The following is a 134,658-nucleotide window of genomic DNA, read 5'->3' as shown; positions in this document are numbered from 1 at the left end:
TCCACAGCAGATAGCAAAGGCCCTGTGGGTTCTAGAACCATTCTCCTCCTGGACTCCTTCATGCAAACTTTCCAAGTATGGACCTGACTGGGCGTGGCCAAAACCAAGCCAGTCCAGCCTGCCACCACACTGAGTATTTATCAAACGTGTAGGTGGTAGGATGGGCTTCCATCCCAGGTCTGCGTGTTCATGGGAACCGGGGAGAAACTTCTGGTTGACAGCCCACTTACTAACAAGATCCTGTTTTTATTCTGGGAAACGGTGTACAGCTAAGAGACCATATACCCCAGCCTCCCTTGCAGCTAGGGAGGAATCAAGAAAATGTAAAGCAACAAGGTTTGGAGGAAAGACAAAGCAGACAAACAGCCCTTCCTCTAGTTTCCTGCCTGGACTACAGATGTGATGGCTGGAGCTCCAGCAGTCATCTTGGATCTTGAGGTGACCTTGAGAATGGAAACTCTGTGCAAGAGGGTGGTGGAGAAGAAAGAGAAAAGGAGTCTGAGTCACTGATGGCACTTTGGAGCCCAGGACTATTGCTTGGGTTTTGTTTACATGGGACAGAAATAAATTTTTATCTTGTGTTCAATGACTATTATTTCAGTCCTTGGTTACCTAACAGCTTAAAGCGATTCCTAACAGATACAGGAACAACTCTTAATCTTAAATACCATGGGCACGAGTGGCTTAGGTTTTTGCCACATAGTCAAGATATGGATTACAAATAAAAGAGCTTTTGGTGAATATCTCGGTCTTTAAAAACAACACTGTGCATCCTGCGGGATTTTTTTAATTTTTATTTTTTAGCATTTTGACCCTTAGAAGTCAAATGAGCACCACAAAGCCTGGGGAGGTACAAGTGGGGGTGGGGATGAGGGGTGTCCGAGGCAGAGGGTCTTGGTCCCCTTGTCCCTCTGTGATGATGATTCGTCTCCACGCCCCTGAGACCCAAGTTTGCCAGACAGAGTGCCTTTACAAACAAAAATATATTCCCCCAAGAGCCAGTTAGTAAGGCTTTTTTTTTTCCTTTCTCAAAACAGCTCCCAGAATCAAGCTTGATGCACTGGGCCTGGAGAGGCCGTGCTTCTGGAGGCCCAGCTGTGGTTAATTGTCCCCAGATAAGCCGTCCGCCTCTTGAGGAGCCGCAGGAGCTGGAAGTGGCGGCTTCTGTTTTGCTAGAGCTGTACGTTGAACAGTAAATTCTACCCAAGCCGAGGCAGTTGTGTTTCCACTCCTACCCGGTGCTTCCTCTTAAAGTACTTAGAGCCAAGGGGACAGACGTGACCAGAAGAGGAACCCGGAATAAAAGGTCTGCTGATTTATTTCTATTTATTTATTTAACTTCAGATGCTCAGGCCTGTGCAGAGTAACCAAACTCGTGGCTTGCATGTAATTTGGGAGGAGGGAGGAGACAACGAGGGGTCAAGAGACGACACACTTGGGGAAAGATGCCTGGAAAAAATTGGTGGTGGGTTCTTCCTCCTCTCTCCTGCACCCCTGAGCCATTTTCATCAGGTTCCAGAAGGCAGGCCTGTGTGTGGGCTAATAAGATGGGGCAGGAGGAGAGAAGGTCAGGAATGAGTTGCTGTGCTCTGGGTCAGTCCCCGATGGACCGGGGAAGTCAGCAGGAGGCTGGGGGTTTGGCACCCCGGGGGGTTTCAAAGATGACCTCTGACACCATCTGCTCTAGCCCCAGGCTGCCTGGGAAGGAAAGTGGGGCATGCGTGGGGCTGGGCGATGGGGAGACGCCGCTCAAATTACTGCACCAGAGTCTGCAAGCCGTGTTTTCCCCTGGGAGCCAGCCCGGGGCTCAGGGAAGCGCCCAAGATGCACAGTAGAGCTTGCTGCCTGCATAGAGAAACCCGGGCCCCAGGCTCGAGAAGGAAGCCTGTGCCAAGGGGGTAACACCAGGGATAGATGCGTGGCCTTCCTCCAAGGACACCAACCACACAGCTTGGAGTCCCAGAAATGGTGTCACATTTGTAGATCTACACTTTCCCCGGGGGGAGAAACGGCAGGCTTTCTCAGATTCCTGGGGTCCCTGCATCCCCAGATTAATGACCTGTGCTCTCGGGTTGGGAAAACATTAGCAGCTATTTTTTGAGCTCCTACTCTGTGCCAAGCACTTTGTAAGTGTTCTTTGACTTACTGACCCCACAACTCTCCTCCATGTTACACGGGAGAAGAAAAGCCCAGAGAGACCAAGTAGTTAGACGAAGGTCACACAGCTGGAAAGCTGGAACTCCAGCCAGTCCCAGCTGACTTGCCAACTGCAGGCTCTGCTGGATCTTCCAGTTCAGAGATCAGGGCCCTGGCGGCAACTGCTGGGCCTCTCTGCTCTCACAGTGACTGGGGACAGGCTCCGGGGTCCCAGGCAGTGGCTGGCTTGGGGCCAAGTCTCAGGATCAGATGGGAGCGGGTGTGGGTTTCCTCTCTTTCCCCGAGGCAGCCTGCTTGGGTTTCTACCTAACCAGGCCACACTTTGGGGGTGGGGAGGGGAGTGGGGGATGGGCTTATCTCTGAGCCCTGGCGTCATGCCATCACAAAGGCCTCAAAACCCACGGCATCCAGGGTCACGTTCCCTGCGAGTGCATCTATCTAGGTTGGCATCTCCCTCCAGCCCTGCTTTGCTCCCTGTCCTGGATTTGTCTTTGGCAGTCCTGCCAAGGTCAACCAGGATGTTCTCGCTGCTTGATGGGGAGAAGCACCTCCTAGCACCTGCTCCAGCCCCTGTGTTATCCAGAATGTTCTGCAGGGGTTCCAGCAACTTCCAGGAAGCCTCAGCCTGTGCTCTGATGACCTGGGGCCAAAGAAATCTCCAGGGGCAGGAGTCCGGGGCAGGGGGAGAGTTCCAACTGAGGCTGAACCTTGGTTTTTTTGTTTCCATTTCAAACCCCAGGAACCCAAACTAAAAACAACAGGAAGTGTCCTACCCCACTGTCCTGGCTCCCTCCCCACCCAGACTGTGGGGCTTGGGGGGGAAAAAAAAAGACCCTGAGAACAATTCAGACCATCACCCTTGAGGCCAGCAGAAAGGACTCAGGAACCTCAGTGGGGGCAGAGGCTCCTTTAAAGATTTTATTTGTTTATTTGACAGACAGACATCACAAGTAGACAGAGAGGCAGGCAGAGAGAGAGAGGGAAGCAGGCTCCCTGCTGAGCAGAAAGCCTGATGCGGGACTCGATCCCAGAACCCTGAGATCATGACCTGAGCCAAAGGCAGCGGCTTAACCCCCTGAGCCACCCAGGCGCCCGTCTCCTTGGTTTTTAATCTGGAATTCTGTACCCATTTCTAACAGATAAAACATCACAGGCTTCAGAAGCATGTGTTAGAAGACGCCATCCACGTAGATCCCGTCCCCTGCCCTGTCCCCATCCCCATTCCCATCCCCCAGAGCCGCCTGCACCCGTTCAGGCTCTTCCTGCACAGACAAGCTATGGTGTGCCCACTGCTCACTTTGGTGCATGACAGAGGACACTACTCACGCTGTCCCACACTTTATACCTAGGGGCTCTCTCCCGATCCGTTCCCACAGCTGTCCAGTGTCCGCGGCGGGCCACCCCATCATTACCTCATCAGATACGTAGGTCATTGGCAGGGACTAGCTGTGGCCCTGCATCTCTGAGAGGGGCTCTGCCTGGGTCACCCCACTGCACAGCCCCCGGTGCCCTCCATCACAGTGGTACCCACTGACAGCCCGGCTTCTGTGGGTGAGGACCAGAACAGGCCTGGCACTCTGGTCTGGGGCTTTCTCTGTGCGCCTGTCGCTCGAGACCCGCAGGGGGTGTTGGCGTGTGGCCAGCCAATCCTCTCTGGCCTTGGGGAAACTTGGAAGTTCTAAGACCCCCGCCCCTGGGGCTGCTCTCTGCTGCAAAGTGGTAAGCAGGGTTTGGTGGGGGGAGCTTTGTACAGGACCCCACAGCACCTCCTGTCCTCCACTAAGGAATACCAGTCCACACAGGCCTAAAGCCAAATTCACACTCTCAGACCCCAAACCTGCCTCTCCCCACCCATCCCTGCTCGATCCTGGAGCCAAAAACGCTAGGTGACACCCACTTTCTCTCACTGTGTCTCTGTCTCTCTTATACTCTCACTCATCCTGGAACTCTTAACTCCTTCCTGAAGCCATTCACCTCTCCCCATCCCACCACTGCCACACTGGCCCAGGCCTCGGGGCTGGGCCTCCTTTTGCCTCTCGCTGTCAGCTAGGACACCCCCAAACCACACATAGCACCCCCCAACCACATCAGCCCTCTTGGTTTTTCTCTGGCTTCTAGGGCTCCGCACAGGCTGTTCCTCTTCTGATATGCTGTTCCCTTCACTCTGCCTCCCTCCTACTCATGCATCAGGTGTCCTCTGGGGGAGGACGGCCTGACCTGATCTGACCTGAGGGGCACACCCACCACAATTCTTGTCAGACCGTGTTGGGGTGACTGTCTTCACTGTGAGCTTCACAAGGGTGGAGAGCAAGTCTGTCTGATTTACCCCTCACACCCAGTAGCTGGGCACAGGCAGCTGCTGGGTTGGACATATAATTAAGTGCAAGTCATTGCATCGTCATCAGAGCTGCCCAGAGTCCAGCAAGGATGTAAGTGAGTGAAGTGGGCCATGGTAAGTCCATAGGGATAGGTGGGGACTGTGACAAATTGGCCAGCATGTAGTTCATCTAAAGGAGGTAGTTGGAACTCAGCCCCAATCACTTAATGTCATGTAGGAAGGAAACCCTATCTTACCAGACCTTCTCATTGTTCTAGAGAACAGTTGGCTTTCCTCTTCAGGCCAATTACCTCATTGTTACAAGATGACTGCCACAGCTCCAGACATCACATCCTCACTTCTGGTGCCCAAAACAAGAAGGGAAGATCTCTCCTTTATTGTGGAGGAATATGTTTCCCAGAAACCCCCAGTAGGCCTTCTCTGATGTTGCATTTGGCGAGTATTGAATCCTATACCCACTCTGGTGCTATGCACATTGTCACTCAAACATAGGAAACAGGACTAGTTCTTATGGGAAGAAACAACAACATTTGCCACAGGAGAGCTTATTTAGATGGTGGGTCTCTTTGAGGAGGTGACCTTTTGAGCAAGGGCTCAAAGGGAATGGCAACAAGCCATGGAAAAACAATGTGGAGCAAGAGTGTTCAAGCAGTGAGCACAGCAGGTGCAAAAGTCCTGGGGCAGACACAGAAGCCTGCCCCAGCTAGCTCAAGTGGAAAAGAAGGACAGGTTGTTGTGTGATGGGATACACTGTTCCCCTAGGGAGGGCTCTACCACTCCTACCCTTTGACCTTTTATGTCAGGAGGAGGCCAAGAATGAGAATAGGGGCCTGGGGGAAATCCTCCGAGTGGAGGAAGGAGCCGCAGTGAGAGAAGTCGGTGGGAGAAAGAGAGAGCATGTTTTCCAGGGCTATAGTGCACACAATGTGTTTGCTTCGTGACATTTAAGGAACTCAAGTCTTGGGATGCCTTTTATGGTTGCCGGACTGTGTTTCTTGGCTTCGGCCACTTTCGAGAGGCCACTCTCAGGTCACATCACCAGAGGAGCTGAGAATATTTGCAGCCAGAAAGTTCCAGAGCAGTCAGGCCCCATGGGGGTGGGAAGGGGCCAGCAAACAAGGCAGCCCTGGGGGTGGCTGAGCCAGATGGTACCAGGGAGAGCCTCGGCGTGGGGACAGTGTGGATACCATGGGATCAGTGAAAACTCCAGGTCAGGACTCACTCTCCCCTGACAGCAGGCAGGGGGCTCCCCTGGCGTGCCCAGCTGAGAGCACAGGCAGGTCAGGGTTAGGGGACCAGCCATTGGCAGAGAAATGGGTACAGGGGAGGCAGTCCGGGTACCTGCGCTCCCACAAGCCTGGCTGTCCCCAGGCCCTCACCTTCAAAGAAGAGAAACCTAAGAGGGACACTAGAGGGACACTGCATGTTGGCGGCTGGAGGTGTCGCTCTTAGCAGAAAGGGCAGCTCATGGTCACTCCTTTCCCCGTGACCTTTACCCGGTTCGCACCTAATTTCTCCCAATCCGATTCTATTGTTTCGCTGAATTTCTATTCGTTAGAGAAACAGTCACAAACCAAAGGTGGCTGTCACTTTTGCTTGCAGGGTTCATGGGGTCCCCGGGGTCTGGGCCAGCCAGGCTCCTCCTGCAGGGTCCAAGCACCCCCTCCACATAGACCTGGGTCAGGGACGCAGTGGCCCATCCGGGCAGCGGGCCCTCACCGGGCGGCTTCCCTTCCCGCCTCTTGCCCTGCCCTCTTGTCATCCAACCTCTGTGGATGAATCGAGCTCCCTCCATGGGGCTGGGGGGTCGCCGGGCACTGCCAGCCTGTCCTCACCCACATTGATTTTCCCCCTCCTTCTCTTGGTCATCTGCTCACCTGGGGCTCTGACCACCACCTCAGGCGAGCTGGCCAGGATTGCCTTCTCCCTTGGCTTTGAGGCTCCTGGACTTGGCCTTGAACAAGACCCTCAAACCAGTCCTGGCACCAACAAGTCCCAGTGGCGAACATCACCCCCATTTAACAGATGGGGGAACTGAGTTACAGTTGCTGGGAAGGGACAGAGCTGAGATTTGAAGGGGGGGGCCTCGGGGTACCCCTCACAGCCAGCTGGGGCATCCCTGGGGTAGGCTTCACTGTCGGGGCAGGGGTCAGGGTCACGCTGGAGCACCCAGGTCTTTGGGAGGGAGAGGGAGGGGCCCCCTGCAGGGGCAGCAGGAAGCGTGGGGCTCACAAGAAGGGGGGTGGGAGAGGAGGGGCGTGGACCAGAAGAGGAGACGCTTGGCTTGCTGGTTTGTTTGGGTGCTAAAATTAGCAGCTTGTGAGTGAGGGGGCCACGGGCTCACGCTCTGCTCTCAGCACTGGCTGAGTCGAAACCCCAGGTGCTCGTCTAAAAATTGTCTCGAAAGTTTCCGAGCCGGTATGGCTGACTGGAAATGAATGTCTATTAACTGGAATTTCCTCCTTTTCTATCACATGTCGTGTTCGGCTCTGACCTTGTTTTGACCGAGGCGGCAAGGCTCCTCAGCTGGGCTGACTGGGCACAAATGTGGCTACAAGGCTGTGGGGTATGTGTGTGCGTGCGCACGTACGCATGTGTGTGTGCGAGACGGAGACGCAGACCAAGGCTCAGAGACCTTTAGTTTTTCCAGAAAAGACTGGTCCTTACCCTTCATGTCCCCAATCCAAAACCCAGCACGGGGTGGACACGAGACTCCTTGGGGACAGCGTACCTGCACGGGGAGGGGGTCCCCAGGCATCTGTGGGCTGGCAGATGCAGGAACCCAGGGATGGAAGGAGGAACATCTGAGTTCTAAGGGAACTTTCTGTAATTCCCCGAAGGTCATCTTTCTGTAGAGTGAGGCCATAAACCCCCCCCCCCCGATGTGCCCAGCGGGGGGTGGCTGTGAGGGCCAAGTGACCTCACACAAGGGAGCCCCCAAACGTGACAGTCTGGCGAGGCCAGGGCCCCTAGGCTTCTCAGGTTGGGTTTGCCCCAAGTGTTCAAAACCAAACAGGGGTGGCCTGAAAACCTCGTACCCCACCAGCCACCAAGACTCAGCCTTAGTGCCCAGGACGAGATTCCTTGTCCCCCACCAGCCTCCAACACTCAGCCTTAGTGCCCAGGCTAACCCTCTGTGCCCTTCATATCCTCTCCCCTACTCCCAGCGCCCCCAACCACCGCCCAGGGAGCGGGCTGGCCAGACCTCGCCCCAACCGGCCCCCAGACCACCGGTGTGTCTCTGGCCAGGAGTGGTTTTCACCAGGGTGTGCCCCATGATCCCTCCAGCATCTGAAACCCCTCAGAGACCCCCCCCTCCTCTCAAAGCAGCGTTTGCCCATGCATCAGATAAGGCTCACAGGATTGTAAGGGAAACTGTCTTTGTTGAAATACGGTTCTCAAAGTATTTAAGAGCAAATCTGTAATCTGGTCACCCATGTGCCTTCTTGCAAATGCTTCAAGTAACAAGATTCACCGGCAAGACCTAGGGCGGGGACGTTGGGACAGGTGTGATGGTGTCTCCAGTCAGCAGTGGAGCTGCCGCGAGGTGCCCACGTGTCTGTCGGCGAGCCAGCCCCGGGGACGCGTGCATTCCTCAGGGGGCTCGCTCCTTGCCCCCGCGGGTAACGGAAGGAAACCCCAACCTTGATTCAGAGTTAGAGAAAGTGAGGTGGTCATTCTGTCCAGTCGAAGCACACAGATGCCCCTGGATTCTGTTCACGGGCCCAAGGGAAGGAGCCCGTCTAGAACACAAATTGGGTCTAGTTCATTCTTCTGTTTCCAAACTTAGCAAAGCCTGGAGCGGTCAGCAGGTGTCCCCGACACAGGGCAAGGGAGCCCAGCCCCACCTCCACGGTACAGTATGGGCAGACCAGGAGGTCTGATGTCCCGAGTACTGAGAGCGGAACCAGGCACCACCCCCCACCAACTGCCTGGCGAGGGCTAAGGGTGGGTCTGACCTTGATCATGGCTGGGGGTGCGCTGTCAGGGACACCCTAAGCAGGAAGGAATGCAGACCTTCAACTAAAGCTTGAGCTGGGGAGGCCTGGCCGGGAACTCACCTAGAGAGGAACGCCAGACACTCTCAGCTACCGTCCCCATGCAGCAGACGAGAGGGAGGAAGGCTGTGTTGCCTCAAGGGAGAGCCGCTGGGTTCATCCTGGCTCTCTGCACCCAAGGACAAGGGGCCTGGGAGGGACGCCCTGTGCTACACACCCCTGCAGGGGCTGGGTAGGAAGCCCAGGCGGCCAAGGGCTGCCATCCAGGAGGGCTCCAGGCCCGGCAGGAAGGGTGGTGGCCGGGCGCTCAGCAACATTTGCAACGCCCAGTTCCTGCTGCATTCCAGGTCATGGCTAGGGAGCAGGGTGGCCAGCCCAGCCCGGGAAATGTGATTTCTTACCCCTGCACCCCCATTCAGCTCTTAGGGGCGGGGCGGAGAGGAGTTAGATGGGAGCACCGGGAAGGAGGCCCGCCGGATGCCCGACACCCTGAGCCCGGGGCTGGCGCAGCAGTGTCTGTACAGCCCCTCGATCTGGGAGGGAAGGCAAGAAACACGGGTTCATCTGGCCCCATTCCTTTCATACTTGATTACTTAGAGCCTCCTCTGGGATCTGTGGCCCTCGTCCACTCGAATTACCATCAGCTGCTGGTTTTTCTGGGGATTTTCTTCACTCTTGCTTTTCCTTTTCTTTTTGACACAGGCTGTGTGTGTGTGTGTGTGTGTGTGTGTGTGTCCATGCACACCAGCTTCAGCCAGTGGATGTAGAGGCTGGGAAGACTTCTAGCACCCTCTAGTGGTGGGAAAGGCTTCACCGTTTCCGTGCCCGTCTGTGTATTGGGGTGTGTGCACACATGTGTGTGTGTTTTGGGTGGGTGTGCACGTGTGTGGAGGGGGTCAGGCCCATGATAGGGCACGCAGGAGTCCGGGGCCCTCAGCCACATGCATATTCATGGGGCAACCCCCCCCCCCGCCTCGCTGCCCCAATTTCCCCCACCACCCCCAGCCCCACTGCTGGCCTTGTTCCCTGCAGGCTGACTGCCATCTGCCCTCAATGCACCCTCCCTCTTCAAATCTCCCCAGGCAGGCTGCGGCCAGCTTGTCACACCCCGACCCCTGCAGATCCTCACCCTCATGCCCACTGACCCACTTTCTGGTCAGAGACGGGGGTGGGGGACCAGGACCCTGTTCCCCCAGCCCAGAGTTCTGCAATGCTTGCTGACATTAGTCTCCCAGGATTACGCCTACCCTGGTTCTGCAGAGACTCGGCCTCTCCTGTCCCCTCCAGAGCCACAGACTTTCCCCACACCAGCTGCGGGAGCAAGGAGCTATTGATTTCCCTCTGTAAAATAACACGGGGCCAAAAGGGCCGGTTCCTCTTGGCTCCTGCCATCCCCCCAAGTCACCCGGGGCCCTCCGAGGCCCGGCACTTCCTTGGAGGTCCCAGACCCTAAAAGTCACATCGATAAATCCAGCATCCTCCCACAGGCCCCGGGTGGCCCGTTCAGGGGAGAAACTTCTCTCTGTGGTTTTACCGGAGCCCCCACCAGCAGGGTGTGAGTCTGGCTGTACTGTTGACAACCATGGGATCTGCATGGGTGTTTCCAGCTGTAAAATGGGTGTGGGTCTGTATAAAATCAGAAGAGGGTCACGCAGACTGTTTACGCTGACCTATGTGCCCGATCACACCACAAATTCGTGTGATGAGATGACGAATAGTCATTGCAAACGTGGCTCTTTCCCAGGTAGGAGAGAGAAGGGAAAAGGCCTGGGGTAGGGTACACCTGTCATGGTCTCTTTCTTCCATCAGATCCGAAAAAACACCTGCGGGACAAGTCGTAGAGTTCAGGGGAGCTGGAAGACAGGCATGGGACAGGTCTATTCTACTCTCTGGTTTTCTCTGTGTTTGAATTATTTCATGAAAAGATAGTAAAATGAAGCAAGAATGTTAACACCCCTCAGAGGACTGCTGGGGGGTGTGTCGAAAGCACCCAGTCCCAGCACCAGGGACACCCCTGTCCATCCCACCGCACCCACCACCTGCTGCCCACCCCCACCAGTCCTGACCCGGGGCCCCACAGTCCCCCCTCTGCTGTCCTCTGTCCCTCCCCAGCCCTGGAACCGCCAGCCGATCAGTTCCTCCTTGGGCCTGAATTTGCTTTTGCTTGCAGGGTGCACAGATTAGCAACAGACCTCAACCCAAGAGAACGAAGTCACAGGCTCAGAGTGAGGAAGCGTTTCCCGGTATGCGACACGCAAGTGACGTTGGGAACTCCGCAGACTTTTGAAAAATAATATCATGTATAATGATATGTATGTGATATACACAAATAATACATATGTAATATATTAAAATACATACACATGCATATACAGATAATATACACTATAGTATGAGGAGGAGACAGGAGACAATGGAGATATTTATTTTTGAGCTGTCTGGTTTTGGTGAGCAACGCTGGCTTCCCCTAGACTTTTCTTCTGTAATCAGTGTGTTTACATTGAAGAACAGGGTGGGCACATCGGTGCCGATCAGGACCCTCTGGGCTGGCCATGGGTCCGGCCTCTGCCTGGAGGATGTCCATCAGGGATGGACAGCTATGTTTATACACGAAGGGATAGTACCACACGAGGCCTCCTTTCTATCTGAGGACCCAGGAACGACCCATGTCTCTGCATCCCTCATTCCAGGCGGCCCGTGGGCCTCATCACAGCTTGCCTGAGCCCAAAGACCCTACAGATGCCACGGTGGGATATGGACAGAGCCTGACATGGAGAGGGATCCAGACCCTCAGGAGCTGGGCCATTCCCCCTACCTCACTCATGGGGGGACTGCACCTGAAGCCACCTGCCGGGCGACACACAGGAAGCCGCTGGCAGGGCCCAGATGATGGAGGCCACCAAGTAGGAAAAGGCAAAGAAAAATTCTGGTGTTTCTCTCAGCCTCCTGGGCAGGTCAGGTCAGGCTCAGCCCCTCCTGCCCCCTCAGCCTGTCCTTGCTTCCCATCCAGGCAGGACCCCAGCTCCTGGGAACCCCGCACCTCCCCACCTGGAGCCTCTGTGAAGCCCCCTCCTCACTGGGCCCGAAGGAGAACCTCATTCTCCTTTGGCCACGGGGGTGGGTCCCACGCTGCCCATGAGATCTGGGCCACGCCTGGGGAGGCTCCACTGGGGACTGTGGTTCCTGCAAGTCTCGCCTCCACCGTGGGCCGGACACAGAAACACCACCTCCTGAAACCTCGAAACACCCTAAAAGATAGGTGCTCCCACCATCTCCAGCTTTGGAGGAGGAAACTGGCCCGGAGGAGAGCAAGTGGCTTTCCAAGGCCAGGAGACATGGGAATGAGGGCCAGGTCAGTGTCACCCCGAAATGTTGACTCTGTGATGTGCCCTCCCCACCCCACCCCCCAGAGCACGTGGTGACCGGTGCACGCTGGCGGGAAGGGAAAAGCCAAACATGCCCATGGGGATAACATCCTTGAAACTTTGGGGAGCACCTGCCACCCTGGCCAGCCCATGCGTCCCTCCTGCAGGATTTGTCTTTGGCACCACGAGACCCCCAGCCCTGCCGGAGAAGCCCCCATCCTGGGGCCGAGCCCACCTCTGCCCAGGCACGCCCCTGGCCCCCACCCCCCCGTCGTGGGCTGAGATATAAATTAAAATTCAATTTCATTAAGCCAGTGAGCAATCAATCCCAGGCTCTGGCTAACAATGCCGGGCAGGGGGCCTCGGCTTCCTCCGTGGCTGTAATTCACCCGACCTCCCCCGCTCTTGTTCGCAAACTGCTAGAGCAGCACTTCCCGCCCAAATTTATGGCGCTGGCAGCGTCTGGGGCCTGAGTTACAGCTGCAGGTTTGATCGGGGACTGCATTATTCTGCATGTAATCCTCATGCCTTGACAGGCGGGGAAGGGCCTGTTGTTCTCCCAGAGCTGGGCATTGTTCCCCTGCTGGCCGGGCCCCACTTGGAGCCTGGGATCCTGGGTCCTGGGCCCCAAACCACCCAACCCGAGGTGGAGACCCGTCGTCAGAGAGCTCGACCCACAGTGGCATCGATGCCCCACTGAACACAGACCCATGCTGTTCTGTAAAAGGGGAGAGGGTTGCTGGAATCCCATTTCACAGATAGGCAAACTGAGGTACAGAGTTCTGTGACCCACCCGCTGGGGGAGAGCCAAGCCTCACCCCCAGGCCAGCTAACAGCAGAGCCCACCGCTGAGCCTCTGTACCAGTGAAATTCACCTCCAAGGGTGCACCGGCTGTATTCATGCATGCCTGCTGCTTGTCATAGCCCCAAATCAGAGCAAAAGAACGTATTCAGCAGTCCACAGAGCACGGCCATCACGGACCCATGGGATTCTGGGCTCGTGAAAAAGAGGGAGGTTGCTTCGTGTGTCCTGACATCCAAAGGTGTCCCAGCCCGTGGAAGGAGAAAAGGAGAAAATTACCGTTCTGTGTAATACACGTATGATGCATGAAGCACATACTAAATATGTGAGCATATGCACACGTACCAATGTGTGTACGCAGGTATGCAGGCTTGTGCATGCACAGAAAATGTGCCTATAGATACCACTGTCAGCAAGGCTCACCTCTGGGCTGCAGAACTGGAGGGAGGAGGGGGGTTGGCTTCCCACCTTGCAAAGATCTGAACGTTGCAGCCAGCCCATAATACTTCTGTAATGATAAAAACCATAAAGCTTTTTTCAAGACCCATATGCTCCCCTGCAGAGCATCTGACTGCTTCTAGAAGTTTCCATTACCCCGTCTGGGTGTCAGATGTTCACACCGGTGCATAGGAGGAGAGTTCAGCCCTCTGTGCCCTCCCCCAACCCCACCCTGCCCTGTGCACACCTTGCTGGAACCCTGGGCTCCTCCTACAAGGATTGAGGCACCTCTGACCTTTAGGGGTGGCCCTGGGGAAGGAATGATGATGGCTCAGGGCTGCAGAGCTGCAGGACATGGGGACTGGCCTGAGCTGGAAGCAGAAGGCAGGGAGGAAAGAGGGTGAGGCCCAGAAAAGCATGGGGATCATTCCTACCATATTAGGAAGCTCCCAGCTCATGGAGCAGTGCTTGCCTCATTATAGGGGGCCAGAAACGGTGGTCCCCTCCCCATTTTGTATTGTTCTTTTTTGAGAACCAATAGTTGTTAAAGCTTCTTTCACATCCCAAGGCTACAACTTCCAGATCTGTGGCCCCCATGGACTCACAGGCTTAGAAGCCAAGCAGAACAACGTGTCCAAAGTGTCAGCCTGTGCGATGGTCCTGCACGAGAGCCCGCAAGACAGACACACTCAGAACGGGGTCTCTCTCTCCATCATCAGCCCCACCCCAAGGGCAAGCCCCTCTCCCCTCCAGTGGACAGAGAAAGTGTCTCCCCCAATTCTGCTCAGGCTTCCTGTGCCTGTTCGCCTCTCTGCAGCCAAAGGAATCTTCCTAGATGCAAATATGGTCTGGTCCCGCCACAGTTCAGAGCCCTCCAGGGACCCCCCCACCCCCACCCCCTGGCAACCAACTGCTCTCAGGACAGCATCTGCTCTGCTGTTTGGTTTCCAAAGCCCTACCCTGTCTGGTCTCTGCACCCTGTGCTGACTCTATCATCTTACCCTACACACACACGTGCACACACACGTACACACATGTGCACACACATGCACGTACACACACTCCAGCTGTGCTCTGCCCCTTCCCTCCCCTTGCTGGCCCTCCCCTGTCTGGCTAGTTTCTACTCTTGGGACTCAGCTCAGGGTGCAGGTTCCCAGACATCTACACTGTCACTGGGTTCCCTCTCCTTCTGGATCTAGTTTCCGCTTCCTGCCCCCTCGGGTCAGGCTGCACCACATAACCAGTCGTGGCCAGTGGGCTGTGCTGTTTCCTAGATGAAGCATTGAATTAACCAAGGGAGAGACTCTCGTGATCCTTTCCCTTCACGGACCAGCACATGTTGGGAATGTGGAGAATGGGGATGCCAAAGATCAAAGTCATCTGGTGACTACCCAAAGGACAACTACCTGAGAGACGCAGGGACTCACAGCCAGGTGTGTTACCAACACACAAATCCTTGTCATTCTAAGTGATGACGTTTGGGCTATAACCATAACCCCAATAGACTGTCACATACATCAAGCCAAGCTTCCCTCTAGAATTTCCTGATCACCAATCCCTCTGTTCCCACCACAGAGGGAGGCCAGCTGCCCTGACTCTGGTGCCCACAGCCCCTGAGTGCCCCCAGTACACCTCCATCCGCTGGGTTAGCCCTGCCTGCTCAGGGCTCTGCGCCTGGCGGCTACATGGCTGAAAGGACTCTAGATCCCAACGCAGGAGCCCAGCACAAAGGAGGGGCTCAGTACATGATTAACGAGCTGATGACCAATTGGAAATGAGCTGGGCTCTCAACGGTGCGCGTCCCAGGTAGAGGGTACTGCACAACCGTGGTGCAGAAGCCGAAACAGCCCAGCGAACGGGCCTCCGAAAGACAGTGGGCCGGTTGGGGAGCTGACCTCAGCTTGGAAGTTCCAGACCCCACGAATCCCACAGGCAGGGCACCGGCCAAGCCCCATTGATGCAAGTGGGCTCAGCTCCGAGGACCACCAGCAGTCTCATCCTCTCCCACCCGGGTGCCGACTCTCCCCAGGGGACACTCCCAGAGCCCCTCCGTGCATCCTTTGGTGGGAGGGTGGACCGCGGCTTCTCCCCAAGAGAAACATCCCCGGGTGGGGCCACGCTGGGCATCGCTGCTCCCTCGGCTTCCTTGTGAGTTGAAATGTATTTTTTCCCCCGTTCCTAATTAACTCCCTGCCACCCTGCTTGCAGTAAAGCCTGATTTATCTCTGCCTCTCTGCATGCAGGGGACGGGCTATTTAATCTCTGCCGCGTGGACTCGGGCACACCGTCTCAATGAAATGTACATCCCTCATCCTGTTAGGAGCCTGCCAGCTCTCCTCCATCTCCCCGCTGTCCACGAGCCCGGCCGTCCCGGACCACTGCTGCTGTAAATCTTGGTCTCTCCTCTATAATAACACCCTCTGCCCTTTGGCCTCCCCTGTCAGCACGGCTTGGACTCTGCCAAGAGACAGTCAGTGGCTCAGTCCCATTGGCAAACCCAGCAAGCCGGAAGCTGGACCCCGGTATTCCCCAGCCCAGCCCCCTGTGGCCGGTGCTCTCCGCGCTCTGCCAAAGCCCAGAGGTCACCCTTGGGCAGTTCCCACATGTGCCTCTCTGGGGGATGCCCGGTCAGGGGAGCTTGCTCTGCCCACTGCAGGGCAGACTGGGGTGCCAGGAGTTAGCGCGCCGAGAGCCATCCCCATCCGTGGAGGGGCAGGAGCGGTATGGAGAGCTGGTAACTAGAAGGGAAAGCAAGCCCCGATGGGTTTTGTTCACTGGATCTGTGGTGTCAGTACTCCTCCATGGCCCATGTCAAGCCAGCCAGGTGCTGCTGCTGTCGCAGCTGCTAAATGCAAAGTTCAGGCAAGATGGGGATCCTGGGTCTTCTGCACTGGTCTGAGCCCGCTCCACTCACCCTGGAGGGGAGGGGCTGGTTTCAACCCCAGCTGCTTACCCTCAGGGGGCAGTTCCTAGGCAAGTCCCACACAAGCTCAAGCAGGAAGGAGGGGACACCGAAGCAAGGTGCCCAAGGGTGAGTGGGCACCGCCCCCACCGCCGCCGGCTGGAGAGGAGGGGGACAGAGGCACCCACTCTCTCAGCAGAGCAAGGAATGTGGCCAGAACTGTGGGCAACTTTGGAGGCTGCCTGTTTGGCTGCTTCAGAAACCATATTCAGAGCAGGTGGGTCTTGGCCAAAGCCATACTGTGGCTCCCAAAACTGTCCCCAGCATTGCACAGACACCCTTCACTGCCTGCAAATGGATGGATTTCTTTTCCAGAAGAATGAGTCTATGAATTCTATTTCATGCTAACCACCCAGGCATTTTCCCACAAAGCACAAGGTGGGTCTTGGTGCATTTTTTACTGATGGTGTCAAGGTAGGTTCTTCGGACACTAAAGGGCGGGTGTGCTGTCTGGCCCCACACGGTCTCCATGCAGGACCCAGAGCAAACCTGGGGGCAGGAGTCCACACACCTGTGTAATGCAGAGCTGGCCCTAGACTGTGGCGTTCCCAAACCAGAATGGGTACAAGATCATCAGCCAAGCTCGGGAAAGGTCGATCCCTCGACACCACCCCCAGGACTCCAGTCCTGTTGCTCTGGGCGGGGCCCGAGACTCAGCATTTCTCATGAGCTCCTGGGCGTGAGCTCCCTGTGCCCAAGAGAGAGTTCTCAGAACTTGCCAGAAGACATCAGGACATATATCAGCAGAGGAGCCCAGAATGCCAGCACGAGCTTGGCAGCAGCCTGACGCTGGTTGGAGGACCCCTGCCAGGCCAGTGGGGAGGTTTGGTCTGAGCTGCATTGGCCATTAGACTCAAAGGGAGTCGGTAGTCAGGATCAAAATCCTAAATGTGGCCCTTAGGCCCTGCAAGACCGGCCCTTGCCACCTTCCCAGCCTCGCCTCAAATATGATTCCTGCCACCCACCCCCCACCGTGGGCTCCCACAAAGCTGTCCTTGGTGCAGTCCCTCCGTGATGTTCTGATCCCCTGCTCTCTGATACCCCTTTCTGCTGGCTAACATCTCAGCTGTGGGATCCCCCCTGGAGAAGCCTCCTTGACCTCAGGACGGTGCTGCATCGCCTGTCCGTCTGCTAGCACAGGGACGGCCCTCACTCTCTCTTCAGGAGGCAACTGCCAAGGGAGTGCCCTGAGCTGCCGGGCTCAGCTGGAGGCAGCCCTGGGCGTGGAGGGGCTGCCATTTCTGCCCTTCCCACGACTCCTTGTGACACCCCTCCACCCCCTGGCTGGCCTGGCCGAGATTATCAGGAGCTGCGCTGCCAGCCAAGGCTCTCTCTACCCACCCTCCTTCTTTCCAGGCACCACATCATGCTCTCAAGCGGAGTGTCTCCTCATGTGCTGATCTGCTACCCAAACACTATTTTTGGCGAAGTGTCTGTTCAAATCGTTTGTGCATTTTTTATTAGGTTGTTTGTTTCTTTGCCCTTGAGTTTGGAGAGTTCTTAATATACATGTCTGGATACATGTCTTTGTCAGATGCAGGTTTTACGGCAGCCTCATTTTAACACTGAGGCCCGGCCTCAAGAGTAGGTCTCTGTGCTCCTCAAAGTCAGCCATTAATTTGGAAAACAAACCTGCAGCGGTGCCCACCCAGCGGCGAGGGGCCAGAGCATCCTGGGAAGCTGGGGGGAGCAAGCGCTCACCAGTGGGGAGGGGTTAGCCAGGTAAAGGAAGAAGAGAAGGTTTGTTGAGAGGAAGAGGAGAGAACAGTCTAGACCTCTCTGTCCAACAGGGTAGCCCCTGGCCACACGTGGCTATTGAGCATTGGACACGTGGGGTGTGAGACTGAGCAACCAAGTTTTTAAATTTTCTTTTAATTTGGAAACTGACACTGTTCAGTTATTGGGAAAGTTTTAAGTACGTTCGATTCACCTGGGGTATGCGAATCTCTCTTCCAGCTGTAGGTTTTGTGACATCTAAAGGCAGGTCAACTCTTTCTCATTAAAATGTAGCACCAGAGCTGAGATGCCTTACACGCGGAAAATACACACCAGACTTTGGAGACTTAAACCTGCATCATCAATAACTCGTGTATTGATTACATGTTGCTACTGCTCACACATTAAGTAAAATATGTTCTTAACATTTATTCTCACGGTTCCTTCCTCCTTTTTTAATGAGGCTACCAGAAAATTTCAGGATACCTCCGCGGCTTGTGTGCGGCGTGCATGCTGTTTGCAAGGTGAGCGGCTCTGCTCTAACCGCGGGAGCAGAAGCCTAGGACGCCATTAGCGCCCGCGTACTGCCTGGTACACACCTGCCCCAGCACACGCGGGCAGCCACGGCAGGGCTAAGCGATCTCACGTCCAGATCCCAGGAACGAGGCCACGCCCCTGCCACGTGGAACAGGTGTGTTTGTTTCACCAAGACCACGTGGTCCTGGGAGCCTCGTCCCACCGGAAACACGCAGGGCACGCGCATGCGCACACCCCCTTTCGACCCCACGCCCCTCCCTGGCAGGGCAGGCAGCCATCCCCTCGGGGGAGAGAGCTTAAAAAGCCAAATCTTAACCATTGTGGCAGAACAAAACATGTGGCTCCAAAATCCCTGGAAAGAAACTAAGATCCAGAGAACGCCTTCTCCGTGCTCCTAAACTAGCCGGAGCCCCTTCCAGCTGGGGAAGGAAAGTGAAGAGACAGAGAGGAAAGCACGGGGTTTGGATGTCACTGGGGGGTCGGACAAGGGGTCCTGCAGCCTGCCCCCTCCGGTGGGAGAGGAATGAGAAGTCCCCAGGACTTGTACAGCTGGGGACAGACGGAACCCAGGGAAATCTGGTAAGCTGGGGGTGCCAATACGGGAGAAGCTGGTGGGGATGGGGAGGGCAGAGGGGACAAAGGGCATGGAAGTAAGGGACAGCGAACAGGCTACCGAAGAGGAAACTCTCTGAGGCCAGGACACCTCGGGACAAGTAGAGCAGGGGGATGAGACACGCCCCTGTCCTTTTAGGGGACACTGGCATCAGGAACAACCAATGACCAGGCACCTGCTCAGCGCCATAAGTCTGTATGACCCCCTAGAACATAACTGCCACGCCAGGGCCAAAAGAAGGGCAAAGGGACCCTCTAAACTCTTGAGTTTAAATGATCCAGTTTACCCAGAACTGGCCAAGATGGCGTTTTCTCCCATGGGTTCGAATACGGGCTCGGGTGCCTGGGTGGCTCAGTGGGTTAAGCCGCTGCCTTCGGCTCAGGTCATGATCTCAGGGTCCTGGGATCGAGTCCCGCATAGGGCTCTTTGCTCAGCAGGGAGCCTGCTTCCTCCTCTCTCTCTCTGCCTGCCTCTCTGCCTACTTGTGATCTCTCTCTGTCAAATAAATAAATAAAATCTTTAAATTAAAAAAAAAAAAAAAAAAAGAATACGGGCTCAAAGTAGCCATCAGGCTGACTTACTGAGAAACACCTGAGTCCCTGATGGAAGAAATGCATCCCCACCACCCAGGTCATGAGACAGTTTCCTTCCCAGGGTGGCCTCAGAAGCTTCCAGAACTCAGATGTGTGGGAGAAGGCAGGTGTGGCCAGACCCCTGGGGCTGGAAGCACCCACCTCAAGCTACAAGCAGGGAGAATTCCCTTGGAGCTGTGTCAGGAGTCTGACCTTGCAGCCCTGGGCTTGCTGAGCCTCTAGGCTGGGGCGGTTTGGTGGGTGGGGGGTGGCGGCATGCAGTGGGCAGATGAATGGCCTTGCTCTCCCAAGCGGCCAAGACCAAGCCTGGTGAACAGGCCTAGTGGCCAGCAGTAGAGCTGCTGGCTGGATGGGAGTGACAGACACAGGCACCCCTGGTCCCGACCCCAGCAACCCCCTCCTCGTGCCATCGTCCTTTCTCACCTACAGCTGCCCCTGGCCGGGGAGGAGGACAAGGCCCGAGGTCCCAAGACACTGGTCACCCCGTCTGGTTCTGGAGAAGGGAATCCAGGCACTAATGAGAACAAATGGCAGCCTGGAGAACTCATTTGTGGCTCCCAGATGAGATTTTCACCCCCACCTACCCCTCCTAACCCGCAGTTCAACAAAACCCCGCTCTGGGTTTCTTTGTGTGGCATGAGCGCCACCTGGTGGGTATCAGTGGGGATTTCGAGCCATGTTCTCTAGGAGGCCAGACCAGATCAGGGCCAAGGTGAGACCACCCACTGAGCCAGCAGCCGCTCAGCGGGAGCCTGAGGACTTGGACACAGTGGCAGCAAGGTCTAGCTACAGGGGCCACACCTCCCAGTCAGGAGGACTTCATGCATTCTTTCCCCCAAGCATGCATTGAGTGCCCACTGCCTGCCAGCTCTCGGGGATCTAGAGATGAACGAAACGGTCACATGCCTGGCTTCACAGAGTGTCCACCTTAATGGGGGAGGCAGAGAATGAGCGTGTAAATAATGAGATAATTTCATAATGTGTTCGGTGCTGTGAGAATTCTCGAGCTCAGGAACAGAGTCCAAAATGCTTCTCAGGGTCTTCAGTGGGCCTGGCTTTAGCCTCACCCTCCAGCACTCACCTTGACACAGACCCTGGGCCCCATCCTCCCAGAGCTCCCCACAGCTGGACAGCTGCTGTGCTGTCCAGGCCGCAGAGCCACATCTGTGCAGGCCATTCCCTCCAGCTGCTTGCCCTTTACAACAAAACTCAAAGATCACCTCTTCCATGAAGCCTTCCCTGATACTCCACAGGCAGAATCAGCCCCTACCACCATTGTCGTAGTACTCGTGCACCTTGTATGGACGCTTCCACAAGGTCAGAGAGTGGAGTACGAGCGTGGGGTATGGAGCTGGGAGGATCTTGTGTCATGCCTTGACTTGGCCACTGCAGGGGTTTGTGGCCGTGGGCGTGGTTCCTAACCGTTCTTAGCCCCAATTTTCTCACCAGTGAAAAACGGGACTTAAAATAGCACGTACCTCCTGGATGAGAAAACGTAAGGCTTTAAAATATGTTATTTATTTATTTATTTGAGAGATAGACAGTGAGAGAGAGCATGAGCAAGGAGAAGGTCAGAGAGTGAAGCAGACTCCCCATGGAGCTGGGAGCCTGATGTGGGACTCGATCCCGGGACTCCGGGATCATGACCTGAGCCGAAGGCAGTCGTCCAACCAACTGAGCCACCCAGGCGTCCCAGAAAACGTAAGGCTTTAAGGTCAGTGAAGAGCTCCGCGCATCTCGGGGCACATAGAAGACGTGTTAGGTAAAAACAAGCTGCAATCATTCAATATTATTATTGTGTCAAAGCCAGACGAACAGCTGTTTGCTTTCTGGCTTTCCCTGCAGAGCTCTGAATGTCTCTGGGTCTTGTCTTAGGAGGAGGGCCATTTCCCACCGTCCCAGAACTGTGATCCAGGACCCCAAGCTAGAGGTAGAGGAGTATCAGTTCCCCCCACCTGGCAGTGAAAGGGGTAAGGTGTCTTCTCGGGGCTGAAGAAGTGACCAAAATGTCAGCCCATCGTCTCCATCGTCTCCCCATCCCTCCACTGCCAGCCATACAAGCGGGAGACAGCGAGGAGACAGCGAGGAGGCAGAAGCGAAAATCAGGAGTCCTGAGGCAGGGGGTGTGTCACAGTCAAGTTAAGAAAGAGACACTGCCCCTTTCGCCCCTCCACCTCCTCTCCCTCCTCCACCACTCAGGCTAAGCAGAGAGGGAGGAAGAGGAGGGAAGGGCAGCTGGTTCCTCCTTGCCTGCCTCCCTCCCGGGGCCCTCAGGGCAAGGCCTGGCTGTTCTGCAGAAAGGGACAAGATGACCGTGAAATTGGATTTGAGATGGAAGTTTTAGATTCAACCAAACAGGCCTTTTTATTGCCCCCAAAGTGCCCGGGAAATGACAGAATCTGTCCGAGCTCTAGCGAAGGGACAGGAAGCAGAGAGTGGAAAGAGCAAGGCTGAGGGGAGTGAATCACTAGCGGGGAAAACCAAACCATTTCCTGTGCATTCCCGAGGTAGGCCAGAGCGACCATAAACAGCTACGCATGTCCCCAGTGCCTGATGCGAGCGGGTGTCCAAACCCAACTTTGCAGGAGGATGGGATAATCTCTCCACCCAGGAATTCCGTGCCCCAGACATGCTCCCTGTGAGAGTCTTGGCCCTGGCTGCCCCCACACACTCCTACACCCCTGTCGCCCTTCCCCCCACCCTTGTGCCCATGCTCTCAGCACACGCAGAGCCCCACACCTACTCTGTTGTTCTTCTGCCTTGAAATTCCTAACACCTTTTGAACCAGGACCCCATATTTTCATTTTGTACCGGGGCCTGCAAATTTCGTAGCCAGTCCTAGGACACCTCCTTGCTCCCGGTCCCAGAGGACATAGAAACCCACAATAAGGTAGACAGCATTTCTAGACAGGTGCCATGGGATGAGAGGGCCAAGGGCAAGGAGGGAGCCAGGCTGTAACAGGAATAAGGTAACCGCCTACATGCCAGACTGAATGCCTCCCGGCTATTAATCCATTTCATCTTTACAACCTGTTCAGGCTTGCTTAGTTCATCTCCGTTCTACAGAAGCAGAAACTGAGGCACAAAAAGATAAGTAACTGGTCCAGGAGTCGGCACAGCCAGCAAGCGGCAGGCAGAGCCTAGGGTACCCAGGATATATTCTGCACCCTGAGTATTTTCCGTGGATTATCTCTAACCTTTACAGGAACGCCACAGTAGTTATTACTAGTAACCAAAGATTTGGGGTGTCTTTATGATATGTGGTTAAGACAGTACTTCCTGGTCCCTTTGTTGAAACAGACACAAGCAACTGTGGACCAGTGTGGGGCTTCCCCAGAGGACTGGAACCAACAGGCCATCATATACACATGATACTATACATATAGTACGTATATATAATAATTGTGTATATAATGTGGTATATATATATATATATATATATATATATATTTATATATATATCAAGAGGCTTATATTTATATACCACAAGAGAATTATTTTTTAAAACTGGCTCACAGGATTGTAAGGCTAACAGCTGTGAACCCTGTAGGACAGGTCGGCAGGCCAGAGACCCACGCAGGATTCTTCTGCTCAGGGAAACCTCAGTTTTTATTCTTTGTGCCTTTCATCTGATTGGATGAGGTGCGCCTGCATTCACGGGGTAATCTCCTTTACTTCGAGCCCCGTGTCCACCACATCTACAGAGTGCTGTCCCAGCAACGCCCAGGTTAGTGTTTGATTAAATACTGAGTACGATGGCCTCCCCCAAACAGATGCCCATGACCTTTTTTACTTGATACCTTTTTTACTTGATACTCCAACAAACAAGTTTAACAAGCTGGGCTATTTGCTTAGAAAGTCTATTTCTAACTTATAAAACTTTGCAGCTTTCAGAAGAACTACTAACATTAATGACATCAAATTTAACTTGACACCTTTTTTTAGGTAGTAATATCAAATTTAACTGCAACATGGTCAGAGAATGAGGTCTGGATGACACCAGTCCCTGAAAATGTGTTGAAACTTGCCTTCTGACCCCCTTGGTGGTCAATTTTGAAAATGTTCCTTCCATTTGGACAGAATACGTATTCTGTAATTGTTGGGATCGCGATTCAACCTGTCTGTAGTAGGTCAGACTTGTTCATTGTCGCTTAACTTATTTATTGGTGCATAACAAGTTGGTCCAAATCTTAGTGACTTAGCATTTCATGTGGTCATAACTCTGCAACCTGGACTCAAGCCAGACAGCTGTGCTGGTCCTTCCCTCAGTGTGGTGCGGCTGAGCCTGAGGGCACAGCTCAGCTGGGACACGGGGGTGGCTGGAGCGGTCTTCCTTTGCAGGTAGTCCTGGGTCTTCACCTTTTCCCAGTGTCTCCAGCTCAGCACCTGGACTTGTCAAGGCAGCACAGAGCTCTGAGTGCACAAAAACAGAAGCTAGCAGGCTTCCTTAAGAAAGCCACACTCTAGGGGCACCTGGGTGGCTCAATGCATTAAGCCTCTGCCTTCGGCTTGGGTCGTGATCTCAGGGTCCTGGGATCGAGCCCCACGTTGGAATCTCTGCTCGGCAGGGAGCCTGCTTCTCCCTCTCTCTCTGCCTGCCTCTCTGCCTACATGTAATATCTGTCAAATGAATAAATAAAATCTTTAAAAAAGAAAAAAGAAAGAAAACCACACTCCACACTCTATTTGTCAGTGCATGCTCCACATCTAATCCAGATTCATACTGGAAGTGATTCTTCTGGGGGCTACAGTAACAGACTCCCACAACAGCACATTTTGATTTCTTCAACTATTAATTACTGGCAGAGGTGTGTTTAACCCACACCCTCACCCCAGTGGTGATGGTGGATTCCTCTGTGAGGCTGTGTCCATTCTTTCCTTTCAGTGTTTGAGGATGTTATTAGGTGCATACAAGTTTAGAATTGTTCTGTCTTACCAGTACCATAAAACTTTTATCATATAAAATGACTCTTCGTCTCCAGCCGTGCTTCCAGACTTAAAATCTACTTGGTCTTCTATTACTATAGATAGGCCAGACTTCTTTTGTTGGGTATTTGCCTGGCAAATCTTCCTTTAATCTTTTACTTTGATCTTTTCTGGGTCATCAGTTATGTTCTTTAGGAGCAAGCAGCTGGACCTTGTTTTTATTTCATTCAGTCTGACAGATTTTGTCTTTGAAATATTTTAGTCTGCTCACACTTATTTTGATGAACCATATATTTGGATGTATTTACACCTCATTCTGCCCCATTTGTCCTGCCTTTATTCCTGTGTTTCTCTCTCCTTCGTTCCTCACATTCTTTTGTCTTGGTTGATTTCTGCTTCCTCATTCCATTTTTCCCCTCTGCCTGTGTGGAATTTATGCACTCTATTTCTCTTCTTTTTGTGCTTACCCTCAAATTTTCAGTATGAATATTTAACTTGACAGTTTAACATTAATCAAAATGTTTATTCTCCTCTCAAACAATTAAAAGGTCTTAGGACACTTTATTTTTATCCTCTCCATATATATATGCTTTTGGTGTCCAGTGTTTTAGGGCTATATTCTCCTTAATTCCACAAATTAAAATTATTATTGTTATTTAATATTGTCACTGATAAGAATTACCTATGTGTTCACAAACTGTCCCTCTTTCTCTTTGTATGGTGGACCTTCCTTCTGAGACGATTTTTCCTTTTTCTTAAAGCAAACTATAGTAGATTGCCATAGCAAAAACACTGCAGACTCGATGTCTTCACAATAGAAATTAAACTCCTCACATATGTGGAAGATAGAAGTCAAAAATCAAGGTGTTGGCAGGTTTGGTTTCTTCTGTGGCTTGTCTCCTTGACTTATAAGCGGCTGTCTTCTTCCTGTATCTTCACATGGTCTTCCCTCTGTATGCATCTGTGTCCAGATTTCCTTTTCTTATGAGACACTGGTCATGGGTCACAACCCCCATCTAATGACCTTGTAAGTTAATTACCTTTTTAAAGATCCTATGCCCCAACAGAGTCACATTCTGAGGCCCAGGGGATTAGGAGTGCAACATATGAATTTTGGGATGAAGGCACAGTTATGTACCCATAACACATGTTATTAGGATAAAGTAATTGTCTGTTTTTGTTTGAAATGCCCTCATGTACTCACATTTTTCTTGAAATATATTTTTACTGGGTTTACCATTCTAAGCTAATGGTTATGTCCCTTCAATGCTTTTTTTTTTTTTTTAAAGATTTATTTATTTATTTATTTGACAGAGAGAGATTACAAGCAGGCAGAGAGGCAGACAGAGAGAGAGAGGAGGAAGCAGGCTCCCTGCTGAGCAGAGAGCCCGATGTGGGACTCGATCCCAGGACCCTGAGATCATGACCTGAGCCGAAGGCAGCGGCTTAACCCACTGAGCCACCCAGGCGCCCCCCTTCAATGCTTTTAAGATATTAATTCTAGGGGCACCTGGGAGGCTCAGTGGGTTAAGCCTCTGCCTTTGGCTCAAGTCATGATCCCAGGGTCCTGGGATCAAACCCCATGTTGGGCTCTCTGCTCAGCGGGGAGCCTGCTTTCCCCTCTCTGTCTCTGCCTGCCTCTCTGCCTACTTGTGATCTCTCTCTCTGTCAAATAAATGAATAAAATAATTTAAAAAAAGATATTAATTCCAATCTGGCTTCTACTTTGGCCATTGAGAGATCAGCTGTCCGTCAACCGCTGTGGTTGCTTCCTGGGTTTCCTGAGATGGCACATGCAAAATGCTTAGAATAGTGCCTGGCCCCTAGTAACTCTCCTATAAATAGTAGCCATGACTGCTTTCTCTCTGGCTACTTTCAAGGTCATGATGGTGTATCTTCACCCAGATTTCATTTATTAAGCTGAGCAGTTTGTGTTGTGTGCCGACTTAAAATTCTAAGCTGTAATTTCTTCAGATACTGCCTCTTCTTCTCTCTAGTCCCTCCGGAACTCTGATTAGATAGATGTTCAGTAGGTCTTTCCTGTCCCTTATTCTCCATATTTTCATGTTGGATTCAAGGTGATGTTTTCAGATCTGTGTTCCAGCTTCCTCCATTCATCTGTGTCTTAATCTGCAACTTAACATACCCATTACATTTCTATTTCAATCGTAGTTTCCATTTTTAGATGTATTATTTGGCTCTTGTTCACATTCTCCCAAACGTTTTTTATAGTCTCTTATTCCTTATTCGTACTTTCAACATCCTCTCTTATTTCTTTTTTGATTGATTGATTGATTTTAGAGAGAGAGAACATACCCATGCAACGGGAGCAGGGGAAGGGGCTGGAAGAGAGGAGAAAGAAAGAGAGAATCCCAAGCAGACTCCCCGTTAAGCACGGCACCCAACATAGGGCTTGATCCAAAGACCCTGAGATCACTACTTGAGTCAGACGTTCAGCTGACTGAGCCATCCAGGCTCTTCTATTTCTCTTGTGATATTAAGCGTCTTCATTCTATCATTTGTATTTGACAAGTTCAATATCCCACACTTTTTTGTGTGATTCTGTTGTCTGTATCTTGGGCTGTCTTGCACTCATGATGCTTTATTTTCTTCGGTGTTCACTGGTTGTTAAAAAAAAATGTACACTGCTTCCTTTGGAACTTAATCTGTTGATAAATGATTGACATCCATACTGTTGATTTTACCAGCTCTATCACTGAATATGTAGTCCTTTCTGGTCCTAGGTTTACGTAGGTCTCTCCTATCAGACTCCCTACCTTCAATGATCTTTAGGTTTTTATCTCCTGCAGCCAGGAAAATAGAAACCTAATCTTCAAGGGTTCAACAGATGTTGTCAAGAAAGCTGGTGGCTTCAGCACTAATCTGCTTAACTCTGAATTTTTTGTTTCCACTTTGATTTTGGCCCCTGAGGCTTCCTTAATCAGCTCAGTGACTCTTTAAAAAAAGTTTTAAATAGTTTATAAGGCATTTTTAATTTTTATTGCAGAAGGTTTGGTCTGAGTATTTGGTCTACAACACTGTCAGAAAAGGAAGTCTCTTTACTACTTCTTTCTTCCATCCCTCTCCCTCGTCCTTCTAGAACTCTTAGCATTTCCATATAACTCTCCCTTCCTTCCTCTCATGATTCCCATCTCTTTATACTTGTCCTCTGGGTTTCGAGATATTTCTTTCACTTTATCTTCCAGTTCTCTCATCTTGTTTTTTAGTATTTCTCAATGGTTACCACTATCATTTGTTGTTGTACAATGCCTCGTTATCATTTTTATTTTTTAAAAAAGATTTATTTATTTGAGAGCTAGAGTGTATGAGCAGAGGGGAGGCAGAAAGGCAGAGGGAGATAGAGTTTCAAACAGATTCTGCATTGAACACAGAACCTGATGCAGGGCTTGATCTCATGACCCTGAGATCACAACCTGAGCTAAAACCAAAAGTCAGATGCTCAACCAACTGCACCACCCAGTTGCCCCTACAATGCTATTTTATTTTTTTTTAAAGATTTTATTTATTTATTTGACAGACAGAGATCACAAGTAGGCAGAGAGGCAGGCAGACAGGAGAGAGGAGGAAGCAGGCTCCCCGCTGAGCAGAAAGTCCAATGCGGGGCTCGATCCCAGGACCCTGAGATGATGACCTGAGCCGAAGGCAGAGACGTTAACCCACTGAGCCACCCAGGCACCCCTACAATGCCATTTTATACCATGAACAACTCTCCTGAGGGGGGATGATGATGGTGGTGATGGTGGTGATGGTGATGGTGGTGATGGTGATGATGATGGTGGTGATGGTGGTGACAATCATGGTAGTGGTGGTGGTGATGGGGGTGACGTCAAGCTTTCATCCATTTATCATTATTTGAGACGCTCCGTTTCTTCTCTCTGGCCCCTCAGTCCCCGTAAGCCTATTCAGACTTTCTCTTTTCTACTCACAGCTCTTTGGCTTCCAGGGAAAGCTCTTAGGGTCCCTTTGTAGTGAGGAAATATGAGGTAACAGGCTAGATGTTGCTCCCCTGAGCCCAGAGAGGAAGCTCCTGTGTTTCAGCAGTTGTGCCTGCTGGCGAGCTCCCATCCTCAGAGACAGGAAAGCTTTCAGCCCATTTGCCCATGCAGCTCTCCCACATTCTCTCCAGGCCAAAGAAGACATCACACAGGACTACATTCATAGGATCCAAGGGGAGATTATTCCTTTTGGGAACCCCAGAGTCTTGGGCCTTATCCCTGACCTTGGAGCTCATGATGAGTGAGAGAGTTGGAGACTGGGAGTCCTGTGGCTGTTCTCTTTTCCAGAGATCCCAGGGAAGCTCGCTCTTCCACATGCGTATTCCAGGCCCTGCCATTGATTGGACCCTCCCTCGAGGCTGCCCCTTAGCTCAGGAGGTGGAATTGAACACGAGGTGGGAGGAGCATTCAGGCCACGCCTCCCACCCCTCGACCAATCTTTAAACACATGGTGGCCATCTGTTTACCAATTTCGGTCTTGCTTATTTTTAGGAACTGTATGTTATTTCATCTATACAGCTGTACCTGAATTTATTTAACCTGACCTTTCCCCAGGTTTTAGATTTTAATATCATACAGTGTCTGGTCCTTCTGGATTCTTCCTCATCATGCCTGTATCATTGTTCTAAATTTCTAGCACTGGATCCCCACAGCTCCAAGAGGATAATAACAATGTTAGAAATTACTGAACATCCATTATGTGTTAGGGCCTTCGTTCTATGTTCTATGCGTGAGAGGTTAAGTGAGTTGTTCAAGATCACATAGCTAGTAGGTGGTAGAACCAAGCTTCCAAGTTCTCATGCTTTGATCCATTTCATGCTGCAGGTGGGGAAGACACTGGGTCAGGTCTCCAATCAAGCTTCCACAACTTACTAACTATACTTCCCGTGACATGTGATGTGAACTTCCTGGGACCCAGATTATCCTGTTACAATAATCTCTGCCTTGCCTCCCTCCCAGCAGAGGACAAATGAGATGGTGTATGTGGAAGCACTTAAAAAACTACAACTCATCACACGAATGTAAGGGATCATTAAGAGATCACTATTAAGTACACAGATAAGCTTGTTTACTTCAAGCACCTGAGCCCTTTGACAAATGTAAGGGCTATGCCCAGAGACCTTATCAACTCCCCAGACTGGATACTACATAATAACTGCATAAACACAGACACAAAGTTATTTATAAAGATGTAAAGTTATTTGTAACTTGCTCAACAGTGTTTTGTGCCTTACCTTTTCATGATTTCTTTTAATTGAATGAAGAGCTAACTCTGGTCCACCATTGAAGTCTACATTTCCCTCTTTATTTGCTCAAAACTCCTGTTTTCTCTTTAAGAAACACTGCTTTCTGAGGCTTCTGCAAGTCCTTTCCATTTCTGTCATAACACTGGTGTTGTGTCTTTCTGCAGAAGGCCATTTTAACAGAGAAACAAGACTTTCTTTTTCATCATGTTCGAAAGATGACAGAGTACTAGATCGTATGTTGACTCATAAGTGATACAAATTCATGCCCCTGTAAATTACATGCCACCCATCATTGGGACTTAGGCTCCTTGGGGAGTTGAGATCCTGGAATATCCTGGATCTGAGGCGGAGACTAGGGACTCCTGTAGTCTCCAGTGTGCTCAGTGACTTGAGCATCCTGGTTCCTTAACGTGGAAGTTTCTTGACACGAAGAATGCATCTTTTCCACCTTCAGCTTCCTCTCCTAAAGTCTCCAGTGCCTGGTGTTTTCATGAGTATGTAAAGGTTATTTGTAGAATGGGATGACATAACATTCAAAATCACTTTTTCTAACACTCACTCCTCTCTACACAGAGACAATGATACAGTGAAATTGAGAGCAGGGCTCCAGTCCATCCTGTGGGGAACCTGGGTAATTGGGTCAGTCGTTTGCAAGCTGGTTTTTATTTTATCCACCTGGTGAGAAGGGTTTGGGGACAGGATCATCTTTAAGACTTGCTAAAACAATTCAACAAGGAGGCCATTAAAGTGGCTTTAATGCAGTAATGGCTTAGGAAAGCAAGCCAAAATCCAAGCCTGTAAATGCTTCACAGTTACAAAATCGAAACGCTGAAGACAACCAATCACAAACAGCCAACTAACCTTTAAGCTATAGAGAATCAATTTCCTTTCTCTGCTCCTGGCACTTTCTCTATAGAATTCTTTTCCCTGGCCCATTCCGAGGAGTATTCTTAACCATTTCTGGGTTGACTGAATTTTTGCTCCAATACTTCAAACTCTTAAACATTTTAATACGCTTCAGTTTGGCTTTTAACCGACCACGGTTCCCAAATCTGGCCAGTCACCTGGAGGTTAAGAGATACCTGAGCTACTACCAAGAGGTTGTGACTCGCTTCACCTGGGACAGGTTCCAAATCTGTAATAAGGTTCGCAAACTCCTAGCAAGATCTTATTTGGGTCTCAGCAGCCTGCGAAGTGTTTTACAAATTCACGTTCCCAGTCTGTGTCTTCATAACCGTAGGAGGTGGTTGCTCTAGTCGCCCCCATTTTGCAGAGAAGATTGACGCTAAATATGGGGTTGGGGGTTGGGGGGGGAGCTGCCTGTAGGCTTCCGCAACCAGTAAGGAATTGAGGGGAGATTCCAACTCAGACCCAGCAACTGCAGACTCCAATCACTGTGCTACCTAAGACTTTTTCGAGGTTGGAGGGGGTCCTTCTGGTGATTTTATTGGTTAGCCAGCTTTCAGAGAAGACAGATGCCCAGAGGCCATGCCACTCTCAAAGGGTGCATTTGTTTGAAAATGTGTGTCCCCTTCCCCCGTGTTTCTCGAAGGAAATGGTTTAGGAACAGTTGTCTCTGTGAGCCTAAAAAGAGCAGCTGCACCTCCTATTGGCATTTTCTGGCAACGCATAGTCCACTCAGCGAACTTTCTGGTCTCACAGGTTGACCCAATCTGGGAACCCAGGGAGAACGTTTCTGTACACCTGGCACTTCTGGTCCCGCCCGGTTTCGCCAGTTTCCCAATCCCAAGCCCGTTCGCCGTGATGGACGTGACGCCAGAGCAATTATAATTGGTCATGGCGGACGGCCGCTCCGCCTCCCCGGCCACCCCGCCTCCCTTTCATTCTGAAAGAAAGAACCTCATCCCGGGCGCCCAATGAGAAACGCCCCCACCCCGAAGATCCCGCCTCTTTCGGCGCCGGCCCCGCCCCGAGGGTGGAGGGACGCCCGCCTCCCGGCGCGGTACGGTCCAATCGGAGGGCGCGTTCGCCCGGATGGATGACAGCCGGCCCAATCGCCGGGCTCTAGAGGCGCGCGCGCCGCCCCTCCGCCGGGGCCGAGCGGCGGGCGAGAGCGGGCCTCGGGGCGGCGGCGGCGGCGGCGGCGGTCCGACGCGGCCTGAGGGAGCGGCCGGCTGCCGCGCGGGGCTCGCCTCGCCCGCGGCGGGGTCCATGGCCTGAGCGGCCATGTCCGGCGTGGTGCGGACCCTCAGCCGCTGCCTGCTGCCGGCCGAGGCCGGCGGGGCCCGCGAGCGCAGGGCAGGCGGCGGCGGCGGGGCCCGCGACGCGGAGCGCGAGGCGCGGCGGCGCAGCCGGGACATCGACGCGGGGCTGGCCCGCGAGCGGCGCGCCGTGCGGCGCCTCGTCAAGATCCTGCTGCTGGGCGCGGGCGAGAGCGGCAAGTCCACCTTCCTCAAGCAGATGCGCATCATCCACGGCCGCGAGTTCGACCAGAAGGCGCTGCTCGAGTTCCGCGACACCATCTTCGACAACATCCTCAAGGTGCGCGCGCCTCCGCGTCCCCGCCCGCGCACCTGCGCCCAGGTGCGCCCAGGTGCGCGCAGGTGCGGCTGCAGCTCCCGACTGCCCGGGCTGGGGAGCGGGAGTGCGGGGTGACGCGGGAGGGCGCTGGCCGGGGAGGGGTGCCTCCGCCTCTCCCTTCTCGGGGGCTGCCGGCTTCGGGGGGTTGGGAGGGCCCGGTCTTGGACGCCGGGTCCGGGACGCGCCCTTGCGGGATGGCTTCTGGGCGCTTCCCACAGCCAGCCTCCGGGCGTCAGGGAGCCCTCTTTCTCCTGCCCTCCCAGTAAGTGCGGACGAGCCGCGTAGACCGGAGGGGGAACCGGCCGCAAGGCCCTCGGTGGAATTGCTTCCTAGGAAAATTTCAGACCTACCCACAGTCCGCAGAATAGAAGGAGCCGTCCGCACCCACGCCCCCTCCCCCACTTCGGCCCTGATCTCCTCCTTACAGCTGGGTTTGCCCAGACCCCTGCCCTGTGGCTCGCGGCGGATCCCAGACACCGTAATACGCCTTTAGAAACTCTCGTAGCCTCTGTCGCCGGAAGATAAGACCTCGTTTTAAAAACAGCCCTGGTACCCTTATCCGACCTAAGAGTTCTTAACTCCTTACTTAATATTCTCAGATACCCAGCCCGTGTTCACATTTCCTCCGCGGCCTGTAATTGTTTTGTTTGTCTGCATCAGGATACATAGTCCTTCCTTGCTTTGCAACTTTCAGAGTATCTCTTAAGTGGTGTGTAATCTTCTGGCTCTCCTATTCCTTGCCCCTCCTCTTCTTCTTGGCAGTGTTTTGGGGGGAAACCTGTAGAGCTGGCAAAGTCTGGGTTCTAGTCTCTCTCTACTGTGAGTCTGTGCCAGAGGGCCCCAAAGAAAGGAAATCTGGATAAAATTGACCATGAGCGGCAGGAAGCAGATTCCCTCCTGCACCTATGATCATTGCAGAGTTTTTGTTTTGTTTTAAAGTTTTTAGTTTTCCCTACTCCTTTCCTTGCCCTCTCACATACTCTTTCCTGGGCCCATTGTGGGGAAAGCAAATTACAGGTATGTCTCAAAGCAGAGGTAGAGGAGAGTTTGTCATACCAGACAGCTGTCTGGAGACTAGATTTTATGGTGCCCCAAGGGACTTTAAATTTAGCAGAGGGCTGTGGAAACCTATCTGGTACATTTCTTTCACTTCACCCATGAGAAAACTCTCCAGGTCTTGGGGGAAAGTGGCTCCTCATGGGGACCTGAATGATGGAACCCTGGGTCTGGCCTCCCAGGCCTTCCTCCTTCCAGGCTTGGGTACTGGTATTCCCACTCTCTGTATTTGTTATTAAAATAATTTATTTTAGTAGAAATAGCTCTTTTAGAATCTTGCTGGGGAATGAAAGAAAGGGAATAATTTGAATGATAAAACACTCCTTTCCTTTTCACCTCTTTCAAAAGCCTCTCTGTGAGTCAGCTCCGGCCAGTACTTCATCAACTTTAAGGCTAGGAGCCCAGTGTGATTCAAGGGGATCCACTGTGTGCTTAAAATTCCCCTCATCTTCTGGGGTAAAGTGCATGTCATTGTCTTTCTCTACCATAGAGCCAGATTGTATTTTTGCTGCTTTTCTGAACCTCCAAAGCAAGCAGGTATAAAAGTATAAGGATTTAGCTGACACCCTCTCACTTTCTTTTAACGCCAGAGGTGGAGAAAATGTTTAGAAACATAGAATCTTAAATCTAAGTCATCGTGTTTAAGTACGTTTTAGAAAACCCCGTCTTAACTTTCACATTAACTTTTACTGACTTCCTAGTCAACTGAAATAAGATGTGTTAACCAATATCCTATTTTTCTTCCCAACTTTTTACTAACTGTAGTTCCATTTTAAACTCACTTTATCTGTTGTGACTATTCAGTAACTAGTTAGAAATTTATCTTCCGATTTTTAAAACCAAAAATTCTTCCCCTCGCCACACCAATTTTAGGCGATCAGTTTGGGAAGAGACCTTTTAAATTAATAGCTTTGTCATGCCTTTAGCAGTGGACATATGATTGATACTATTTAAAATAATGTTTGGGTCTACATAGAGATGGGGTGTTAGCAAGCTGTTTTCGAAGTACTCACTATGTGCCGTGCACGTTACCCTGTCCTTCACAAATGACATTTGCCACTTTTTACCATTTTTCAGTTGGTAGCCAATGAGAAAATTGAGAGTAGAGAGTTTAAAATCTGCTCAAGGTCAGCCTTCCAGTAACACGTGGCAGAGTTGGTGACCAGACCTAGTACTTTTTTTTTTAACTTTAATTTTAGGATAATTATGGAGTCCCATCCAGGTGTAGGAGAGCCCGTGTATTCTTTACCCACTTACCTTCCATGGTAATAGCTTGTAGAGCTGTGATACAGTATCACAACCAAGATATTGACAAGGGAACATCATCAAGATACAGAACATTTCCATCACCATTAAGGATCCCTTATGTTGCCTTTCATAGCCCCTCCTTTCCGCCCTTCCCTGACCCTGGCAGTAACTAATCAGTTCTCCAATTCTAAAACTTTAATTCATTCCAGATTATTACATAAATGAAGCCATGCAGAACATGACCTCTTTTATCATTCTGCACAGTTCCCTGGAGAATCGCCCAAGTAGTTGTGGGTATCGAAAATCAATAGTTTCGTCTTCTGTTTGCTGAGTGGTATCCGTGGTACAGATTTAGCACAGCACGCCATGTAACCATTCAGGGCCTCTGGGTTGTTCCAGTTTTCTGACTATTATGAATAAATCTATGAACATTCATGTGCATGTATTTGCACATATGCACATCTTCACGCATGTGGAATTAAGTGCCCAGGAGTACAGTCGCTAAGTTGAATGGCAGTTGCGTGGTTAATGTTACAGCTGCTTTTAGAGTGCCTGGATCGTCCTGCATCCCCACCAGCCACGTGTGAGGGACACTTTCCCCGAATCCTTGCCAGCATTGGAGAGCCCTTTTTTATTTCAGCCATTCTGATAGGCGTGTAAGAGCTAGATTTCGTTTCCCTAACGTGATGTAGAACATCTTTTCATGTGTTTATTTACCATCCGTAGACCCTCTTTGGTGCAGTGTCTCTTCATGTTTTTTACCTGTTTTCTAGTTAGGTTGCTTGTTTTTTGTTGTTTGTTGTTTATTGTGCTTTATTGTTGTTAAATGTTTTGAGAGGTGTTTTTATGCATCCTAGATACCAATCATTTGTCACATATTATGTTATGCAGATATTTTCTCCCAGTCTGTAGCTTTCCCTTTCACAGAACAAAACTTTGTTTGATGAAGCCAGTTTATCCAGTTTTTCCCCTTTATAGGTAATGCTTTTGGTATCAAAGCTAGGAACTCTTTGCCTTTTTTTTCCCTAGAAGTTTGGTAGTTTTACATTTTACGTTTAAGTCCTTGATCCATTTTGAGTAATTATCCCATGAAAATGTATGAGGTTTAGGGTGGAAGTTTAGGGGTTTTGGGGGGGTTTGTTTTGTTTTGTTTTGCCTGGAATGCTCAGTTTTTCCAGTACCACATGTTGGAAAAACTGTGCTTCTCCCATTGAATTGCTTTGCTCCTTTGTCAGAAATCAGTTGGCATATTTGTATGGACCTGTTTCTGGGTTCTCCATCCTGTCCCACTGATTTGTATATCTCTCCTGCCATTATCACATTCTGTTGATTACTACAGCTATACAGTAGGCCCTAATATCAGATAGAGTGCTTTCTCCCACTTCATTTTCCATTTTCAGTATTGGCTTAGCTATTCTAGGACCTCTGCCTTTCCATTGGTATCTTAGAATAAGCTTGTCTCTGTCTATTAGAAAAAAGAAAATCTTGCTGGGATTTTGATAGCAATTGCATTAAACCTATAGATCATTTTATGGAGAATTAACATCTGTATATAGCAAGTCTTCCAATCCATGAATATGGTATGTCTTTATTTCCATCTTCTTTGATTTCTTTATCAGCATTTTGCATTTCTCAGCAGACAGATCTGGTTTATGTTTTGAGTTTAAACTAAGTATCTTCTTTTCCTTAGAGCAATTCTAAATGATACTGTGTGTTCTTTTTTTTCTTCTTCTTCAGTTTCCATATATTCCTTGTTCATACACAGCAATAGAATTGGTATTTCCGTCTTGATTTTATGTCCTGTACCTTGCCAAATACACTTAATGGTTCTTAGGGCTTTCTTACAGATTCCTTGGGATTTTGTACACATCATTGTTCCTTGTAGATAGGGAGTTTTATTTCTTTTAAAGCATGCTCTTTATTTCTTTTTCTTGCCTTACTGCAGTGGCTAGAACTTCCGATATTATGTTGAATGAGAATGGTGAGAGGCATATCTTCTCTTTCCTTCCTGGTGTCAGTGATTTGTATCTTTTATATTTGTCCGTCTCTTTAGAGGTTTATCGCTTTTATTTTTTTCCCCCATTAAGAACCAGCTTTTTAGGGGCACCTGGGTGGCTCAGTGGGTTAAAGCCTCTGCTTTTGGCTCAGGTCATGATCCCAGGGTCCTGGGACTGAGCCCTACATTGGGCTCCCCCCACCCCACCTGCCTCTCTGTCTACTTGTGAGCTCTCTCTGTCAAATAAATAAATAAAATCTTAAAAAAAAAAAAAAAAGAACCAGCTTTTTATTTCGTTATCCTTATGGCTTTCTTCTTTTCAATATCATGTATTTCAGTTCTTATTTCCTTTTTCCTTTGGGTTTATTTTGCTCTTTTTTCTCTAGTTTCTTGAGGTAGAGATTTGGATTATTTATTTGAGACCTTTCCTCTTTTCTAATGTAAACATTTTAAGTGCTATAAATTTCCCACAGGGCACTGTTTTAGCTGTGTCCACATATTTTGTTATGTTTTATTTTAACTTTTATTCAGTGTCATGTGTGTTTTTATTTCTCTTCAGCTATTTTCTTTGTCCCATGTATTATTTAGAAGTGTGTTGAGGTTTCCAAGAATTTAGAGATATTCCTGTTATCTTTCTGTTATTGATTTCTATGACTTTATTAAGGTCAGGGAACATATTTTATATTATTTCAATTCTTTTAAATACTGAAGGTTTGGGGGCGCCTCGGTAGCTCAGTGAATTAAAGCCTCTGCCTTCGGCTCAGGTTATGATCCCAGGGTCCTGGGATCAAGCCCCACATTGGGCTCTGTGCTCAGCAGAGAGCCCCCCCCCCCAACCTGCTTGCCTCTCTGCCTACTTGTAATCTGTAATCTGTCAAATAAACAAATAAAATCTTAAAATAAATAAATAAATACTTAAAGTTTGTTTTATGGCCCAGAATATGGTCAATCTTGGTATATATTCTTTGGGCCTTTGTTGGTGAATATTCATGGACACTTGCATAAAACGTGTATCTGCTGTTTGGTAGAGTTTTCTACACAGGTCAGGTACTGTTGTTGATGGTGGTGCTCTGTATTCTCACAGATTTTCTGTTTAGTATTTCTGCCAGTTGCTGAAAGTGAAGTGTGGCAGTCCCCCAACTATAATTGTGGATTTGTCGATTTCTCCTGTCACTTTTTGCTTCATACATTTTGAGACTCTGTTGTGTGGTGTATAAACATTTAGGATTATTATGACTTCCTGGTGGATTGATCCTTTTGTCATTATGTAATGTCCTTCTTTGTCTTCAGTTATTTCCTTTGCTCTGAAGTCTGTTTTATCAGATATTTTAATATAGCCACTTTTTTTTTTTAAATGAATGTTTTCATGTTGTGTATTTTCCCATCCCTTAAACCTACCCACATTGTTACTTTGAAGCAAATTTTTTGTGAACAACATATGGTTACACCATATTTTTTTTTTCTGGCCATTTTTATTAATGTGCGTATTTAGGTCATTTACATTTAAGGTAAGGTAATTAATATGTTAGGGCATAAGCCTCCCATTTTGTTGTTTTTCTGGTTTTTTTGTTTTACTTTCCTGTGGGCTATTTAAACACGTTTTAGGATTCCATCTTGATCAATTGGTGATTGCTTTTTGAGTGTATTGATTAAAGCTTTGTTTACTTTTCTTGGTTCCTCTAGGTTTATAATATACACACATAGCTTATCCCAGTGCACTGGCATCAGTGTTTTACAGCTGTGAGTGAAGTGTGGGAACTTTATTTCCGTTCAGATCCCTTTACCCTCCCCATATCTTAAATATGCATTTTTTTTTTAAGATTTTATTTATTTATTTGACAGAGATCACAAGTAAGCAGAGAGGCAGAAAGGGGGAGGGGGAGAAACAGGCTCTCCGCTGAGCAGAGAGCCCCATGCGGGGCTTGATCCCAGACCCTGAGATCACGACCTGAGCGGAAGGCAGAGACCTTAACCCACTGAGCCACCCAGGCACCCCTTAAATATACATGTTTTAAGTATTTATTGTTATATCCTGAGTCCCACATCAGATGGTTTTATGTCAGTCATCAAACAGGATTTAAGAAACTTGGGAGAAGTAGGATGGTTTTGTTATATTTACCCCTATTTTTGCCTGCTCTGATGATCTTTTCTTCCTGAGGTTACCTTTTCCTTTCTCCAAATATTCCTTAGGAGAACTTCCTTTAGCCATTCTTAAGGGTGGCCTTGCTTACAACAAACTCCGCTTCCCTACATCCAAGAAGGTCTTTGTATCCCCTTCATCAGTGAGATCTCTTTGCCAGTTACAGAATTCACAGCTGACGCATTCTTTTAGTACTTGAAAAATGTGCCTTCTTGCCTCCTTGGTTTCAGATGAGAAATCCATTGTTATTTGATTTGCTAATTCTCTGTAAGTAAATGTGTCCTATCTCTCTGGTTGCTTTGAAGATTGCTCATTTGTCCTTTAGTTCCCAGAGTTTAACTCTGATTTGTCTGGACATAGGTTTCTTTCAGTTTATTATGCTTAGGGTGTGCTCAGCTTCTCGAATCTGTACAGATGTGTCTTTTGCCAAGCTTGGGAAGTTTCCCGCCATTATTTCTTCAAACACTTTCTCGGCCACACTTTTTGTCCCCTCCCTCTGAGACTTGGTGGTAGGAGGGTCAGTGGCTCTTATTCCTGACCTTTAGTTCCCTGAGCCTCTGTTGCCTTGTTGAGTGGGATGTGACATCAGCTCACCCTGGCCTGGCTGATCCCGGGGAGTACTGGGGGCAGCACGGTGGCACCATGCCCAGCCTCCCACCTCCTTTTCCTGCCCTCTGGGACTGGGTCAGGATGGAGGCTTGTCTCCCCACTGAGGCCACCTGGGTAGGGGAACTGGGGCACCTTCTGCATTTCCTGGCAGGGGCTAGGAGAGGAGATCCTTGTTTGGCCCTGCCAACATTACCCAGGCCACTTGGAAGATGCTTCCTGGTTCTGTGGGGCAGGAAGGGGAAATGGGAGATCAGCTTCCCTTTCAATCCTGCTGAAACCTCAGTGGGTGATATGTTGTAGTTTTTCTGTTGGCATTTGGCTAGAATAGGATAGGTGTTGCCAGAAAGAGTTTTCTGTTGTAAGACCACCCTTTCCCCAGTCCTTCTGCTAGGAGGGACAAGCTTTTCTCGGAGCTCTTTTCCATCCGCACCTTTTGGCTTTCCAGCTTGGAGGCTGTGCAGCGTGTGTCTGGGACAGGCAATAAGGACCTGGGGACTCCCCGCCACGTGGTTCCTCAGATCCTGAAGTCACAGGCAGCCTGCCTTCCTGTCTCCACCGTCTTTCCTATTCTTGCTTGTTGTGGTCTGTCCAGAGCATCTTTAGTGGTAAGGGAGAGGACTCAGGAGGAATGGGGCTACTCCCATCTTGGCAGAACCTGAAGTTTCCATCATCCTGGTCTTTTGATGACTAGTCCAGGACTCCTCCTTCAGGATCACAGTTGGGCCTGAATTTGAAACTATCATTTCTTTAACTTCATCCCTTCACACTACCCTCTGCAGGGATGATTTGAATCTATTCGTTGCTTTGACCTCCTGTCATTATTCCCAGTAGGACTTCTTATTCATTCTTTTCATTTTTATAATCTCAAAGATGCTAGTCTCTCTCTGGGCTGTTCCTAAAGCTTGTGTATGTGGTATTTTGGAACTTGTGTGGTAATAAATTAGCCTCTGGTGACGGCAGGTGCCACTGTCTACCCTCCAGGCACTCTGACTAGCTGGGGAGACGGTTATATTCTTTAATATAAAATCTGAATGGGTGTCATGTTAGGTGCCATTGTAAAAGGAGGCAGGTGGCTCGGTGAGAACAGGGAAGATTAATTCTGGCTGAGCTACCAGGAAATGCCCATGTAGGAAGTGTGATTTGAGCCGGCCTCTGAAGGCTCCATGGAGTTTTAGCAGGTCAGGGGGGGGCACACACATGAAACCATCTCAGTGCCACGCATTTCTGCCAGTTAGGACAAAGAATTCTGATAGTATGGAGTATTAAGGAGCATAGGAGCTAGACAGAACTGTCTAGTGCAGAGGACTGGTCATAATGCAGTGGCTGGCTAGAGACCTTGGTCAGGATGCCCCTTATCTGAAAGCTGTGGACCTTCTCCCTATAAAGTTCGTACACATGCACGTAGTTTAAAGGAGTCCCTCGCCATCCTAAGCCTCAAAGTGGGCCTACTTGTGCTCTGTGGGTTGCAGGTTAAGAAATTTAGTGGTAGAATATCTAAGATTATGTTAAATTCCTGTAAATTAACATCTTTTTTTAGGATTGTTCTGTGTCATTACTTTTTGCAAAGGCGAATGGGACCTTGAAGAAGCCTCCGCTCTGTTCTGTATTTTTAAGCACTTTGAAGCTCCTGGCCGGCCGAGTCTTTGTTTCTTGGGTTCAGCATCCCTTTGTGCTTGAAGCCACAGCGGGCTTGCGTGAGAACAGACGTGGCAGTGCAACTTCCAGGGTCTGGGAGAACAGTGGGGGTTATACTGCCTTGTTGGCTAATTGCATTTAAGTAAGCAAACTTACTCTTACATGTGGACACACGTGGTTGGTCCTTTGGTAATGCCGAGAAACAAAAATCTCTCTTTCCAGGGGTTCATAAAATCCAGAGGTCCCTCCGGCCCTTGTTGGGGATTCGTGGCACATGGATGGTTGGTCTTCCCCTCCAGCTTTCAGGCTGACATGTTGGTTGTTTAACTGAACCGACTTTAGGGGAGCAGTTTTGACCCTCGGTCATCGGTCATGTGAGACTTGAAATATAGCTGTGCTTGATGTTAGATGGCCTTGTGTGGCTAGCTCATGATTATTTTCTGTTATTATGAAGTTGAGAGTGAGGACAGGATCCTGTTAATTGTGAATGACGGGTTCATACTTCAGGCTTATCTAGAGATGTAATTACAGGGCAATCTTCAAACCGAGGAAGCCAATGTGTGCCCCGCCTGCCGGGCGTGGCCAGGAGGGCAGACCCTCCCTTCAGGACTCGAGGCTTTGTTTCCGGTGCTAACTCTTGCAGTCTGTATTTCAGCAAAAGCAGTGGTCCTCCTCGCCTCTTCTGCCCAGTGGGGTGGGCAGAGCAGCTGCTTAATTCCTCCCGAAGGCCTTTCAAGTGGGCAGAACACAAGTAATGGTTGCTGACCACAGGGTTAGCTTTTTGGAGTGATTCTTTGGTACGTGAAGATGTGTGGCCATTGGGGTGCCCGTTCAGGTGGGCCTGGGCACACTAGGGTGTGGAAAGGAGAACCCAGGTCGCGTTCCACAGTGTGTCGGGAAGCCGCTATTTCTGCGTTGGTTCAGCGGGCTGGGTCCATTGGGAACTCATGCTCCTGAAGTGTTGCGTCCGTAGGACAGAAGAGGATCAGTTGCTAACTCTCTGGAGTATTTGCGGGTGGATAGAAAGGACCTGGAGAGCCGCCATGCACTTGTCAGGGATGCCAAGAAAATGTTCCTACCCCTGCTATCTTCAGCAGAGCCTGAGTAGACAGCGCCTCTCTCTGAACTTGGGCATCTGATTTACTGTCTAGCCTAAAACCATGGCCCCTGCTTTGCCAAACGGCTCTGTGACCTCAACACTCAGCAGTGAAGACTGATCTTAATGAGCACTGACTGGTGCTGGCCAGTGAACCCAGGCCTTAGGGAGTCAGCTCCTGAAACTGAGTAGAGCAGAAACGAAGCCACCAGAACAGTGATTCAGAATCCGTGTCCTGTGCCGTGTTAATATTGTCATTGCCTTGGTGGAAGGTTCTGGTGATTGTGTGTGGTGTGGGTTCCATCCGGTCTGGGGCAGGGAGGTTCCCTGCTGTACCCAGGGAAGGCCAGGATAGAGGTCAGGGGCACAGCAAGACCCACTCCTGACATTCAGAGCCAGGCGCCTTGCTGTGCTGTGTGCCCAGGGGTGAGTCCTTTTGCACCACGTACCTGCCTGGTACTTGTGTGGGGACAGGAAACATAGGAGAGGGGACATCACTGGGTAAGTCACTGGGAGGGTGGGAGCCCGAGCCAGCTAAAGGAGGCCATCATCATCCCCTGTAGGGTGTGTGTTGAGATTCCTTTGGACCCGTGTCTTTGACTAATCAGTGACCGGACTGCAGAGAAACCTGTAACAGGGGAGCTCGGTGCGGGGCGCTGGGCCAGGGGTGCGGGCTTCACAGCCGCCAACCAAGCCCCGTATGAAGCCCAGTGCCGGCCTTTATGGGATAAGACAGTGCTCATCTCTGTGGGCAAGTTACATAGCGCTCCCGGCAAAACACCTGCCATTTGCCGAGGGAGGAGGGGGAGTGATTATTTAAACTCTCACCTTTCTGCTGGTTTCTGTTACAGGTGAAAGGGAGTAGCTAGCTGCTTTAGAAGTTTGTTCCTGGAATTTTATTTTATTTTGAAGATTTTTTTTTTTATTTGAGAGTGAGGGAGAGAGAGGGAGTGCATGCATGAAGAGGGGCAGAGGAAGACGGAGAAGCAGGCTCCCTGCTCAGAGGACCCTGGGATCATGACCCAAGCTGAAGGCAGACACTTCACTGGCTGAGCCGCCCAGGCACCTCTGGTTTTGGAATTTTTCTAGCACGGGGTGTTTGATCTGTGTTTTCCATCGATTACCAGTTCTGTTTCTGCAGTTAGCGCAGATGGGATGACCCCCAACTATATATTTGCGGCCACTTACATGTTTTCTCCAGGAAATGAAGCTCCATAACTCTTGTTCTAGGTTGGGGAAGGGAAGGGCCTTCACTCAGAACTCAGAGGACTTGATTAGAGACCTGTAGGCTGAAACATGCGAGTGTGGACCATGTGGAGGAGGAGACCTCCCCGAGAGGCTTGGGGCTGAGAGCTGGAAGCCTGGCGCACTGCTCCGTAGCAATACGCAGCCGGACGAGGATAAAGGAGTGCGGCCGAGCGTTAAGCAGACACGCCAGCGCTGCCGGAGCGCCCTCCTTCCAGCAGATGTCTCATCACAGCAATCCTCCTGGACGCCGGTAGAGAGAGAGAGAGAGAGGTCCCAGAACCCAAGAGGACTGGCTCTTGGAGGACCCTGCTACTCCTCAGTAACCCTGTGAAGTCAGGGTGGGGGTTTTACCCTGACTGAGGCGGGGCTTAGGTCCAGGATGCTCTTGCCTGCCCTCCCAAGCCCTCTGTGCTGACTGGAGGAGGAGGGAGCCCCAGACCAGTGAGTTTGGAGAAGGAGGGACGTGCCAGTCTCTGGCCCTCGAGGCTCCCTCCTTCAGAACCAGCCCGTTCACAGGGAGCTAGCTTTCCTGTTTTGGGGCCTTCGCCATCGGGCGCCCCTCCCCCGTCCCATGTCTGCCTGGCTGTGATGGGGATGCTGACTGCTCACCGGGCAGTGGAAGCCTGGGGCTTGACAGTACCTCAGAGTCCCCGAGCTTCTGCCGCCCCCATAGTGTCCCTCACGGGGGCACTTCACCCTCCCTCCCTTCAGCAGCTCTTAGGCCAGGAGCTCCCCCAGGCCACTTCTATCCCCGGACACGCTTCTTGATGCCGCGTTGTTACAGGTGGCCCTCAGACACCTGGCCCCACCAGACACAGTGTTCTGGGGAACAGCACAAGCTACAGACCCTCCTGCGTGATCGCTTTCGACTTCTCTGATTTACTCAAGGGATTCCCTTCCTATTGCAGAAGTAACTAAGAACAAAACTGGGTTTTCCTGCCCACCCCATGGGTAGAGCTGCTGTTAGCCCCGTGCTGTGCCCTCGGAATCCGTGTCCTTTGGGGGATTCTGTGACTGGAGGCGGAAGCATGTGAGTCCCGAAGGCAGGAAGGCAGCGGCTCTGCGGTGAGCTGGAAGGGAAGCCGGCAGGCAGAGGGACTGAGGGGCAGGCCCCCAGGTGCACTGAAGCGGTAAGGCAGGGAAGCAGCTGGTGGTTAGGGAACCGATGCGGGGCACACGGTGGAAGAGAGAACCAGCTCGGATCTGGCTGGGCCGCCTTGGCCAAGGTCATGCCCCTGGCAGTGGGCCATGAGGGCAGAGTTGTGAGCAGGGGATTGCCGTGATTCCCTGTTGGGTGACCTGTCTGGGGCAGGCTGTGAGGATGGAGCCGGTTCACGGGACCTTCTCCTGTCACCTGGTGGGATGCATATATATGTTTACAGATGGGTGTGCGTCTGTTTAAAAATAATCTTACATGTGAATATGAAAAAATTCACCAGAAGGGAAAGATGCCTTATTACATATGTAGGTTGAAGTGTCTGAAATTCTGATTTTTGAGACTCTTGACCTATAAAAACAGCAGTTTCATATGGTCCAATCAAAAACAATGCCAAGGGCAGGAACATGATTCTCAGGCCAGGTAGTTCACCTCTTGGCCTCAGCCCCAACCCCCAGCAGTGGTGTTGAGGGAGGATGGTGGGTCAGTGCAACCCCGAACATCTCACTGATCCCCTCTAGTTTGGAGAGAAGCAGAGCATTGGTCTGGAATGGAGCCCTGGGAAACATTAGGGAAAGCACTGAGAAGCAGAGGGACCTTGGCAGAGGCAGAATGTGTCCTGAGCCAAAGCTCATGAGACAGGAAGTGAACTTGAAATACAGGACATTTCGTAGGATTTCAAGAGAAAGCTCCCTGTGCCCCAGACAGGGTTCCAGCTTCCCTCCCCTCCCTTCCCACAGACACAGATGGAAAGCAGCATCCATCTGTCACACTCAGCTCTGGTCTGGGAAGTCAGACGAGGTAGAAATGCTATCTGGGAAGCTGCCCCAGAGTCCTTGTGTGAAGAACAGGTTGGTGGAGAGACTCGGCCTGGCCACGGAGAGTTCTGTACCCAAAGGAGGTCGGAGTGGCAGGCAGAAGGCAGGTGAAGACCCAAGTCTGGAAAGGAAGGTGTGCTGTGAAAGCATTTATTTTGGGGTCTGATAAACAGTAACATGAGGAAGAAGGGACAAGTGCAGGGCCAGCGAGACACTGAAAAGTTACACAGGCCATTAGGGGTCTCCTAGATAAGCAGACACAGGAAGGGCCCGCATGGAAACCGCGTCAGGACACGGGGGCAGGTCCAGTCCCGCCATCACTGATGTCCCCCCGTTGGGGAAGGGACCTTGGAGTGCCAGCCGGAGTGCTGCTGGCTTCTGCAGGGAGACACGCACCTGAACCCCATGTCCAAGTAAGCCTTGCTCTTCTCATCCCTGTGCCCACGGAGGCGGACAAGGGTGCACCGTTATCTCGGTGTCCCAACTGTGAACTGTTCCGGCAAGGCCTGCAAGTGCGCTCTGGGCGTCAACCCATCTGTGTCCCGCTAGGAGCCCTTCAGACTCCACAGCAGAGAACGAGCTGTTCAGCTGTAGGCCTGTGCACTAAACAAGGATCCGTCTGAGCAGAGGGGAACTTCCTGCCCTGGGCACCTGCTACGCTGTGGTCCTTGAGAGCAGGAATAGCTGCACTGGTTCTGCTTCTGTGGTGTTTAACCTAGTGTGCACAGGTGACAGGAACGGGAGGACTCAGGGGAGGCACCTACAAAGCTGGCTAACAGCCTGGCCTTTCTCCCGCCTGCCTCCTTGGCGCCATATAACAGCACTGACTCCTTCTGCATGTGTGTAGCCTTATGGTTTTTAGACCTCCTTTCCCGTGGGTGCCTCCTTAACTGTGGCAGCTTCCTAATCGCAGGCGAAGGGCAGGGTCGGGGCCACGCTTCAGGTGAGAACACCAGTGGCTGGCCGTTTGTACCACACGACTTTGCCGAATGGGAGTTGGGGAGAGAGGACTGTGTTGAGTTTGGCTCTGCTTTTTAAAAAAATGGGCGTGTTGCTTAAGCAGTGATACCCTTAGCAGCAGTAGTGTATGGTTTCGCTGTGCTATGACAGTAGTGATAGGTTTGGAAACCGCAGTGTGACAGCTGTCACCACGGAGTCTCACGTGGGATTGCTGCGCAGAACTCAGACACACGCCCTCTGCAGCAGTTCATGGGCTGTGATCTGTTATACAAGTAGGTGTGACCGTACCAGGAGAAAATACCAGAAGAGTAGCAAAATGCCACCTGTTTATTTCTGTGAGGCAATTATGAATCCATTTTTTTAAAATGTGTTTTCTACAGTAAACATTAGAGTGGCTTGTCATAGTAATTTTATAGTATGCGTCCCTAGGAATCTATCCTATGTGATTAATGTAATTGATATGTAATGTATGATAAACACAGTTTATATTAAAAAAAATCCAGTAGTGATGACTTAAAGTCCTTTCCCCCATGTCAGCTCTCTACAGCTACAGGGACGTTTTCATTTTTAATTGTAGGTGTTTTAACTTAATTTGTAGTTTGAATCTTCCTTTAGAATTTTTGTAATCTTGAATATTTTCAGAATGTGTAAATATTTACCAAGGAGACCGCAGCATCTTTAGCATTTCTTTTCAACATTTTTTTTTAATTGGAAACTTGTCTTGTTTCTGAATGCTCAGAAGCTTCAAGAAAAGAGCCACAACATTGCCTGGGCTCTCTTTCCTGTATCTTGTACAAGTAAAACTCTCTGACAACATGAATGCCTTTTTCTAGTCTTCCCTTAACTTTTAAAATCAATAACGTTTTTAAAAATAAAGTATTGGGTATAAATCTTAAATGTAAGTATTTTTGAAGTAGAGTAAAAGATAAGTCTTGAGCCTTCTCCACTGTTTTTATAAGTAATTGGTGATACCATGAATAGTTATTTTCTTTTGTACTGTTTTTATAGTTAATTACTCAGGTAATTGTTTCCTTGATGATTTTTTCCCCAAGTAGTTTTGACATTGATCCTGTCATCTAAACTGTTCTATGTAAACAATGTGATCCAAGAGGAGACCTTTGAGTACTCAGTAGATGGAATCACAGATAAGTCACGGTATTGTCTGGAGGAAAGGTTCTTCCCTGCACAGAAACATTGTTATTTCAGACTGGAACAAGTCAAGGATGCCAGGTGCTAATCTAATTCAGTGACGTTGTGGAGTTTCTAGTCGATTAAATAAAAGAAAAAAAGAAATTACGCATATCTACTAGAAAGGAAGGGACAAAATTAGCTTTGTAAGTGGTAAATATCACCCAGAATCTTGTTGGAATTAAACACAGTTCCAAAAGTGACTAGATACAAATTGTTGGTGTCTGAACGTGTGTGCCCATGTACTTTCCTATAATAGAAAGATATCCTGGGGAAGGGAGGGAAAAGTAAAATAAGAGAGGAGAGACAAACCATATGAGACTCAACTATAGGAAACAAACTGAGGATTGCTGGAGGGGACGGTGGGTGGGGGTGCGGTAACTGAGTGACGGACATTAAGGAGGGCTTGTGATGTAATGAGTGAGCTCTGGGTGTTATATAAAATACCAGTAATACATTATATGTTAATTAATTTAATTTAAATAAAAATTTTTAAATATGTATCCTATTCATAACAGCAACCTAGGATAAAATACTAGGAATAAACAAGAAAGTAAAACCTCTATGATGAAAGCCATGAAAGTGTGCTGAAGAACATAAAGACTGGGAAAAATTTTTTGTGAGTAGGAATTCTTGATATTGTACTAATGCCAGATTATGAATTGAACACAATGCCAGTCAAATCCCAATTTATTTTTCTTAGATCTTGACAGAATGATTCTAAGATTTGCCTAATGAATAAATTCTGGGGAAAAATGCTTTGTGTTTAAGCAGTTACCACGAGAAGCTGCTGTGATTAAAGCAGGGTCGTACTGCCCAGGAGTAGGATTGGTGAGGTAGAGAGACTCAAATCCCAGAACAACCCACCTGTACCTGGGCCTTTAGAATATCATGAAGGGAGGCTTTCAGAACAGTGGGGAGCAAGGGATGGTTGAAGGAATGGTGCTGTGGAAATGGCTAATCATGGAGGAAAACAAGAAAGTTCAATCCCTGTCTAATACTCGAATTCTGTATAATTAAGGGCAAAAACATTAAAATAAAAAAACTATAATAAAATGTAGATGGGTACTTCTGTGATGTCAGGCTAAGGAAGGCCTTATGACACCAAAGACAGGATAAAAGGGATGGGGTATGGATCTCTTTGACTCTGTAAAAATTTCTTAAATTCTGCTTGGCAGGAAGGAGCATGAAATTGAACAAACCGGGAAGTAGTATTCATGGGATATGATAAAAACGGATGTCCTTGGTCCTCTGATATTCTACATCTACTGGTAATTTCCAACTTCACACATTTGGCCCTGATTTCTGGACCCCTTCACACCACTGCCTCGACGTCTCCACCTGGGTGTGCGATGGGCATCTCAAATGTGACTTGTTTGAGTCCGGATCCATCATTCCACTGTCCTCTGCTCGGTCCTGCAGTCGCTCCCTGGGTGGCCTCTGTTGGGAGTCTGTCTGCTGGCTCTGCCCTCCGTTTGGGTGCTTTACATCAGGACAGCAGTGTTTAACATTTCAGTTGGTCATCGAAAACTTAACTGGCAAAGTGCTTTGACACAATCTTTTTATTTCTTTCTCTGCTTTTTCCATGATTGAGGTCAGAATCACATATCATAAAATATGAACAGTTCATATAAAGTTCATATATAAAAGTGAACAGTTCAGTGGCATTTAGTACATTCACGGTGTTGTACAGCAATCCTCTCTGTCTGCTTCCAGGGTATTATCACCACCCCCAAGAGAAACGTGGACTGAGTAAGCTGTTGCCCACTGTTACCCCCTCCCAGAACCCACTAATCTGTGCTCTCTCCCTCTTCTCATTTACCTGTTCTGAGTATTTCATATAAATGTGTAGCCTTTTATGTCTAGTGTTTTTCACTTAACACTTTTTTTTTTAATTAATAAGCCTTGTTCTTGTTTTTGTTTTGTTTTAAAATACTTTATTAGAGAGATCACAAGGGTGGGGAGGGGAGGGAAGGGGGTACAGGGAGCTCCCCTGATGCAGGGCTCAATCCCAGGACCCTGAGATCATGATCTGAGCCAAAGGCAGACGCTTAACCTACTGAGCCACCCATGCTCCCCATGTGACCTCTGATCTTTCACCATAGTTTTGCCCTTTCCAGAACATCGTATAGTATGCAGGCTTTTCAGGTTGGCTTCTACCATTTAGCAATATGCATTTAATGTTCCTCTGTGTCTTGTCTTGGCTTGATCACTCCTTTCTTTTTAAAAAGTGCTGAATAATATTCCACTGTCTGGGTGGACCACGGTTTGTTTATCCATTTACCTGTTGAAGGATCTCTTAGCTGCTTCAGAGTTTTGACAATTACAAAGAAAGGGTTTATGCTATAAACACTCACTTCTGGGCAGGTTTTGATGTAAATAAAATTTTTCAATTCATTTGCGTAAGTACCAAGGAATGTGATTGCTGGTCAGAGTTCAGTTTTGTGCGTGAGAAAGCGAGAGAGGGAATTTTAAGAGTTCTTGGTCGTTTTAAATACGACCAAGAGATGGTTTTCTGAGATGGTTTTCTCCCAGCCTGTGACTCGTCTGCTCATTCCCTTCACCTGCTGTTGGAGGGCCCATCCATGCCCCAGCACACGCGGGCACTGCCTGGCTTCTTAGGGCCGGATCGCGTTCCGCTGTGCGAGGAGAGCGAATTCTGCTCCTCCAGCCCTCAGCGCCTGGACATGGGGGTCACTCCCACTTTGGGCTCCTCTGCCTAATGCTGCTGCGGACATTCGCGTGTGGGCGTGTGTTTTGCGTGAACAAGTTTTCTCTCAGGTATGTACCTGGGAGTGAGATCGCCAGAGCACAGACGATCAGCACTTGGCGGGACCTTGTCCGCACCGTGGTACGTTCCCTCGGTTCCCTCCAGCAGCGCAGGGGTGCTCCTGCTTCTCCTCCCCGCCGGCACGTGCTCGTCTGCCATGCGGATGGCCGCACTCGAGATTTTGACTTGCATTTTTCCATGGCATCCGGAGCTTTTCACGGGCTTGTTGGTGTTGCTTTCAGGACTCTTCGTTTTAACTTCTTCACTTCCATTTCCTACTTAAATCTATGTGAGGAGTCACTGTATTTTTATAATCGTGTGTGTGTGTGTGTGTGTGTGTGTGTGTGTGAGAAAGCTACTGTTTTCACCATTCTGATGCCAAGAATTGGAAATAGGAAGAGATATTAAAGAGGCTTTTAACTATTTTAAAGAGAATGCTGAGAAGCTAAAATTGGGGCAAAAATGCTTCCAAGGCGTGTTCTTTGGCACTGTCGCCATTGCTGTGTGCTTACATTTCCCCAGCAGCCGTTCTGCTGGTTTGTCAGCGTGCGCCTTCTCAGACGATTTTCAGAAGGCTGTGTTTCTGCTTCAAAAATTAGAGTGTCCTTGATCTTCGTTGAGACCCAACAACTTCTAAGTCAGAGCTGACCACAGTCACTCTCTGTTGGCACGGATGTGCTCCCTGCCCTTGCTAGGACGGCTCCCTGCCTTCCAGTTCCTTATTTTTTACCTGACACTTTCCTCACTGCTTGGCTTCTCTCTATTTCGCTATAAAAGGAGGACACACCGATTCTGGGAAAAGCGAAAAGCTTCTGTGAGCGTTCACATCTGGCAGCTTCTCTGGGCCCCTCCACCCTTTCGGCTCAGCTCTCTGCCCCGCAGGGCTGACCTGCACAGGTCTGGTGCTCTCTGGCTTCTGCTTGGCCAACAGCCATCCTCCCACAGCCTTAGGCTTGTATTTCAAGTTCACGTAGACCACCTGGGGGTGCATAGAATCTCGTGCCAAGATTCCGGTCTGTAGTGGTCTGGCCACAGATGAAGGGTGGAGAGGGAAGAGCATGAGATCAGGGCATTTGCTCCCCCCGCCGCCATGTTTTCCCAGTGCCCCTCACCCCTTTGTAATTGATCCCTAGTCTGAGTGTGCTGCTGCTCACAGGGGTGCGTGTACCACCCGGGGCCAGGGCGTCACTCTGCGTGACCTGAGACAGGAGCCTCCCTCAGGGTCGCACTCCGGGCACCTGCTTGCCTCCCCTGGTCTGGGCCCTTCTGTGTGCGTGCAACTTCCCACAGTCTTGTGAAGATGCAGTGTCCTGTTCGGTAGGCCTGGGAGAGAGAGGGCCTGCGGAACGGCATTTCCAGTAAGATCTCAGGTGGGGTCCAGGCTGCTGCTGGTCCTCACCACACTTTGAATGCTGAGGGTCCATGCCGCAGTGGTGTTTGATAACGCTGACCCCCGAACACCTGACTGCCAGCAGTGGGAGGTACTTGGTTCCATGATAGCGCGCACTGGGTTCCACACACCCAGAGAGAAGTCCTTTCACTCATTTATTGGACGTCCCTATGTGTTACGTACTTAGGATGCATCAGTGGAAAGGAAATCCCTTTCCTCTAGAGCTTGTACTCTAGTGTGGGAAATAGACGGCCAACACAATCAACCTTAACTTCTCCGGAACATTAGAAGGTGGAGGTGCTGTGGGAAAAGGAAGAAGAGCGGAGGGAGGAGGAGGGGCGTGGAGGAGAGAGTGGCCTGGAGAGAGCCTGCTGTCCGAGGGGACTCTTGAGCAGTGCGGGGAGGCCAGGAGCTAGCGGGAGGACATGGAGACAGTGCTTCCCACAGAGAAAATGCAAAGAAGCTGGAGCCTGGAAACTGGGTGGCAGCTTGGAACCAGTTGAACCCCCAACTCTGCCCCAGAAAGGGGAAGGGCCTGAGAAGGGGTGCAGATCCTTGCAGGTCCTTGGAGGGACTCTGGCTTTATGTCTGAGGGACACGGGCTCCATGTGACAGATTTCCCCAGAGGAGTGACCCGATCGATTGGAGTTGGACGTTCAAAGGTTAGTGCTTACTGTCACTTGGGAGGGGGTGGCCGGGGTGTGAGGGGTAGAGATGGTGAGAAATGACCAGGTTCTGGGCATGTTTCAAAGGTGCTGATAGTGAAAATCATGTGTTTGAGGCATGGAAACATGCTTGTGATGTTTAACTGAAAAAGGAGTGAGCTCTTCTTCAGGGTCCAAAGTTTGAGTGAAATGAATTAGTGAATACATACATACACACGGGTATGCTGGGGGGTTCATGATTATAGTCACCAAAACGTGATATGTACGGATCTCTCACTAAAGGGGATTTGTTCTAGGGGTGGCTGGGGGGGCTCGGTCGGTTAAGCCTCCCTTCGACTCAGGTCATGATCCCAGGGTCCTGGGATCGAGCCCCGCATCGGGCTTTCTACTCAGCGGGGAGTCTGCTTCCCCCTTCTCTCTGCCTGCCCCTCTGCCTCCTTGTGATCTCTCTCTGTCAAATAATCTTTAAAAAAAGGGGAGGGGGATTTATTCTTATTTCTGCTTACTTGGTAAACACATGCGTTACTTTCATCAAAAACAAAGACTCTGAACAACTTTTTCTGTGCAGTTTCACTTTACTCCGTCACAGCCGCTCATCGGCAGTGCACTTTACAGATGTTAACCTGTATTTCATACTTTATTGTGTCTGCAACGTGCTTTTTAAATGTTTTTATCTTTTTCGTTGATTTTGTGTGTCTGTCCCATTAGAATTCAAGACCCTTTGAGGTCCAGGATGTCCTTTTGATTTTCCACTCCGCCTTGGACAGATTGTTCTAAGTGCTTATTGGATGAACTCTTCCAGCTCCTTTGAGGAAGGACTGGGCCCCTTCCAAATGGTTTTCTTTTTCTAAATCTGCGGAGGTTCGTTATCCGTGTGATTGAAAGACCGAGAATGTCTCATTCTTCCCGGCGCTCAGCTCCTCACATGCTCCGTTCCCGTCACCTTCCCGGGATGACCTTCCCGGGTGCTCCTCCTGTCCCACTGGAAAGTTCTCAGCTCGCAGAAATTGTAGACCGGGGACCCAGTTTGCCCTTCCTGCTATCAATACTTCAGTTAGATCTGTAGCCCGTTCTATAAATAGTCTTGTCCCTGCAGTCGCAGAAAAACAGGCCCTCGGGTCTAGAGGTGGGCGGGGTGTGGGTGCGAGGAGGAGGACCCAGCCGGGCTGGGCGCTGGCTCTGGGCTGTTCGGACCAGCACAGGCGGAAGAGCCCTTCCAGCAAAGCCTGCCACAGAGGCCTCGGACCAGACTTTTTATCATTACACGTAACATAGGAAGAGTCACTAAGAATTAAAATTACTTGTTTCAAGGCATGGTGGTGGTGGTTGGTGGCTGTAGTGTTTCTGAAAGGCTTATTGTAGCTAATCTCTTAAACCATATTGAATTCTGGTAAGCATGAGGTCAGGGAACGGGTATGAGGAATTCTGATGATAAATCCAGTGCTTTTCGGGCAGGGGGATAGAGGGCTGAGGATGTTAATTTTGTCCAGCTCCTCTGCAAGTCACTGTCTTTATCTTTAGTGGGACTTGAGAAAGGGCCTCCCTCAAGGTAGGTCTTGGGCTTGGGAGGTAAGAGTGTGCAGATCTAAGATCCCGTTAGGCTGAATTACCATTCCTGGTTATCAGACACCTGCAGATGCTGGTTCAGACAAGAGGATGGTCTTTGAGTTCGGAGACGTGGGGGGGGGGCAGGACAAAAACCCTGCGAAGTGGAACATCTCAAAGGAAAAGGGGTGTCCAGCAGCAGCTTCATAATTTGCAATTATAGCTGAAAAGTTATAAAACCAGAACATAGGAAAGCCAAAGAGGTAACATTCTAACATTTTTAAAGCTAGATTTATTAAGAAATTGTCACATCATTCTGAATCTTTTCAGTCTGTGTGCCTTTATTACATTTTTACCTGGTTCTAGTTGGTGTGTCCTGGAATGCCAGTCCCGGGGGGATGTGCAGGGTCCTGACCTCCTGTGCCTCGTATCCCAGAGGCCCGGCATGGTGTGGGCATATGGGAGTCATTCATATATTTGTTGGACATACAAGTAAGTGCTTTTAGAGGAAAGAAGTCAGAAAGAAACTCGAAAATCCGATTTTAATTTGGATGATCTCATAAAATATTTTTCGTGTTTTAATAACATGAAGGTCAGGACTGTCGTGTATTTCCTGGCCATTAGCCCTGTGCTAGTAGGAAAGGAAAGGAAGAAGAATCGCCTGCCTGGTCTTGTGTAGAGCTCTCTTGCTAAGGTGGAGTGGAAGTGGAACAGAGGGCGGGGAGGATAGGACGCCTGCAGGAGCCACCATTACCCCGCTCCCCCACTCCCGCAGTGTTGAGGGCAAGTTGCTTTGCCTTGGGCCACCCGCTGAGTTAGCGGGGAGCTGCAGCCTTGTTTCCTTATATACAGCCCTACATTCGGATTGGGAGGTGTGTGAGTAGCTGATAAAGGGGGTTCTGTCTTCATTATTCCATGTAACTGAAAACACGTGGTTTTAATTCCTCTCTGTGGTCAGTTGGGGGCCGACATCCATGTTCTCACAGTTGTGTTTACGACCTACTGAAAAGAATGCTAGTGGATTAGTTCATCCATGAGAGCTTTCTGCGGGGGGGGGGGGGCGGGAGGGGGGGTCACCTTTGGGCACCTGAGCATGGGAAGTAGCAAGTTTCCCACTGTTGAAAGAAGGGGTCTCCAGAAATAAAGCCCAAGTGATCCTAACGCTTTTCTTTCTCAGCCTGTCTCAGTGGGATGTCAGTAATCTTAGAATCTTCATAAAAAATTTTAAGCCTATGTACAATAAGCAGAACATTAATCAGAAAATCATTGGTTCATATCTTTCACTTAAATCACATTTTGTAGAACGTGCAGGAGTCCCGTGGAGTTTTGTCTGTGTTCATTAGACTGTGGCTGCAGTTGCATCTTTTTTAAGGTATAAGGTCAAAGCCACAGTGGTCAGTTAACCGGGCGAGCGTAACTGATTTGTGGGAGCAGGTCTGGACGTCACACAGCTGGCAAAGACTCCCAGAGGAAGCCAGCCCTGCTGATAGCTGCGGGCAGAGTGCTGCGGACAGGGGGAACAGTGACTGCCAAAGCCCAGAGGCTGGGGTGTGCCCTGGCATTGGAGCAGGCAAGGTCAGTGTGGGTGGAGTATAGTCGGCAAGGGCAGGGATGGGGAAGATCATACACAGTCTTGAAGGCCACACTAAGGATTTCACGCTTAAATCCAAGTTTGATGGGGAGCTCTTGGAAAGTTTTCAGTAGAGAACCAAAATGCTCTGACTTGTGTGTGTTAAGGGATTGCTCTGGGTACCGAGTGGGGAAATGGGTCTATGGGCTAGAGGATGGGGGGAGATCTCTTGGAGGACCTCAGGAGTCCCTGCATATTAATGCTGATAGTTCAGTCAGGTTGGGAGCAGGGGACGTGGGCTTTTCATCATCTTGCTAGCCTCAGTCTTCCCATCTGTGAAATGGTAAGAACTATAGCTGTCTTCTGGTTGCTCTAAGAATCAAGTGAGTTAATGCCTGTCACACTGGTCCCTGGACATAGTTAGGGTTCAGTGAACACTGGCTTCATTCTTAGCATTATTACTCCCGGCTGCTACCTTTCTCCCCAGAGCAGCCCCGAGCATGAATTTGATTGTATTCAAGTCTGTGTTTTGATACTTTTAGTACCTGTGTATGTATCAGTAATCAATATTTATTTCATGTGTTTGTAAGAGTTTATATAAGGGGCACCTGAGTGGCTCACTTGATTAAGCGATTCTTGATTTTGGCTCAGGTCACCGTCTCAGGGTCATGGGATTGAGCCCCACACTGGGCTCCACGCTCATCTCCAAGTCTGCTTGGGATTCTCTCCCTCTGCCCCTACCCCCCAGTGTACATGTGCATGTGTATGCGCACACACGTGTGTGAGCATTCTAAAATAAATAGTGAAGAATTTATATAAACGGCCTTTTGAGTATATTTTTTTAGAAATGGGTTTGTTCAGCAGTATGTTTGCATCCCGTCCATGTTGGTACCTACAGATCTAGTCTGTTCCTTGAACCATCACGCTAATTACGTGATTTGTAATCTCTTCCTATTAACGCAGAGCAGCGTGGCTTCCCGGTTTCCCTGTGACGAGCAGAGCCATCGTATGTGTCCTCATCCATGTCTGTGGAAACTGTGGCCACAGTTTCTCCAGAGCATTGCTTAGACGTGGACTTGCCGGGTCAAGTCTGTGCATCCGCAGCTTTGCGGAGTGTTGTCAAATACCGCTCCTTGTAGAAAGCCTTAGCAAAGCTATTAAATGAACTGGGAAACTATTCCTTATTTCAGCTAAGTGAAAAATTCCCTGTGTATGTGTTTGAGTGGACAAAGTATTGGGACTTGTCAAGTACATGAGCTAGAGGAGCCATAGGAAATTCACCCAGATTCGTTCTAAGTGCGAGTGGTAAGACACATCGACACGGAGATGGCAGTCATGAAGGAAGAAGTTCATACTGACTGATCTTCAGCACAGGGGCACGGCCCACCAGTCTGGGCCCCCGGGAAGCACCAGGGTCCGTCAGGATACAGAGGGAGAAGGAAAAGCATGGCCTGGAGCCTTGGTGGTACTTTTGTGGGAAAGAGTGAGCAGAGCAGGGTGAGCAGCTGATGGGGAGAGAGTTGACAGGGATGGTCCCTGCTTGTCCAGTACCCAGCCCGGTGTGGTTGGAACAGGGGGATCCTGCCTCTTGGACTCCGCATTGGCTGGTTTGTCTATGAGAGGGAGTTAGCTAGCCTTGGGGAAGGCTGTCCCTCCAGGATTGCAAGCCCCACAGATGTCTGGGCATCATTGTATTCAAGTCTGATGGGGAGCTCCTGGAATACAGAAAATACAGAATACAGAAAATAGAGAACACAATTAACACAAGAAGAAACAACTGAAAGATAGCTGTGACCTAGACTAGGAATGCCCAGAAACGTGAAATCGCTCTTTTTTTCTCCTCCTACAAGCCTATTTGCCCTCCTAGTTCAGGTCCACAGTGATCACAGTGGTAGGAGGTCCTTCTGGAAGGGCCCAGCTCAGGCTCCACCCCTAGAGACTCCCGATTCTGTGGGTCTGGGGTTCAGCCTGGGCATCAGGATGTTTAAAATTCCCTACGTGACTCTCGCAGCAGCCAAGGCTGAGAAGTAGTGGTCTGCAGAGAGGGGACCCTGAAAACTCATTCACGGGGTTTTGTAACATCAGATACACTCGCCTTGCAGGGAAGAAGCAGAAGTCACAGGAGTCGACAGATGTTCTCTGTGAAGACAGTATTTTAGGCTTTGCAGGCCGGGAGTCCATATCAAATCTATTCTGTAGATTATCCATGTAATAAGAAAGAAAATTAATTTCAATGAATTTTTTGCTGATAAAATCCAAAGTGTAACAGTGAGAATTGTTCTGTAGTTTTATGTGATACAGGTGGACTCTCAAGAACATGATTCTCTGTGGGGGGTGGGGGTGGATAACATTGCTTTTAATTGGGGTTCAAAGTTAGTGTTCCTACCATTGAATCAAATGCAGATATTCATGTCAAAGAATCATGCTTAGCTCACAGGCCAAAGTCAGAAGACAGGATGGATTTGGCCCGCAAGCCTCCCATCTGCAGACCTGCCCCACCCCAGGCGAGCCAGCTGAGAGTGTGGAGTTCTGAACTGGGACCAGGAGTGCCTGCCGCTCCTTGTTTCTGCTCGCAGGTGGGACAGCGTTCCCTCTGCTCTGAGCCTGGGTTGGCCCAGGGAAGAACATTCTGTATATTTTTGGTATCGCGAGAGTGCCATGTAGACCCATTTATGGTGCCTCGAGGTTTGTGTTTTCCCCCGAGGTTCAGATGACTGCATGCTGCTTGCCGAGGGTCAGCTCTCGAGATCAGGGAGCCTCTGGTGCCGCAGAATAAAGATGGTGCTAGAACTTTCACTTTGCCCGCAAGTACAAGAAGCCCATTCCCTAAAGTGTCCACTCTGCCCTGAACCACCACTGTGTGATGAGGGCACGTACAAGTAGAACCCTCTGTTCTCTTGTCTTCTTGACGGATGGTGGAAAAATCTGGAAGCACCTCTGTGCGTGCGGGTAAACTGATAACCCAAAGAGCCCCGCTCCCGAGTGGGCTATTTCTGAATCCACTCTGGCACATTTTTAAGATTGTTTGGTGAAATGACACTAACATTACATTTCTCCTAGTCCTAAGTTATGGTTTGTAATATCTTCAAACCATAGTCCAGGAAAACTGCCAACACCCTGCACCTCGGCGGCCTGTGGAGTCCTGCACCCACCAGGCTCGACTGCGTTCTCCCACCCCCTCTTCACCCCCTCCCCGCTGCCCAGGCTCCAGCCCCTCCAGTGTTTGGTTTCAGTGTTTAGAAACTGCTAAGCTCAGGGCCTTGCTTCCCTTCTGCTAGGAAAGCCCAGCCTGCCACTTACCACGTGGCTGGCTCCTTCCTGCCCTCCAGGTTAGCTGGTCACCCCACTGGCCTTCCCCGACAGCCCTCCTGACAGTGACCTTCTTCCCCATTCTCCTTGCAGACCCGTTAGTGCCTGGAAAGCACTCGTCCCCTCCCAAGGCTGGGCTGTGGTGGTTGCTTCTATCTCTCTTACCTGGTGATTCGTCTCTCCCCTTGCCCTTCTTGTGAGCTACAGAGGGCAGCGGCCTGTCTTGTCTCTGCCGTAACTTGGGTACCGCCACGGTGCTGGCACCTGGTGGCTTTGACAATGACCTGAACTTGACTGAAGGGGCTCCCCGCCACAGGAGAGAAATGTATTCCTCGTCGCCGCCTGTGGTATAGCATCCCTACAGTGTGTTTGGCATAGAAATAAAATGGCACATGTGTCCCAGGCGCTGTGCGGAGAACACGGGGCCTGGTAGGTGCCGCGGTGAGGGAAAGGTGAGCCGAGGGCTGTGTGGAAGAGGGGAAGGTGGGGGGTGGGGGCACAAGGCTCAGAAAGGTGCTTAGGAGTTGTGGGATAGCACAGGGAACCCCTCTTCCTGTCAAACATAGGCTGGTAACCTTTTACGGGTGGAAAGCGGATATTTATAAGGAATTCCTGTCTGGAGGGTGATTTGTGGCTGCACCTTTTAGAGGTCCTTCTTTGAAATTCTGTGAAATTCTGTGCCATGAGAAAGCGGGAAAAGGAAGTAAGGAGTTTTGTGGTGGGAGTTGTGGTTTTCAGTAGGACAGTTGGCTGAGGCCTCACTGAGAAGGTAGCTCTGGAATAAAGACTTGATGTTTGGGGAAGACCTCCCTGGAAAGTGTTGGATTTGCCCCAGACTCGACTTGTGAATCAGCGTTGAGAGGGTCTTTTCTTCTGGTGTCTTTTGTTGTCCTCAGTTGAGGTTATGGGGTTTGTGGGGACAGAAGTTGACTTGCATGCAGCAGGACAGAGGACAGAAACTGGACGTCTGCCGCTGGGCTGAGCACACACACGCTGAGTGCCACCACGGCTGCCACCATGGCCCGGGCTGCCACCGCCTCTGTGCGCCCAGCCAGAGCCGGCTGGAGCCAGGCACCGCTTCCGGAATGGCTCCCGGCTGGTCCACGAGTCTTTGCAGACGGGCGGACCCAGCTGTGGCCTCAAATCCCAGTCTTGTGACTAATCCCAGTGCCTCCTGATTTTCCAGTGCTGCTCTTAAACCTCACACCGGTCAGTTGCCTGCGTTTTCATCTTGTTTTTCCCTCCCGCACTGCTTGGCCCCTCCTTTCGGGCCTGGCCACTTTTTCCCATCTCAGTGCTCTCCCTGAATGACTGTCATTTCGTCCCCAGCGTCTTCCTCTGGAGGCGCCGCAGGTACAGCCCATGAGCTGGGCTTTACTTGCAGGGATAGCAAGTGTCCTTGGTGTGTGTAGCCCCTGTAACATGGGGCACCCAGTGGGTACTCTGCGTCCTCTGCCCCAGGGAGGGGGGCCAAGGCAGCAGGATGGGGGAGGGGGCTACCTAAGAAATTGGTGCTGTGAGCGTATGTTCTCATCTGCTTGTTAAATAATTGAAACCGCCAAAAACATCATCCTGCTGAAAAAGAGTGTTCGTTTCATCAAAGCTGATGCATATTTACAATCTCGAGGCTGTAACCTCTTCTTATTGGACATGAAGTAATTACGTTTTAAAAAAGTCACTCACTTCTTCTGACTTTGTGTATGTGCCATTGACCCTTGAATGTCACAGGTTTAGACTACAATGGGTCCACTTATACATGGTTTTGTGGGTTTTCTTTTTAAGAAATACAACACTGTGTGTGCATTTTTCCTTCTTGATGATTTTCTTAAATCTTGATGATTTTCTCGACAGCTCACTGTGCTGTAAGCATACAGTGTAGAATACATAGAACGTGCAGAATGTGTTAACTGAGTATTTGTGTTCTCCCTCAGGCGTCCGGTCAAAAAGCAATAGTCAAGTTTCGGGAGAGTCACAGTTACGCATGGATTTTCAACGCTGTAGGGGGATGGGGACGGGGTCAGCACCCCTAACCTGCACTTTGTGTACAAGTCAGGTGTGTTTATCCTCAGATCCATCTACCGGTGCTGGGTAACTGTGACTGTTTACCAGCTTTATCCCTAGTGAAAGGTGCGGGTTTTGCGGTGTGTTCCCTGTCTTTTTCTGTGCTCCCCGCCCCGCATGTTATCTAGATGGCCTTGGAAGTTCACTGTGAATGTTTGTGTGTTCACCTGGCTTTGGCAGTGCAGTCAGGGAAGTCTGGTGTGTCTGAATGGTTTTAGGAAATCGCAGGGGTCTAAAGACGGTGTTGGTGTCTTAGCAGCTTGAAAAGAAAAAGAAAGCAAGCTAAGGAAAACACTGCCTCAATGATTTATCATAATTTTGAGGAAAAGCAGATGTGTGTCTTTAAGGAGATATTTCTACTTACTTGAAAACTAAAAATAGTTTGTTTTTTTTTTTTCATGGAATTAGTAACACAAGGATTAACTTAGTCTGCAGGTTTCTGGTGAAGAACAGTCTGGAACACTGGTTGTATTTAGCACTTGAAAACCTCTTGGACTATCTCTCCCATAGTTGTAGTGTGACATTACTAAGGAAACTTTCTGGGAGGTTCCTTCCAACCTCTAAATAACTAATGCTTTCTATGCTAAATGTCAGGTTTCTTTTGGTTTTATATGGAAGCAATATGTGACTTTTTACCTGGTTCTTTATGGAGGGTGCTTTTTTTTTGTTTTTTTTTTTTTTAAGATTTATTTATTAGAGAGAGAGAGACTGAGGGTGAACAGGGAGGAGGGAGCAGAGAGGGAGGGGAAGCAGACCTGCCTCTGAGTGCAGAACCGGACACTGGGCGGCGGCTCAATCCCAGGGCCATAAGATCTAACCAGAGCCGAAACCAGGAGTCAGACACTTAACCAACTGAGCGTCCCAGGTGCCCTCTGGATGGCGCTTGCTATGGCCTGTGGGGCTGTGTTTAAATGGTCAGCAGAACCCGTTTGGGGGGAGCGAGCCCCTCTTCCCATGTGTACTGCGGGAGCACTTGGCTGAGTGCCTGGAACTACCAGCACTACCCCAGTGCTGGCCCAGGAGAGCCTCCCTTAGGTCCGCCCAGTGGAGGGGGTCGAGTGTTGCTCAGGGGGGCTCAGGGTTCAGTTTACAGCCCTTCTTTAGAGCTCTCCAGCCTGTGAGTACGGGTAGTGGTCTTGCAGGTACACTGGTTTCACTCTGTTTCTCTGAGTTCCTTGAGTAAAAAGCAGCCAAGTGTATTCTCTGACTCCCCTTAAACGTGTTCTTACTTTCATACGTAAGATGATCCCAGGGCAGGTGTGGATACACTGGGGTTCTGGTAGCTCTGGTTGCTCTTAGTCTTCCACACCTGCTGGCCTGACACCTACAACGTTGCCTCCAGGCTCGGTCGCAGTGCTGCGGGGCTGGTGTTAGGGAGACCCAGGTCGGAAGCTGCAGCGTTGAGTACCAGCTGGGACCTCCTTTCTGGGGCTGACATCAACGCCCGGCCTGGGGACCTCAGGCTGGGGCTTCTGCCAGCTCTGTGCTCCCAGCCACATCCTCAGCTCCTTTTGCTGTTAGAAGAGGAAGTCTCCTCACTTGACTGTGCGAATGTCCTCATTGCTTCTGGTCCTGTGCGTACTGTCTGAAAGGGCCGAGCTGCGGGCCTCAGTATCCCCTGTTGAAGGGCATCTTCCCTGGACCGTCCTTCCCTGTTTGTTCTTATCATCTTTCCAGGGACAGCCAGGCTGGTCTGCTGGTCAGGAGTGGGTCTAACACCGGAAGAATGCTTCAAGTGCAAATGATTTTAGATCATTATTTGTATCTTACTAATCATAGAAGCATTTGTATATTTTGGAAAGAAGCAATACACAGATGTGGGGCATTTCTTTGATTTAAACCTTCATACTGAAGTTTAATTTACTTGCTACAGTAAATTAAGCTGTCTCTTTCGTTGAACTTCTCCTGTAAACTGGCTTTTTATCTTGGATGTATAGAAAGATTGTTTTTAAAGGAATTTCCAGACCCATTATACAACTAAATTACTCTCAGGTAATACATGAGCCAGTGCTGAGTTATTAATCTCAGTAATGACTCCTCGTTTAAGGAGGTAAGGTTTCCAGTGAGAAGTAACGTGAAAGGACTGGGGACATTTGGTGTGCGCTATTTGATCAGTTTGGGCACAAGACTGTCTAGTTGTTAGTATGCACATACTTTCTCATGTATTCCTCCCTGCACCCTCAGAGGTAAACAGAAGGGTAATCTTTGTTTAGCAGATGAGGAACCTGAAATTCCGGCATTTGTCCTCCCAACCAGTAGACTGCCTACTGCCTACTGTGTGCCAGGCCCCGGGAATGGGAATATGGGAGTGAACAGAACAGACCAAGGATCCCACCCTCGAAGGCATTCCAGTTCCCTGGGAGGAGAAAGCTAATACACAAGATGAATGAGTGGATCATAGGATCCATTAGTCAGCTAGTGGTCAGTGCTAAAGAGATATAAAGTGGGGAAGAGACAGGAGAGGTAGGCTTGGGGTGGCAGAAGGTCGCAGTCATAGGCAAGATGGCCAATGGAAGGCCTTGCTAAGAGGCTGATCTTTGAATAAAGAATCAAAGGAGCGGAGGGAGTGTATTATGTAGGGCAATCAAGGGTATGTGGGGCCAAAGGGTTTTAAGCATTGGGAACGGAAGGTGTAAAGGCCCTGAGGCAGAAGCAGGAAAGCCATGTGATTGTAATGGAGCCAAAGGGAGAGATGAGGAGAAAGTAAAGTCTGAGAAATAACAGGGTCTGGTCATGTGGGACCTTCTGGGCCTTTCTAAGGACCTGGTCAGAGAAACAACAGGGTCAGGCCATGTGGGACCCTCTGGGCCTTTTAAAGGACCTGGACTCTAACTCTGATGAGACGGGGATTCCTGTAGCATTTGAGCGAAGAGAGCCATGAACTGACTTATTTTGAAGATAGACTGGAGAGGATGCCTGCAGATGTGACCTGCAGAGTGCCCCGAGGGAACTTCCCTGTGGGCGGAAGGGTCACTGAAAGCGTGCAGGGCCAGATGTGCCGCGGGGCCTTGCTGGTCTGTGTGCGTTGCTGGACACCACTGCACGTTAGCTCTGCATTGGTATCTGAACAAGGAGGTGGTGGAGTGTGAGTCAGTAGGAAACACACGCACGGAGCCACGAAATACGTAGTGGAAATCCTGGCGGCCCCACAGGCAGGGCCTCCATGTAGAAGCTGGAGCACGGGGATGCAGGAAAAGGCGCGACTAATAACAGGGCTCCTAGGTGCTTTGACCTTGTTTAACCATAGTTCCTCCTCCGTGGGGCCAGGAAGCCAGGTTTGTGATGTTCCAGCAGCTCCTGATGGCGCCAGCAGCTGCCTCCCCTGTTGCCCCCCTGCCCAGGTGTGCGCACACCGGAGACTTGACCCAGAAGGTCTCAGCAGCTGGGCGGAGTCTGCCGCATGCTGCTCTCAGATGTATGACACGTCCACATGCAATTTTGTGCTGCTTGTGTTCTGCGGTGGTAATTTTATCTTCTTTTCCCCTTTCTAGTTAGTCTAGTTAGTCTTGTAGCCAGCCTCAGACTTCCCGTCGGGTGTCTTCGGAGAGGGGGATGGGAATGGTCCGCAGGCTGGTGTGCTGTCCAGGCGATCTTTCTGCCTCTTGCCCTTTATCTTAGTGTCTCACCGTTTCCAGCGGTCTCTGTACAGATAAGACTGGGTGTTAGCCCTCCCATCAGATTCACAGCTCTCCTGACGAGCAAGCTTCTAATCTCAGGCTACAGGCTAAAAGGTTTTACCTCTTTTCTCTGCCTTCATCCAAGATGCTTTACTGGAAGTACTGGCTGATCCTCATTCTCTGATTGTAAGCAGACACTTTAGAAATTCAAGCATTTTTATTAATGGTTACTTCATGACTTTGATCGCTTTTTAAATAACTCACTTTTACTCATCATTTGATGTATTTGGCTTATTATTCATGTTTTATTACTAATAGAACTTAGAGGAGAAATGCTTCTATAAAAGCTTGTTTGAAGTATAGAAGCCAAATGCCTATTAATTTACTATTTTTTCCACACTTTGGGTTGTCAGTATATATGTGTGTGTGTGTTGTGACACACACATACACACTAAATTTGCTTCATTTTTTTTCTTTTTCATTTTTTTTAAAGAATTATTTATTTTAGAGAGAGAGCTTGAGTTGGTGGAGGGGCAGAGGGAGAGAGAGAATCTCAAGCAGACTGCGCGCTCAGCACACAGCCCGACATGTGGCTTGGATCTGACGACCCTGAGATCACGACCTGCGCTAAAATCAAGAGCCAGATGCCCAACCGACCAAGCCCCTCAGGCATCCCATAAATTGGTTTCATCTTCGGTTGGTAGTATTTGGAATTTTCCTTGGAGCTATGGGTTGAGGATGTGACTGGTTAAATATTATTATAGAGCAATTTTAGCAAAGCCAGACAGACCAATTAAAAAAATCAGTTTCAGGAAAATGAAATTTACCAGCTATAAATATGTGTACATTGGTATAGCCTTTCTGGAGAGCAATTTAGTAATACTTATCAGGAGCCTCAAAAATGTATGCATACTTTTGACCCAGCAATTTCATCACGCGACTTTGAGTAATCTGTCACAGGACAGGAGTCTGATACGTGCAGATGTCCCCATCCATCTGCGGAGCTCCCGGCCTTGTTGTTCATACTTTCCATGCTTTGGAAACAACTCAGAGGTTCAGCAACAGAGGATCCGCCTAATTATAGCCTTTCCCATAGGTGGGATTACTACACAGCATTTACAGATCCTGAGGTTTTGAAATAGTTAATGACCTGGGAAATGTTTATGATATACTGCTAGAAATGTTTTTGAAGACTTAGAAGATGTTTATACATACATACAGAAAGACAGTTCTGTGAAGAGCAAGACCGATAACATTCTGCGTTAACAACAGTCATTTCTAAATAGTAATATTCTTGAGGACTTAATTTCCTCTTAATGTATTTCTGTATTTCCTCTGTTCTCTGTGCTCAAAATATTTTTGTAATCGGAAAGAAACAAATTCCGTCTGAAGAAATGTTCACGTGAGTGATTCAGTCCAACAGAAATGTAATGTGAGCCACAAATTTACTTGAAATTAGCCATGCTAAGAAAGGCAAAGCAAAGAAAATTAATATATTATGATAACCCGAAATATCAAAACATTATAATTTCAACATGTGATCATTATTAAAAACTAAAAGATATTTGTGTTTATCATATCAACACATATCATGTGTTATCGTAAGTCTTTGAGAGGCAGTATGTGTGGATAACACTTCTCCACTCAGACTGGCTACTCTTCCACCGCTCAGTCGTCATGGACAGTTAAGGACCTCTGTGTTGGACAGAGCAGCCGTCAAATGCTCCAATTTTGTGCTCCCAGGTCATTTATGTGAGTGAAAGGATCTTACTGTTCAGAGATTAAAGTATGATCTGAACTCACTAAATTTTCTCTAACTTAGCCCGGTGTAGGATATCCCATTACTAGATTCTAGATTTTCATTACTCTTTGTTTGTTTATTTGTTTGTTTTAAATCTTATAGAGAATACCAGAAATGTCAGGTCCTCAGAGGTCAACTCAGATCTGGTTGTAGTCTTGGGCCTGATGTCAGCTATGCGAAAGACAGGAAGCAGACAGCTTCTGCCTCCTGCCTTTGTGCCTTCACTTCCCTGATAAACCCATGGAGGAATAGACTATAGGTAAGAAACACCACCTGTAGAACCCCAGAATCACATTTAACTGGCTGTGTGACTGAGCTTCAGTGTTTCACATCTGTAAAATGGGCACACTCCTGCTCACCTTGCAGTGTTACAGATGAGCTCATGGACGTTAAGCACTTGACACAGTATTGTTCACATGGCAAGTACTTTGGTATGAGCGATGTTACTGTAGCGTCCCTGACCCAGCCTCTGGCTTGCTGAGAGAGCATAACTTTTGTGCATGTCTGCATCTGCTCATTGGACGCCCTGATCAGAATTTAAAGGATTTGTGGAAAGATAGCATTTTCGTGACCTCCATGCTGTTGTTTCCCACCATGTGCCGAGGCCCCGAGCTTGATCAGGCTGGACGCAGCGGCTGTTATTCCGGGACTGGCTTGTGATGTGTGTGTCACACCCCCGACCTCTGGACAAGTGGAGAGGCAGTCTTTCTGCAGCCCCTGTTCACTGCTTGTCCTGACCAGAATCTGCAGGGTAGAAAATATCATGAGATGTGTGCCCGGACTTCTCCTTGCTGTCCAAGATGACCCTGACAGATGGGCCAAGGTCGTGTTTCCTCAAATGCAATCTAGTGGCCCGATTTTCTCACACTCCCTCCCTTAACCTCTTTCCACACTGTTATCTGTTCTTCCCCAAACCCAGCTCCTTACTGTTTGGAGTTCTGAGCCTCAGCTCAGTTCCGTTAGCTTTGAAGTGGTAGAGGCACATGAGAGGGCCCACCCTAGAGCAGAGACCATGCAAGTTTGGCCCCATGGCTCTCTGAGCACAGTGCACAGCAGAAAATACATCTTACCCAGCATGGGTGCATGTGCAGGTGCCTGGACATATACAGACACGTCCATCTGTGTATATACCTCTCCCTGTGTATGCAAGTCTTTCCTTAAAACAATTTGTTTTTTTGTTTTTGTTTTTGTTTTTTTTTTAAGATTTATTTATTTGAGAGAGAGGCAGTGAGAGAGAGCACGAGAGGGGAGAAGGTCAGAGAGAGAAGCAGACTCCCCACGGAGCTGGGAGCCCGATGCGGGACTCGATCCCGGGACTCCAGGATCATGACCCGTGCTGAAGGCAGTTACTTAACTGAGCCACATAGGTGCCCCTAAAACAATTTGTTTTAAGTAGGCTCCACACCCAGCATGGAGCCCCCCTCGAGGCCTGAACTCACAGCCATGAGATCAATCAACTGAGCCCCCCCCAGGCACCCTAACACAGAATTTCTGTGAAACTCTTGCTGCTACTATTATTTGGATATTTACTGGAATGTTCTCTTCCATTTTTTAAAATGCTCACTGTGTTATTTCACTGTGTGGATCCTGACTTGAATTTTGAGAAAACACTGAATTAGCACACTGAGCTGTGTTCCCTGTGTGTAGTGTTTATAGGCTCTACCCACCCCCCCATTGGAGGGATATTTTGTATTTATTTGTTCTCAGATGTCTTTATTATTTACTTCGACAAGAAGGCTTCATTCCCTCTCGCGCCAGGGCTTGTCTTTACAACACTTAGGGGCTGTTTAGTCCAAGCTGATTCCCGGGTTCTGAGCCTACCACTTGAAAGAGAAGAGGAAAGGTTGCTCCCTGCGAGGCTGCAGGAGGCGACTTCAGAAGCCTGCAGCCTGCGGGCTCTCAAGTTCTGACATTCAGCATGGGTTTTCACATTCCATTTGAGGAGATCTGAGGAATTCTGAACTGATGTTGAATTCCTTGTTTGCTTATTTATTTTTTAGCTTTTAGGAGCGCCAGCCTTTCCTGGGTACCCGGAAAAAGCTCGTGATTGACAGTTTGCTTCTCCCCTACGCTTCCTAAATCCAGAGTTTTTCTTACAGTTCCCTTTCCTTAACGTGTTGCCTTGGATTTCCTGCTGTCCCGTTAAATTTAATTTGTCTTAAACTTACCCAGATTTCCCCCATCCCGAGCCAAACCGTTGTCTGGATTCAGCTCAGGAGAGCTGGCTGGTGGTCTAGTTGTACATTCTCTCCGCTTGCCCCACTCTCCACTCTGGCTGTTCATTCTGGTCTTCCTTCCTTCCTTCCTTCCTTCCTTCCTTCCTTCCTTTGTCATTCTCGTTCATTCTCTGCGGGGGGGGGGCTTCTGAGTGCCCCCCCCATACCTGCACTGGCTCCGTCCCACCACTGAGTCAGCAGGCAGCTGCTCCTTCCAGACCCGATGTCCCCCGCCCAGTCCACCCCCCCCCCACCCCACAGCTCTCTGCTCCTCTCCCCTGAGGGGCTTAGTGCCCGGCCACCTCCTCCTGCCTCTGAATATGGCCTCTGCACACGGTGCTTTGCACTGCTTCTTGCCCCCCCCCCCCCGCGTTTACCACCTTTGTGGTCCCACCTCCTTCCCTGGCACTTGTCTTTGTCTGAGGGACATCTCAGTGTAAAACTCCTGAGGTGGCTTTCCCGGAGCAGCGACAGGTGAGGACCAGCCTGTTCTGTTATTGGGTTTGTTCCCAGCAGCTCCTTGGGGAGGCATGGTGGGGGAGGGGACTGGTCCAGGCGGCCACAGTCCCTGTCCTGACAGTAGTGGCACTCTGCGGACCTGGCTGTCCGCTTGCCGCTTCCCCTTCTCACTTGTTCTCTGACCTCTCAATTAGAAGCTCTCCTCCGCTTCAGTTTCAGAGAGAAACTAAGAGGAGCCATCTGCCTTTGCTTGCTGGACTCATTAACTTAAAGAAATGTATCCTGTTTACATTTCTGGCAGCATTTCTTTTATTTGGATGGCGGCCAAAGGCAAACAACTTGGCCCTCGTGGGCTTAAAAAAAATAATGTAAGAAAAAGAGCTTTCCAAGTAGATACGCTGTTATCTGATTGGGGAACATTCTAAACCTTAACATGTCCTTAATGTCACTGTTTCATTCTGTAGAAAAAGCTAATTTGATCTAGCATTTTCGATCTATCTCAGCTTTAGTATTTACTGTGGGAAGATTTTAGTAAGGAATGACTGAAAAGATTTGGTTTGATTAGGGGCTAAACAAACAACATTTATTTTGAAATGAGATAACAGGATTTGCAAGTTTTGGTCTCCATCCAGTAAAACTGAAAAGCCCCCAAATCTACAAGCAGACAGGGAACCTATTCTTTGACTAGAAGTTGAAATTGCTGGATTTATAAGTTGTCTTAAAAATGTGCTCTTTGAACAGTCTAAAGTGTTACATAGTATCAAGATGAAGTCACCAAACTGCTAAAGCCTTTAACTGTTCATATTTGTGTAACTGAATAAGGCAGATAGTTCTCAAAAAATTAATACTTCCGTAACATTGTTACTGAAAGAAGAGCTCTCCTTAAAGCCATTATTAAGACAAGCAAATTGTCTTCTGCCTTCATTTTTTTCCCTTTTCTTCGGAGTGTATACAGATTTTCAGGATCTTCTAGACTCTGTGTTTCAGGAAATAGGTCTTTCATTACAAAAGAATGAGGCGAAGTGTTTTATATTTGTCGTATGCCTGCTGTATAGCAGTATCTTTCTTTTAAGACATCAGCAGCTCTATAATGATGGTGAACCCGGGTAGCTATCAGTTCTGCCGAAGTATAGTAAATAGAGCATTTCCAACGATTTTATGCTCTCTAAAAAGCAAGAAAAAGACTCCAATTTTAGGCAGATGTCCCAAAGTAGAAACCTCTCTTTATCTTGATTTTGGATGTTCAGAACAAAGTTGGCAGAGAGAATTTTTTTACTAGGATAAATTTAAAAGGGCAAGAGGGACCTCTTCTTTTTCTTGATGCTTTTTTTCCCCTTCAAATGAAGAAACTAAAATATAGAAAACAGTCCATAGTTAACTGGTATAATCCAAAGTTCATCAGTTTTGTCAATCTCCCTGGATTTTTAAAAAGAGAAATAAGGAGCCTTTTCTTCATGTTTGGGAGCAGTTAATTTGGACCAGTTCCAAGCTTGCCTGGGTGGCAGTGTGTGCAGTGGGAACACAGGCTGCTTTTGGATAGACCAGGGTTTTCTAAGCCAAACCTGTATTCACCCCAATAATTAGGGAAGGCCTGCTCTGTGCAGTGTTGAAAACAGGCCTGGAAATGATCACTCAGTCTTCTAACTCCGTTTTGATTCCCTGCCTTCAGCTCTGACATATAAAAACGAAACTCCCTAGGGAGCAGAGGTTCAATTTCCCTTGTGAGCTCCTTGTGAGGCTCAATTTTTTTTCATGTGTGAAAAGAGCATTGAAGAGAGACCTGGTGTGTCAGACTGAATTTGCTGGCTGTGACTTGTGCAGGCTGGGCGATCAGGAATGGTAGGTGGGCTGGTTACCTGACTGGGGGCTGGGGCCGGGGGTGGGGGGTGTCGAGATTCTGACCCAGCTCCTTCGCTGAACAAGGTGCCTCATGTGCCAGGGCAGTGGGGAGCTTTGTCTGATTTGCACAAAGCTGCAGTGACCCTGGATGTAACCCTGTGCTAGACCCTGTACTAGAAATCTCACTGGAGAGATCTCAACTACCTTCTCTGTACACAGATACCTTTTTGTCGTGCAGCACATGGAGAATATGAAACGCCTTTGTTTTTTTAGGTTCCCAAAGCTTTCCGATATTGTCCTTTTGGGCAGATGGGAGTTTGGTGTGAAGTTGTCAGAGGAAGTGGGGAGATGGGAAGAACCAAGAGGCAGGAGAGCTGAGGATTTAGTCAAGTCCTGTTCCCCACACTGGGTGGGTTCTAATCCACTCTTGCCACTTGCTGACACTAACCTGCACTTTGAAAACTCCCTTCGAGACCCATCCGTCTCCCTTTTCCTGCTGGCCCCTAGTAAACCTTCCCTTTCCGCAGCATGAAATTAGAGCATTTATTGTCATGGCTGCTGGTTAACTTCTTAAAAAGCTTTTATTTTGAAATAATTAGAAATTCTCAGGAACTCACAAAGATAACAGGGAGAGGTATCACACAGTTTCCCCCAGTGGTTACATTTTCTAGAACGGCAGTGCAAACTCACCACCAGGAAATGGACGGTGGTGCTGTGTGTGTGTGTGTGTGTGTGTGTAAGATTCTGTGACGTGCTCTCCCACGTGAGGGTCTGTGTAGCCAACACAGCTCAGCTCCATCACCTCCAAGATCCTCCAGCTACCCAGTCACCTGCCCTCCTGCTTCCCTGGTCGTCCCCAGTCCCTGGCAGCTGCTAATTTGTGTCCTCTCTTTATAACTTTGTCACTTCGAGAATGTTATAGAAACAGCGACACAGTGCATGACCTCTCGGGACTGCCTTTTTCTACTCTGCATCATGTTGAGATCTACCTGGGTTGTCGCATGATGCGAGTGTTTGTTCCCTTCTACTGCCGAGTCCTGTTCCGTAGCGTGGAGGCCCCCACAGTGTGCAACCGTTTCTCTGTTAAGGGACTTCGGGGTGTTACAAATAAAGCTGCTCTGGACATTCTTGCACATGTTTTTGTGAGGACCTAAATTCCCGCTTCTCTGGGTTCAATGCCCAAGAGTGAGATTGCTGGATTGTATGAGAGGTATGTGTTTAATTGTTGAAGAAACTGGAAAACTGGCTTCCAGAGTGGTTGTGCCATCTTGGGCGCCCCCCCTCCCGCAACCAGCACATGAGACAGCAAGTACCTCTGTGTCCTCACCCCCATTTGCTGTCCTTGCTGGGTTTAGCGGTTTTAATGGTGGATGGCAGTACCTTGCTGAGGTCCCACCTGCTTCGCCTTCACCTGCTTTATTGCTGTGTATGTGTGTGCTCTCTGGTGAAACATCTCTTCGTACCTTCTGCCCATTTTCAAACTGGATTATTTTTCTAGCTGTTGAGTTTTTGGTTTTGTTTTTGTTTTTTTTTTAGCTATTGAGCTTTTTTTTTTTTTAAAGATTTTATTTATTTATTTGACAGAGAGAGATTACAAGTAGGCAGAGAGGCAGGTAGAGAGAGAGAGGAGGAAGCAGGCTCCCTGCTGAGCAGAGAGCCCGATGCGGGACTCGATCCCAGGACCCTGAGATCATGACCTGAGCCGAAGGCAGCGGCTTTAACCCACTGAGCCACCCAGGCGCCCCTAGCTATTGAGTTTTGAGTGCTCTTTATATATTCTAGATAGGAGTCCTTTGTTAGAGAAGTGGTGGGTAAATATCACCTCCCAGCCCAGAGAGCCTCTGTTCAGCCTCTTTTTTCTTATTGTTGTTGTTGTTGTTGTTCAGCCTCTTACAAGAGTCTTTTGCAGAACAGAGTTTTGATTTTGATGAGATCCAATTTATGAGTATCTTTCTTTTATGAATCATGCATTTAGGACAATGCTGTAGATACTGAACATTTTCTCCTCCACTCTAGTTTTATGTTTTAATTCTATATAAGATCTAACTTTTGGGGTAAGGCTCCTTTTTCCGTTGCCTGTGGTTGTCCAGTGGCTACAGCATCATTTGTTGAAATGATTGTTCTTCCTCAGTGTAATTGCTTTTGGATTCTTATAAAAATCAGCAGGCCATACTTGTGTGGGAGCATCTTTGGGTTCTCGCCGGTGTTCCATTGACCTGTGTCACTGAATCCACACAGTGTTGATTATTGTAGATGTATAGGAAGTGTTGAGTGATTCCTTTCACTTAGTTTTTCTATTTTTTTTTTAAAGATTTTATTTATTTATTTGTCAGAGAGAGAGGGAGAGGGAGCGAGCACAGGCAGACAGAGTGGCAGGCAGAGGCAGAGGGAGAAGCAGGCTCCCTGCTGAGCAAGGAGCCCGATGTGGGACTCGATCCCAGGACGTTGGGATCATGACCTGAGCCGAAGGCAGCTGCTTAACCAACTGAGCCACATTGTTTTGGCTAATCTAGCACCTTTCCATAAATTTCAGAACTAAAATACACACACACACACAATACACACCATATCCAAATCCGTACCTCTAAAGGTTTTGCTGTGATTTTATAGACCTCATGTTAGACTTGTGTACCAGTTTAGAGAGCATTGATGTCATTACTATTTTAAAGCTTCCAATCCATGAACATGGTATGTTCCTCCATTTAGTAGGTTTAGTTGGATTTCTTTCATCAACATTTTGTTTTCAGCATACAAGTCCTATACATGTTTTATAAGATTTGTATTTTTCTGGTAATTGCTAATAATACTGCCTTTTAGATTTCCGTTTCCACGTGTTCACTTCTAGTAAACAGTTGACTTCTGGGGATTGATTTTTACATCCAGGGACCTTGCTGAATGAGTTCACTTGAATTCTAGGCGGCTTTTTTGGTAGGTTCCTTGGAATTTTCTACGAAGACTACCATTTCATTTCATCTGAAAGGAGGCTTGGTTTTATTTTCTCTCTCTCTCTCTCTCTCAGGTCTTTACACCTTATATTTCTTGTCTTTATCTTGCCGTACTGACAAGAACTACCATTACCATGTCAATTGGTGCTGCTTAGAGTGGCCAGCCTTGTCTTGCTCCCAGTTTCGGAGGAAAGGATTCAGATGTAGGTTTTTGTCAGTGTTCATGAAGTTTTAGGAAGTTCTCCTCTATTTCTAGTTTTCTGGGCATTTTTATCATGAATGGGTGTTAATATTGTTTAATTCCTAGGTCTTTCTGTCTAGCTAGATTCTGAGTTTCTGGAGATCAGACTCTGCTTCGTAAGCATTTTGCTTGCCCGCAGTGCTAGCTTGTGCTTTTCCCAGAGTAAGTGTTGAATGCATGTTTGTGGATCAGTACAGATGGACCTGGTTACCAGCGGCAGATGCGTGTGGGCCCTAAGGAAGAAACTCACAGGAACGCCTCTCACCAGCAGTCCGGATCTGCCAGGCCTGGAGGAGAGACCCTACCTACTCTTTCTGGTCCCCGTTACATTCAGCGTGGTGGTTCCAGGCAGAAACAGAGGTCTTAGGCACCAAACAGAGGCAGCAGGAGAGATAGTAAGAAGGCAGAACTGGGGAGTCCGCTCTGACCCAAGTGTTGGAAGTGAACCTTTTTAGTGCAGTTGCCAACTAAAAACCACTGAGTTGTACACTTTAAATGGGGTAATTGTATGTTGTATGACTTATATCCAATAAAGCTGTTTTTTGTTTTTTAAAGCAAGTGCCAAGTGGGCAGTGAGCATCCTGGGGTTCTCTGTGCCAGGGGGTGAGTTACTGTTCCCAGTTGTTCAGGGTCCCTCCAGACCACTCTGAGCATGTGAAGGCTTTTCCAGACACGCTCCCTGCTGCTCTTGGCCCAACACAGTATCCACTGGGTCCCCTCGAACTCAGAAGCTGGCTTACTACAGTACTGCTCATTCAGAAGCCCTAGCCTAAGAATGATGAACTGGACCTGATTACTGGGGGGGCCTGTCTCCTGCAGCCTGGACGCCTCTGCTCCTGTACTTAAGGCAGTTCTCCATCCCCTCGGCCCCGACTGCGAGGTCAGAAAGGGGCTGGAAATACTTATCTTTTAACAGTGAGGAACTAAGGAAATATGAAAACAATGGGCGCCTGGGTGGCTCAGTTGGTGGAGCATCTGCCTTCTGCTTGGGTCATGATCCCAAGGTCCTGGGGTTGCGTCTGCTCAGCAGGGAGTCGTCGTCTCTCTCTTGCTCTGTAGCTCCCCTCAACTCCTGCTCTCTCATGTTCTCTCTCAAAACAAATAAAAGTCTTAATAAGGAAAACAGTTTCTCCTCATCCCTAGCAGTGGTGGCATTAAATCAAGGATCTGCCCCCCCCCCCCCCGGCTCCTATATTAGCGCCGGGGCAGGCCGCTCGGCTCGTGGTCCATTTCGGTTTTGTCCGGTCTCCTGACTGCTGGCCACTCTTGAAGCTGAAAGAGGCACTGTGTCCCCCTGGTATTGAGGAGCGAACCAAGGGACAGGTCCTGGTGGGGGCCTGGGAGTTTCCTACTCGAGGACAGTTGATGCCCGGGAGGAGGCTCTCTGTGGTGCTCTCGTCACAATTAAACCCTTTCTGTGTCTTTCCTCTCGCAGGGCTCACGGGTTCTTGTCGATGCACGAGACAAGCTTGGCATTCCATGGCAGTATTCGGAGAATGAGAAGCACGGCATGTTCCTCCTGGCCTTCGAGAACAAGGCGGGGCTGCCCGTGGAGCCTGCCACCTTCCAGCTGTACGTCCCGGCGCTCAGCGCTCTCTGGAGGGACTCCGGCATCAGGGAGGCTTTCAGCCGGAGGAGCGAGTTCCAGCTGGTGAGTGCGCAGGCCTCCGGGCGGCATGGTCGCATGGTCGCGTTGTACACGGCTGCTTAGACCTTTAGCAGACGTTCCTTGAAGACCACCGAGGTCCCAGCATACATTTTCCCGGCCTTAGTCACCACACTCGTAGTCTACAGCCCATGACCATCCTCCATCTTTTCTTGGTTTCTGTGCCCTCGACACCTAGAGAGCACTGGTCACTTACTTTGTGGAGTGTCCCTGTTTGGGTTTGTCTGGTATTTCCTCATCATTAGGATGAGATGATGCATTTTTGGGCAGAAAAACCGCAGAAGGGATGATGTGTGCCCTCAGAGTGTCCTTTCAGGGGTTCAGCTCCCAGTGACATGAGCCTGCAGCGCTCAGGGAAGGCCATGCTTGCCAGGGTGTCTGATGGAAGGCTCCTGGCGCTCTCATTACCATTAAATATTGGGAGACAATGCAGATACCCGGTTTCTCTCAAGCTTACGCCCACTCATTTTACTCTGCACTGGCGGATCTTACAGGTGATATTCTTAGAACCCTTTCTCCTCTTCGCAGTCTTTTTCAAGTTTACTTTAAAAATTAAGGTGGAAGAGTCAAAAGAACAAGAGGGTGGTTGTCATGGGAAGGAAACCTTAATCTTCTAAAGGGCAGGAATATCAAAAACAACCAGGGAATACGATATCTCGGTGTGAACTTGGGGTCGAAGTCTTTCTCCCTGTAAACTGTTATGTTCTGGGAGAGAAGGCGGAAATCGCTACCACCAATCGAGAATTTACCAAAGAAGCAAGTGAAACATCCAGAGCCAATTATTTACAATTCGTGTTGAAGAAGCGTTCAGTCTGGGAGGGTGGTATGCTGGGGCAGTTTTGCCAGACTTCTGTCTGCTTGTTCCATTGCAGTGTCCTCGAGCTGGAAGGGACCTCCGGGCTGAGTAGGTCAATGTTTCGTGTGGGTACAGACAGGGAAATAAGCCAGAGAGGCTATGGTTTGCTGCAGGCCGTGTCTTCTTAGTTATCACCATAAGGAACTCGGGCCTCAGAAGCCAGTCTGCTTGTTCCTCTGTTCATTCATTCATCCAACATTTATGGAGCACCTTTTGTGTGCTGGGCACTGCAGTGTGCTGGGGTACAGCAGTGATAAGACCAACCATGAGCCTGTCCCCGAGATCTTTTAATCTAGACTTAACCTTGGCCTGGGGTTCAAGTAAAGCTGCCGGAAGGTGGGTATCTGTCTTTCTGTTTCCATCTTGTGGGCACCCCCCACCAGCCGGGCTTTCAGAAGACTCGGTACCTGGGAAGCGCATGGCTCCAGGGAGCTGTGTGTCCTTCAAGACTGTCCTAAACCAGGGGCCACAGTGACCGTGGGTTTGGTTCATTGGGTAGTAGGTACATGTGTGTTTGTTATTCTCGTACTTTGTGCTTTTCTGTATGCTTTATTTTAAAAAATTAGAGCCTTTTCTTAAAATAGGTGGACAGTAGGCCTTCCTAGTCGTCACAGCTGAGGCGTGGGGTTACAGCCAGCCGTGAGGGGTGTGAGCGTTGTCATACATCACGATCAGCCCTCCCTCCCCCGTCTGCAGTGCACCCCTCACCTCTCCTCTCTGTGGATCTTCCACTTTGTGTCAGAACCTTTCTAGTGTGATGCTTCATCAGCTTGTTTTTGCTTTTTGTCTCCTTCCCGGGTGACAAGCTTTTGACGGTCTCTCGGTGGAGAAATCCAGTAGCTTTGAGAATTGCTGTCAGCCAGGTGTTAGATTTTTTTTCCTGTTCCCTCTGCCCTCTGGATTTTACTTGCCGTTCCAGGCAGAGGCAGAAACAAAAAGGGGAAGAAGAAAGGCCAAGTCTGATGACAGCCTTGTGAGGGCCCTTTCTCCTTGGTGGTGGGTAGGGTGGGTGTGCAGGGCGGGGACTTCTCCCGCTCCGGAGAGGACACAGCTGTGCCCTTCTGTGTGTTCATGGATGTCGACTGCCATTCAGACACAGAATTCAATACAGCCCCACAGCTCAGGAAAAAGAAAGGAAGATAACCCGTACCATGTTGGACCTTAGCTTTCAAATAAATAAGACATTGCGAGACGCTAAACCAAGAAGTTTTTCTCATAGGCACAATGAATATAAATATTGTCTATTTCTATGACCTTTTTCTAATAAAAGAGAATTTTGTATTTTTTTTTAAGATTTTATTTATTTATTTGACAGAGAGATCACAAGTAGGCAGAGAGGCAGGCAGAGAGAGAGGAGAGAAGCAGGCTCGCCGCTGAGCAGAGAGCCCGATGTGGGGCTCGATCCCAGGACCTTGGGATCATGACCTGAGCCGAAGGCAGAGGCTTTAATCCACTGAGCCACCCAGGCGCCCCGAATTTTGGATTTTTAAACATGTCTTGCAAATTACGAACTAATTAATCTGCTTGTGATACCAAATAGGGATATTATTTCCACAGTTCGTCTGCTTTCTGTTAGACCTTTGAATTTAGGGTCTCGTTCATTAGAACGGTACGGCATTTGTGTGCCTGCTGTCTTCGGGGCATAACTCCTGCAGGGACAGGGCCCATGGGCTCGCACGTCGTCGTCCTCCTCCTCGCCGGGCTGCGGCCGGCGTGCTTTCCCCCTTTCTGCGTGCCAGGTCCTGTGCTGAAGGCGAGTCCCATTCATTCGAAAGCAGGTGTGCAAACGAGTCATAGCGGTAAAATGCTACAAGCAATGTACTTGAGGAATAGAGAGTCTACATGAGGGAGTCTACAGAGGGAGAAAATGGGCAATTCTGATGTGGCAGGCAGTGGTCAGGGGAGAGGTTTTTTCAAGGAGATTTATAAAGATGAGATAGAATGAACCACTGGGGACGTTGGCGGTGAGATGGGAAGGGGGCGCTGCGGTTGATGGGCGGGACCATGAGGGCAACAGGAAGCTGCTCTGGGCCTTCCATAGCTCTGCCCCCTTCTCTGGGCTCGGGCCATCCGGGTCTAGCTTCCCTGCTAGCTTTACCGCTACCAGGCGGGGTGGGGACTGGTCTTTTGCACACCTCTTTGTTCTATAGTTCATTCTCCTCTTCACCTTCACCGTCGGACTCCCCCAGCCCCCCGGACATACCGGGTGAACAGTGAGGGAAATCACGGGGTGCTGATCTCCCTGAATGGATGGAGCCCGTTGTGGCTTCTCACAGCATGCTCTCCAGTGTGTGGCCAACCCGCTGCGTCTAGGGCTGGGTGGGGCTCCTGGTCTGGTGTGTCCCCTGCTGGTGCCTCCTGTTGGAGTCCTCACGTGCCTTCCCGTGGCATTTGTGCAGAGCTGGGGCCACTGCTCAGGAGGTGTGCTGCACACACAGGACAGGCCATGTGGATTGTAACTCACTTCTCACATCTGTTCAGCGCGTATTTCCAAGTGGCAGGGCCTTGTCCCTTGCTGAGACTGCCTTCCTTCTCTGGCTTTGGAAGATGGGACTGAAGGCTCAGTTTAGAGGAGCAAGTTTATGTGGACTGAGCGGGATTTCTTGATTTCTGGGAATCAGGCGATTGTGCTTATGGCACAGAATGATTTTTGTTTCCTGTCACATTGCAAGGAACTGAGTCCCCTTAACCTTCCTGGAGGTTGCTCAGAAAGGCTGGGTGTTCAGGTTGCTTTAGATGTGGCAGACGGTGTTCATCACGGTTCTGTGTGTGGATGCTGCCTCCTTAAAAGCCACTGAGTGTGATGTTTTCAGAGTGAAAGTGACCTTGTAGCTTAGGGAATAGCACGCTGGCTCCGAAAGAAGGCCTGGGATTGCCGGCCCGGCGCCTGGCGTGAGGTCCCCGTGCGTCAGACTCAGTTTGGTGGTGCCTGGGGCTTTGGAAGCCTGGGGGCTTCGCCTGGCCGCCTGCTCCTCCTGTCCCTCACCCCTGGATGTGGGCTTCTTGAGGGCTTAGGAACAGGGTTTATAAGTTCTTAGGCTTGGAATGCCTCTTCCCTAAAGCTCCGGGGTAAAGTAGTGCCCCAAATTCTCCTCACATTCCTGAAACAAACATCAGTTACATCGCTTGAGGAAAGAATGAACCGGTCCCTTTTCAAAAGGCTGGATGCCGCAGGTTCACGTTCCTCACCTCTCTTAGTGAGCTTCTGGGACTCGAGAGGGCGAGGCTAAGCGAAGATAAAGCGATTTGTAGCTACAGTCACTTTCCGTGGCTTTCCCTGAGTGCACAGGAGTCAGAGGGCCTGCTCCCCAGCAGCACAGTTACCTGCAGCCAGCCCCGTCCCTCTAGGGACAGATGTCCTCCGTGGTGGTCTGGCAGGTGACAGGTTATGTCTGCGGGCTGTCTGGGGAGAACGTAGGTGTTTTCCACTGTGTCTGGCTGGGTCTCTGCCCGCCCAAGTGCCGCCCAGGCACCTGCCGCGCCCTGGACTCCTTCACCCCCATCTTCTCTCTGCTCTCAGGATACCCTGTGGTCGTGATTTTTTTAAAATGCTGTCATCGGAGGTTTTAGACGAGAGGGAGACAAGAAAACCCCCAGCAGTGCAGTGAGCATTTGCCTGTAGCTTGCGATGTTTCCTGTAGTGCAGTTTGGGGCGTTCTAGACTATCTTTCTGCTTTCGGATGATGCTGGTGCTCCTGGGCATCTGCTGCTCCTGCGACATTTGGTGGCACGTGGCAGAAAACCCCACATGGGAGGGACTGGTTTTTTTCCCTTCTCTGGTGAAGAAGTTCCGGGACAGCCAGTCCAGGGATGGGAGGGCGGGCCTCTGTCCAGGCCCTTCCCAGTGTCCTGTCGTGGGGCTCCTTTCCCTGGCTTGCGCCCCAGCCAGAGAGCAGGAGTGGGTGTGGAGGAGCGGCTGGCCTCTTCCTTCTAGGGCAACTTCCTAGGAGTCTCACCAGGCACATCACCGTCAATCTCATCTGGGAGCTGAGTCCTCTGGCCACACCTGCAGGGGGGCTGCTGCCTGTGGGCCCTTCCAGCCTGGTATTCCTGAGCCAGAAGCACAGAACAGCCCCAGGCCGGGCTGGCAGCCAGCAGCCTCTGCCCAGTCCCTTTGGGACCTTTCTGCCTCTGAGTTGATTGGGGGCTCCGTATGGAGCCCCAGGGAGGGGGAGTTGGGTCTCTAAGTTACTGGAACTCTCCTTCGTGAGTCAGGAGCCAGTCATAAGAGCACAAACAGAACACTGAAGTATCCTGTGCGGACTAATGCAGACACCTCACAGCTGTGCTTGCCATCTTGTGTGTCCTGAATTCTGTGGCATTCATTCCTGCTGCAGATATTTGTGGAGCGGCCGCCCTGTGTCCTGGGGAAAACGCAGCAAACAAACAACGCAAGGAGCTGACTTTCTGATAAGAGGAGCCGGTCGCTAAACCAGCAGGCATGTGTCGTGTGTGTTCGAGGAAAGCATCAGGGAGCTAGGAGAGTGTGGGGAGGGGGAGCATGCTTGGATAAACAGGGTGATCACAGGGTGGGGGTTCTGTGCTCCCTGCCGTCACGGTAATTGTGTTGAGCGTATGGCCCCAGAGCCGGGCTGCATATTCTACTCCGCATGGTCTGGTGCAGCCTTGGGACTCTGTTCTGAGTCTTGCTCTTAAAATGACTGGACACGTCTGCCCCAACCCCTCCACCTCCCCACAGGCTATTGACCAGTGCTGAGTACATGGGTGCTCAGAACAAGCCCACAGTGGAAGTGATGTGCAGAACACGGCAGAGACACTCGGGCCACTTTGTTGAAGACTCTGTGTCTGTACTGGGAGCCCAGACTCCTGTAGCTTCCCCCAAGTGGCACTTGAGAACCCTGAAGGAGGTGGGAGAGCAGGACTTGTAGGTGTCAGGGGAAGGGGGAAGTGTCCTAGCTGGGAGAGTGACCAGTACAAAGTCCCTGAGGTGGGGTCAAGCCTGTGTTCCAGAGCCCAGTGAGCAGGTAGAGTAAGAGGGGACAGGTTCCCAGGAGCAGAGCGGTATCTTTGGTTTGATTTACATTTTAACACAATTGTTTTGGCCCCTGTTTCAAGAATAGAAACAGGGAGGCCTGTTTGGAGGCTTTTACAGTAATCTAGGTGACAGAGTGGGGGGTTGGACCAGCATGATCATGGTGGAGGCAATGAGAAGTGGTCAGGTCTGTGTCATAGAACTAGAGGGGAATTTGGAGGTCGTCTGGTCTCACTGCCCATCCAGCTTAAGGATTCCCTCAGCATCAGCCCTGTGGCTCATACTGAGCCCAGTATTTTATTTTAGATTTTAAATTGAGGACACTGTTGGAAAGTCCGTTTCTCTTTGCACGTTCCTTCCGGGCCACCTGTGTGTCTGGAACAGCCTCTGGAGCCCACAGAAGTAAACCCTGCGTTCATGGTATCTGTGTCCAAACGCATCCTGCCGTCCATGCTCGCTGCCAGGGACATGCATCAGGCTGCACGTCCCCATCTTTCTGTGGAGGTCAGTCACCCTTCATTTCCTCCAGGTGCCAAGAGTGAGGATCTAGGGCAGCAGAGGGCAGCTTAGAGACCTTCACGCCCCCAGGGAAAGCGTCAGCCCCTCCAGTGCTGCTGGGGGAGCAGCGGAGGTCACAGGTGTCCCATTAGCATGGAATTGGTCTTTAATTAGTGAACACTGAAGTCAGCAAAGAGCCCCTCTCTTGCCATGCAGCACAGGACTTCCCTGTCCCTCTGCCGTTCTGCATTTATCTCCAGCCATGCTAGTTTAATTCCTCTTAAATTTTTACCAACTGAAAAGTAGGAAAACTTCATGATTATTAGGTTTTTTTCTTATGTGTATTAGCCATTTATAATTATTCTTTTGTGAGTTGCCAGTGGTACCCTTTACTTCCTTTCTTCTTTGGGGAACATGTTTCCATTGATTTATACTTGTCTGTTTCTAGGTGCCTGTTTGTGTCAGGCCTTTTTCTTTAACTTCTTAATTTTGATTTAATTAGTGATAAATTAACTTCTTAATTTAACTTCTTGATTTTGAAGTAATCATAAATTCGTGGACGGTTGCAAAGATAGTACAGAGAGGTCCCTGCGCCCTTAGCCTGTTTTCCCCCGTGAGTAGATCTCACAGGACTCCAATATAACAAGGAAACCTTGAAGTCGACATAGGTGCAGTGTGTGTGCGTGTGTGCGGTTCTGTGTCCCAGGTCACCGCCCCTGGAGTCAGGACACAGAACGAAGTGCTCCCTCGCCGCAGAGATCTCCCTCGTACTGCTCCTTTTGTAGTCACACAGCTCCTTTCCTCCCCCACTGCGGCGCCTGGCGACCGCTGATTCGTTCTCATCCCTACAGTTGGTCAGGTTGTATGAATGCCGTCGTACAGTGTGGGGCCTTTTGAGGCTGACCTCTGTCTCAGTGTAATGCCCTTGAGATGCAGCATGTCTGTCGTGTGCCTCTTTATTTCTGAGGAGCCCTTCCTGGGTGGGGGCATCACCGTGACTACAGATGCAGCCAAGGGTGCAGGTGCGGACTCCTACGGACGGACGGACAGAGAAGACATCATCTTTATCTCAGAAGAGCAGCTCAGAAGTGTTAGAAATTCATGGATAACTTTAGGAGAAAGTGGAGTTCTGTTTCAGGTACAAGGAGACTAGAGGTTAGTTTCACTTTGGTACCGTGTGTGCATGTGTGTGCGCGCGTTTAACCTTTCAAACTGAGGTAACTTTCATAGTGTGATTCGTAGTGGGAAATGCAGCCTTCTTAAAACTAACTGTTGGTGTCAAAGGGGCTTGAAATTCTCTAACCGAATCCTCCTGTTTGCTCCTGAAATGGGTTGAGGCCTGGGAGTTGAAGCATTTTGACTGCAGTGACACAGCTAGTGAAGGGCCTGGCAGAACTACAGTGCAGAGAACCCTGAGTAGCTCCAGCCTTTGATGGCTGGTCCGGGTCCTGCTCCCGGTGCCGGGGGTAAGGGGGCCACACTGAGCTTTCCTCCTGGTGGCTCTTGCCTGAGGACACAGAAGCAGGAAACAGACTTGTGCTATTCTTGGATTGGGGGCTAGTGAGAAACTTACATGATGTTGGCTTTTCCCTTTCATTTCATTAATCATGAATAGTATTATATACTTACAGACCTCTAAAATCTGCTCCTTTAGGGGGAAAAAGCATGAAGTGTTAAGCATTTTAACGCAGATCCCTGTGGATAATGTTGCTGTCAAGCACTGCCTCTGGAGGGTTTGTAAGCTGGTGCCGTCGTGGTCCGGCTGGAAATGTGATACGTGCAGGCCGGCCTCGTTCCCTTGCACTTTGCAGGTTGAGTGTTCTTTACAAATTAAAGGGTTATGGAAATAGCGGGAGCCCCAGAAGTGGAGCCTGCAGGCAGGGCTGAATTGTGGCCCTTGAGAGAATGAGGACCTGCTCCTTAGGGAGGAGCCGAGAAGGTGGTTTCTTGAGATGGCATTGGCTCCCGATGAAGATGCTCTGAGGGTTGTTGAAATGACACCAGAGGATTTAGAATATTGCATAAACAGAGTTAGTAAGGCAGCGGAAGGGTTGAAGCAGGTCGACTCCAGTTTTGAAAGTCCCTTGGGTAAAATGCTATCCAACAGCATCACGCGCACCAGGAAAACCCCTCGTGAAAGGAAGAGTCCATCAGGGCAGGAAACGTCATTGCTGTCTTATTTTGAGAACTTGGCACAGCCATCCCAACCTTCAGCAACCGCCACCCTGACTGCAGGGTGATCATTGCAGACTGATCAGTCTGCAGCCATTGACGACAAGACAAGACTAGAACTCCCTAAAGATTAGTAGGACTCCCTGAAAGCTCAGGGGATGGTTAGCGTCTAGTAGCCATCAAGTATTTTTTTTTTTTAAGATTTTATTTATATATTTGACAGAGATCACAAGTAGGCAGAGAGGCAGGCAGAGAGAGAGAGGAGGAAGCAGGCTCCCTGCTGAGCAGAGAGCCGATGCGGGACTCGATCCCAGGACCCTGAGATCATGACCTGAGCCGAAGGCAGAGGCTTAACCCACTGAGCCACCCAGGCGCCCTCAAGCATTTCTTTCTTAAGGAAGTTCTAGACATAATGCTCCCACATACTTAACAGACTATGGCGTAGCTTAAACTTAGTTTCTGTGTGGTGGGAAACCAAAAAATTCATTTGACTGGCTTTATTCTGCTGTGCACTTTACTGCATTGGTCTGGAACCAAACCTGCATCATCTCTGAGGTGTGACAGTGGTTGGAGTTAATAATGGAGTATTTTGTGTGGTAACAAGGCCAGAAGCCCCAAGAGAAGGAATAATGGATTTGACTGAGTTAACATTTTTCGCTTCTGTATGGCAAACATCAGCACAAAGAAAGTTAAAGGGGAAATGACAAATTAGGGGAAAAAATTGCAACATTTAACAAAGGTGTTTTTTAATATGTTGAGAGCGTATGAAACAATTCCAACAGGAGCGCTTACAAGGCAGTACGTGAAGACTGCAGAAGTAGTCAAACCTGCCATCGTCACTGCTCACCTTGCAAGTGCAGATACAAAGTAACTTTTCTTTTTAAGATTATTTTAGAGAGAGAGCACGCATGCAGGGGAAGGGCAGAGGGAGTGAGAAACTCTCCAGCAGACTCCTCACTGAGAGAGGAGCCTTGGTGCGGGGCTCAATCGCACAACCCTGAGGTCATGACCTGAGTTGAAACCAAGAGTCAGCCGCTTCACCGACCTCCCAGGCACCCCATGAAGTAACTTTTTGTCAGTTAGACTGGTCGTGGTGGTGAAGAATTCGCTGATTGAGGTCCTGGGAAGTAGGTGCTGCCATCCGTAGGTGGCAGGAGAGGGAAGTGGTTCCGTTTGTCAGTGCGCGTCGAAGCAAAGAGCGTTACTTCCTCTGGCAGTAATTCATCGTCCCAGGAATTTACTCTGAAGCAGTTACTGTGAGATTTCTGGCTCCTGATTACCGCAGGCTTGTTATCCAGAGACATCTGCCGAAGATAACTGAAAATGCCCAATGGAATGTTGAAAACAACTTTATGAAAGCCTCTAAGTGCTGAGAAGGTGGTAAAGACTCCCCAGGCCAGCCCGACAGTGTGTGACCTGCAGAGGTGAGCTGAGCCCTAGCAGCTGCTTTCCTGAGATGTCTGGTGATCTAAGCCAGGAACCTGAAACTGCACGGTTTCATAGACTTTTCAGGGCTCAAAGGGAGGTAGAGACTTCAGATTGCCAGAGTTGAGGAATCTGGTAGGAAATCCCCCTGCAGTGAGCTGGGACATCGGGGCATGGGGGTGGAGGGTGAACCAAAGTAAACCCACAGAATGGGGAGAGTGGAGAGCACTGCCTGACTGCTGAACCGGGGCAGGGAGGGGGAAGAGACGAAACCGTCTAGGCAGGCTCCCTTGAGGACGTGGTCCTCGGCTCTGTAAGGCAGTCCAAGAAGACCCCCAGTGCTCTGAGTTTAGTTTATAGTGCTACCGTATGGGGTGGTGTACCTGAGTACCTGGTAGAATCAGATAGAAACCTCTCTGGGAAAGACACTTTCATCCTAAACCTTGGATATTCCCCAGAAATGTTTTTAAGGATAGGGGTTGAGGGGAGCATCCTTAGAGATAGCCGTAATCACAAGGAAACAAGTCACAGTGCCTAGAACCAGAAGAAAGGACAGCAGAAGAGTTTAGACGTTGGGCTTACCAGACACAGACTTTAAAACAACTATACTTGGGCCGCCTGGGGCTCCATCGGTGAAGCATCCGGCTCTTGGTCTCAGCTCAGGTCTTGATCTCAGGATTTGAGTGCAAGTCCTGTGTTGTACTCCGCGCTGGGCATGGACCTGCTTAAAAACATAAATAAATAAAGTAAAACAATGATACTTAATGTGTTCAGGAAAATAAAAGTTAGAAAATTTCTCCAGGAAAAAACCTGGGAACTATCAAAGTGATTTAACATATTTTAAAAGATTTTCTAGAATTAGCAAATACAAACACCAAAATTAAAATGCAGTGGATGTGTTATGCAGTAGTTTGAGCCCAATAACAGAGAATATTAATAAAGTAGAAGAAATACAGGAAGCAGATTTCAAGAACGTAGAACAGAAAGACAAGGAAAATAAGAAAGCTCAGTTGAGAGGCACAGAGCCTGGTACAAAAAGGTCTAACCTACTTTTCAGCAAGAGTTACAGAAAGAAGGCTGGAGCAAAGATGCTACCTGAAGAGCTAATGGCTGGTAAAACATCAGATCGCAGTGAAGGATCCTAATGAGTCTCAAGCAAGATTAATTTAAAAAAAAAATAAATAAAACAACCAGAACTAGACCTATCACAACAGAACTGTAGAAGCCAAAGACAGAAAAATCTTAAAAGTAGCTACAGAAAATGGTAGAGATGAACTTTCAAGGAGGGACAGTTTGGCAGTTTGCTTCCCAAGAGCTACAAACAGAAACCATAAAGAGTGAATGATGTTTGAGTCAGGGCTGTGTTTGAGAGAGTATAACCACTAATCTAGAATTCTGCAAAATGCAGGTGGAACAGAGACATTTTCAGACAGAGAAGGAGATTATTATCTGCTATACCTAAGACTCCACTTCAGGCAAAAGGCAAGGGATTCCAGATGGAGGCTTTGAAACATAAGAAAGAATGAAGATTAATTTATCTGTTGTTTCTTCCTTTGTTGGTCATACTTTTGGTGTCAAATAAGAAATCGTGACCAAACGCAGAATTAGGAAGATTTATCCCTATGTACTCTCACATTTTGACTGTTGATCCATTTTTTAGTTAATTTTTGTATATGGAGTGAGGTAGGGATCCACATTTGTTCTCTTGCACACTGATGTCCAGTGGTCCCTGTCGATCATCTGCCCTTTCCCCGTCGAGTGGTCTTAGCCCCCTGGACAAAAATCGGTTGGTCATACATGTTGGGTTTATTTTCTGTTCTTTTGGTCTGTATGTTTATCCTAGGCCAGTAACATACTATTTTGATTACTGTAGCTTTGTAGTAAGTTTGAAATCAGGAAGTGTAAGTCTTCCAGCTTTCTTTTCTTTTTCTCGTTGTGGTCTTGACTTGCTCTCCCCTGAGGACTAATATGTCAAGCTACTTTTAAAGAAAAATAAAGTAGGAGGCGGGGCACCTGGGTGGCTCAGTGGGTTAAAGCCTCTGCCTTCGGCTCAGGTCATGATCCCAGAGTTCTGGGATCGAGCCCCGCGTCGGGCTCTCTGCTCGGCAGGGAGCCTGCTTCCCACCCCCCTTCTCTGCCTGCTTGTGATCTCTGTCAAATAAATAAATAAAATCTTTAAAAAAATAAAAATAAAGTCGGAGGGACTTGCTCTTCATAAAGGTTAGCAAACTACGGCCCACAGGCTGACTTTCATGGCGTGCTTTTGTTCAGACCCCTCCCAGCTAAGAATGTTTTTTACATTTTTTGAAGCTTAGAGAAAAAGAAGAATATGCAGTAAGATGACTATATGTGGTTCACAGAGCCTAAAATATTTACCATCTGGACCTTTACAGGAAAAAAAAAAGTTTGCTAATCCCTTCTCTAATAAATCTGACACTGCGATTTGTATTTAAAAAAAAAAAAAGAAGATAAGTTAATAACCAGTACAGTGGGGAATTGGTGCAGCAGAATTAGAGAAGTAAATTGGCGGAACTTTGTGGAGAACAGTGAAATTGGACCCTGGGTATACACACCCAGTTTCAAATGGATTAAAGTCCTAAATCTGAAAAACAAAACGATGTATTTTTTAGAAGATAGTATAGGACAGTCTGTAGGAAGAATTTAAGTGATTAAAAGTGCAAATGCAGAGGGTACCTTGGGTCGCCCAGTTTTTCAAGTGTCCGACTCTTGATTTCTGCTCAGGTCATGATCCTCAGTGTCTTGAGATCCAGTGGGGGTCGGGCTCCATGCTGAGCCAGAGAACCTTCTCGAGATATCTATCTCCCCTTTCTGCCCCACCCGCCCCCACTCACAGGCATGCTCTCTCTCCTTTAAAAAAAAAAAGTGCAAATAAATGCAAAAGAAAAGGTTGATTGACTACGATCAAATTAAGAACTACCGTTCATCCAGAGACCCCACCGGCTGCGGGAGCAGAGAATGAGTTCGTCACCTATAACTGACAAAGGAAACGTGTCCAGAATGTTTAAAGAACTTCCACAAATCCACAAGAAAATAGACAGTTCTGTAGAAAAATGGATTAAAGCCTTAGTGGACATTTTCAAAACAATGAAATGATATTAATAATAATATCATTATCTTGTGGTTTGCTCACCCGATTTGCAGAGTTAAAACATTTGACAATCCCGAGAATTGGCAAGCATGTAGAGTGATAAGAACTCTGGTAAGCCCTGGCGCTAGTGAGTATATAAATTCTATACCTCGTTTAGAAAAGAGATTGGTGTTATTCGCTCGAGTTGCAGATCTGCATTCCCTGTGGCTCAGTAGTCCCCCTCCTGGCTGTGCAGACAGGTGTGTGTGCATATGTACATATGGCAGCGTTGTTCATAACTGAAAACATCCAGATGCTCCTCAGCAGTCAAATGGGTAAAGAAGTTGGTTTTTATCCGTGAGTACTGCAGCAAAAACAAACAAAGGACCACTCCTGTCAGCAGCTGCCGTGCTATCGATCCGAAGAAGTCCGACCCGCCGGCGTATTACCGCAGGGTTCCAGTGCGATGCGGACCATTGCTGAGTGCCCATGCTGTGACAAAGCTCCAGGGAGCAGTTAGGAAATGTCCTCACCAGCACTGGGATGGTGGCTCGCTTTACAGGCCAGGGTGGGCGCCACATGAGGGCCCTTCTGGAGTGCTGCTCCTGGCTCACACTGCCTGTGGTGGCCGCTGTGTTTACAGTCCGGTTGGACATTTCTCTCTCAGGCACTTGTCTTGTGTCAAGTGTCGTTCATAGTAATAATGATGAAGATTTGAGAGGGCAAATGTACTTAGATGCATATGCAAACAGTATGTGTAGAGAATGTTCAATGTATTGCTCGTAAGTGCTGAAGCAAAGAAGAACTAGCCCAGACACTCTGCAGGAGGGACTGGCTGACCACCTGTGAGGCTGCCGACCGTGGAGCCGATGCTGCATAGTTAGGAGAGAAGCTGGAAGAGAGGCTTGTGCATTGACACGGGAACAATTCCCTGACACATCGAGTGAAAACAGTCCGAGAAGCGGTACATACATAAGAAAGAAAAAGGTATACACACACACATACACACTCATTAGTGTATATGTATATATGCATAGAAAATTAAAACCTTGGGGCGCCTGGGTGGCTCTGTGGTTTAAGCTGCTGCCTTCCGCTCAGGTCATGATCTCAGGGTTCTGGCATCGAGTTTCGCATCGGGCTCTCTGCTCGGCAGGGAGCCTGTTTCCCCCTCTCTCTCTCTGCCTGCCTCTCTGCCTACTTGTGATCTCTGTCAAATGAATAAATAAAATCTTTAAAAAAAAAAAAGAAAGAAAAGAAAATTAAAACCTCAAGTAAATATATCCACTGGACTACTCCAGTTGTTACTTTTCATTTTATGCATGTCTGTAATTGCAAAAAGAGTCTATTTTAAAAGTTATTTTTAATCGTGGCAGAAATATATTGTTTTTATAATCCGAAAAAGCCATGAAAACATTTAAAATGAATTGTAAAAATGAACGTCTGCAGACAATGATTTCATAAAACTTTTGCATTGTTCCTGAAAGAAGGCTTAAGGTCTGAGTAATTCTGGTTAACTGAAATGTGCTGTTCTTCTAGAAGTTTCAAAGGATGGCAGTATCACCTCCCCTCTTCACCCCACCTCCTTTGAGCGGATTTCAAGAAATGTGGTCCGCTTGAGCGCGTGCTGAGTGAGCCCGAGACCTGGGGAGAGGCCTGGACTCTCGGTCCCCTTTTGCTGCCTGTTGTGGGGGCTCCAGTTCTGTAGTCTCCTTTTCGATCGGCTCTGAGCTGTGAAAACACCTAGTAGCAGCCTACTGGCGTGACAGGCCTGTCAAGGAAACTAGTATGCTGGCTTAGAATTTCTTCTGCACTCCGTCCTGGGCTGTGGACTGCAGGCGGAGGCTTCTCTTCCTTCCTTCCCCTCAACAAGCCCCCCCCCCCAACAGGCACCAGGGCACCCCAGCACCTGCATCTCCCCGTGTGCGGAGAAGTCCTCATAAACCTGACGGTCACTCCGTGTCACAGAGACAACTGGACCTTGAACAAGGTGGGTTTCTAACGAAAGCCCTCATATGGACACAGGAAGGGGGCCACTGTCAGGTTGGTAAGATCGATAGATAAGTAGTCAGGAGACTGAAAAGCTCTGTTGGGTCTAGGGAAAGAGGCATCTAGAAAAGCAAGCCCTGTTCCTGCTGTCCTTAGGGGAATTTTCCTGAGAATTTGGCATTAAAGCCAGATGAAATGGTGGATTGATCGTTAGGCCTTTTTTTTCTTTCTTCCTTTTTTCTTAATTGTGGTGAAACACCTTTTCTTTGTCACCGAGGGTTTCTAGTAGGTCAGTATTAGCTGAGCAAATGTATCCCAGCGAGTCTCGGGAAAGTCTAGCTTGTGTGTGAGCATTTCCTTGGGGATTCCTTGAGGGTGTGGACAGCTGGCCATTTCACAAATAAGTCAAGAGTTTGGATGAGGCCCTCATCTTCTGATATTGGAGAGCACCTTTGCTGGGATCACCAGGAGCGCCCCACAAGCTTGTATAGCACACTTGCTCCTTGTAAGTTCAAGGTTTAGAAACAGATCAAAGGTGTCATCTGTGAACCTTTCAGATCGGGGCCAGCAGATTCAAAGGCTGCCCATCCTGGCTAGAGCTGCTGTAACAGAACACCACGGCGGCCGGAGAGTGGGTGGAATGACACAAATAGCGGGCATCTCTTTCTCGTGGTTCTGCGGGCAGGGGGTCCAAAACTGGGGTGCCTGCATATCTGGTTCTTGGCCAGGGCCCTCATCTTGGTGCCTGCTCAGACCAAGCTCTGGACTCTTTCCTCTTAGGAGGGAGAGTACTAATCCCATCTTGGAGCTCGTCCCTCAAGACTCCGGTTAGCCCATTTACCTCCCAAAGGCTCCACTTCCCCAGTGGTCCGGGGAAGACACAAACATTCAGCCCACAACAGTGACCCTGCTCTTGCTCACTCTTCCCTGCTTCCTTTCCCAAAGGCAGTTAACCAACCTCTCTTCCTCAGCTTACTGTAGTCCTTTGTGTTTCTGCATTTCTGTAAGAAGACATGTCTTATGTGTTTGGCTGCGTGGCTAGATCTGCGTTAATGTTATCCATTGGATAAAGGATGCCTTTCTAGCTAGAATAGGATTGTCCTCCTCCCTTTCCAAGAGTTTGGAACCCAGAGTATTAGATAGCATTGAAATTTTTATTTTAAAGGAGATCCCAGCCCCCTGAATTGTGAGGAAAGCAGAATTCAGGGAAAGAAAGGAGGGACCAAGGTTCACATTTGCTCAGAGCATTAAATGTAGGACATTCAGAATGCCGCTGTGTTTAGAGTAAGGGTAGCTCTGAGATGCACTCAGCCCTATGAGCCCAGGACAGTCTCGGCTTTTTGCCTTCCTCCTCTGCCCTTAATCTGGTGTGGCAGTAACAAAACTGGTCACCGAAACCTCTGCTCAGTAAATGGGCTTTCAGTCCCAGAAGCCAGGTTTATTGCCACTTTGGTGTATGCACTTTCCCTGGGCCGGCGTGATTGTGAAGTTCCCAAAGGCCAAGCTGATGGTGGGCATGGGTGCTCTGGTGCTGTGACATGGTACCCCGGAAGGGACAGTCCTGGCTGGAACCTGTCTCACAAGGCACCTTCCTTGATTTCATTCCTTATGGGATATTTGATATAAAAGGAACTTTGTATGGCCAAGGCCCACTGCATGGGTGTTTTGCATCACTCCAGGCATTTTAGCAAATTCTCCAGAGCCTCTTTCTGCTTTTGTACTTCCCAGGAGGTATGATGGGACCCCCAGTGGGACCATCCATGGAGTTCTGCCATCAGTCCTGGTTTCTGCCTGAGCACAGGAAATCGGTGACTCCACAGTAGCCCATGTTCCCAAAGTGCCGACAACCCACAGCCCCCGTCTTCTCCCACCTGGTTGTGCTCCTAGTGTGAGTGTTGGGTACGGGGGTCCGACCCCCGCTGTGTTGGCACCTTGCTCAAAATTGGCTGTCTTTCTCTCCTCCTTTTCATGCTGATTCTCGGATCTCAGGTGTCTCCTCCAGTGGCTCCCCTCTCAGGATATCCTCATGCACCCCATTTTAGTCCTGTCCCTTGGGGGTCCTTTCCCTTCCCTTTGCTGCTGTCATGGGCACTTCAGAACTGCAGAAGGATGCTGGAGCCAGAGAAAGACTGGTGGGTGGCCGGCAGTGCCCCACGAGCTTCTGCTGCGTTTATTAACGACACTGGCAGAGACTCCGGGCATGGAGGTCCTCCTGAGCTCTGCTGAGACGGGGGAGGGGGACTCGGGCTCCATTTCCAGGTTATTTTTCCTCTTCTCTCTTATTCTTGACCTGGTGCTCATTTCCATCCAGAACTTCTTCCTGAAATCCTAGTCTCCTGAGACCATTCTGGCTGGCTGATAGCTCATTCCAGCCAACTTCTATCATGGTGTTTAACCCGAAACAAGATTGTAAAATCAGGAAAAAGCAGTGTACCAGCTCCAGGAAAGGGATAACACGATCAAGCCGAAGACCTTAATAGCTGGGAGACCTTATTTCTCCAGCCCTCCCCCGACCCTCTTTTTTAAACTTTGTGAATTTTGTACTATGTACATGTATTATCTATCCAAAAACTTTTAAAATATTATGTAATTCATAATATAGTGAGAAGTTCAAATTCTATAAGGAAAGTATGTTACCAGCAAACTTGAAAGAGGAATGTCCATAAATTTAATTATATAATTCACACAGTTTTTTAGATTATTATTGATTGTGATAGTAATGGTGATTCCTGTATAGTAGGTGCTTAACCATGCTGTCCACTACGCATGAGCCATAAACCAAACCCCGAGTAAGAAGTTGGCTCTTCAAATACATGTTTTGTTGGATAAGTATGTGCAACGTTGTCTTTTTTTTTTTAAAGGAAACAACTAATAGACAAGGCTTTATGCATATTTTTGTTCTTATAATTGTTTGGTTTTATTCATCTTTGAAAGTGGTTTGTCTAAAAAGGAAGACAAATCTTAAGTCCGAAAGAGTATTCAGTAATAGGTGCTAATTTACGTTCTTTTAAACTTTGTGCTTTAGCTGTACTTTGAGTAATTAAGATGTTTGAGGAATTAATGATGTGGAATCCTGTTGCCTCACACTCCTACCTCCTGCTCCTTCTCTCCTTCATTCTGCTCCAAGCATACAGGCCTTCTTGCTATACCTTTAGCATTCTGAGCACAGTCTGACCTCAGGGCCCTTGCACTTGCTGTTTTTGTTCCCTGGTATCCTCCTGCATCTTAAGTTGATTCAAATGTTACCTTCTTTGTGGAGTTTCCTCTGATTTTCTTGATTAACATCACGACCCCACCCACCACTACCTCACTTTTCCCTGCTTCATTTTTTTTTAATGCTATCTCCATTTTTTTTTAAAGATTTTATTTATTTATTTGACAGAAATCACAAGTAGGCAGAGAGGCAGGCAGAGAGAGAGAGGAGGAAGCAGGCCCCCTGCTGAGCAGAGAGCCCGATGCGGGACTCGATCCCAGGACTCTGAGATCATGACCTGAGCCGAAGGCAGCGGCTTAACCCACTGAGCCACCCAGGCGCCCCTCCCTGCTTCATTTTTAAAATACTGTCATTAGAGAATTTCTTACACATGTAAAAAAAATATATATATATATACACACACACATCTATGCATTATAAGTATATATAAAAAGAAGTGTGTATATATCAACTCAGTTTTCACAGACCGAGCACATCCATGTTACCTTACCCAAATCAGGATACAAAATGACCAGCACCCCAAGATCCATTTCCTCAAATCCCTCCCTCCCACACTATAGAAGTAAACAGTCCTGACTGTCAGCAGCATAGAAGGTTTTGCCTGGTTTGTACTTGGTATATATGGCTCCATCCATTATTTACTCTTCTGTAACTGGCTTCTTTCCTTCCGCGTCGTGTTGCATGAGACTCCTCACATCAGGGCACAGCGTGTAACTCCTCCATTCTCACTGGTGTGCAGGATTCTCTTGAGTGGATATAATGCAATTCAGGATGCACCCCCCTGTTGATGGGCGCTCGGGATTTTGACAGAACACGTTACTGTGAATATTGTAGTCTTTTGATGAAGAGAGGTGGGCATTGCTGTTGTCTGTCTGGAAGTAGAGTCGCTGGGACAAAGGATATGTGTATGCTCAGTTCTAGTAGCCTTTTTGCAGCATTTGTATCTATTTCTACTCCAGCAGCAGAGTTCAAGTCCAGTCCCTTCCCCTTCTTACCGGCCCTTGCTATTCTTTGTCCTTTTCATGTAGTTATTCTAGGGACCATGTAGCAGTATCTCAGTGGCTCACTAACTGAGAAATCACTGACATACATGAATGAACAAACCCTAAGTGTGTATAGCTCACTGAATTCTACCTGTGCGTGTACTCATGTAACCACCACCTAGTCTAAAATTTAAAAAGAAAGTTTTTAAGAGTTTATTTTTTTATTTGACAGAGGGCAGTCAGAAGTAGGCAGAGAGGCAGGCAGAGAGAGGGGTGGGAAGCAGGCTCCCTGCTGAACGGAGATCCCGATACAGGTCTCGATCCCAGGACCCTGAGGATCATGATCTGAGCCGAAGGCAGAAGCTTAAACCACTGAGCCACCCAAGCACCCCTAAAGAAATTTTTTTTCAGCATCCCACAAAGATCCCCCTGCTTCTTCACAGTTGATACCACTCCTCCCAGTGATACCACTGGGATTTTTATCAATCTAGATTAGTGTTTTACCTGGTTTTGAAGCCCATTTAACTGGAATAATTTATGCCCCTAAATCTGGCTTGTTTAGTGTAATGACCAAGATTTACCCGTGTTGTTACATTATTGGTAGTTCATTCTTTTTTACACACAAAGGGAAATGAGAAAGGAATTTAAATCTTTCGCTACTTTCACAGCACATGGGTGGCTCAGTTAGTTAAGCATCCAACTCTTGGTTTCAGCTCAGCTCATGATCTCAGGGCTGTGAGATCAGGCCCCATGTTGGGCTCCATACTCAGCAGGAAGTCTGCTTGAGATTCTCTCTCGGTCCCCTGCTCACACATGTGTGTGTGCTGTCTCTCAAATAAATTTTTTAGAAACTCACTACTTTAGACTAAACACAAAAGAAAACAGTAATGCAGGAAATGAATACAGAAGCTACAAAACAAATAGCAAAATGACAAAGGTAGGGCCCTCCCTATCAGTAATTATTTTAAGTGCCCATTGATTAAACCGTGCAATTAAATGACAGAGACTGGAAGAATGGATGAAAACACATGGCCCAACTATTTCCTGCCTGCAGAAGATTCACTTTTAACCCAAAGACACAGATAGATTGGAAGTGAAAAGGTGGAAAAAAATATTCTTTATAACTAGTTAGCGGAAGAGAGTAGGGTGGCTGTACTAATATCCTGCAGAATAGACTTTAAATTTAAAAAAAGTTGCAAGAAGCAAAGGTTTATATATTAATGAAAGGTTCACTGCAAGAATATACAGGTTATTAACATGGATACCTAATGACAGACCATCAAAATCCATGAAGCAAAAAGAGACAAAGGGAGAAGTAGACAGTTATACAGTAACCTCCATAGACTTCAACACACCACTCTCAATAATGAACAGAACAACTGGACAGAAGGTAAAGGTGGAAATAAAGGAAATAAACAACACAATGAATAATCAAACCTAACAGGCTTATACCAGCCACCCAACGACAACAGCCTACATACTCTTCTCAAGTGCATGTGGGACATTTTCCAGGATAGACCACTAACTTAGACTACAGATAGATCCCAGTAGTGTTAAAAAGGTATCATAAAAATCATCTTCTTTAATCACAACAGGATGAAGTTAGTAATCAATAATAGAAGTAAAACTGAAAAATGCCCTGATCTGTGGAAATTGAACAATATGCTCTTAACTATTGAGTCCAAGAGAACTTAGAAAATACTTAGAAAAGAATGAAAACAAAACACAACACACCAACATTTACATGGTGTAGTAAAAGCCATGTTAACGGGGAAATTTATAGTTGTAAATCCTTACATTGTAAAAACAAGAAAGATCTCAAAGCAGCCTAACTTTACAACTGAGGGAATTAGAAAAAGAAGAACAAACTAAACCCAAAGCTAGCAGAAGGGGAGAAATAAAAGATTAGAGCAGAGATAGACGAAATAGAGAACAGTAAAGAAAATCAATGAAAGCAAAAGGTGGTTTTTCAAAAAGATCAGCACAATCAACAAACTTTTAGTGAGTTGGACTAAGACAAAAAGATTCAAGTTCTAAAATCAGAAATGAAAATGAGTACTTAACCACTGATTCTACAAAAATAGGTCTATAAGAGAGAACTGTGAACAATTGTATGCTAACAAATTTGATAACCTAGATGAAGTGAGACAAATTCCTAGAAACACAAAACCTATCCAGACTAAATTATGAAGAAATAGAAAATCTGAATGGACCTATGACCAATAAGGATATTGAATCAGCAATCAGAAATCTCCTGGCAGAGAACAGCTCTGGACATGATGCCTTCACTGGTGAATTCTACCAAACATTTTTTTTTTTTAAGATTTTTATTTATTTATTTGACAGGCAGAGAGAGAGAGGTGGAAGAAGGCTCTCTGCTGAGCAGGGAGCCTGATGCGGGTCTTGATCCCAGGACCCTGGGATCATGACCTGATCCGAAGGCAGAGGCTTTAACCCACTGAGCCACCCAGGTGCCCCTCTACCAAACATTTTAAAAAGAACTAATACCAATCCTTCTCAAACTTTACCCCCAAAAATGAGGAGGGGGAGGGGAACACTTCCTAACTCATTCTGTGAAGCCATCATTACACTGATACTAAAGCGAAAGACTATAAGAAAACCAGTGTCCCTTACAAACGTAAATTCAGAAATCTTAAACAAAACACTAGCAAACCGAATTTGGTGGCATATTAAAAGAACTGTATACCATGACCAAGTGCAATTTATTCTGGGAATGCAAGGATGGTTCAACATGAAAATTGATCGTTGTAATACTCCATGTTAACAGAATGAAGGATGGAAGAACACATGGTGTTGTCATTGCAGAAAAAACATCTGACAACATTCAATACCCTTTGATAAACACAGTCAATAAGTATCAGTGAATGGAATTTATTTTCATATGATAAAGGCCTTATGAAAAACCCACCATTAACATCATACTATGTGATGAGAGGCTTGAAAACGTCTCCTCTAAGATCAGGAACAAGACTGCGCTGCCTACTTTCACTACTTCTGTTTAATGAAGGGAACTTTCTCAACTTGATAAGGACTATCTTCAAAAAAGCTATAGCTATAGCTAACATCACATTTAATTTAATCTTAGTGAGAAACTAAGTTTTCCCATAAAGTTCAAGTATAAAGCGTGACTGCTCCTTCACCACTCCTTACCAACATCATACTGGAAGTCCATGCTATTGCAGTAGGCAAGGAAGGGGAAATAAGAATACATATTAGGAAAGAAGACCTAAAACTGTTCTTTGTTTGCAGATGACATGATCATCTATGTAGAAAAGCCAAAAGAATTGACAAAAAAAAATCCCAGAAGTACAAAGCAATTATAATGTGGTTGTAAGATGCAAGGTCATACAAAAGTCAGTTGCTTTCCCAGACGCCAACAATGAACACGTGGAATATTAAATTTAAAACACAACATCATTTACAGTATCACCCTAAAAATGAAATACTTAGGCATAATTCTAATAACAGAATATGTATAAGATCTGTATGAGGAAAACTAGAAAATGTAGATGAACAAGATCAAAGAGCTAAGTAGATATTCCATGTCTATGGATAGGAAGACTTACTATTTTCAAGATGTGAGTTCTTCCCAGTTTGCTGTACACAACCATTGCAATCCCAGTTAAAAATCCCAGCACATTATTTTATGGATATTGAGAAACTGGTCCTGATGATTATATGGAGAGGCAAGAGAAGATCCAGAATAGCCAACCCAAACTGAAGGAGAAGAACAAATTTGGAAGAGTGATCCTACCCACTCTGAGACTTACTGTAAAGCTATGGTAATCAAGACAGTGTGGTATTGGTAGAAGAACAGAGAAGTAGATCAGTGGAACAGAATAGAGAGCCCAGAAATAGACCCACATAAATACAGTCAACTGCTCTTTGACAGAAGAGTGAAGGCAATAGAGTGGAGCAAAGATAGTCTTTTCAACAAATGGTGCTTGAACAACTGGACAGTCACATGCTGAAGAGGAAGAAGAAGAAGAAGAAAGACTCTAGACCTTACTCCCATCACAAACCCAAAAAGGATCACAAACCTGAATGTAAATGCAAAACTATAAAACTTCCCAGAAGATCGTAGGAGAAAACCTAGATGACCTTGAGGGTCTAGGTCTTGGATGCCTTCTAGTGACAGCACCAAAGACCTGACCATGAAAGAAAGAATGGCTTTGCTTTAAATTAAAATTAAAATTAAAAATTTACTCTCCGCGGAAGACCATGTCAAGTGAATGAGAAGATGAGCCACAAAGACTGTTAGAAAATATTTGCAGAAAACATACCCGATGAGGGCATGTTATCCTAAACACAAAGAACTCTAAAAACTCAACAGTAAGAAAACAACCTGATTAAAAAATGGGCCAGAAACTGTAACAGACAAGATACACAGATGGCAAGTACGCACATGGAAATATGGTCCACACTGTTTGCCAGCAGGGAAGTGCAAGGTAAAACAATGAGCTACTGCCACGCACCTGTGAGAACAGCCCGGCTCCAGAACGCAGACAGCCCCGAGTGTTGTTAAGGATGTGGAAGACCCAAGGATTCTTAGACATTGCTGGTGAGGCTGTGGAATGGTACATCACTCGGGACACCTGGGTGCCATCTTACAAAATCGGACATGGTCTTAGCATATGATCCAGCAGTCATGCTCTGAGGTATTTACCCACAGGAACTGAAAATGTCCGTCCACACAAAAGCCTACACATGAATATTTACAGCAGCTTCCTTCCTAAGTGCCCAAGCTTGGGAACAACGAAGATGTCCTTCTGTAGGCGAGTGCGTTAATCAACACTGGTGCATCCAGACCATGGAATATTATTCCGCTCTGAAAAGTAATGAAGTTTCTCCAAGCCTTTCAGGAGAGAGGGAGGGAGGAAAAAGGGGGAGAAGAGCACCCAGTGTCCAAGGCAAGCTTGGCACTCACTGTGCCCACAGCTGGCACAAAAGTTTTAAAAATAATAATAAAAGAAATAAAAAGAAATGAGCTACAAAGCCATGAAAAGACATGGAGGAACCTTAAGTGAAAGAAGCCAATCTGAAAAGGTTCCCTACTATAGGATTCTATCTCTATGACATTCTAGAAGAGGCAAAAATAAGAAAGACAGATCAGTGGTTGTAGCTGGCACAGGGCAGGGGGTAATGAAGACATTGGCCAGAGGATTTTTTAAAACAATAGAAACATCTTATTACACTTTTGTCCAAAACCATACGACGTGCACCACCAAGAGTGAACCCCAAGGTAAACTATGGCCTTTAGGTGATTATGATATGTCAATGCAGGCTCAATCTTGGGGGTTTTTTTTGTTTTGTTTTGTTTTAAAAAAAAAAAAAGCTTCATTCTGGAGAGTGATGTGCATATGTGGGGGCCAGAGGTTTTTGGGAAGTCTCTGTACCTTCTCAATTTCAGTCTTTTTGAAAAATAATTGTATTTTTATGCATTAGCAATAAATAATCATAAGTTGGGATTAAATAGCCTTTACAGTAGCACCAAAAAATGACATATTTTGCATCAAATTTAATAAAAGATGTGCAAAATCTTGCAATATACTGAAAAATCACAAAAACTTAGCTGAGATCCAAATAAATACATGTATAGATAAATAATAAATCAAAGATCTAAATGTATAGACAGCTATACCATGTACAGGAGTCAGAAGACTTGATATGTCAATGTGTCTTTTCTTCCCTAATTGATCTATAGGTTCAACAAAATCCCAATGGGCTTTTGTAGAAATTGACAATTTGATTCTGAAATTTATATGGAAATGCAAAGAACCTAGAGTAGCCATGACAACTTTGAAAAGGAATAACAAAGAAAACCAAACTAACAAATTCCAAGACTTACTGTAAATCTGCATAATTAAGACAGCATAGGATTGGCATAATGATAGACAAATGAGTCCATGGAATGGAATAGAGAATCCAAAATTTATATTTTATTTATTTTTTTACCGTAACATGTTTAACTGAAATCAAATCAAGGCCCCAAAATTAAAATCTGCATGTGAAAGACACTTTTAAGGGAATGAAAATGAATTATTTGCCGTTATAGATCTAATAAAGGATTTGTATCTAGAATATTTAAAGAACTCTTTAAAACTCAATAATAAGAGAATAAACGACCCAGAATTTTATTAAAGGACGAAAAATCTGAACGGTGGTTAAGACAGCAGATTTAAACACATGAAAAGGTTGAGTCAGTCGCCTGCCGGTGCACAAACGCAGGCGGAAAGCACCATGAGGTCCCGTGGCACCTGTGAAAAGGGCTGACCCTGCAGAGGGGTGACCCTCAGAGCTCTCCAGGGGTGCCGGCAGGGATGGAAGGTGGAACTGCTGCCTTGGAAAAGCATGTGGCACTTCGTTAAAAAGTCAGACCTAGACTTCTGTGAGCAAGCCTTTCTACTTCTAGGTATTTTTTGAACAGAAATGCAAATGTATGTCCCCACAAAGACTCGTCCACAGATGTGGAGAGCAGCTTTATTTGTAGCAGCTGAAAACTGCGAACTTGCCTGTGGACAAACGGATGAAGGCCGTAGTCACCTCCGCAGCTGCCACACAGTAGAAGGAATGGACGGTGCACACCCACTACCGCGTGGGCAAACCTCCGAATAACTATCTTGAGCAAAGGAGCCAGACCCACACGGGTCCACCCTATCTGATTTTATTGGTGTAGAATTCTAGAAGATACAGGCTCATATGTAGTGACGAAAGCAGGTCAGTGTTGCCTGGATCCAGGAAGGGAGTACGGGAAAGAAGAGGCACTCGGGAACCTCGGGGCATTGGGAGCAGCGGGGCGGGGGGTGGAGGGGAGGTGGGAGGCGCGTTTGTCACTGGGATTTGCGGGAGGCACATTTGTCACTGGGATTTGCCACATTGTACCAGAAGCTTGCACATCGCACCCTCTGCACGTGTGCAGTTCTGAGCTTGTCAGTTATACCTCGGGCCTTTAAAGATTTTTTTTTTTTTTTATTTATTTATTTGACAGAGAGATCACAAGGAGGCAGAGAGGCAGGCAGAGAGAGAGAGAGAGAGAGGGAAGCAGGCTCCCTGCTGAGCAGAGAGCCCGATGCGGGACTCGATCTCAGGACCCTGAGATCATGACCTGAGCCGAAGGCAGCAGCTTAACCCACTGAGCCACCCAGGCGCCCCTACCTCGGGCCTTTAAATCATCATCATCATCATCATCATCTCTTCATTGATTGGGTCAGATTTTAAGTGGATTCTTTTCCTGGTGCCTTATGAAGGTCCCTCACTGAACAGAGCCTTCTGGGAATGTCACTGTCTTTGTTTACATATTCAGTTCAGCAAGGCCTGGGATCTCTCTGCCTTGGGAGGGGAAGGAAGGGACCGCCTTCTTCAAGAGCTCCCCAGACAAAGCAGTCTCCTTGAGTTTCTGCTATCGTTCCAGAAGTTTCTTCCTTTCACCACAGGGTCAGGGTCATCTGAGGGCTCTGAGTGCCTCCTCCGTAGACTGGATTGATCCTGGTAACTGGCCCCCCGAAGGCGGCTGCGTTGAACTTGGTGATTTAAATAGAACACTGAATGTAACTGAAGACCGAGATTTATCTCATGCTTCCCGAGTTTATGTCTGTTGTAGAAAACATGCCAGTGAGTGTAGTTGGCCGGATGTGTTTACCAGGCAGGCTGCTTTAACACTGCCTCTCCTGGAAAAAAAAAAAAAAAAAAAACACTGCCTCTCCTGGACCGACGTGACATTGTGACAGCTCGCAGAACGTGTGTCCTCCAAGTGAGAAGTGTGGTGCAGGAACTGAAACTCCTGGCACCCAGTCGAAAAATTTAATTATCTGGGCTTTTTTTTTTTTTTTCTTTTCCTTTTATGGAAAAGAAAGGCAAACCACGTCTCCCAAACATGGAAAGCAGAGATATTTTATTAGGAGAGACGACAGGGTAAGTGGGGGGTAGAGAAACAGTAGATTACAAAGCACTATGCGTACCTTGTGCAGTTCAGTCTATCCACAGTCAGCAACAGACTTGGTTGTAGTTTTGCAACTTTAGGCACATGGGATGTTGTTTTTTGTTTGTCTGGAAAGTCGGATGAAATGCAGTTTGCATGTTGGAGATTCCTGAGCTCTGTACGTCAAACCCTTTTCTTCGATTTTAATAATTTCATTCCCTAATTTTCTTCCTCCTGACACCGCTGTGTCAGGAAGTCATCAGAGCCTAATGCTTACAAGCTCCATGTTCGTACGACCTTAGGACACTGCCGAAAGGCCGCGTAACAGCCTGGCATTTAAGCAGGGACCAGTTAGGGAACAAATGGGGTCGTAATTCTGATTTGTAATAATCCTGCGTGGAGAAACAGAGTTAGAGGCGCACTTCCTGTTTGCTTTCAGGCACTTGGCAAGGTCTCAAACTAACAAGGGAGGCCACTTCCAGGGAACCCGCACTGCCCTGTAACTGGCCTTGCTGAACGAGGTCACACCTGATAGGGTTCTGCTGACTACTGAGCCACAGTGTGGCCACATGTAAAATCTGATGACACAAAGCAGGGCATGTTGTCTGTGGGCGAAAAACAGACCCTGCTAATCATTTTACCAGGACAATGAACTTGAAATGGGGTGCCCCAGGGCAGAGTGAGGCTTATGGTTATCCTATTTACAATATATATGGCAGTGAACTTGTGTAAAGCCATGCGTTTTTAAAGTTATGTGTGGCTCTCTGTGCTCAAGCAGATAGTCCATTTTCCTCCTGATGCTCAGTTAGTGTGTAGTCGGAGCTGGACCCTACCTCTGCATGTCACCACCATGGTGTTTCTGTCAGGAGCTGTTACTATGAAGTGTTTGCTTTTATAAGTATGAAACCCTCCTTCCCCCGGTGATCAGGAGAAAACCCAGACTTAAAAAAGTAATGAAAGACCACCTTTCAGCCATCAAACTGTGTGGGTAGGGGAAAAAAAGAAGAAATTAGATTGCTAATATCCGTTGTGGTGAGGCCATGGGAAAACAGATCCCTTCAGCCTTTATTCACTGGGACATGAATTGGTGGAACCTTTCGGTGAGGCAGCTGCCAGAGCTGTTACAGATGTAGACGCGTGTAGCCTTTGGGCCGGCAGTTCTGTGTGTGGGAACAGAGCTTACAGACACATGTGTCCCAGGAGGGCACTGTGAGGACCGTCGCTGTGGCACTGATGGTGGTGGCAGAGATTAACTGAGGACATGTCCCCAGTAGTCCTAGTCAGTAGCTCCCAGGGGCTGGTTAGAAGGGGTGAAGATCCGCACCACTGAGACATGGTAGAATCTGAGTTGAAAAAATGATACGTAGCATTTGATCCCATCTATGGAAAGCCAAACAAAGACTAAAACTGTAAATTTCTACACCTACATCTGCGCCTTGAATTTGAACACAAAGGTCTGGAAGAGTACATACTAGTTGGCAATGGTGGTTAACTTGCGGGATGAGTATGAATCCTCTTTTATCCCTGTTTTAAAATTTTTTACCTGTATGTATTCATTGGTTACCTAGTCTTACAAATGAATGAATTTTTTTCAAGAATTTATTTACCTATTTGACAGAAAGAGGGAGAGAGAGAGCACAAGCAGGGGGACCAGCAAACAGAGGGAGAGGGAGAAGCAGGCTCCCTGCTGAGCAGGGAGCCTGATGCAGGGCTTGATCCCAGGACCCCGGGATCATGAACTGAGCTGAAGGCAGATGCTTAACCGACTGAGCCACTCAGGTGCCCCATAAATGAATGAATTTTTTTTAAATGTCTATAACTGCATTACAACAATTATGGAAGAGATAAGAAATGATCACTATTAGCATTTGATTTCATTCTAATCTTTTTTTCCCCTGTGTCTTCTGTCCATGATTTTGAAGGGCGGATCTCAGAGGATTCTTGGATATTTCCATTCTGAGCCGTCCTCCATGTGGCTAGTGTTTCACTGAGCTCTGGAGTTTAGCGAGTACCCACTTATCCCTGCCCATTCATTCTTTAAGCAAAATCTTCTTGTTTGGACTTTTGCCATCAGCCTGGCAAAGTGAATGTTCCTTTCCCCAAAAGTGATTATAAATGTCAGGGGCGAAAATTTGGGGGAAACTTAATTGGGGTTCCAGGGGTTGTACCTCCTTTTCCTTCAGGAAGGATCCCCATTTTCTTGGGCTTGCAGATTGTCACTTCGTCACCATACAGAATGCAGTGGACCTGCCTCGGCACTTCCTGCACTCAGCCTGAACAGAAGCATCTGAGATAATTAATGCTTCCTTCCATCTCCAGGGTCTCCATTCACTAAGAGGATTGGGCAGAGCAAGGGCAGCAGTAATTACAGTTAGCATTCCCATCAGGATTCGCTGGCACGTGCTGTGAGAAATGAGAGGTACTTCAGATGTTGCCCAGTACCCAGCTGGGGCCAAAAATACAGCTCCCCTCAGCCTTGCAAAGAGGAGCCAAGAGAGACGGATGCGTTCATTCGCAGCCCCAGCTCAGAGGGTGGGCCTTGGTTTTTTTTTTTTAGTATATGTGCTGCCGAAGCGAGCACTGGGCCTTGGTTTTGATTAAACGAGCTGGTGGGCTGTGCGGTAGAAATGCTTTGGGTTTCTTTCCCTCAACTACGAATATTAGAATGAAATCTTGTTAATTTTGTGAACTTTTTTAAAGGCTATGGTTTTAGCAAAATATTTGAATGAGAGGAGATTCTTTAGCGTGATTGTGGATCCCTGAACCATGGTAGAGAAAGTAACTCATGGGGATGTTGGCAACAGTACAACCTGATACCCAGATGCAGCAGAGAGAGGCCTGAAGTCCGAATGAAGGCCGAGCTCCACCATGGTCTGGAGGATTTAGGTAACTGACCGAATAAGGTCACCCAGAGTCTCCACTGTAGCCTGGTCAGCAGATCCCAAGGAATGTCGGGGGCATATCACCGTGAGCCCTAAACCGGCGAGGAGACCAGTGCGGCAGCCTTGGGAGACTTCTAGAAAAGGCACCGCAACCTTTGCGGGGAGAGCTCTGGACTCTTCCTGCAACATCTTTATGCGACAGTTAAATACACAACCAGCAGACACGATTTGTTGTATCTGGGAGTCCCCAAGGCGGCCGTTCTGCAGACATGGCATCGTCCCGTCCTTCCTATGGATGAGTTTCTAGAAACAGACTCCCAGTAGGCATTGACTAGGCTTTCCGAAGTATTGTTAGCCACCTTCCTCCAACAGCACAAGTATAAAAGATCTCCGGTTATAATTTCTTTTAACTCTTTGAGATTATTTTGAATTTAAAGAAAAGTCGCAGAGGTGTTCTGAGAACTGCCTTCCTCCTCACCCACTGCCGAAGAGCTCGCTCCCTCTCTTCCTCCCTCCCTCCCTCCTCTCTCTCCCTTTCTCACCCCTCCTCCCTCCACCTCTCCCCCCACCTTCTTTCTCATACAGTTTTGTGTCTGAATGCTTTTTTCTAATCTTTGCCATCTGTCTGCCCCGAAGTTGTGACACACATAGGTCCTGACATAGTTCCCATCAGATGCCAAAATGGTTTTAGTAAATTATAAAGGTAACAATTTTGTCCCCTTTTTTCGTGAAGACACATTGTGAAGAAGGCTTTATTTCCCCTCATATTTAAAGGAAGGTCAGGTTGCCTGGGTGGCTCAGTCGTTAAGCAGCTGCCTTTGGCTGAGGTCATGATCCCAGGGTCCTGGGATCGAGCCCTATATCGGGCTCCCTGTTCAGTGAAAAGCCTGCTGCTTCTCCCACTCCCCCTACTTGTGTTTCCTCTCTTGCTATGTGTGTGTCTCTCTCTGTGTGTGTCAAATAAATAAAACCTTTAAATAAAATAAAGGAGGGGCGCCTGGCTGGCTCAGTGGGTTAAAGCCTTTGCCTTCAGCTCAGGTCATGATCCCAGGGTCCTGGGATCGAGCCCCACATTGGGCTTTCTGCTCCGCGGGGATCCTGCTTCCTCCTCTCTCTCTGCCTGCTTCTCTGCCTACTTGTGATCTACTAGTAGATCACTATTAGTGTCAAATAAATAAATAAAAATCTTTATAAATAAAATAAAGGAAGGTAGAGTTTTAGTCTTACAGGAAGAACGAGTCTGACAGTAAATAAATGTGAGAAGAACACATAAAACACAGCCGGCCTTGCTTCTGGGCTGGGGGTGTCCGCACCTGTCCTGCAGGAGGGGAGCCCAGCAGTGGCCTCCTAACGCAGACCTTCCTCAGGGAAGCAAGTGCTGTCAGAGAGGATGCCCTTGAAAAAAGGAATCCCCAGACTAGCAGCTATACCAAACCACACACCTGGCTTCTGCCTTCCTTTTTTAGGGGGCTCTACAAAGCCAGAACTGTATCAGCACAGGGAGATGCTACGGACTGTAGCTCTGCTCCGGGGACCTGCCGTGTCTATGCCCCGCTTCCTGGGCCGGGCACAGCCCTTTGAGGGGAACACGCAGACGCCTGTCGCTCCATGTGGGGCTACTAACTCAAGATCCTTTTAATTGACGTTCAGGGTCTGTTTAACTTCCTGCGGCTGTTTTGTTAAATACCGGCGGTTTAATAAAGATGGAAACAGCCCCATAACCCACTTTATAACTGAAGCTTTACCTGCCATGAAAATTTTGAGCCTCCAACTTAGTTCTTAGACCTGAACGGAGAGGACTAATTCTCAGTGTGAGCAAAACAGGAGCATTCTTGAGTAAATAACTTGGTTTCATGGAAACTTTTTTCTTTTTAGGCAGCTTTTTCCAAGGGTACTATTCAGTGACTTTTAGCAGATTTAACTACCGTGAGTTGTAGGGCCTTTCCGTCGTCCCAATCAGGTCCCTCGTGCCCATGTATTCCTATTCCCAGTCTACAGCCCCAGGCAGCCCCTCGTCCACTCTCTGCCTCCGTCGAGTTTCTGGATACTTCGTTGGAATGGGGTCATGCAGTATTTGGCCTGTAGTGTCCGGCTTGCTTCCTTCCTTCCTTCCACACGACATGTTTGGGGTCCCCTCCTGCTTTAGCCCGGGGCGGCACGTTCTTCATTTTCCTCACTGACTAGTAAGTAGTCCATGATGTGGATGAACCACGTTCTCTCTCTTCCCCTGTGTGTGATGGACATGGGGATGGTTTCCATTCTCCAGCTGTTAAGAAAGATGCCACCATAAACATTCTTAGGCAGCCTTTTAAAAGAAAATCTGTATTAAAGGTGCCACCAAGAAAGCTGAAGTTTGGCTCTTTGGAGGTGATTTTTGCGGTAAGATTTTAGGATCTCTTACGGAGAGTGAGTTTGATCCCTCTAGTGAAAGCAAGCAGTGAGTTAGCCTTCCCAGGTCAACTCAGCGGAGCACAGGGATCAGGACCAGACCCATCATTAGTGCTCATTTCTGCCTCAGCAGACGCTGATCACCAGAACTTTCTAGTTTGGGGCAGATTTTTATTTTTATTTTTTTTTAAGTAAATCTATACTTTGTCTTCTCCATGAATGTTCTGTTCTTAAAAGGAACTTTGTTCACTAGTTTCAGGCAGAATGTGATAAAATAAGTGTGTCTTCCCTGAGCTTTAAGAAGCAAGATTTTGTGAAATAACCCTACAGTTCACTCCTTTATTTACTGGGTTTAAAAACATTTTTTGGAAATATCAAGCAAAATTCTCCATTTGAGGTGGAAAACATGTTGCTTTGAGAAGCAATTTATTGACACCTTTCAAATGTCCCCTTTGTCCCGGAGGTTCCTGCTGCTCAGGCTGTGGGTGGCTTGCGTTTCCCTTGGCTCTGTTCCTGGACAAATCTGTGATGTTGTTCTAAGGAGGTACCCCAAAGGTAGCCTGAATTGGGGTTTATGCACATTTGTGGGCATCCCAAGAAGAGCACACTCCAGTAGGTGGCACTTGGCTCGTGAGGTCTAAATTCTAACCCTCTGGCTGGTGCTGATTTTTGTTTTTTTAATTTATTTGGGAGTGTGTGTGAGAGGGAGAGAGGGAGACACAGAGGAAACAGCAGACTCACCATTGATCAGGGAGCCGGACACAGGGCTCCATCCCAGGACCCTGGAATCGTGACCTGAGCCCAAGGCAGACGCTTCACAGACAGCAGACGCTTCACCGACTGAGCCCCCCAAGCGCCCCCAGCTAGTGCTGATTCTTCTTTTTTTTTTTTTTAAGATTTTATTTATTTTATTTGACAGAGAGAAATCACAAGTAGACGGAGAGGCAGGCAGAGAGAGAGAGAGGGAAGCAGGCTCCCTGCTGAGCAGAGAGCCCGATGCGGGACTCGATCCCAGGACCCTGAGATCATGACCCGAGCCGAAGGCAGCAGCCTAACCCACTGAGCCACCCAGGCGCCCCTGGTGCTGATTCTTAAAGGCAGAAAGTGAACTGGATGTTTATTTCACATCCAGTTTTCCCCTACAGAGGAAAAAAAAAAAAAAAAAAAACCAGGGGGTTGATCAGGACCCTTAGTTACTGAGGTCTAACCTCCAAATTGCTTAACAGATCGGTTTCACAGAAATAATTACATAAACTTTCCTCTTGCCTTCACCTGAACGTTGCTTTTGTAGGTGGCTTTGACCAGCTCACCTGGTACTGAACAGTCTCCCTCAGTGACAAACCAGAACCTAAATAAAGATCATTTTGCTCAATTGGTTTTTGTAAGGTAATCTTTTTTAGGGTAGAGGTTTACTACTGTGATTTTTTTTTCTTTATCTTTTTTTTTGTTTTGTTTTGTTAAGAGCAGTTAGTGAGGGTTCCATGTGTTTAACTTCCCTGGCACAACCGGAGAGTTAACACAGTAACCAGTCGTTGCCTGCTTCCAGAATCATCTTTATGATGCATATCTGGAAAATGTAAATCTTTGCATGGCTCTCTCCAGGTATTTTAGACTTTGGAAAAATTCTCTTTTGTTTTGAGCTAGCTTTAGATCATAGGACGATGCAAAATTGAAAAACAAGTTTGTGCACACGTATAGGGGGTTCATCCCCCTTGGCAGAACTGCCCTGTAGCCAAGGTGAAGGAGTTCGGGGAGCTTTTTCAGACCAAGTGTTTACTCAGACAGCAGGCATGGCCAGAGGAGGAAGCCCTTTGTGGGCTACCTGGACTGGAGCTCTGAGCGTCGTCTGCCAGAGGAGACATGTAAACTGTGCCGAGTGCACGCCAACGGTCCTTCTGCCTGGGGCTCCCACGGCTCCCCCCACATGCTACGGGGCATCGGGTTCCGCTGCGAGTCCCCTTGGGCACGCTGCCCTCTCTGTGTGCTTCCATGGGCTTTTGTGGTGGGGTTGGGGTCTCAGGAGTCCTGCAGACTTGGTCAGCAGGGAGTGTTTCTGTGATTCCGGAAGGAGAGCGGACTTCAGAGTGTTTGCGGAGGGGGTGGCTGCTGAGTCGATGGTCCTGCTGTCCGAGGGCACCGAACCCTCCGCCTTCAGCCCTGGCAGTGAGAGCCTAGAGCACAAGGACTCTTTACGAGGAGCTGGCGCGTCTGGGGCACCCCTGCCTCCGGCCTCCTGCCCCTGCCTCCCTCTCCTGGCCAGCCAGAGCTCTGGTTGGTTCCATGAGCAGAGCTGGCCTTTGGCTCCAGAGAGCCAGGCTGGAGCATTGCAGATGAGTCAGTTTTTGGCAGAGGGGAAGCTGCATTGGGCACTTCTCTTTCCCTTTTGTTCAGCCCAAGGTGGGGGAGGATGAGGCTGGGTAAACATCCCGCCACCAAAGGCACCCTGACCCCCCTGGCTTTGGCTCCCTCTGCCGTTGAGGGGGAAGCGGTTGGCTTCAAAGCTCTGCCCAGTTAGATGCTTTATCCTCTCATTGTCTTGCCGCCCTGAGCCCTGTCTCACTGACGGGTCATGTGACGCATGAAATTACTGTCCTCACTCCCGTTTCTAATTGAATTTTTTAGAAGCACATTCGGACTTCAGTCATGAAAACGGAGCATGGCGTGTGGTCCTTGGTCACTTACGCTGTTTGCCCGGCACCCCTTGTGCCCCATGCGGGCTGCTTACCAGCTTGGCCTTTGGGGCTGAGCAGCTGTTTCGACCTTGGGCAACTGAGCTTCTAAGCTTTGATTTCTTCAGGTAGGAGAATGGGAACAACTAGATTGTTTGGCTTCCATGAGACAGTGCGCGCCCGGTGGCTGGGCGAGTCGTTGTAGTGACCCGGCCATGTATCGGCGATCTCGCATACCTTGAGGGTCTATGTGGCGTCCCTTTGCCAGGCACCTGCCAGGCCCTTACAACTCCTCCTCGAGAGGAGTCCTGTGTCCACTACCCCCCAGCCTCAGAGTCAGAGAGTTTGGGGCTTAGAGTCAGGATTCGGGGCATGTCTTGCTTCACAGATTTCTCCGCTGGCAGATTGTTGTTAGGGGACTGACGGGAGAGGCGGTGGTTGTGCAGGAATGAGGATGAAGGTGTGATGTTTGTGGGGTTTGGGAAGGGTCACGGGCAGGCTCTGGTCACGGACAGACGGCTGGGCAGCCCGACAGGCCATGTGGCTCTTAGGCTCTGGCACTGTTTGGTACGACTGCTGGGACCCCGGGAGCCAGAGCCGGAGCCCGAGTTGTGATCTAAGGAACCATTTGGCACTGAGCACAACCAAAAGTACCACGGCAACCTGTTCGTTGCTGTTGGTTCACTTTTTTATCACAACAGTGCCGGTCACCTTTCTGGTTCCCAGTACCCCATGCTGGCAACTGTTGATGGGATTGTTTTGCTTTGTTAGCAAACTCACATATACACAAAGAAGGATCGGGAGTTGCCAAATGGTGCATGGAGAGAAAATGTTTCTGAGTTCAGGGCCTGGAGGCAGCTTTGGAAGCACGTATTCTGTGAAGAAGGGGTTACCTCTGTCGTAGAGCTGAAACATCAGGGAGCAGCGGTTCTGGAGGATGGGAAAGTCGCGTCCACTGGCTGCAGAACAGACCCTAAGATTCCTCTTTCCGTGGAGCCCACATCACATCTGGTTAATAATTTTTTCCTGGGTTTTCTTTACTTTTCCTTCCATCAACAGTTTCTCGGGTTGTCTCCACATCAGCCATCCTTGGAGCTGTCTGAGCACTGGTCGCTCCCTTGGGAACCGTGGCCCGGGATGCCTCTGTCCCAGCCTGGAGACAGCTCGGGTTGGGGGGTGACAGGGGCACCACAGGCTGGGACGGGAACCTCCCATGACCTCCCGTGCAGCCCGGGTTTTCCTCCGCGAGCCCGAGTCGGAAAGGACTCCTGCGGCCGAGGTCCAGGCGGCAGAGGAAATGGGTTGGGGTCTCTGAGGTGCCATGTTGTGTTGTGGCTCTGTTTTGATTTTCTTGTTTCAGGCCCAAAACAAGCTGGGCCCAAATGAGTCACAGACTGGGAGGACTGACAAGGCCACCCTTGTCCTGACTGAGGAGGACAGAATAGGCTGGGGTGAGGAAGAGTCCCCGCAGAAGAGCCACTCCCCAGAACGGTTGTGCGTGGGGGCCCGTGGGGGCGGTCCCCGCCTTCCTGGGGTCCGGACCGCTCTTCTTCATCAGGCCCCTCAGTGCTTCCAGCGAAGCCAGCATCTGGGGCCTTCGGAAAGCCAGCCCCACCAGCAGAGGATGTCCCTGGAGGGAAGACTGGAAGTGGTGGGAGCTAAACTTAGCTCCCTGCATGAGCTGCCTGCAGGAGTGGGGGGAGGGACGTGGGGGCGGGCTGTGGAGGCTTAAAGGGACAGCCACAGGCTTTCTGGGGGGCTCTGTGGGGACTCTCGGACTGCGTGGTGGGTGCCCGGGGGGACCTGCACCGGCTCTGGGAGGCATCCTGAGGGCTCGGCTGGTGCTGTGTCCTGGGGGCCCTGAGGGTCTGGGGTCCAGGGTGAAGAATGCCCTGTCCCCAGAGGGGAGAACCTGGTGTCGTCCGGACGGCTGGAAGAGCACTGCAGGGTTGACGACTCTGGCCACCAGAGACGGGCCAACTCGTTCCAGGGCTAGTCAGACCTTTGGGAGCAAATCAGGCATGGAATCACACGGCAGCCCTGCTTGGAATTGGTTCGCTAGAAGTGATCTCTCCCGAACGTGGAAATCCTGAATAATTCCAAATGACTGCTGGGTTAGTCCTCTGTCAGGGTTTCCCACTGCTGCCCGAGGCCGAGGACAGGGCGGCCGCGGGTCAAGAGCACACCCTCTGCCTCGTCCGGCACCTGTTCCTTGCTCCACTCTTCCTTCCTCAACCGTGTGGGGCCAGGTGCTCGTCTGGTCCGTATCGGACTTCTTAAATGGAGTATTTGTGTTGTGCTTGCGTGTTTACAGTCCCATGACAGCCTGGTGGCAGGAGGAGGGGCAGGCGGGAAGCACGCAGACCCCCACTGAGGGGTCTGGGAGAAATGCTCGAGACGGTCCCTGGACAGACGGATGTACTTGGCTGAGAGCCGGCCGCTGGGGGGACTCCCTTCCCTGCGTTTCAGTCTCTCTTCCTCTGTTCCTTTCTAAAATTGTAAGATGTGTGAGTATTGCTCCTATCCTGTATGAGTGCAGAAGAGGGTCTGAAAGCACATATACAGTTTAAATAGAATGAGCCACGTGTCTGTACCTGCCACTCAGATCGAGAACACTGGTGACGGTTGGCCAGCCACCGTGCGCACTCTGTCGAGAACGCCACTGCCCGGACTTGGGCTCATCCTTCCTCTCGTCCTTATTTACCACTGAGGGAACCCTAAGCAGTGCTGAGGACCCGTAGAACTCGCCTGCTCTTACCCACTCTGCAGGAGAACAGGAGTGCCTTCCGTAAACATTGTTCTGAGGTTGAGTTACTGTGTGTAAAGCCCTCAGATCAGCGCCGGGCACATAGTAAGTACAGTATGTGTATTAAGCTACTGGAATCACTGTTGTTTTCAGTTTTGCCAGTTTTTAAGCATCACGTAAATCAAGAAGAATGTAAATATTTTACTGGGACTTGGGTTTTTTCATTCACTGTAGTATTTTGAGTTTCATCCTGTTGATGCCGATGGTGATAGTCCCCTCCTCTTCATTCTCCTGTGCTGTTCTAGAAGGTGCTGCCAGTGAGTTATCCCTTGAACTCAGGGCTTTGCTAGCTTCGGCTTTGACGATCTTGCCGCCGGGGGAATTCTGGTACACATACAGAGGTCTGTGGGGCAGTGGTTCTCAGAGTGTGGTCTGGGGTCCGGAGACCAACGTGATTTTCAGGATAATACTGAGATAGCCTGTGTCTTTTTCACTCTCGTTCACTCAAGAGTGGACAGTGGACTTTTCCAGAAAACATTTGGCATGTGACAATGTCATCGCTCTGAAAGCTAACCAGACTTATGCTTGTCTGTTCCTCTGTTTTTTAAATTTTGTCAGGTTGTCATTTCTAATACGGTCAATAGTGATAGTTCAGGAGATACTGCGTTTGGGGGAGGAGTTTCCTTTGTTTGATTTGAATAAGTCAGTCAGAGTACAGGGGCTTTCCATAAAGAACCTGAAGAAACAGCGTTCTGACTCATCCCCTTTGTTTCAAGTTAACGAATGATTAATGCCTTACTTAGCGAGAGATTTTTCAGACACTCACTATGTTTTTTTTGGTTTGTTTTTTTTTTCCAGACACTCACTATGTTTTAGAACGTCTGTCTTAGGGAAATCAGGCAGCTCTATTCTAAGGAGAAGGAGAAATCATTCCTATTGCCATTCCAGTGTGGGAGCAAGTCTCTCTAGATCGATCCTAGACAGCAAACGCAAGGCAGGAATCCACCGAGTTACCCTAGGAGGTAATATCTGAGCTAGCACTAGGAGATGCTGCTTTGAAAAAAGCCGTGTCTTCATTCACCCGCAAGCATTTGGTACCTACGTGCCAAGACACTGTTGGTAAGCTGGGAGCATACCAGAGAAGGTGACCCTTTCTTTCCTGGTTCCTGGATTTTTCCTAGCCCTGTTCCATGTCCCTAATTGTTATGATAAAGCCAGGTCAAACCACAACACTGATGAACTGTCTCACAGTGGATGCAGGTCAGAAGTCCCTGTGCCTGGAGTTCACTGGGTCCGCTCTTGCAGTCTCACCAGGCTGAGATCGGGCGTCCATGGAGCTGTGGTTTCATCTGTTGGCCTTTCCCAGGTCCCCTGTCATGGGCAGAGCTCATTTCCTTGGAGTTGTGTGACAGAGAGCATCATTCTGCTGGTTGTTGGCCAGCAGCTGCTCTGGTCTGCCAGGCGCTGCCCTGGGTTCCATGCCGTAGGCCCCCTTCTCTCACAACTTGGTGCCTCTTGATAAAGGCTCACCTGATTAGATCAGGCCCACCCTGGATCAGCTCCAAGTAGCCCAGTCTGGGAGTGCTGCCCCCTGCTGGAGGGAAAGAGATCGTACAAAGGCACAAGTCGTTGAGGCCCATCTTAACACTCTCCCAGCACAGACATCTTTTCCTAACCCAACAGCGCGAAGATTTTCACCTATAGGTTGTTTTTTGTTTTTTGTTTTTGTTTTTAATCTGTAGTTTTAGTTGTTACATTTAGGTCTGTGGCACATTTTGAGTCAGTTTTTGTGTATGATATGGATGAGAGTCTCTGTTCCTTTTTCGACCCCCCATACAGGTCACCAGTCTTTCCAGCACCATTTTTTGAAACAATGTTCCTTTCTCCCACTTGAGTTGCCTTGACAACTGTCAAAACCTACTTGGCGTCTACGGGAGGTCCTATTCCCAGACTCTCATTTCTCCTCTGTGGTCTGTGCGGCTTTCCTTTGAACGGTCTCACTCTTGCTCCACTTCATAGGAGGTCTTGAAATCAGGCGTTGTAGAGATGTTTTCCTTTTATTTTTTTTTAAAGGTTTTATTTATTTATTTGACAGAGAGAGATCACAAGTAGGCAGAGAGACAGGCAGAGAGAGAGGAGGAAGCAGGCTCCCTGCGGAGCAGAGAGCCCGATGCGGGACTCGATCCCAGGACCCTGAGATCATGACCTGAGCCGAAGGCAGCGGCCTAACCCACTGAGCCACCCAGGCGCCCGATGTTTTCCTTTTATAAAATTAAGTTACTCTAGGTCACATTTTTAAAAATATGTTTTTAAAATGAGCTTGTCATTTTCTGCGTGTGCGCGCGCGCACGCGCACACACACACACACACACACACAGCCTGCTGGGCTTTTGATTGGCATTATACTGAGTCTCTCTATCAATTTGGAGAGAACTGGAATCTTAACAATATTGAGGCTCCTGCAATTCGTGAACATGGCACATCTCTCCAGTTATTGGGTCTTGAATTTTTTGTGCCAGTGTTCTACAGTTTCCAATGAAGAGGATTTTAACCTTAAAAAAAAAAAAAAAATCTGTTTTAGCTACTGCAGTAAGACAGCAAATATAAGAAAGGAAACCTGGACACACAAATCCAAAAAATTGGCAGATGACATAGAAAATGTCAAGGAATTAACCAAAAAGTCACAGAACTAGTGAAATCAATTCAGACAGGCTACAGGGCACAGGTAAAAAAATGAATGTTATTTCTGTGTATTAACAGTGAACACATGGAAACGGAAATTTAAACTGCCAATACCATTAACAAGGGGAAGGAAAAGGGGAAATACTTTGATATAAATTTAGCGAAACACGAGACTTACAGGATTAAAAATGACAGGCAGGGGGCACCTGGGTGGCTCAGTGGGTTAAAGCCTCTGCCTTCGGCTCAGGTCATGATCCCAGGGTCCTGGGATCGAGCCCTACATCGGGCTGTCTGCTCAGCAGGGAACCTGCTTCCCCCCACCCCGCCCCCGCTTTCTCTGCCTGCCTCTCTGCCTACTTGTGATCTCTGTCAAATAAATAAATTTTTTTTAAAAAAATGACAGGACATGGGCGCCTGGGTGGCTCAGTCGTTACGCGTCTGCCTTCAGCTCAGATCATGATTTTGGGGTCCTGGGATCGAGCCCCACATTGGGCTCTCTGCTCTGTGGGAAGTCTGTTTCTCCCCCTCCTACTCCCCCTGCTTATGTTCCCACCCTCATTGTGTCTCTCTCTGTCAAATAAAATCTTAAAAAAATTTTTAAAAAGACAGGACACTCATTAAAGAAATCAGAAGATCTGAACAGATGAGACAGATCACGCTTCTGGATTAGGAGACTCACCAGAGGGACGGTGTTCTCCCCACCTTTATATATGGATTTCTGTTCCTACTAAAATCTCAGAACTTCTGTAAATATAAATATGATGATTCCAAAATTTGTATGGAGAGGCACAAGCATAGCTAAAACAATTTTGAAAGTGAACAATAGAGTGCTGGCCATTGGTGTCTCAGGTCTCGCGAGACCTGGCAGGCCTGTGCAGTAATCCCCACAGTGGTACTGGTGGAGAGAGGGGCACGTGGGCCAGCAGAACAGACCCAAAGCTAGCACCACGCAATTATGCCCAACCAATGTGGGCAGAGGTGCAGAAGCAGTCCAACAAAGGACAGCTAGCCTCTCACGTGTGGTGCTGCAGCAGTTGGAGATCCATTGACCGAAAAAGGAAAGGAACTGGGACTAAATCTTAGGACCTTAGGTTAAACGTAGACTGGAGCATAGACTTCAACATACAGAAAGTTCAAAGAACGTAGTAGCAACTGGGACCTGGGGCTGGGTGAGGTATTCTTAGACGTGATGCCAAATGCGAAACCCATAAGAGAAAAAAAATCATTTTGGAGAGAAAAAGTCAGTTTTCATTTTCTCAAAATGACAACTTTGGCTCTGCAGAAAGACCTTCTTGTAAGGCTACAGGTGGGAAATATTTGTGAACCACACATCTAACCAAAGATCCTTCCCTAGAATACATAAAGAATTCTTGAAACTCAACAATAATAAAACAATCCAACTGGAAAGTGGACAAAAGATATCAGCAGATCTCCCCCAAGAGGATGTGCACGTGGCAGAGAAGCACGTGGAAAGATGCTCAGCATCACCAGCTACTGGGGTCGTTGCAGATTAGGGGAAATGCAAAAACATGCTGAGATACATGCTAGAAACCAGAAAAGCAAAGCAGCAGCCCTACCAAACAAAGGTGGTGAGGACACGGAGAAACCAGGCCTCTCCCACGTTGCTGGTGGGAATGGAAAATGGCGCAGCCATCCTGGCTTATAGCTTGGGAGTTTCTTCTGAAGCCTAAATATGCACTTAACCATGTTACCCAGCCATCTCCTTAGCACTTCCCCAGAGAAAGAGAAACTGTCCACAGAGCAGCAACCAGTCATGCAATCTGCACAGTTTTATTTCTTCCTTTCTGATTCTTAAGCCTTTTATTTATTTGCCTGCTTTTTTGCGTTTTTTGTACTAGTTAGGCCTCCCAACATGGACTATAAATCAGAGGTTTCCACAACCCCCTGCTTGGGTTTAATTTCCTAGAGTGGCTCAAAGAACTCAAAACAGTTTACTTACTAGATTAACCTGTTTATTACAAAGGGTATTAAAGGATACAAACTGAACAGCCAGACAAAGAGATACACAGGGCAGTGCCATTCCAGAAGGGTTCTGAGCACAGGAGCTTTTGTTCCTGTGGAGTCTGGGGTGCACCACCCTCCCAAAAATGGAGATATTTTGTTGAGCCGCCTGGAAGCTCTCCAAATCCTATAGATCAGGGATTTTTATGGAGGTTTCATTGCCTAGGCATGATTGATTAATCATTGGCCATTGGCAAGTGATTCAACTTCAAAGCCTCTCTCCCTTCCCCAGTGGTTGGGGTGGGGCTGAAAGTTACAGTCTTCTAAACCAAGGTTGGTTCTTCTGGGGACCAGCCCCTGTCCTTGGGAGCTTTCCAAAAGTCCCCTTAATGTAAACACAGGTGAGGTTGAAAGGGGTTTGTTATGAATTACAAAAGATATCTTTATCTCTTTATCACCAAGGAAAATCCCAAGGCATTTAGGAGCTCTGCCTGCCAGGGAATGAAGACCAAATATACATTTCTTACCATAAATCACAATGCCCCAACTTGCTGAGGTTTTGTGAAGAATACTGTGTCTGTGCAAGGTGGCTTTGGTCTGTAGTTTTGCTTTTTTGGTAATGCTTGTCAGTTCTGTGTCAGGGTTGTGGTGGCCTCATGAAAGGCATTAGCAAGTAGTCTTCCTCTTTGGTTTCTTTGAAAGTTTGCGCAAGATTAGCATCACCTCTTTTGAGTGTTTGCTAGAATTCACCAATGAAGCCACTGGGCCTCAGGTTTTCTTGTGGGAAACATTTTTTATAACAAATTCATGTTTTGTTTTTTAACTAAATATAGGTCTATTCAGGTTTCACTGTTGGTAAATTAAAATCTTTAAAGAGTTCGGTCCATTTCATCTAAGAAATCCAGTTTGTTAGCATGAAGTTGTACATATGTTCTCTTACTATCTCTGTAATGTCTGTAGGATCCGTAGTGTAACTCCCCTTTCAGTGTCAGTGCTAGTGATTGCCCTTGTTCTTACTGGATTACTCTGGCTAGAATGTTACACATTTTGTTGGCCTTTTTGAAGAGTCAACTTTTGGCCCCGTTAATTTTTTTCATTGTGCATCCATTTCCTATTTCAGTGATATGTGGGGTTTTTTTTATTTCCTTCCTTCTACTCACCTTGGGTTTTCTTTGCTCTTCCTTTTTAGGCCCTTTGAGAAAGAAACTTCAGTTAGTGATTTTGGATCATTTTTCTTTTCTAATATTTTTTATTTTAATGGCATTATAGTTAACATACAGTGTTATATTAGTTTCAGGTGTACTATGTAGTGATTCAGCACTTCCTACATCCCTAATATAAACATTTAGAGGTACAGGTTTCTCCCCTAAATTATACATTAACTACACCTGAAAGTTTTGGGGGGTTTTTTTGTTGTTGTTTTGTTTTTGTTTTTTTAGATTTTGTCTATTTGAGAGAGCACGTGGGTGTGGGCAGAGGGAGGAGAGAGAGCATCCTCTGGTAGATGTCCTGCTGAGCACAATCCAGTGCAGGGCTCCATCCCAGGACCCTGAGATCATGATCTGAGCTGAAATCAGACACTTAACCTACTGAGCTACCAGGGCCCCTTCAAATATTTTCTAATGTACTTTGTGATTTCTTCTTGGTTTCTAGTAGTATTTCCACATGAGTCAAGGAGTTTCCCTCTCCCTGCTTGCATTTCCCATCTGTTCTTGCATGTTGTGCACTTTTTCCACTAGAACCCTTAACATATATCTAGTTTCCACTAGAACCCTTAATATATTATTTTAAATTCCCAGTCTGTTCTTTCCAAACCCTCTGCCATATCAGAGTCTGGCTCCAATTCTTGCTATGTCTCTTTGGACTGTGATTTTTGCCTTTTAGTGGGCGCTGTCATTTTCTGGTGAAAGTCGGGCATAATGTGTCAATGGCTGGCTCCAGCCACGTTGTCTGTCCCCAAGAAGCTGTCTGTATTCACTGCCTCTCCAAGGTGGAGGGCAGTGGTTTGCCCTATCACATCAGATCTGGGCTGGATCTAAGAAGGGTTGTCGATTATCAGCTTTTTCAGCTTTTGTCTTGTCATGAGGACTGGAGTGACGACTTGGAGGTTCTTTACATGTGAGATCACAAAGATGGGATTGTGCAATGGAACCCTTTAGGAACTCTGTGAGCCCTCTTTCTCCCCACCCCCACTCCCAGCCTCCCTCACTCCCTGAGGTAGGCGCTTTCTTATCTGGAGGAAAGAATGTCTGAAATCATGCTCTGGAATTTCTTTCTAGTTCATTTGTATCACAGGGACCACCACAAAAAAAGGAAGACTCGAAATCTGTGGTCGTCCAGGCTGAGTCTGTACTTCTTACCACTAACCTGGAGGAGTTGTTTCGGGAATGAGCCTAGCAGCTCCTCGTACACCAGCAAAGTTCTTAATGTACAGACAGCCCCACTGTAAAAGCCAGGCAAGATCACAGTGACACACACTTCACACCCAGTAGCTCAGCTCCAGTTAAAAACCCGGAGGCTTGGGGCGCCTGGGTGGCTCAGTGGGTTAAGCCTCTGCCTTCGGCTCGGATCATGATCTCGGGGTCCTGGGATCGAGCCCCGCATCGGGCTCTCTGCTCAGCAGGGAACCTGCTTCCCCCTCTCTCTGCCTGCCTCTCTGCCTACTTGTGATCTCTCTTTCTCTCTGTCAAATAAATTTTTTTTTTTTTTAATTTAAACACCCGGAGGCTAGCAAGTGCCAGTGGGGACGGAAGGCTGCTTACCTTTGCTGATGTGGATGCCAGTGGGTGTGGCCACTGCAGGACACAGTGCCATGGGTCCTAAAAACTTAAACATAGAATTGCTGTATGGCCCAGAAATTCCACTGCTAGGTGGAACATATGCCCAAGAGGATTGAAAATGGGTGTTCAAACGAAAACTTGCGCATCACCGTTCCTCGCCACAGCCAGGTGCTGGAGGCAGTCCCGATGTCCATCTGCTGGCAGGTGCACGGACACCATGTGGTGCACGCTTGCTGTGGGGTATTCAGAGAAGGAGGGGGGGAGAAGGGAGGGAGGCACTTACAGCTGCTGCGACGTGGGTCAACCACGAGCGCACGTTGCTGAGGGGAACAGGGGGAGCAGCCGCTGCTGGGCGCGGGATTGCCTTTGGTGGGGACAACAGTGTCTTCCAACAAGGTCGAGTGGGCAGTTGCCCCTCACTGTGAGTACTTTATATGCCACTGTATTTATACACTTGCTTTTCAGAATTTTATGGGTTTTTTTTATGTTTTATCGATTTAAGTAATCTGAACACCCAGTGTGGGGCTCGAACCCACAGCCCCAAGATCAAGAGTTGCATGCTCCACTGAGCCAGCCAGGTGCCTTCTACACACCTTTCAGTGCTTAGTTTTATGTTATGTCAATTTGACCTAAAAGTTGAAGAGAAAGAAAAACCCCAGATGAGTGGGGCCTGGCACTCTGGACCTTTTCCGGGGGTCTTAATCATGGATGGCAGGGAGCAGCTGTCCCTGGGAACTGGGGTGGGGGACTTCACAAGCACAGGGACATCCTGAATGGCAAGGCAGGGCCACCAGCGTGAGCCAGCCTTGGGCCGGCTTTATCCACACCCGCACATTCTGGGGCAGAAGTGCAAGGCCACCAGCGTCCTGGGCTCTGCCCCCACTTGACATACTGTTCGGTTCGCTTGTTGTAGTTTGGTTTCCATTCTGAGTGGTTGTAATTTTTAAAAATTTTGTTTTTTTAATTATGCATTTTTAATTATGTGAATTTGACCTAAAAGTTGAAGAGAAAGAAAAATCCCAGATGAGTGGGGCCTGGCACTCTGGACCTTTTCCTGGGGTCTTAGTCATGGATGGCAGGGAGCAGCTGTCCCTGGGAACTGGGGTGGGGGACTTCACAATCACAGGGACATCCTGAATGGCTATGTTAAGAGTTCCAAAGTCTATGTTAATATGTTCCAAAGTCAAAATGCATTCCGCGATGTCTCTGTTCTACCCTGGTGCCTCCTCCCCTGTTCTCCCCTTCCCTGTACCTCTCCACTTTTATCCCTTGCTGGTTTATCTTTCGGTGTCTCCTTTCTGAAATATAAGCAAATAGCGACTGTTTCCATTTTGCCACCATTTCTTATACACAGGAGACTTTCTCTTTGCCCCTTCTCTCACATAGCGGTGTGTCAGGCATCCGCTCTCCGCAGCCGCGTCTGACTCCCTGCGTGAAGAAAACGTGCTTTGTCCAGCCGGCCTTCCTTCTGTCTGTGGACACTTGGGTTCTCCCTGGGCTTTGGATATTGTAGAGCTGCTATAGTGAGTCTTGTACCTAATATTTTAGGATTACAAGTTAGCAGCAGACAATTTATAGGCATCCAGATTAAAATTTGAGAATCTCCGTTTGTATAATGTGTATTAATATGATGCTCTATGTTCTTCCATACTGTCACAGCTATGATACCATTTACTCTCACAAGACCCCGTGAGATGTCATAGGTATTGGCAAATCCCAAATTCAAGTGAAGGGTTTTCTTTTGGGAGTTAGATCATCTTTTTTAAGTATTTGTAGAAGTTCTATATTCAAACGTTTAGTTAGCCAAACAACATTTGGTTTTTGGATAAAGCCGAAGTTATGTTTTAAATTTGATATTTATTAAGTAACGAGAAGGAAAATCTGACCTTTCGAATACATCGTTGTTGTTCCTAATATACAGCAGTTTTAAAATTTGTGTTTGTCATTTGTTATGTTAAACGAGGGAAGTAAACTTCCGAGTCCTCTGGCTCACCATTGACTAGCCCGTGTCTCCATCCCATGTGACTGACCCCATTTTGGAACATAGAATCAACTTACCGGGTCCAGGAACTTTAGGGACGGCTCATGCGTGCCGAGATAGACTTGCAAACTGAAAGGGCACCAGCCCCAAGTGCAGAGTCGTGTTTCTCTTTGTAACCGCTGTCCCTTGATGTCCCCGTCTCCGCCTTCACACTTAGCGTGGTTCTCACCCAGTGGATACTCCTCATGCCCTCACCTCCGCTGTGCATCCCTCAGCCCACGGCACTGGGAGCAAGTAGCAGGACCTGAACCAAGGGCGTGGGAGAACGCGTCTCACTTCTAGCTGGAAAACAGGTGTGACCAGTCGACCTGAAATATTGATCTTGATGGCCTGGTCTTGTGTGGCACTGCAAGAGTCGAGTCTTTCTCGTGGTCTTGAATTAGCTGGACAGTGTGCACGAGGTCCTCTGACATCCACTGACAGGGCTGGTTCATAACGCCGGGACCACCAGCACACAACAGATGGGTGTATAGGGGGCTGGGGCTGGTTGTGGGGACAGAATCTTCAAAGCAGCAGCAAGCCCGCCACATGTGATGAGTCCGCGTCAGGTGTGGGTCATGGGTGCTGCCAGGGAAGACATTGTGAAGAAGAGAGTCCACTGGCCAAAAAGCTTACTCTCTTTACAGGTGTGGCGTGTCCACGCCCTGCCACTGTCTTTGGCCGCGTTCGCCACTCTGTGTCACAAATTGCAAGCACCCCAGAAGGTCCCTTTGCTGCTTGATCCGCCCTCTTCACCACCACGAGCACCCCCAGACCCATCCAGCTGGTGGTGGTGAAAATGCACGTGTTGCTGGGAGTTGGGTCGGGAAAGTAGTGTGACATCAAGCATGTGGTGTGACATCAAGCATGTGGTGTGACATCAAGCAAGTGGTGGCCTCTGTGTGTAGGCTAGCAGATTCTGTCTTGTCTGATCCTTGCACCCATGGTGTTAAAGAAGTGGCTTAGATTTTCAGACCAGGTAGGGTTAGAAAAGGCCATTTGTCACATACTCTTTCTCTTCGGACCACGCGACTACAGTGACTACCGAGGGGACCCCGAGACTGTTTTCACCACATGTGATACAAGGTGCCGTCTTCATTGGTTTGGTCTTCTGGCAAATATAACCTAGCCTGTGATTGTGAGAAATATTCTGGAAGCTGGAAACCCCAAGGTCAAGGTGCCCACAGACTTAGGGTCTGGTGAGAGCTCCCTCCTGGTTCACGGACAACGTCGTCTCGCTGTGTCCTCATGAGACAGCGCTCTGGGGTTTCTTTTATAAGGGCACTGACCCCGTTCATGGGGACTCTACCCCGCAGAGCCCCGCTGCTCAATGACAGGACCTGGGGGCTAGTTTTTAGCACCTGATGGGGCTGGGGGGCACAGTCTGCCCGCAGCGGGCGCTGAGTGGTTCATCCCACAGGGGCAGTTTCGTTCCTGCCACTCTCCATGACTCCATCCCCCAGGGTTGGAGATCCATCAGAATTTAAACCTGGACATTTTAAGGGGCTGATACTCTGGGAACCTTGAAGCCCGTGTGAATGATCATTCCGTAGGCTGCGTGTCGAACGTGATTGCGTACACCCCAGTCCCTGACGGCAAGCCACAGTGCCCCAACCACAGCTCCCACTCAGCCTGGCGGGGCTGGTTTGAACAAGCTTCCCCTCTTCTTCCCCACTGGCCGCTCCCCCGTGACAGAGAGCTCCATGGACAGACAGCTCTGGAACAGCTCTCACGTGGACCCACGAGGTAGCACCAAGAAGAGCCCAGCCAGGCTCGAGACTGGGTCCCCTCCTCATGTGCCTGTAGGCAGTGGAGAGAATCCCAGATAACTCCTGTACCTATGAAGGAGTGAAAGGATGCTAACATTGGAGCACAGGTGGGGCGACCCTGACTTCAAGCTCACTAGGGATCTTTCCATTCAAACTGGGACATGAAAACTTTCCCTCTTTTCTCGTACTTCATACTTAGCTCGTTCTCAGGAGCACTTCTCCGTTCACACCTGTGCCATGGGGTGGGCACACACGTCTCGGTGTTTCCCCAGGACGGTGGTCATGCCATGGTGACAGAACGTTGGCCAGGCCATCGGCACTGCCGTGACTTCATCCTCCACCGAGCCCTGGTCGCAGAGCACATTCCTCCTGTTTTTGCCTGGCACCATGGCACACCTCAGAGCGGCCCCAGGTGGCCTGGGCTGGGAGGGGCTGCCACCAGCTGGCCTCCAGGCGCACAGACACCACTGGCGACTTCATCGGCTCTCCTGCACCTGCAGAGTCTCTGGCCAGGAGGCAGGGGGCTGAGAGAGACGGGGTTCTGGGGGAAGTCATGGATTGGATGTGTTTGTCTCGACCTCTTCACAGACCAGCTGCCTCACGCTGTCCTGTCCTGCAGGGGAGGCAGTGGGACGAGCAGACCAGCTGTCTCATGCTGCGGAGATGGCTGTCCTCACGCCCAAGCTGGCATTGGACGGGACAGGCGCCGAAGGGTGCGGCTGGCAGAGTGGCAGAGGCTGGGTGCCGGGAACTGAGGGTTCCATCCTGGAGCTCCCGGTGCCATCTCCCCTGCCAGTGTGTCCCTAGAGCAGAGAGCAGACTGCACCTACCACACCCCGATCTTTGGGAGGTAAACTGCATTTGGGAATCTTCCTCTGTGCCCGAGTGTGTGTGTGATGCGTGTTTCTGTCCCTCTTAAAAATGCTCTTGCGAATCCTCCAAAGGCTGTCGTCATAGAACAGGACAGCTGACTCCCATCGAAGGAAGCTGCCTCTTTACTGTCTTCCTTCAGGCCTGTCGGAGGCTGACTGCTCCTGTCATTGTATCTGTTTTCTGTTATTTTATATAACGTCACAGACTTGAGCCGTAATGCCATGTCTCCCGATGGTGTCTCCTCCATGACAGTCTAGAGCGTCAGCCTGTCCCCTGCCCACTTCTGTGCAAGCGCATGTGGGCATCCACAGTGTGCCTGTGCCTGGGGCCACGTAAGGGAGCCTGTGAGAAGCCGTGTTCTCCATGCACGGACTCCGTGTGGGGTGTGAGGACTCATCTGCGTTCCACTTCTGCGGGGAGAATCGCTGCACCTGTGCCCTCACCCCTTCCCCTGTTCACTCCCTTCAGTCCGTGTTTGAGAGCCCTCTAAACGCTTTTCCTGAGGCAGGCCCTGGGTGATCGTAAGGTGCACGTTGGGTGGAGACCAGTGTCTGTCTGTATCTGCATTCAGGGCAGAAGGCATCCAGGGGGGCGGTGGGTTCGCTGTTCCACCACAGGAATCCAGCCGGAAGGTTCTCCTTGCTCAAGGCTATGAATCAGGTCGTACGGACGTGGGGAGTAGCCATGGAATGTTAGGCCTGTTTCCAGAACCTGGAGAGTGTGTGGTCCCAGTTCTGTTGTGGAAGATTCGCCTTCTCTAGACACCACGTCTGCAGTGGCCTGGGCCATCTCTGTCCACGCAGGACTGCTCACGGAGTGCTCACGGGAGCTTCTGGCTCGGGAGCCGGCCCGTGCGCACATCTAGAAAGGGAGAATTAGCCCAGTCATAGGGGCTGGCACCCTCCCTGTCACCAGACTCCCCCAGGTGCTTTAAAAACACAGTCTGAATTGAATCCTGGGGAAACTGCATTTAAAAATGTTTTCGACTGTGTTTTTACTTTTTTAAAATGCCTGTACACGCTTAGTCTCTCTGCCTTCCCATTATACAGAGATGAAATAACACTCAGGTGATCCGTTGTGATCTCCTGGTCGCCAAATCAGGGCTCTCCACCAAGACTGAGTCATGCGTGTTTTTCTCCATGGCAGGGTGAATCGGTGAAGTACTTTCTGGATAACTTGGACCGGATTGGCCAGCTGGTGAGTACAGACCCCAGACCCTGCGCCCTGAGAGCCACGAGCCAGGGGTAGGAAGCGCATGTGTGAAGGCTGGAGTGGCCCCCGGCACGCAGGTGCACACAGCATCCCTGGGTGTCCTGCGTCCGATGACCGCGGATGGGGCCGTGGCGTCTTGCCCTCAGTCAGCTCCCGACTGTGTCAGAGCAGAGGGAATGTCCGTGCTCGCTGTGAGCGTTTCCACCTCCCATTCTCGCTCTACCACAGAGGACACAGGGATGTGTGAGGGAACAGAGGATTTCCTTTAACATTTTGTGATGGGACACACACATACACACACACACACACACAATCGGACAAGCCCCTGGGCCAGTACCCCCTCCCTGGAGCGCACGCATCCTCATATCGTCTCTCAGTAACGGCTCCGTCCAGGCCCCTGCCCCTGTCGCCGGTGTTGCTCCGGAGACACCTCAGCGTGCCCCAGGTTCGCCTGCCGTCCAGTCCACTCGGGCATCTGCCTAGGGCGCTCGTTAGCATGTTTCTGTGCATGGCTGGAGTCCGTGCCCTCGTAAGGCCTGTCCTTTGCAGTTGGGTCATATCTCTCAAATGTCTTCTACTCTGTAGGTTTCCCCCTTGTCTGTCTTTTCCTCCCAGTTTCTGTGTTGAAGTAGCTGGATCATTCTTGCGTGGGGGCCTCTCGTGCGGATCGCTGTCCCCTCCCTGCAGCGTTAGCCAGGAGGCCTCTCTGTCCCCCGTGCCCATGTGCACAGTCTCTGGACCCCGAGGCCGCCTTGTCCCTGTCTGGATTTTAGCAGGTCTGCTGCCCACATGGTTGCACAGTGCTCGCGGAAGGTTTTAACTGGGCAGCGCCCCAGTTGTGGAAGGCTTCCCAGAATGATGCATTACGTATACGGCCAACTAACTCTAGCCAGCTTTGCAAACCTAGATTAGGTTGGTTCACAGTAAGGTTTGGGAACGCTCACGCTCTTGAAGTCAGGAAATAAAGAGGTGGGTGTGGGCAGAAACAGACCCGGTGGTCGGCTCCTGTGGACAGGAACACAGTGAGGGTCTGGCTACAGCAGACAGCGGGGACGCCAGCAACCTGCCGCGGGCTGGGGAGCCTCTGCACGCTCGAAGCAAGCCATTCCCTCCTTCGCTTCTGTTCTGTGGCCAGTGTCTGGTGGTACAGATGGGAGTGGCTTTGGGCATTTGGTTCAGCTTCTTGCCCAAGTCTGTTGGACTCTTGATCCTTATTTTCCCAGGTTCTTCTCCTGCTCAACTTCTCCCTTCTCCCATATTTTACAGAATTACTTTCCTAGCAAGCAGGACATTCTGCTGGCACGGAAAGCCACCAAGGGCATTGTGGAACATGACTTCGTTATTAAAAAAATCCCTTTTAAGATGGTGGACGTGGGCGGCCAGCGGTCCCAGCGCCAGAAGTGGTTCCAGTGCTTCGACGGGATCACATCGATCCTGTTCATGGTGTCCTCCAGCGAGTTCGACCAGGTGCTCATGGAGGACAGGCGCACCAACCGGCTGGTGGAGTCCATGAACATCTTCGAGACCATAGTCAACAACAAGCTGTTCTTCAACGTCTCCATCATCCTCTTCCTCAACAAGATGGACCTCCTGGTGGAGAAGGTCAAGACCGTGAGCATCAAGAAGCACTTCCCAGACTTCAAGGGCGACCCGCACCGACTGGAGGACGTGCAGCGCTTCCTGGTGCAGGGCTTCGACCGCAAGAGACGGAACCGCAGCCGGCCGCTCTTCCACCACTTCACCACCGCCATCGACACGGAGAACATCCGCTTCGTGTTCCACGCTGTGAAGGACACCATCCTGCAGGAGAACCTGAAGGACATCATGCTGCAGTGAGAGGACACCCCTCTCCGCCGCCCGCAGCACCCTCGGCGGCCGCTGTCCCAGCTCCCTGGGCCCGCAGGGCGCTTCTCAGACCCGTGCCACCGGCACCGGGCTCAGGAGTGCCACCGCACTGGCCACGCCGGCCACACGGGCCACGCCGCCGCACTCCAGGCCCGGGGACGCGGACACTCGGACGTTAGCTACTGAACCCGGGGCGTAGTCAAACTACTGAGAATCCAAGGGGTCACTTTGGTATTAACACGTAATACCTAGTAACACAGCTTTCTCTCTCTTTACAGAAACTATTCCTTCTTTGACACCGTTTAATCGAGGACTGTGTGTGCGCGGCGGCTGTGCACACGTGCCCGCACACACACCGGTAACGACAACACGAACAGCTGGCCTTGCAGGTGGCTTTTCCCTCTAATGTGCAAGTCTTCCGCGAGACAGACGAGCCCGGGTGCTTGGCCTGATGGTGGTTTGCGGGAGAGCAGGTGTCTCCGTGCCCCTCCCAGAGCACATGCGTTGCCTTGTAGAACCTGGTGCCAGTTCTGAGAGACCCTGGTCCAGGCCCCTGAGATGCGGCCAGGGGCCCCCAGCTTTAGAGGGTGGGCGTGGGCTTGCCTTAATGCCCCACGGCCTGTGTGCCGGCAGGGGGCGTGCCTGTTACACGCACCCGCCCATCCTCCCCCTGGCCTCACAGGGGTCTGCGAGGTGGAAGGTGCTAGAGCGCTTCCTCTTCCTCTGAGGCTTCTGAACACTGGCAGGATTCCTAGCAGACCTCGGTAAGTGCCACAGTTGACCTTTCCAAAAGCCCAGACTCTCCGAGTTTCTGCAGACTGCCGCCACCCCGATGCCTTCGGACAGCTGGTCCCCACTCAGCTGTGCTTGAGATCTTGATTCTTACCATGGTCTCTGTTCTATCCGTGTACACACGTCACCAGCAAACACCACTGGACGTAGCTCTCGTCCGGGAGAAGCTGCCCGAGCCCATGAGTGTGGGCATGGGCAGACACTTGGCCCCTTAGCTCTGTGCAGGTCTCTCCCTGGCTTCAGGACACTGTATCCCATGCTGGTCCCGCCATGTGTCCCTCTCCTGGGATGGTCTGTCCTCTGTGCTGGGACTGCTTCCGCTAACCGGCACTGGCCCATTACTGTGGCCAAGTAACAGCTGTGAGGCCCCCATCCCCGGGCACCCTCTTCCCCGTCCTGTGTCCCGGTCGCATCTCCCTCCTGGCTCCTTTCCAGCAAGCAAGGGAAACACGAGTCTTGGGGCAGATGCTGACCCATCTGGGGTCAGGGAGAGGGAGCACAACCTTCTCCTGAGTCATCCTTGTTATCAGTGTTCTTAATGAGGGAACAATGTGAGAGCCTTTCTCTCTCGGTGCTCAAGGCTTTGTGTCCGTGGATGTTGGCGTTTTGGTTCCCTTGGCTGGGAAGGAACAGTGCTGTCCTGTTGTGCTTCACAGACTGACGGATGTGAGCCAGGCTCCGGGCCCATGACTGTGGCTTAAAGGAAAAGGAGCACTCTTGGCAGGCTCCCTCAGGGAGGGCTGGGGTCCCTCCAGCCCGGTCCCCAGCGTGGTGCACCCTCCTTGCCGGTCTCTGTCGGTGCCTCACCAGCTGCCGCTGGCCACGCTGCCCCACCGGCCGTGTGCGCCATGCTCCGGCCCCTTGAGCCCACAGTGGACACGCACAAGCAGGAGGGGCTGGGGGCGTGCGCTGAGCTGCATGGAGAGTGGGGTGGGCGCTGCGCCCTGGGTCCCTGGTGCTTGCGGGGGCAGTCTCGGAAGGCCCCAGCTCGAAGTTCTGGGGTTCGTTGGAATTGGGGAAGGAAACTATTTGCAAGGCTCGGCTAAAACCATTCACAGCTTTCCCACACATAGACTGTAGTTGTTTTTGTCTCCAAAACCTTCGGCTTTTGTATTTTTTTTTTATTTTAACTTCACTGTTATCTTTGATTATTGTCTTTTTTATTGAGTTGTTGGAGAAGCAGGAGATAGTCGTGCCTCATCTATTATTGCAAAAATGTAACAATAAACTTCCTCAAAATAAGATCTTTCTTCTCAGTTCTACTGTTTACATAGAAGGACACATGTAGGCTTTTCCTGGAAATATTTTTCTATTTATAGAGAAACGGTCTGAGACTTTTCGTTCAGCCTGGTGATGTACAGTGATCTCCAGCATCCGTATTCTTCTAACTTTTTTACTTCTTAGATAAAAGAAAAATAAGTAGATTCTTTTATTTTCGAGATCCAAAAATACTCTCCAAGATTCTTAGGATCACCTCACTTGGGCATCCTGGGGACAGGTGGACATGGACTCAGTGAGACTTGTGGGGGGAAGGCGCCCCCGGGACGCATGCAGCCCGCACGGCCAACGCGTGGCTCCCACCTCACTCCCGCGAGCCTTGGCTGGAGGGTCCAGTGTGGTGACAACCGTCTTTGCTCTGGGTGTCTGTTAAGCTCTGTCCTCCGCATTCAGACCGAATCATCATGTCAGATTTCCAGTCCCCTAAATTCAGAGCCCAGCAATGCCAATCCAAACCATACTTGAAGTTCACTATCCGATAATTGGCTTTTCTTTCCAAGGGCATGCTGTGTGGACACCGCCTGAAACACAGCTTCAGAGCTAATAAAAGTGTCTTGTCTGCAGAGACGGTTGTGTGTGTGTGTGCGCGCGCGCGCACACATGCGCGGCCCTCGCGTGCGGTGAGGGAGGGAGGCCGTACATGCAGTTCTGAGGTCTGAGAGCTTGAGGAGAGGGATCCGTGGACCGACACTTGGCACGGCCCAAGTCCTGCGACTAGAGGGCGCCAGAGGGAGGGGCAGGTAGGGAATCTCTGTCCTGGCCCCCGAGGTTCTCCGTCACACTGCGGTCTTTTCCAGAAAGGGGCCTGCGAGTGCTGTCCAGCGGCTGTGGCTTGGGGGAGCCCCACGATGTACGTGTATATGTGGGAAGGGTAGAGACACCCCCCGCCCCAGAAAAGCGCCGGCAATGAGCGTGCTACGTGCTCTGTGTTACCCCAGGACTGTGGATTATGCGCTGAGCTCTCGGGTCCCCATTTCAACACGTGTCAACGCCGGGACAGGACAGTGGTTCACGCGGGCGCCTCAGTCAGATCCCCCGACGAGCTTTACAGAGGCCCCAGGCTGAGCCACCCAGGCGGGTCCCATGTGGTAGGAACATGGTCCAAGCCGACTGAAGTCCTGGAGGGTATCTCCCAGGCAGGATTCTGTGCTTAGCTCGGTGAGAATTCTGCTTCATGATCTAACTCAAGGCCACCAGCTCTGCCCCTCGCTGGGGACCAGCAGCCTTACCTCAAGAAAGCAGTGGTGAGTTTTCTCTGGAGGGCGAGTTCTGGCCGACCCTTTCCCAGCGTCGGGCGGTCTCTCATCTTTTGGTCCTGTCTTCTCTGTAAGGTATGTCTGATGTGCCTTAGGGGCCTTGTTCTGGAACAGTCCCTGGAAATTGAGGGAGCTGGTGCATGTGGTTCTGTGTGTCGCTGACGTGGCGTCAGGGCCGCCCGTCCTGGTTGGGAGGTGGGGGGTGCTGCAGCTCAGGGGGCTCTAGTGTCGTTCATGAGGCCCTGCTGGGTGCTGACAAGAAAGGTGTCAGGTCCCCCGAGGAAAGGAGCTCGCTTGGTTCATGAAGACGGTTCACCAGCTGGCACATGTCGCGTCACAGCGCTTACAGGCATGTGATGGGCCGCTTTGCGCCGGAGCATGGGGCAGGGTGTGGAGCGAAGCGGGGCCTGGGCCAGCGCGCCCACGAGCCAGACCCGCCATGCCGCGGGGAGGATGTCCCTTCTCCAGCAGCTCCTGTTCTGTCACAGCAAGGGGCCCTTGTTCCCGGCCTATCGCTTCCAGGCCTTTTTATTAATCGTGAGTTCACTTTATTTTGTGTTTTTAGAAGCTGATGCATTTCCCCCAAGTGAACAGAGTCCCAGCCAACCGCAGCCGCGGTCGAGTTTCCCTGTGGGAACAGCCCTTCCCTGAGGGCCCGCGGGGACCACATGTAGTCTGGTAAGGCTGCCCTGACGTCTGCCACAGGGCGGAAAAGAGCTGGACGGCCCCTTCCCCCAGCTCTGGGTCAGCTGTGCCAGAGGCCGTCAGAGTGGCCACCCAGGAAGGAAGACAGAGCCGGGAGGCTGGGAGGCCCCGCTTCATGACCCACGGTCTCTGCCCTGAAGCCGGGGCCAGAGACCATCTGTCCTGCCACTGACGGGCCGGGAGCACTTGGGGGAGTGCCTGCACCCGGCTGTGCCCACATGCCCCTATTCCTCCGGGAATGGCCTCTGCAGCTTTGGGTGACACTGGGGGCCTCCCCCCATTTTCCACCCTGCTACCCTCCTCAGACTCCGGTCCCTGCCAGCTGTCGCCAGCAAGCTGTCAATCCTCTGGGGGACTGGGGACCTGCCCTGGGAGTCAGCCAGGCGGTCTGGGCAAGCCCGGACACCTTTCAGACCCCCGCTGCTGACGGGTGGGCAGAACCCTGACTGTGGTCTGCGGGGGGCGGACGGGGGCACAACTTGGGCTGTTCCCCCACCGTGTGTCCTGTTTGGGGTTGAGCTCTTGCTAGAACTCGCCTGCTTACGAAGCGATTTAAAACAGATCTTCCAGAATCTTCAAGAATCCCCTTTGGACCTCTTGCAAATATTCTTTTTCTTCACTCCATTCAAACCAACTAAATTTGGCAGGTTATCCTCGGACCCGAGGCAGCATTCCGTGCCCACCCTGAGCACGCCCAGGGCGGAGCGCCCAGAGGACCGCACGAAGGGCAGGGCCAGCGTGGCGGCCTCAGCGTTCCTGCAGAGACCCGGCTCAGAGCCCATCCGCGGGCTTCACTGAGGGAAACTCTAGGAGGAACGGCTGCCCACTCCGCCGCAGGCACTGATCTGGAAGGTCACGCAGAGCCAAGCCTGCCCACAGTGCCACCTGGAGGCCTGCGTTTGTGAGCGCCGTGTGCCAGGTGAGCGTCTCCTACGACCTGCCTGAAGGGTCGAGATGCACTGTATGGCCACGGTGGGGGGTGTACCACGTTCTGTGTATGGGGCTTTGTTAAATGTACGACAATTTGCCTTAAATTGCCTGCTTTCCCAGCATTTGGCCAAACACCAGCTCCCTCTGCCCCGCGGCCCCAGCGGGTGACAACTCTAGGCTGGACAAACAGGGGTGACCATGGATCCTGGAGTGCATGGTTCGTGGGGCAGACGCTGTTGCAGAAGCCGAGGCCTCCCGCTGGGTCTCGTGGGCGTGCGGCCGCAGGAAGGCTCAGGGAGTGGATGCTCGCGGCTTCGGATCTAGGCCCTCCCCATTCTGCTTGCCGCTCATCCTCTCCGTGCCAGCCCCGGCAGGACGAGCCCCCCAGGCGACAGTGTGGAGCCCCGACCTCGTGGGAGGAAAATGCCCTCGGTAGTGTTAGCATAAAGAGAAACACCAGCCCCACCTTGGTTGCCTCCCATCCCTTTCCGCACAGCCTTGACCTTGGAAACCCGGGAAAGGGAGTGAGCCAGTGTGACAAGGATTCCTAACGCCTCCCCCTCACCCTTGCGCGCTGTGCACCTGCAAGCCCGGCAGGTGGATGGGCACCCTGTGTCCCGGCAGGAAGGAGCCCCTGTTCGGTTCAGAGGGAGAATGCTCTCGTTTGCAGCTGGGTTTCCAGCAGTGGGCTTTTTCTTCACTGGGCTTTTTCTTCACGTGCATTGACAGCGTTAATTTTAAGAAAGAAAACGTAATTCAAAAGCGCTCCTGAAAATCTGAAATGTGTAGAGTTTACTCCCCATGTCCAAGGCTCCTCGGGAATCCTGGGACTAAGACACCCACGACCCGGCGAACTTCCCCCTGGCTCTGGGACGTTCCTAAGCGTGGATGATGCCAGTTCGGTGGTTTACACTGGTTGTGCGGGGAGCTCCTGGGATCTGGATGCGGTGGGGACCATGAGTGAGGGCTACGGGGGCGGGACGGGCTGGGGAGGGTGGCCCCAGAGCAGAGGGCATGGGGGGTAGTGCCGCAGGGGTGTTGGCCCTTCCCTGCCTCCTCCAGGCTTCCTGCTTCGGGCAGGCGACCAAGCCCCTGCGGGTCCTGCCCGTGACACAAGGTGGCTTCTCTGAGAAGAGCCCCCTTCTGCACACTCGGGCCCCACACAGTGCTCTCTCCCAGGACCCCCGTGCTCCCAGCCCTGTCCCCCAGCTTGTGACTCGCC

At 49.2% G+C, this 134,658-nt stretch overlaps 1 protein-coding gene across 1 annotated transcript; it reads left to right on the top strand.

The window, feature by feature from the left end:
* Positions 1 to 31,821: 31,821 nt before the first annotated feature.
* GNA12 (G protein subunit alpha 12) lies at positions 31,822 to 130,509 on the top strand. The gene is made up of 4 exons (XM_044234034.1): positions 31,822 to 32,210; positions 75,263 to 75,478; positions 126,565 to 126,615; positions 127,897 to 130,509. Exons 1-4 carry the CDS (start codon positions 31,896 to 31,898, stop codon positions 128,464 to 128,466), a joined length of 1,152 nt encoding a protein of 383 aa, XP_044089969.1. The 5' UTR covers positions 31,822 to 31,895; the 3' UTR covers positions 128,467 to 130,509.
* Positions 130,510 to 134,658: the final 4,149 nt, after the last annotated feature.

Source organism: Neovison vison, chromosome 14, assembly GCF_020171115.1.
Source record: "Neovison vison isolate M4711 chromosome 14, ASM_NN_V1, whole genome shotgun sequence".
NCBI lineage: Eukaryota > Metazoa > Chordata > Mammalia > Carnivora > Mustelidae > Neogale > Neogale vison.
Note: the sequence above shows the minus strand (reverse complement) of the source record. Positions and strands in the feature narration are given on the sequence as shown.

What these genes read in the sequence shown, in the direction of transcription:
- GNA12 (XM_044234034.1), top strand. Translation starts at nt 31,896, where the DNA reads ATGTCCGGCGTGGTGCGGACCCTCAGCCGCTGCCTGCTGCCGGCCGAG. An exon ending in TCTTCGACAACATCCTCAAG is followed by an intron (nt 32,211 to 75,262) that starts GTGCGCGCGCCT and finishes TTCCTCTCGCAG; the next exon opens with GGCTCACGGGTTCTTGTCGA. An exon ending in TGGACCGGATTGGCCAGCTG is followed by an intron (nt 126,616 to 127,896) that starts GTGAGTACAGAC and finishes CATATTTTACAG; the next exon opens with AATTACTTTCCTAGCAAGCA.